General features: G+C 41.5%; 1 protein-coding gene and 1 non-coding gene across 6 annotated transcripts; both read right to left on the bottom strand.

Moving 5' to 3' along the window:
• Positions 1-17458: 17458 nt before the first annotated feature.
• On the bottom strand, positions 17459-119580 carry SIDT1 (SID1 transmembrane family member 1). 5 transcript variants are annotated; one of them, XM_068964080.1, is made up of 26 exons: positions 119371-119580; positions 87756-87877; positions 86634-86804; positions 78601-78646; positions 70864-70965; positions 70159-70242; positions 68210-68297; positions 66577-66648; positions 65918-66011; positions 53095-53138; positions 44699-44770; positions 43222-43367; positions 42350-42423; positions 41311-41377; positions 39547-39620; positions 37665-37788; positions 37353-37470; positions 33699-33835; positions 32975-33083; positions 29847-29861; positions 28693-28772; positions 25211-25257; positions 20387-20492; positions 20186-20296; positions 18876-18989; positions 17459-17521 (listed from the first exon to the last, which is right to left on the bottom strand). In XM_068964080.1, the coding sequence occupies exons 1-26, from the start codon at positions 119578-119580 to the stop codon at positions 17459-17461; spliced, it is 2490 nt and encodes an 829-aa protein (XP_068820181.1). The 5 variants fall into 5 exon arrangements, with proteins under 5 accessions (XP_068820181.1, XP_068820190.1, XP_068820172.1 ...); XM_068964089.1 differs by having other exon boundaries at positions 28693-28769; XM_068964071.1 differs by lacking the exon at positions 29847-29861 and having other exon boundaries at positions 28693-28769.
• Positions 54824-54933, bottom strand: LOC138093442 (U6 spliceosomal RNA). Its single transcript, XR_011146092.1, has one exon. It is a non-coding gene; the product is annotated as a U6 spliceosomal RNA (small nuclear RNA).
• Positions 119581-127102: the final 7522 nt, after the last annotated feature.

Here is a 127102-nt window from a genome sequence, read left to right as displayed (position 1 = left end):
TTTCCCAAGCAGACTTAACATTTTCAGGTTTGATTTATAATCTGACATTTCTAGATACTAATCAACTGGAAGTTGGGGGAAGTCATCTTGGCGTCATCGCCTAGATTTTAAATTTGATTGTTGACAATTGGTAAAATAGATAGTTGAGATAGTTGAGTTGCTCTCCAACAATACAGACATTTCGATAGAACACAGTGGCTCGTAACCAAATGCTGGCCAAGTGTATTCTGGAACAGTCTCCTACCCATGGCAGGTGTTGAATTAATGTAGAATGAATGTCCATGATTCAAGTCAAGCAGTTAGCAAATAGGTGAGTTATTGAATCAACCTTTATCCCCAAGGTTTGGTTTAGGTAGAACCTTCTTCCTTAATTATAACAATTCATAAATTATCTGAATTCCATGTCTTGTTTTCCAAATTAGGGAACCATCAGTTCAGTTCAGTTGCTCAGTCATGTCTGACTCTTTGTGACCCCATGAACCGCAGCACACCAGGCCTCCCTGGCCATCACCAACTCCCGGAGTTTACCCAAACTCATGTCCATTGAGTCAGTGATGCCATCCAACCATCTCATCTGTAGTCCCCTTCTCCTCCTGACCTCAATCTTTCCCAGCATCAGGGTCTTTTCAAATGAGTCAGCTCTTTGCATCAGGTGGCCAAAGTATTGGAGTTTCAGCTTCAACATCAGTCCTTCCAATGAACACTCAGGGCTGATTTATTTCAGGATGGACTGGTTGGATCTCCTTGCAGTCCAAGGGACTCTCAAGAGTCTTCTCCAACACCATAGTTCAAAAGCATCAATTCTTCAGCGCTCAGCTTTCTTTGTAGTCCAACTCTCACATCCATACATGACTACTGGAAAAACCATAACCTTGAGTAGATGGACCTTTGTTGACAAAGTAATGTCTCTGCTTTTTAGTATGCTATCTAGATGGGTCATAACTTTCCTTCCAAGAAGTAAGCATCTTTTAATTTCATGGCTGCCATCACCATCTCCAGTGATTTTATCCTTTAATGTGCCAAGGTCCTGTAAAGCAAAGGTCTTCCTTAAACAAGTAGCCTTAAAAGTGGAAAGCTAAACAGCAGAGTACATAGATATTTTCCATTTTGTCCTTGAGTTTTGCATCAGGCCATAAGGATGATAGCCAGTTGTATTGGGAGATTTTGCATGTGTTCAGTTAAGGATTGTTTCATTCATTGAGTTTTGTTGTAGAATTCTCTCTTTGTTCCAATTATTTTATCTTGAAATAGGTTCTTTGACATTTGTTTAATCATCAGGGACTGAGTGTGTTTGGAATCTACAGTTATTTGAGCCTTACTTTTCACATATTTCTGAAGAGTCTTAAGTTCTGTCAGTATTTTCACTTACAGTGAGAAGATGAATTTGTTCATTGCTTTTCCTGATGGTAGATGTGAAATGGTGCTTCAAAAAATTATCTTTATATAAGTTCACATGTGTGAGTGAGTGTGTACCTGGACATAGATTTTAACGTATAAACTAGCTCTTTCAAAATAGGCCTGCCATCTGAAAATAGGAAATTGGCACCTGAGACCTGCTGAAGAGTAGAACTTGATATAGAGTTTTTTTTTAAAGCCCCACTGAAGTTAATAATGAATTTTGAATTTTAAAGATATATTTCAAAATTCATGTATTGCATTTTGAAAACTTTATTAAAAGTTAAGAGAACAATTGATGTGTACTCATGTTTCAAGCCCATTGCTTCTTGTTATATTTTGCCAAAAATGGAATGGAGTGAGAGATATAAACTGTTCTGTCTGCTCTGTTAACAAAGTTAACCCACGGACCAGTGTTTTGGTTTTTTCTCATTAAAAAAAAAAAAGCCTCCTAAGGCTTGGTTGGAGAAAGAAATGGCAACCCACTCCAGTATTCTTGCCTGGGAAATCCCATGGACAGAGGCGCCTAGCAGGCTACAGTCCATGGGATCACAAAGAGTCAGACAGGCCTAAGCGACTGAACACACACAGAAGGCTTGGTTACAGCAGATAACTCTAGCAAATACCTCTACTATAGCAAAAGGGTCTCAGCAAAAGGGTCATGTGTGCCTCTTTAGCTGTTCTCACCAAACTCCCCTGCTGCTGGCAGAGGCAGTCTCCTCGGCGCAAAAAATATACTGAAAGAAAATGTCTCTATTTTCTTCCTTCAGAATGGTCATGGGGACAAATAGGAGAGCTTCATGAATAAGTTACTTAAGTAAACAGTTAAAACATTTAATTTAGAAAAATATGACATTTATAGCTTAACTGAGTTTTAAGCTTTAACATTCAAGTTTTTCCTTGTACTTGAAAGGTCTAATCTGCCAGTTTCAAGAATTGTTCTTCGAGTGTTCGGCTATTCATCCTCTCTCTTTCCTGCGTTCTTTCTCTTCCCCCTGCGTGCACGCACACACACACAGTGGCTGTTGAGTTCTGAAAAACTGGGGACTGTTAGGTAAAATCAGAACTAAGGTAACAGGCCAAGGAGAAGCTGAATTTGAACATTCAGTGGAAAGGCCTCAAGCCTGGTACTTGCAGATATTTCTCTGTTGTCTTGATTGTATTTTTCTGCTCAGCTCTCTTCAGAGATAATATTTACATTCCTCAGAACTTTCATTCCAAGCGTACAACACTGATTCCAAATGAGTCTCTACCCCTAAGAAAGGCTCGTTGACCATCTGAGGAAAGATGTGACCATCTGCAAATAATTTGGCCCCTGCTTCCATATAGCTCTAATTGTCTTACAGACATATGCATATGTATGTGTTTATATACAAACTCAATTCTGAAAATGTTCAGAGCACAGTAATCTTACTTGATTTATAAGCATGATTATATGAGATTTACCAGCAGTATTTAGTATTTGATAATTAGAGCTACATGATTTGGGCAAGGAAATTTATTATTTAATATATAGCAATCTCTGGATTTTTTTTGGCAAACAAATGGCAGAGCATAGTTTTGGTTATAGTAAATGTTATTCATGGCTTGCTAATATATGTCTACAGAATGTAAAGTCATTTCTGCAGATAAATTTGTAATTTCTAGAAATACACAAACATGTATGATGCATAAGTGAATCATTGATTAATTTCTCTCATAATGTTATTGATCACCTGGAATCAATTTCAGAAAGATGTTGATTCCTCTAAACATTTAACACAACAACTTCTGATAGGGTAAAAAATTTCATATTTCTTATCATGCAAAAATTTCTAATGTGTCAATCGTGGATAAAAGATGTCATTTCCTTTTTTGGTACATAAAAGTTGTTTGGGGATATTTTATACTATTCCAGGAAGTTTGTTTTTGTTTTTATGTTAAGACCTTTGGGTTGTTCCAGCAATGGTACCCTTTCTCTAAGTAGAGTGCGCGCATTCCAGAGTGATCATGCTTAATAAAATTTAATGTGTCAGAACTGTGGAAAGAGAAGAATAAGGAGGGAATCTTCTTTTTCAGTGATTTTTCAGTCACATTTCAGGGTGAACTGCAATGAGGATTGACTTTTTAAAATTAGCCTTCTTAATATACAAATTATTTAAATATTTTAAAGATAATTTATTTGCCCTGCTCTTGCCTTCTAACATTAGCCATTTCATGGAGAGGCTGATATTTACACTCCAAATAAGTGTGGAAATGCGTTTTAATGGGAGTGATGCTTTTAGAACTTGAGAGAAGGTTAGGACTCTTCTTAGCTGTGTCCTTCCTTTGATGCAGTGTACCTAGGCTCTTATTTTCTTCTGTCTGCTCCATGTCAAACAAGTGGCAGGGAGCCCACTCGTTTCTTAGCAGAATGGTTACTCCTCTGCCTTGAAACATTTATTGGGCCCAGCGTCATTGGATCAGTGCATAATAGTGACTCATACTCCCAAATCAATGATTCCCAAAGCCTTAGCTTTGGGAATCACTGTATTCTATTAAGGGGCAAAGAGAATTTCTCAAAACAAAAATAATTCAAGACTGATTGAAAATATTTTATGTGCCGTATAATTTTGTTCCTTGTTTTGGAGAGCTTGTTTTTTTCTCCCATGGAGGAGTAAAGAAAGGGCAAAGGTGGTACCAAAATCAGATGGCTTTGGGTTGATATCCTTAGGAACCTAGCAGTCATTGTTCTAATTCTGCTGTCTCCAAATCTGCCTTTGTTGATCACCTATGGCTGTGTACTTCCAGAGGGCAGTAATAGCAAGTGATGATTTTTGATACACTTATGCAAATTAAAGGCCAGAAATTAGTTTCTTCTCTGATAACTTTTTGGCTGAATGAAACCATTTCTCCTTCCCCTGTGAGTTCAATAGAAAAGGGTCCTTTATAACTTAATCATATTCTCCTTGTATTCTACACTTCTGTGTGAGCCTAAGAGTGTTTCTACTAGAGTCTGTGGGGGTCATCAAGTTCAGATTGAGGTGTTCTGGGAAGAAGTGTTGAGGACCTTCTTAGACACAGATCTTCTAGCTGTGCCCACATGCCTCTACCCGGAAACTGCACTTTACCTGCAACTGTGCCTCTGGTCCTAGGACCAGCCATTGGGATGTACCGCTCACCCACTCCTCTGTTTCGGCAAAGGACCAGCCTGGCACATGCTGTGTGATCAAACACCTAGATGACAAATACAGCTGACGTTTCTCACTGTTGCCTTACCATTCTCTGAGCCATCTTTAATGCTGATCTTATATAAAAAAAAATTTACTAGTTAGATGCAAGACTCCTTTTAAACTCAGAGCTTGTATGTGGTGGCCATTCAATATTCTTATTTCTAGATTTGCACAAACCTTGTCAACTGTAGTCTTTTTCTGGTGCACGCATGTGTTCAGATGCTTCATAAACATGAGCCTACCCAGGTTGAAAATATTGGGGATAATATTGAAAGTGGTGTTATTTTGGATGATTGCATAATCTGTCACTAGGGATTTCATGAGACATAGAAGATAAGTCTTCATTTGTAATCTGATATTTAAAAAAATGAATTCTTTTTTCTCCCCCCTCAGTTGTTATGGACAGGTATACACCATACTATGTCATAGGAACTTAAAGTTTACTCCATGTCAATCCCCTCTTCACTTTTCTAGATCTCTATTCCCCCACCCCCTAAGTCTTAAAACCGTTTTTTTATCTGTGAGGTCATTGAGGCACTGGACTTGACTATATCGGTAACTTTTAGGGGGAATTGAACTGTTGATCTTCCGAAAGAAAGGGACCAGACAGTGTTGCTTAAAATGCTGCAGTTGTGTTACTGTGAAGAAAAGATTTGCTTCCACTTTCAACAGGAGATATATATATATATACACACACACACACACACACACACATATATACACATATATATCCATTTCAGTAAAAGTGGGTGGAAAAATCTGAGAACATAGTTACCTTCACACATTATTTATAGATACACTGGGTGAGAAGCTTACTGTAGGGCAGTCACCAGAAAAAAACAACTGTAGTGCTTTCAGTATATGTAATATTTGTATCTATCCCCATGCCAGCAATGTCTGCTGTGCACTGTGTCCTTACTGTAAATCACCTGGTTTATAATTCTAATGGGAACTAATTTGTTTTGTAATGAATTCAGAGCAGATATGTATAATATGGCCAGGATTGTCCTACAGTTGTAAATAAGAATAGGTCCTGTTTATTTTGACATCTTTTTACAAATGCATTGTATTAGGGTGTGAATATTCTGAACCATGCTCTTGTTTAAAGTTTTGAAATTTTTATTGGTAAATGTAACATTTTAATGGTTGTAATAATTATTTGTATAGATATGAATATAGTATTTTATTTAAGAAAATAAACTTTGCATTTTTGCATTGTGAATTCTGTCTTTTCTGATCATTGCATGTACCGCTTCAAACCTGGTATTAAAATGATTTGTCTTGCATGCTGAAGTTTTGTATTCGAGTAATCTTGAAATTTTTCCAAAATTTCCGAAAATGATATCATGGCACATTGCCCATGAGGATTGTATTTCTGATCAAAGAATCAACCTCAAATCATAATTATGATCAGTGCTCTTCTTTTGCAGTAAACTGTATACCTCTATACTTATTGTGAAAAGTAGGATTAGAATTTCAGGTCTGGAGAGAACTGAGAGATGATTCAATTTAAATTCTCCTCGTATATTTATAGTGTCGGAAACAAGCACAAAATCACTTTGGGACAAGAATTAGGCCTTTCATTACAACTACCCACATCAACTTGTCACATCTCACAAGCATGAAGTTTGAGGGGAAAAAACAGATCACTGAGGAACTTGCACAGTATAAAACTATTTACAGTTTAAATGCCTATAAATCAAACAATTTGTTCTTCGGGGATAGCCTACAGATGTGGTAAAAATTATAAATACAAGAAATGATAACCCTGAAGTTCAGGGTGATGAATCTTTCCTAGGAAAGGGGAGAGGGGGAAAGTACTGAGAGTGGTACTTGTAAAGCACTGGTCGGGTTTATTGGATTGGAGAGCAGATACCCAGGTGTTCATCTCACACCTGACATGTTTGTCTTAGGAGTGAATAAAACATAGCCTAATACTAAAACAGGTAAAATAAGGACCTTAGCGCACACTTATTCCCTCATGTCCTCCGGAAAACTCTTGCTCACAGTTTCCCTGGTCAAGGTTTTTGCGAGTTCAGGTTAAAGCTCAGTATTCTGACTATTGAGGGTTTAGCATTCTTTCTGCTGTTGCCCACTGGCACTCATTTCAGGTTATAGATGAGTCACACATTTTGATTATACAGGTAGCCCTAATAAGGCATAAAGTGTATACAGCCCATAATAGTGCGACCACTAGGCATAAATTCAATCTCCCTAAAATGAATGTGCAGATTATAATAGCTATATACCATAACATTTTGTTAGCTTTCCGATCTAGTTCGATGTTTGGAGGAAGATTAGTGACTTAAATTTCTTTAAAAGCTATCTAGGGGATTTTCACTTTTAGGTAAAATTTAATAGCAAGTGGCAGGTTCACAATCCCACTGCACCAACTAGAACAAAGAGATAAATTAGACAAATTATTTTTAAATGTATTTTTTATTGAAATCCAGTTGAATGACAATGTTGTGTTAATTACTGCCATGCATCAAAGAGACTCAGTTATATTGTGTGTGTGTGTATGTGTATATATGTATATATGTGTGTTTATACATTCTTTTCCATATTTTTTCCATTATGGTTTATTACAGGATATTGAATATACAATAGGACATTGTGGTTAGAAAAATTATGTTTTAAAAGATACTAAAACCCATCGATAAAGAGGACAAAATTCCTTTGACTAGATACATAGATCTGAACAAAACTCCAGAGAGAAAAAAAAGTCCTCCCTACTGTGAGATGAGATCTCCAGCCTCTTTTTTCTCCTGGGGACATTGGATGAGTATGGGTTGAAAAGGTAGTGTGAAAGTTCCCACAGTTTTATGAACCTTAGGAGACAAATTCCTGCTTAATGAAGCCGTCTCACCATCTAGATGCTGAAAACCAGAAGAGAACTATATCTCACTGCATCTAACTACAGCTGCATCTGAGCTCTCACTCAGCTCAACTCTAACAGAAGAAAACTGTGATTCCTTTCTAGTGAAAAATAACTTCAATCTCTGCAGTTCATTTATGTACAATATGCAGGAAATATATACAGTGTCCAATACAAAAAATGTGACCAATAAGCAGAAGAAAAAGCAGATGCATGACAGAGAAAATCAGAAAACCCAAAAGCTGATTTTTGGAAAAGATTAAAAAGCAAACAGAGCTCCTAGAAAGACTGATCGGGAGAAAAAAAAAGAAAATATAAATTACCAATAAAATGAATGGAAAAGGGGACTTCACAAAAGAGCATACAAAAATTAAAATCATAAAACATTATTTACAACTTTATGACAACATTACTGGCATCTTAGATGAAATGGACACAATTCTTGAAAAATACAATTTACCAAAATGAATGCAAGAAGAAAACAGAAAATTTTTAACACCTATACCCATTAGCCAAATTAAATCTGTAAGTAAAAAACCTTCCTACCATATATAATTCCCATTTCTATGAAATGTCCAGAATAGGCAAATCTGAAGAAACAGAAAGTGGCTTTGTGGTTGCCCAAGGTTGGGGAGTTTGGGAGAAAATGGGACGTGACTGCTAATGTCCATGCGGTTTTGTTGGGGGTGATGAAAATGTTCTAAAATTTTGGTGATGATTGCCCAGCTCTATGAATGCACTAAAAGCTGTTGAATCATACACTTTAAATGGGGGAATTCAATGATGTGTGAATTACATCTTGACAGCTGTTTTGTTTTTTTGTTAAGGTATTCCCACAAAAAAAACCTCAAGCCCACCAGATTTTAGTGGGAAATTTCTCTAAATATTAAAGGAAGAATTAACATCAATCTACCCAAATTCATGAGAAAGAGAGATTCTTTCCAAACCTCTTTTAGGAAGTTAACATAACCAAATTGATACCAAGTCTGTCATAACATTATAATAAAATTATAGCTCAATATCCCTAATAAACATAGGTGTAAAAATTCTAAACAAAATGTCAAATTGAATCTACTGATATAAGAAAAGAATAGCGCATCATGACCAAATGAGGTTTATTTTTCAGGAGTGCAAAGTTGTTTGAACATTTTAAAGTCAATTTATACAGTTTGTTGTATTACTAGGATAAAAGAGATAAAATATGATAATTCAAACAGCTGATAAAATTCAGCATCCATTTATGTTGGTCAATCTCAACATCTGCTTTGACCTTTACTTTTTCCTGTGAGAAATTAAGGAGATAGGAAATGGCAACCCACTCCAGTGTTCTTGCCTGGAGAACCCCAGGGACGATGGAGCCTGGTGGGCTGCCGTCTATGCGGTCGCACAGAGTTGGACACGACTGAAGCGACTTACCAACAGCAGCAGCAGCTAATTTCCTGCCTGCATAAGTTCAGAAGTCAGGTAGGTTGGTTACCTAATATAAATGTGCCACTTTATTTTTCAAGTAACCACATAAGCTACAGATTTGGGGGTGACACAAAAATCCAGTTTTTAACTAAGTGTGTGCTGTGTAGGTCCGGTCTGGGTGGTGTTTTCTTACATTGCTTGATCACAGGTTTGGAAAGAGACTGAAGCCTAATAGTAGTGGTGGAGAACTTACTGCTTCAGGGAACTTTCCTTCTGGGAACTCATTATTCAGTTTGGTTAAACCCCATTAAAAAAGTGCTGCTGACTGGCAAATGTGCAAATTCACATTATTATGTTTTGAAAGCCCAAGAGATAGCATATAGTATGGGAGAAGAAAATTGGTTCATATGTCAGTGTTTCAAACCAAATCATATTGCTTTTTGGATTTTTTGGGGGGGGGGGTTTGGTCTTACTCCTGGACAAATTTAGAAACCTTTGTCCCTATTATCATTGTACCCCTAATTGAAGAATTATGATTTCCCAGTTCAATGCAGTCTAATTCCACTGCTTTACTGTGGTGAAATGACACCATTCCCATCGTTAAAAAGCCACAAAATTAAAAGATGCTTGCTTCTTAGGAGAAAACCTATGACAAACCTAGACGACATATTAAAAAGCAGAGAGATCACTCTGCTGACAAAGGTCCATATGGTTTTTCCAGTAGTCATGTACAAAGTTGAGAGTTGGACCATAAAGAAGGCTGAATGCCGAGGAATTGATGCTTCCAAACAATGGTGCTAGAGAAGCCTCTTGAAAGTCCCTTGGACAGCAAGGAGATCAAACCAGTCAATCCTAAAGGAAATCAACCCTGAATGTTCATTGAAAAGACTGATGCTAAAGCTGAAACTGAAGCTCCAATATTTTGGCCACCTGATGTGAAAAGCCGACTCACTGGAAAAGACCCTGATGCTGGGAAAGATTGAAGGCAGGAGGAGAAGGGGATGACAGAGGATGAGATGGTTGGCTTTGCTGACTCAATGGACGTGAGTTTGAGCAAATTCCGGGAGATGGTGAAGGACAGGGAACCTTGGCATGCTGCAGTTCATGGGGTCACAAAGAGTCGGACATGACCGACCAACTGAACACCACCACCGCTCCCAGTCGCCAGGAGCAAAGACAGTTCAGCAGTCTTTGTTGACGGCAGTCATAGATTCTGCCTGGTCTACTGGACCAGCATAGATCAGTTTCAGAGGCAACTTTGAAAGACTTTTTGACTCTTGACAGTATTTAGAGTTATTGAATGTTTTAGGAAGTTAAAAAGACCACTGTATTCTTGTGATTTCCCTTCACTCTTCATTTTGTTTCTGAACCAACAGGCTCCCAATAGAGACCTGACAGCTTAGGCTACGTATATTTTAATTTAAAATGAAAATCTTTGGGTCTTTAGGGTTTTGCCAAATGTAGTCAGTGAATGTATAAGAAGGGCTTTGGTTCTTAACTGTACAAGCTTAGCAACTGAAGCAAGAGTCCAGTTTAGGGAGCCCACATGATTCAAAGCCGTAGTTTTATTTTCGTTGGCCTTCCTAAAGCACAACGCGTTCAATGTCACTCAGGTTTATATAACAAACATCTAAATTTTGGAAAAACTTTCTCTTTTTGTTAATATGTTCAGGGGTTATACAATTCCAGGCTGTGTTTTGCATATACAGACACAAATAAAAGCTACAATTTATCTTGCCTGTCTCTGTTCTTGTTACATAAACCACTTATTTCGATATTTCAGTTTTCTCCATCTGGGAAATGGGGATAACAGTAATAACGCAAACTTCAAGGGGTTAGTGGTGGTAAGTATTTCAGGATCAGTGTATAGACTGTATATAAACCCTTGGCACAATGCCAATGACACGTTTGCTGTTTTAATAATCAGTTCTGCCAACGTTAATCTTGTAGAGGTTGGAGATGAAAATTGAGGGCAATAGTTTCCAATAGCAAGATCCCACTGAAAGGGCAAACCTCAGACCTCAGTCCCATGCTTGTCCTCCAGCAGGGAGGGCTTTTTGCAGTTCCTAAGAATTAGGGAGATGGAACTGTTTTTGTTTCCTCAAGGATGAATTAAAATGATCGCCACCTCAATCATCTCTCTTTTTATGTCTCTGTCCTCTGCTGGGATTAAAACTGTGACTTCTGTTTTTCTTATGGAAAACTGAGGTTGTTGGTTCAAGGTATTTGTCTTATTTTTCTGATTTCTCCCCTTTCACTGGAGAGGACTCACTTTTCTCTTCCTCTGGGTATGACAGGCAGGTTGTGAGAGCCCAGCAGTGTAACCTTCCTGTGAGTCCAAAGTGACATTTTCAAGTACTGCCCCGCTCGGCAGCCTCAGCTCAGAGGAGCCTAAGGGTCTCTTTCATTTTGCTTTCAGTCTTCCCGAAAACAAAACCAAACTCATAACTGGACCACATCAAAAGTGTGTCCATCCTCCTTTGGCTCAGCCCTCTTCTCTGACCATCTTTACAGAGTTCTCACTAAAACAACATTCCGTAGGCTCTTCCCATCGTGTGTGCCACCAACACCACTGCCCGGTGCTTCTCCGGAAGGTAAATGACTTTCTTTCCCTTCTAATTTACTCTTAAACTTTTGTTACTCAAAGAATCAGCTGTCTTCCCCTCTGTGTCCCAATCAAGACTCAATTTACCCTTTTGTTTAATGCCAGTTTCTTAGGGATGGGTCAGGCTGAAATCTCATTGGTCCCTTCCCTTTTAAGCTTCCCAGAAAACACTTCGGCTTGAACCAGACCTTTGGTCGAATCTCAAGTTGGTCTCTCAGGTTTACGTTTGCTTATTCTTGCCTCATCTCAGCTTTTCCTTCTCCTTAATTCTCATGCACCTAGTTATAGCATTGTTCTAGCACTCGAAAGTCAATTTGAAATTCTGACATAGTTGACACAATATTAGCAATAAGCTAATGTCTTCAAAGTTGTACGTTCCTGGGAACTATTTGTAGCACCTTCTCTCTGACACTGAGCAGAGTGCCTCCAATTATTCTATTTCTCTGCTTGATCGTCTGGTAGAATTGGCAGCCATGGTGGCGAGAACCTACACCTCCCTGCAGAGGTCCTCCTGGAAACCTATCAGATATTTTCTTCTAGGAATTTGGTTTTGAGAGCTGTATCAGTAGTTTAGGGGCTACACGTCTGGGCATAAATATTGCTGATAAATATTTGGACTCTCTTTGGGTCTGCATTAGGCCATTCTCTTCTTGGAGCTCTTTGCCTGCTTATAATGAACAAACTATTTGTTTCTCCTCTTTTGGAGCGTAGACCCATGATGGAAGAGACTGTGTTTAGTTCATTGCTGTGCTTGGTTCCTCCCGGTGCTTGGCCCAGATATTTCTTGATTGACTTTTCACTGAAGCAGTGTTTCTGATTCTATATAAGTGAACAGAGAGGTGGTGAGAAGAAGATAAAGGGGAAATGGATGCCCTAAAAAGCAAGTGACTTGACAAGGTATCCCACACTGAGAGAGAAACAGGGTGAACCTCAGGCCTGAACTTGTTCTGTTCCTTGAAGAGGCCTGCCTAGATCCAGGTACTGAACTTTGTGAAAGGCCCAGATAAGCAACACAATAAAAATCATGAAACACAAATCAACTTTTTTTTTTTTTTCTGTGGTGGCAACATTAGAAGCACCCTAACAGGGAGGGCTTTTGAGTTAATTTGGATAATCTTCTCTTTAAAGCATTTAAAAGCTCTAATTCACAAAGAATGTAAAGAGTCAGGGGAAATTAGGGGCCCAGGAACCAGCCACAATGGGATTGTATGTTCTGACTTGAAAATATTGCAGTGTTTAAATTTCTTGTCTTCTGAGTCATAACTATAATGCCGGGATAAGAAATGGGACACCCAGACATTAGCATAGCTGTAATGTGATATGACTTCAAAGCTATTATATGGTGGTTAGCTATTTTTCATCTCCAGTGAAACGGATAAGCCTTAGATGACAGGGACTTCAAGGCAACGAAAAAGAGGTAGGAGTTAAAATTCTTAGTTCAGGGGAAATCATGAAAGCTTCTAATCTACAGATATTTAGAAAGAGGGAAGGGTCTCCTTATACCGCCTTTTAGAAACTAGTTGGCAAAGGCTGATCCACCACCCTAACCAAGCTTATTTGAATTCATTTGTTAAAGCCTTAGATTTAGCAGGTGATTAACCTTATTGATGATGGCGCCTTAATATGGAGGAGACATTTGAACTTAGCCACACAAATATATCTTGTTCCCACTGAAACTGTTGGTAATTAGTCAAATCCATTTCCCCTGCATTCCCTAATCAAGGTTGTTCTAAGACTCCCACGTGCTCCAAGCTGCATGTGGCCCAGACAATAAGTAACCTGTTTGCCTGAGATGTTTTCCAGGAACCTGGAGTCAGTGGCATCTAGCTCAGCTGAACTGGCTGAAACTAGGTGGGACCCCTGACTAGGGGTCCAACTGGGCATGCGCCCTTTGGAATGTGCAGCGGCCTGTAGCCTAGTCACGCCTGCAGGAAAGATGTCGACACAGGTTTCCCCCATCACCTATTCCCGCCTCGCCACGCTCCCTGCGCCCCAGCCCAGCGTGCATCGGGCTTCTTTATCCCTCATCCGAGATACACCCCGCCCCGTGCCTTAGCGGAGGAGGGTCTGAGGTTAGTTCTGCCGTCTACTTGCAGGGCTGCCATGTGGATAAACCCTGTCTTTGCTGCGAGCCTCAGCGTCTCGGCGTTTTGGTTGCTGTACGTCAGGTAAAATGGACTTGGTTCCGCAACACCACCAAAGAGCATTAAAAGCAAAGCCAAAAAAAAAAAAAGCTGGACAAAATTATGCTAAACGAGGGCTTTACTTTACTTCGGGCAGATGCCTGTTCTAACTTTACTCGTAATGATCTTCGTTAGTTTCACCAGGAGACGCTCCCAGGCCTCCTCTGGGACCAGTTTCGTCACCTGCAGGCTGAACATCCCGGCTTTCTCTACAGATAAGGGTGGGGAGGGTCAGGGGAAACGTTTGCATAGGGCATCCCCTGAACCGTGGGAGCAGTAACTGCTGGGGAGAGGAGAAAGTCTAGGTTTTCTCTGAGATTCCCAGGGCAGAGCTGGCAGTATTGAGGTGTGACTTTGTGCACAGCCAGACTTTCCACTTGGCTGTAGCTTTGGTAGCGATTTTTCATCTGTGTTGCAGTCTTAAGGGCTGGAGACAGTGAAATGCAGCTTTAAAAGGAGAAGGAGGGGAGGGAGATATTTGTTAACTCTAGACAGTTCCTCCGGAGGTGGAGAGGCCTCCCAGCCCCTTCAGGGAGTCCTGGGACAGAGGACGATAATAGCACAGCTGGTTTCAATGAAGGGCCCGCATGGGTGAGAGATGCCATCCAAGTACGGGAACCTGCCACCCTGCAGGATTCAAGAGGTGCAGGTGAGGATCTTCTCTTTGCAGGCACTGCTCCTCCTGCTCAGCTCCATGGAGTGTCAGGTAGACGTGGCAGGTGAAGACCAGAGAGTTCCAGTACTTTGCACAAGGTCACACAGCAAGCAGGTGAACATATCTGGACTAAAGTCTGACTCAAGAATTTTTCCGAGACCCAACAGGTCCTTCTATGAAGAATGTTTATCTTTGTTTTCCCCCTTTCCCCAAGTTTTTAGACAGTCTCCTAGGAGGAGAAACCTTTGGGTATTACTGTTCCCCTGACACATACATTTGTGACCCCACAGATCATTCTGGGGGCTGCCTGGAGCCACAGAAGAAGCAGCTGCCACTGTCATTGCCCTGGGTGCTGACTCCATCTCAGCCATGGAAAGTCCCTTCCCCAGATAGACTCTGGTTTTCCACTGGCTACTCCTGCTGCTAAAATAAAACCAGGCTGATCCCTCTACCACCCAGTGCTAACAGCTGGGGCTGCCTGCAGCCTTCGTCAGAGGTGTGAAGAGCCCATTTCTTATGTGCCGTTTTGCTCCTCTGGCTGCCACGTCTCTGCCCTCCAAGTGAACTGCTCTCGTTACCCTGTGCCTCTGCCAAGATCCTCCTCACAGGCTGGCTGTCTCCCGTTACCCTCCTGTTGAACTCAGAGTTGCCTTCCCCTCAAGTAAAGAGAGAAGTCCATGAGCACAGAATTTGCACACGCCTGTACTAAGCGTGGACGCAGGACAACTATGAATAACTGGCCACCCCCTCCACCCTGAGTTCCTATCAACCCAACAGACACAGTCAAATACCTTTCTTGTATCTTCCTACCACTGCACAAATCAGCACAATAGAAAGAGCTAACAACAAATACATTTAGAATTGATATTTATAGGAGCAGGCTTGGTCTGGGTTTTCAGTCCTGCTGCAGAGAACAAAACTGAACCACAGTATGTGAGTTTATAGCACTCGGCAGACACTGTCAAAAAACAATACTGAAGAATACAGCAGCATAATCCATCCATTTCTACAGGGCCCCCCTCTCCATTTCCATGGACATATTTCCCAGACACGCTACCGAACAGGTTAAGTGTCCTCCAGTTTATTCACTTCAGGCCACAGGGGTACTTGAACAAACTTTGTTGTTCACATCCTGCCCCCACCTTTTTTGGATACAAAATCCTTTAGTGCATTAAAAATAAAAGAACTAGGTCAACTCAGCAAAGTTAAACAGGTTTGACATTTGTTTTAGATGTTAGATTGATAGAACCATTTACTAGGTGGCCTTCATATGGCCTATGTGTTGAGTTCAGTCGCTCAGTCGTGTCCAACTCTTTGCAACCCCATGGACTACAGCATGTCAGGTTCCTTTGTGCATGGGATTTTCCAGGCAAGAAAACTGGAATGGGTGTCCATGCCCTCCTCTAAGGGATCTTCCAGACCCAGGGATCGACCCCATGTCTCTTACGTCTCCTGCTTTGGCAGGTGCTTCTTTACCACTAGCGCCACCTGGGAAGCCGCATGTGGCCTATGGAAGCCAACAATTTTTAAGAAATAAAGAATAACAGAAGACCAATTACAAATTTGGGAGCATTTTAGAAAAAACGGTCACAATGCTTCACTGAAAGCATCTCTGTTCTTAAAATTAGGGAAAGTTTGCTATTTAAACTTCAAAAATGTGTTTTGAACATTATTTTAGAGAAATATATTTTTAAAAGGGTGGCTGATCCATTTCTCTAATGAAAGATCAGGAAAGCAGAGGTGAGAAAGTAACTTCGATTTCACAGGCAGACATACCTTTGAACATGTGTTTGCATGTACAAGTTATGATAGCATCTAGCCCAGGTAACGGGAGTTTGGTCAAAATGGGACTTTCTAGGGGCAGAGCAGCCACCAGCGTGAGAGCGAGGGTGGGGACTGCTGAGCTTTTCAACACTGTCCTGGGGAGAGAATGTGAATCCAAGAGACAACCCCAAGCTGGCTGAGCTCTCTGCAACTGGAGAGGAGGAGGGAGATGTGCTCACCCTGAGGCTGGCCTCCAGAGAACCTCGGGGGGGGGGGGGGGAGTCTGGAGCCCTCATCTGCATGCAGCCGCAGGGGAAGGCCATGGTTGGTGGCACAGCAGCCTGAGAGCTGTGACCCTGAGGAGGACACTTATGTCTTCCCCGAGGGTGACGTGGGCACGGGATGGAGCTATTTGGACTGGAGGTACTTTTGCCTTTGCTAAATCTGTTCCAGCAGCCCAAGTCTTTCGTGCGAGGCCCGTTGGCCTGATGCTGATGTCACCAGTCTCCTGGTGCTGTCGGGCATTCCTCTTGTTCCTCCTGATGGTGGAAGAAGTTCCCATTTCCCCTTCCACCTTGGAGCTGATCTGTGGAGAAACAGGGCCTTCCCAAGAAGGTAGAGCCTGAGTCATGGGGTCAACACACAACGGTGGGATGAAAACTCGGGGAACAGGGAAGCACCCACGCCTTGGTCCCAGAGACAGTTACCTGCCAAGGGTGTGTGACAACCTGGAGTCTTCCTAATGCTTCCAGGAGGAACCTGAGGGAAGTGCACAGCATCCCTGCAGTGGAGGTGACCAGCTGGTGCTGCGGAACATCTATCCCAGTCGGGCAGGGCCTTGGAGCCACCCCTCTACCAGACTTCAGGGAATCACATCATCCCAGGACCTTGGAGAAGGAGGCTGTTGTCTGGGGATATCTAGAGCAGCGGATGTTACAGAGGTGCACAGCCTGGAGTTTCTGGGCAGGAAATCTGGGCTGCTGGCCTCTCTGGGCAGGGAGGCAGGTGGAGGGCAGAGTGTGGCATGGTTCTGCCATGGCTGGCGAGTCTCAGGTGAGGGTAGCAGGAGTCCCAAGGTGGTTGACTTTGATGCAGCTTGCCCACGTCCAGTTCAGAGTTGCAACAAAAGGGGATGGTGGGTGTTTCTGACTCTGGAGGGCTCATCTCTGTCCACAGCTGCAGCTTCTCTTCTGCCTCCCTTTCTTGCAGGTTTGGGTCCCCCTTAGCTCCTCTCCTCCCTGTGGGAATGTGTACAGAGCTCACCCGTCAGTGGGCGAGTGCATTTGGCAGTGGTGACTTTGCTTCAGTCCCTGTATTTTTCATGAAACAGCACCAAGATCAGTGGCTCGCTCTCCCCAGCTCTCCATGCTGGAAGGCTTAGAAGACAGGAATCTGGTCTCTCCGAACCAAATCCAGGTCATCATCTAGGGTTAACAAAACCTGAAACAAGACGGGCAGAAAAATGAGAGGAATGCACAGTTGTGGTAAGTCCCTGTTTTCTAAGACTCACAAGTGTACCTAATTGTTTTCATGTCTTCTGCAGCGCTCTGCTCTTAATAGACACTTGTAATTCCGCAATGCATTTGTTCAAGTATCAGGGGTCTACTAAATGCTATTCTAGATGCTAGGGATACAGCTTAGGATAAAAGAGAGACAAAAGTCTACCCTGATGGAGCTTACGTTTGAGAGAGGACTTCAGACATGAAGCAAATGCATGAACAGAGGCTGCTATGTTAGATAGCAGTATGTACTAAGGATAAAAATTAAACTGTGGAGGGAATATAGGGAGTATGGGATGGGATGAGGTAAAAAAAATTTGGGGGGGTGGCTGGGGACATCATTACCACTTAGAGGGGAATGTTTGAATGGGGACCTAAAGGGAATAAAACTTTGTTGCAATAGAGTATTGCTGTAAGAATTGTTCCCCCACTCTCCATTTATAGTTCCCTCCACCATCACTCTCTCCGGGATGTAGAGGGAACTCTTAGCTCTACTTGTATTATCTCTGTCTCCCCAGAGAATGTGACGATCAAAGAGAGCCTTAAGGAAGAATGTTTTTGCAGACTGGTTAAACTTCCCAAACTGGCCACTAAGAGGCGGCCCCGCGCCACTCTTGAGGTTCCTTGGCTGAGACTAAAGTAAAGGGTCAGAGTGAACCCAGGAGGCCCCTATTACTTGTTAAAAGAACTTGTGTGCAGGCACCATATACGTTTATTTTGGAAAAGTCAAAATTAAGATGGAAGTATGCTGGGAGTTGTCATCCCGGGTTGTTATAATATGCACAGCTTCAGGGAAGGTGTGTGGGCAAAAAACGAAGGGACTGCAGATTTGAAAGAGACTGGTTAGAAAGGCAGCAAGAGGTCTGGCTGCTAGCCTGAGCCACTCCAGGAACTTGTAAAGTGTTTGTATGAAGGTATGTAGTGAGACTGGAGGAGAGGGAGGAATGTGGTATGAAACATGAAGGAATAACCAACCTAGTGTGGCTGAGATGGTAGCAAGTGCCACCGAAAGCGCTTCCTGGGGGAGCTGGGCACGTGAGTTCTAATCATCAGTGCAGTCCAAGCATTGTGCAACTAAAGGAAAACTATTTTATCACTGGGTCTTAAAGTTTTGAAGAGTAAAAGAACAAAATGAAGATTTAACTAGAGGACACAATGTTTAAAAAAAAAGATAATCTGTACATTGAATCATAATGAAGACTTGGAAATTAAAAATAGGAGGATGTAAGTCAGGGGGGGAGAGAAAAAAAAGAATGCAAGATGTAAAGAGAGAAGCAAAGTTTTTATAAACTCACCAAGAATGAGAAAAACAGGGCAGTAGCGGAGAGGAAGTGCCAGACGTCATGGTCGTCAAAGAAATCCAGCAGGATGCACTCTCGGTTCTTCTCCCGGGACTCGGCTGGCGTTCCCTGGGAGGAGGTGAGGCAGGATGTAGCGGAGCAGTCCCACAGTTCAACTCCTCGGAGCATCCAGAAACCTACAGTCGCTACTAGATGCCTGGGTCACTACATTATTATTAGCTTCCAAGAAAACATGTCCACACAAAAAATGTGTCCACAGATGTTCACGGCAGCAGCGTCCATAAAAGCCACAAAGTGGAAACCGCCCAAATGTGCACCCACTGAACATCTGCTAAAATGAGGCATGTGCATACAATGGAATGAGAAGTGAAAGTGCTAGTCACTCCGGTGTCTGACTATTTGTGACCCCATGGACTATAGCTGACCAGGCTCCTCTGTCCCTGGAATTCTCCAAGCAAGAATACTGGAGTGGGTAGCCATTCCCTTCTCCAGGGGATTTTCTCGACCCAGAGACTGAACCCTGGTCTCCTACATGGCAGGCAGAATCTTTACTGTCTGAGCCATTATTCAGCAATAAAAACACATGATGTACTGATACTGACATAATGTGATCTGTACAAGGGTGGGCCTAGGGAACGTTACACAGAGAAGGCAGACTCAGACTGCATATGATTCCATTTATGTGAAATGTCCAGGACAGGTAGATCTATCGAGACAAAAGATGAGCGGTTGCCTCAGGCTAAGGGGTTAGGGAGACATGGGGATGGATGTAGGATGTAGGATTTTTCCTGGGGTGATAAAAATGTTCTGACATTGATTGCGGTGGTTATGGTGATGGGGAGCTTAGACTTCCTCCCTGTTCTATGCTTCACATACATCACCAGTTTCCTAGGCCTCAGCTTTCCTATCTGTGAAATGGATTTATATACACCTGTACCTGGGTAACTGTTTATGGATGATGACTATGATAAGGTGGTGATGATACACTGATCAAGCTTTCTGTACATATTAAGCATCCATTGGGAACAGGATCGCAATGATAATACAACACGCAGTGAAGATCACATTGGCAGTGGGGATAGGGCTTCGTGTTTAAGAAGTGCCACCCCGATAATGATGACATGGCATTTATTGAGCATTTATGTCTGGATATTTATATAAAACCAACCCCTTTTAAAAAAGCTTTCGCATTAGAGAATATAAAACAGATAAACAGCAATAAGCCTGTGAAGAGGGAGGTAGGAAGGTCAGAAAAGCAAGATGGAGAGAGCACATTGTCCAGGAGACAAACACTGTTCTCTTACCTCCCAGCTGCTGAGATTCTGGAAGAAAAAATACAGGGCGGCAGCCCACACCACAGCGGTGGCGACAATGCAGAAAAACGGGATCAGGAGGATCTTCTCGGAGCTGCGAAGCTGTGGGTGAGAAGCACATGCCGCCAGGCTGCGTGCATCCCCCGGTCACCTGAGGAGGACCCGCGGCGCCCAGCCAGCAGCCACCCTTACCTTCATGATGATGTAAAAGGCCAGGTAGAGCAGCAGGTTGCAGATGAAGATGCCCAGCATGTAGGAAGCGAAGTCCCTGGGTCGGTAGATGAGTCCAAAGAGGGCGCTGAGCACACAGAGGAGTTGTTGTGTAGCCAGGAAGCTGGATTTTGGGTATTACCCACCCTTCCAACCCCCACCCCCATTTCTGGTGGGAGGGGAATTAAAAAATCTTTTAACTTTCAATTTATTAAATCCCTTTCAGAACATTCATTTTAATGATTATAAAGTTCCTATCCGTGGATGTACCTAAACAGTACTCTCTGGTTGAAATGAGTTTTCTCTTTGTCCTTCAGTTGTTCACTATTTTAAAAAACTGCAACCATGAATACCTTTAGACATATCCTGCTTTTTTCTTTTTGCATTTAAGATGATTAGATTACTAGACATAGAATTGCCTCAATAATTGGTTTGACACATATTACCAATTTTTATCTAGCTGTCTAAATACTGAAGTTTATTTGGTTGGGGTTTGACCTTAATTTTGTTCCAAATTTCTGCTTGGTTGTAACAGGAATCTTTATTATGTGGGGCTTCCCTGGTAGCTCAGATGGTAAAGAATGCCTGCAATGCAGGAGATAACAGAAATATTTATTACATAGCTCTTTCTTATCTTGTGACTTTGAAAGCTTGTTTTTAATACAGACATACTGCACAGGTATGATATAGTTGGATTTCTGGCCTCTTCATTGTGATTCACTATAATTTTGAATCAGTGCTCACCATGTTATTATTGTTTTATAGATTATCTAACATAGGTTGTCAGATGTAGTTTAGTCGCCAAGGTGTGTCCGACCCTTGTGACCCCATGGACTATAGCCGGCCAGGCTCCTCTGTTCATGGGATTTTCCAGGCAAGAATGTTGGAGTAGGTTGCCATTTCCTTCTCCAGGGGAATCTTCCTGACCCAGGGATCGAACCAGGGTCTCCTGTACTGCAGGCAGATTCTTTACCAACTGAGCTACCAGGGAATTCCCAACATAGGTTAGGCTAGCTTAACTATCCAATATGGTAACCACATGTAGCTATTTAAATAATTTAAAGTGAATTTTCTCAGTCAGACTCCATTTCAAGTGCTCAATAACCACAAGTGGCTAATAAACATTTAAGCTTTATTCCAGAAAGTTCTGTTGGATAGTGCTAGGCTGTCACTATACACCTCTGTGCTTTCTTTCTTGCTTCTGTTAATCCTTTGCAGACACCTTTGAAAATTTTGTCTAGGTAAATAAATTTCAAAAAAAACCCTATTAACTTAGTTCCAGTTTCTGATTCTAAATTTGTACATTACTTTGAGAACTGATATCTTTACAATAGTTAATCTTCTCACCCAGGGCATGCTATCTTTCTTCATTTAGCTAAGTTTTTGTCTGTATCTCCTAATGAGGTAGTTAAATGTTTTGCAGAAAGATCCTACATATCTCTCAAAGTTTATTCCTAAGTATTTAAAGTGTAAAGCTGTTATTAACCGCCTTTGTTCATTTTTTAAAGTATATATTTCATAAGTATAGTTGATTTACAATGTTGTGCTAACTTCTGCTGCACAGCCAAGTGCCTCGGGTATACACTGACTGCATTATATACACGGATTGCATTGGATGCATCCATGCTGCTGCAGATGGCGTTATTTCATTTTTTAATGGAGGAGGAGTATTCCATTGTAAGTATGTACCACATCGTCTTTATCCATTTCTCTGCCAATGAACATTTAGATTGTTTCTATGTCTTGGCTATTGTGAGTAGTGCTTCTATGACTGTATAGGTGCCCCTTTCTTTTTGAATTAAAGTTTTCTCCAGATATATGCCCAGGAGTGGGATTACTGGATCATATGGTAATTCTATTTTCAGTGGAACCTCCATACTGTTTTCCAGAGTGGCTGCACCAGCTTACATTCCCACCAACAGTGTAGGAAGGTTCCCTTTTCTCATTACCCTCTTTAGCATTTGCTGTTTATAGACTTTTTAATGATGGTCATTCTGACCAGTGTGAGGTGGTACCTCACTGTAGTTTGATTTGCATTTCTCTAACAATTACTGAGGTGGAGCATCTTTTCATGTGTCTACTGGCCATCAGTATGTCTTCTTTGGAGAAAACTCTATTTAGGTCTTCTGCCCATTTTTTGATTTTTTTTTTAATTGAGTTGTATAAGCTGGTTGAATATTTTGGAAATTAAACCCTTGTTGGTCGCACTGTTTGCAAATATTTTCTCCCATTCCATTGGTTGTTTTGTTATGGTTTCCTTTGCTGTGCAAAATCTTGTAAGTCTGATTAGGCCCCATTTGTTTGTCTTTATTTTCATGTCTATTGCCTTGGGAGACTGACCTAAGAAACCATTGGTATGATTTATCTCAGAATGTTTTGCCTATAATCTCTTCTAAGAGTTTTATCAAGTCATATGTTGTGTTTAACTCTTTAATCTATTTCAAGTTTATTTTTTTGTATGGTGTAAGGGTATGTTCTAACTTGACTGATTTATAGGTGGCTGTCCAGTTTTCCAAACACCACTTACTGAAGAGACTTTTTCCCATTGTATATTCTTGCCTCATTTGCGGAAGATTAGCTGCCTATAGATATGTGAGTTTACTTCTCGGCTGTCTCTTCTGTTCCATTGATTTCTATGTCTGTTTTTGTACCAATATCATGCTGTTTTAATTGCTGTAGTTTTGTCGTATTGTCTAAAGTCTTGAAGGGTTATCCCTCTTACTTTCTTCTTTCTCCTCAGAATCATTCTGGCAATTCTGGGTCTTTATGGTTCCATTTAATTTGAGGATTGTTTGTTCTAGTTCTGTGAAAAGTATCTTGGTAACTTGAAAGAGATTACATTAAATCTGTAGCTTGCCTTCGGTAGTATGACCACTTTAACAACATAAATTCTCCCAATCCAACAGCATGGGATAGCTTTCCATTGATTGTTTTAAAAAAATATATATCTTTTAAACTCACTCCTAAATAAATATATAAAATATTTAGGAATAAGCCTGACAAAGGAGGTAAAACATTTATATGCTAAGAACTATAAAATGTAATAAAGGAAATTAAAGATGATTCAAAGAAATGGTTTTGTTCAATTTTTATTTCAACTGACTTTGTCTTATATAATATAGGAAATTTCCTCTTCTCACAATTTGAAATCTTCAGTGTACTCTAAAGTCTTGTATACTTTTCACACAGATTCATCAGTTGTTAGCATTTTGCCACATTTGTTTGATTTTCCCACTCTGTCTCTCCATATGTATACATACATCTCTCTCTATATGAATATACATACACACCACTGTTGCTCTTCAAGGACTATATGAGACTGACTCAAGGTTATGTTCAGCCATTCCCTGACTTCTGTAATATCCATGGGAGACTCAGGATGGAGAGCCTTAGTGGGGAGGTGCCGCCCCCTACTGGGCAGTCACGGTACTAGTGTGTCCTTGTGCCTCGTTTCCCCCCACCCCGCAGGCGTTGGTGTCCCACAGAGCTCCTGCTAAGAAGAGAAAGGCCATACACCTTGTCTTGTGAGCAGACGTGGTTTGATTTTAGTTCTACAAGAGGCAGGGACAGGCTAGGTGATTCTGACCCTGTGGACATTGTCATCGGTTTTTCATTATTGTATCTCCTACCAGCACCCTCCACCCTGTCTTACAAAATCACCAGGACTGTAGGGTCTTCACTAAAAGGGTGGCCAAGCGAACATCACAGGTGATCACGGCCAAGAATCACCCATCTTGACGTGTCCCTCAGTGAGGCACAGTCCTTCACAGGTATGGACCTTCCCCAAGGTAACCCCTGGGGCAGCAGCATTGTGGGAAGTTTATTTTGGATGCCCATGGCCCCTAAATAAGATTCAAATTCTCATGACTTGATTCTGGTTTTCCTGGGATCCTTGATTCTGGTTTTCACATTTTTAAAAATAAGCTGCAAACACTAGATACATAAAATATAGCTAGCGTAAACGTGCTTTTGCTGCACTGTTCTACTTTGAGGTAGGTCACTTGAGGAAACAAAGGGGCTTCCCAGGTGACTCTAGTGGTAAAGAACCTGCCTGGTAAAGACGTGAGAGACACGGGTTTGATCCCTAGGTTGGGAAGATCCCCTGGAGCAGGGCATGGCAGCCCACTACAGTATTCTTGCCTGGAGAATCCCATGAACAGAGGAGCCTGGCGGGCTACAGTCCATAGGGTTGCAAAGAGTTTGACGTGGGTGAAACAACAGCATGCACACAGGAGGAAACGAAGCCGAGGTAATAATGAAGGAAAAGAAAAGGAAGAAGAATGATACATGCAGAGCAGGAAGACTGAGACCTGGAGGGAAAGAAAGAAACAGGAAAGAGACTTACACACACACACACACACACCACCCCACTCCCCCTAGTAAGAGATGCCTACTGGGTAGCATTATGGAAAGCTCTGAAAAAAGAGTTTTAAATGGTTGCATTTTTGACTGCTGGCATAGTTAATCTCTCTCTTTATAAATATATGTGTATGTATATATATGCATATATAGCTAATCTAATTTATCCACATAAATATAGCAAATTTGACGTTTGTCTTGTTGAACAAATGAGTTCCAGGCATCAACGTGTGGGACTCATTGCTTTAAGGTAGGCCACTGCTAGAACACAACTGCATTTTTTTTGCAGGACGACAAATAGCTTTCTTTTGAGTCTCCAGAACAAGCACAGTCTCACACTCTTCTTAATTTCAGATTTCTTTGTAAAAATGACGGCCAAGGAAAGCTAAGCCACAGTGTTACAGAGAAATTAGTAAAGAGAAAGACATGTTTCCTAAGACTACTTACAAGGACCAGTTAACCAGGTTCCCCACGATGAGTAATACCATCCTGTCCTGGAAAGGAGGAAAGAAAACAGTGAATGAAAGACTGAGTGCACTACTTCTTACCATACGGGAAGCATCAATTATGAGAAAACTGCGTCAGCAAAAACAGTTTTTCCATCGATATAGGAGAGCTGTGCCTATGAATGAACACTAATCCTCTGAAGGACTAAATGGCAAAGCCTCCGACTTCAAGCAGACAAGACCTCCTCCCTGTAAAAGAAGGCCTGGTAAGGAAAGCAGAAGTCTTGCTGTTTCCTTCCTGTTTTTAAGGGAGCTGGGCACCTGGGATTCTTTCCCTGGGTTGTGCTGACTGGTGGGACCTAAGGCAGCTCTTGAGACACAACTGGAATTTGTTTCACTACTCTGGCTCCAAGGAGGTCCCGCAGCTCCCCGGCTCCTGGTGTCTGGACACACGATTTGAACACGTTATTGACTGGAGACGTATCAATATGTTTTAGAGAGTGATACAATTGGCATCACTGTGAGAAGCTGTTAGCACCTAAAATTGACCAAGAGCTCATAATATAATTCACGATTGTCATTGTCATTCACATTTTGCTCCGTTTGGTTTTTGTTCCAATCTTGTGTATATTATTCTCTCATAGCCCAGTTGGTAAAGAATCTGCCTGCAATGCAGGAGACCCCAGTTCGATTCCTGGGTTGGGAAGATCCGCTGGAGAAGGGATAGACTATCCACTCCAGTATTCTTGGGCTTCCCAAGAAGAACCTGCCAGCTATGCGGGAGACCTGGGTTTGATCCCTGGTTGGGAAGATTCCCTGGAGAAGAGAAAGCCTACCCACTCTAGTATTCTGGCCTGGAGAATTCCATGGACTTTATAGTCCATGGGGTTGCAAAGGGTCGGACATGACTGAGCGACTTTCACTTCACTGTGTATATTATAAACTCAAGTGTTTTACTATAAATTTTTAAAAATGACGTATCATGAACTTCTGAGTGAAGAATTTTTTGGTGAATTTTATGCAAATACTTTCTCTGATTGTCTGAGCAACATATATACTAGTGTCTGAGAAGAACATAGTTCTTCAGAATATGGATCCAGATGATGTGATTATTAGACCAACAAAAAGACAAAAAACTTAGGAATTGATTCTGATACAGAAAGTGACAATGAAATTCATGGTGCTAGAGAGGACTTCACAGGTGTGTCATGTGTAACTATTGCATGTAATGACCTGCATAGTGCTGGTGAAATAACAGAATCTGGGGCTGGCCAAAATAAAAGTTGCCAGCCACAGGCATTAGTTTCTGCAAAAATCCCCTGGTCAAAGATTAAACTTATTGGTAGGGGAGAAAATAGAGAGGTAAGGTTCATCTCAAAGGATAATTACTCTAACATATTATTCATAATCTGCTTGTAACACTTCTGGGTGCTATCTAATTATACTTTAGTTTGCATGGCCACTCATCTGTTTCAAAGTAGTGATTCTGTTTGTGGGCAATCTATTAAATTTTCTTAAATAAAATCTATTTAATTTTAATAAAATTAACTTTTATTTAAAATTTTTTAATAAAAATCTTCAGTAAAATCTATTAATATTACATAAATCTATTAAAAGAAATATCTTCCTTTTTAAAAAATTAATTCACCTACTAGAAAGACCAAAATCCAAAACACTAACACCAATTGCTGGCAAGGATATGGAGCAATAGGTATTCTCATTCATGGCTGATGGGAATGCAAAATGGTCCAATCATTTCGGAAGACAGTTTCCTAGAAAACTAAACATACTTTTACCATATGACCCAGCAATTGTGCTCCTTGGTATTTGCCTAAAGAAGCTGAAAACATGCCTATACAAAAACCTGACCACAAAATTTTATAGCACATTTTTCATTTTTTCATAACAGCCCAAACTTGGAAGCAACCAAAATGTCTTTCAATAGGTGAATGGATAAATAAACTATGGTACATCCAGAAAATGGAATATTAGCACTAAAAAGAAATGAGCCATCAAGCCATGAAAAGACATGCAGGAAACATAAGTGTATACTGTTAAGCGAAAGAGGCCACTCTGAAAAGACTACATGCTGTATTACTTCAGTCATTTGACATCCTGGAAAAGATAAGACCAAAGAGACAATAAGAAGATCAGTAGTTGGTGGGGTTGGGGAGGGAGGGGGTGGGAAGAATAGGTGGGGCACAGAGGCTTTTTAGGGCAGGGAACTACTTTGTTTGATACTGTAATGATGAATATATGTCACTACAAACTCATCAAAAAACCCATCGCATGTGCACCACCAGGAGTGAACTGTAATGTAAACTCCAGACTTTGAGTGACTATGATGTGTTAACAGGTTCATCAACTGTAACAAACTCGCCCCTCTGGTAGGGATGTTGATATGGGGGAAGTTGTGCCTGTGTGGAGGACGGAGTTGTGCCTCCGTATTTTCTTCTCAATTTTTCCCTGAACTTAAAACCTTTTAAAATACTCTAAAAATAGTCTATTTTTAAAAATACAGCATTAATATAAAAACAAAAGCACTAATTTCCCCATAAGGTTCACATCTGAGGCTTGTCTCCCATAATACTTTCACAGGTCCTAATGGGATTTTACATTCTCTCCTGAGTAAAACCCTCCAGCCTCAATTTCCTCAATTGTTAGTGCCTATAGCTCCTGCCCAGGCTCTACAGGGTTAAAGACATTCGCATTTATATATTCTTTATATAAAAATCCTTCTGATTATAAACTATCAGCAGGAATTCAGTGAACGCCTATGTGCCAGGCCCAAAGGGGATCACTGGTTCTGACCACAGGCCTGGGTAAAGGCTGGGGCAGTGGATCAGAGGAAGGATGAAAGTTCTCTGGGGTCCCTGGCCAGCGAGCCAAGGCAGCTGAGACCAGCACCCTGATCCCTCTGCTCACTGTAGAAACATGTAATGTATTGAAAATTATAAGGCAGAATATTTAACAGTGTATTTTTACCAAGAGCTATAAATTTGATGAAAGCATTCCTACTCACTGTCAGAATCAAACAATACACAAAAAGCAAACAAATGAAAACTCTAGAAAGTATAAGTTCTTGATGAAAGTGGTTGGAATGACGATATGACCCAGTTGGCTTGGGACCATCCAGGTGTCATCGTTAATACTGCCTTCTATTCACAAATGAAATAATCATACCTCTTTGGATGATGCTGTTATAGGGACACTCTGTCTTGACCCTCCCTCCCTAGCAATCATCACTGTTTGACAGTTTTATATATTTTTCTTTATATATTAGCAATTTGTATGTAAAAAGGGCACCATTCCATCTTGTCTTTTAAGAGTGAGAAGAAAAGGAAGCAAGATGCCTCTTCCCTCACTAATTGGACCTCAGCCACCCTAGGCCATCTGGCCCCCTTGGTCTGGGGAGCCTTGAGTGACTGCCCCGCTGCCCTGTTGTCTGGGAGAGGGCCAAGGGACCCAAGGACATGCACGTACCATATACAGAGGCCGGCTGCGCTGCTGGATGCAGTCGGTGTAGAACACCACAGCGGCCCGCCGGAACATTTTCCAATCTGCTGGCGACACAATCGCATGGTGAGAAGGCTTAGTCACTGACAATGCAGAACCCTCCACTGTGGCCCGAGCTTTTGTGGCCAGGATGAAGATGTCCTCACCTCATAAAAGCCATGCTTTGCACCTAATAGGTCAGTGATAAATACTTGCTTTAAAAAATACACCTCCCCCCTCCACCACGGCCACCAGGGATTTCATGGCAGGTGGGCCTTATCCGCGTGACATCCCACAGAAAGGCAAGCAAGATGGACACGGGACGAGTACGCACAGGTCACTCGGGCAGCTGGCCAACCCACCTACGATCTCCTGCAGCTAAGTGTCCCTCTCTTGATGGCTTACTTTGGTGCTGTTTTCTTTACAGCAGAGATGTGATGGGGCCGCTCAAAAGTCACCTCAAAACATCTGCTCTCTCTAGACCATGGGAAATCGTAGCTTGTAAAAATTCAAATTTGTATTTCTCAGTGTGGTTCAGTCAGTAAAAATTAAACCAGGGGATACTAGGGACTATTGAGCATGTCCAGAAAGCCTGAATGTGGATTGAAACAATAGTCAAAGGAACATAAATGGGAGAGAGAGAGGCGGGAGCTTTTTTTTTTAATGCAATCCTTCAAAAGGATGGTATGAAACACAGTGAGTGTGCATGTCATAACTGTTATATAAACAGGACCAGACCCCTAGGTGGGGCTGTCCTGTGAGCCAACCACATGTAGCTGTCACAGGCAAGGCTGGAGTCTGCCTGAAGTGAACATTTCAGTGAGGGTGGACCCCAGGTGTATTGTGACTGCTGCCACTCTTCAAGGCCAACCCTGGGTTCAGCTGAAGCAGCTGGACTAGATACAGTCCGGGGGCATGGGGGGCGTGATGGGGCCTTAGAGGGATGTGCACACACTAGCCCAGAGGAGGTGGGCTGGTTGGGGTGCATACCTGTCTCTGAGTCTCTCTCTGCACCCCCTTCCCACCAAATCCTGCCCAATCTGGAAGGCGTGTTCAGAAAGCAGACTTGGCAGGTCAGCCAGGCAGGGTGTTTTGTTAAGAAAACAAGCTAGAAAACCCCGGGAAGGACAGCTGAACATTACCTGTGTCAGACACATCTGAATCAGTGGGAAGCAGAGAAATGAGAAAAACAAAAAACGATTTGTAAGAAGGAAGCCAAACAGGAAAACTACTGATTGTTTTATTTTCCTCTAGAAATGGATGACTTTAATTTTGTTTTCTGATTATAAAAGAAATGTTTTCTCATAAAGAACACAGACTGCTTCTGCCTGCCTCACATGTTCAGAGCATGAGTCAGACTTTTCTCTCTCTGTGTCCTTTTGTGCACCCCTTGCAGCTTATAACCCTTCCTCTCTCTGTGGTCCTTTTGGGGAGGCAAGGGACACAATAGTGATTTGGGCAAGTAGCTCTGTCGTTTTCTGTCTGGGTTTCCCTGGTGGCTCAGATAGTAAAGAATCTGCCTGCACACCCGGTTTTGATCCCTGGGTCAATAAGATCTCTGGGAGAAAGGAATGGCAATCCACTCCTGTATTCTTGCCTGGGAAATCTAATGGACAGCGGAGCCTGGTGGGCTATAGTCCATGGGGTTGCAAAAAGTTGGACATGACTGAGTGACTAACACTATGCAATGGTCTGCCTCCTTGCTGCCACTGTTCCTGTGTCCACATTTATTTTCAGGTGAGGCTGGAGGGCCACAGGGAAAGGAGTCTGTGATTTGAGAAAGCAAAGGCAGTTGTCTGACCACTCTCCACTAACCCAACTTCCTGCCTCTGGACTAAATGTAGATGCCGTAGCGAACTTTCCTTTTGACTCTGGTAAATCTGTAACCACTTGGGGAAGACTCCCTAGGTACAGGAATTTAAAATCTTCAGATAAGCTATGTGAAGACTATCCTCCCTTTGCTTCTCCAGACCCACCTGCCATGTCTCTGTCCCTACCATGCCTGGGGAGGCTGACTATAGGGACCATGCAGTGGGTCCCCTTAATTCTGTTGGGTTTGGACAGAGAGAAGCCCCAGCAGGAGACTGCAGGGACAGAGAAAGGACAGTCAGCTCAGAGTACTACCTGTCTGGTGCCTGCGCTGTGAGGCTGCCTGCCAACCAAAGGACATGGATCCTTTCCTGCTGACTTGCTCTCCATGATGCCCTTCTTCCACATCTTGGTAACCACTTCCTCCGTGTCTTTTTGGGCTTGTGGATAGTAAGCTTCTCTGCTCCTAACCCCAGGTTACTTTCATTCTTCTCTACCCCAGTCCTATCCTATGGAGAGTCCCTTTGTGAATAAATCATTTGTCTTTGGGAATGGCATCTTTTTCCTGTTGGGACCCTGACAAACTATTTCATGGTTATAATAGACTACATTAAATTCCTCTTTTTTAAAAAGGTATGGGGCAAAGGTGATACAAATATATTAAAAGCCCCTCTATCTATTAATGGTCATGACCATTACATGGATCTATATTCAGTTTTATTTTTCTGACTTGGAAAACCCAGGAAAATAGTGCTTAAATTATTTTCCTTTTGAGAGTTTAGTTTGTACAGTTTCATTCACTTCTGAGTATGGAGGATGGGACATGAACAGAGAGCTGTACCAGATGTCCTACACAACTAGCTCATGACGCTTCCACTGGAGGAGCTGGAGGTACCCTGGCCATGTTAACACCAAGCGTTAATCTACTGGCCATGCCAAAAGGGAAAATTAAATTGCTAAAATGAGAGATTGTTTTATTTTGTTGTCTAGTCTTAAAGCTGGGCTTCTCTGGTGGCTCAGATGGTAAAGAATTCTTTACCCAGATGGTAAAGAATCTGCCTGCAATGTGGGAGACTGGGTTCGATCCCTGGGTTGGGAAGATCCCCTGGAGGAGGGCATGGCAATTCACTCCAGTATTCTTGCCTGGAGAATCCCCATGGACAGAGAAGCCTGGCAGGCTACAGTCCATGGGGTCAGACATGACTGAGCGACTAAGTACACAACACAGTTTTAAAGCCAATTGTTACATAGAATTGCTCTTAGATCTGGGCAACAGGGGTGCCATATTTGAAAGGCCCTCATTCCTCAGTGAGTGAGGAGTCTGCAGAGCAAGGGGACTGCTCCTCCCAGGCCACATTCTGAATTCCTGGACCCAAGAATTCTAATGGCCTTGAGTTTGCTCTCAGAACCTGCATAAACTTTTCCCCTGGTTTATTTTCCTGAGGGCAGTATGCACTTCTAGAGGCAAGGAATGGCCAATTGGATGTTGGACAAGTGTGTCCATATGCCTACCTGTGAGACCCCTTAGGATGCAGGACAGAGCCAGCAGTGGGAAGAAGAGGGGCAGGGGCTGGAGACCAGCTCTCCTGTACAGCTGTGTTCTGTTCTGTATTCTAGGGTATTCTCCCATGCACCTGAGAATTTTAAATTTGAGCTTGTACCTTTTAGGTTGTAATAAAGGTGTATTTATCAGTTGTTGGTCTGCTTTCTTTCTTCCCCGTAACAACAGTGTTTTTAGTTTTATTTATAACATAAACATTTTCATATGTATGGTGTATAGGCTTTTATTTACGATCTTGCCTTGGCTCTGAAAATATTAGGGATGAGCCTCTGTGTTTATATATGTTAGTTTTTTACTTGCCAGACTTTAAAATGATGGGTGAAGTTTAGATGATCTAATATGACTTGCTTCCAAAATGGAATGTATGCAGAAGCTGATTTCCACAGGACACTAGGCATTCTAACATGATCCATTCACAATGTCAGAGAACATTAGGCAGGTATCCTGCCTCTGAGATTGGCAAGTTGGTCTCTGAAAGTTCCAGTCCCAGAATTTGAAAAGAATATAAAAATTCTTGATAGCCACTTAACATGGTTAGAGAAATATTCTTTTTAAATACTACAGACTGAGAAATACTCTTTTCGGTGGAATTAGCAGTGTGACGATCATATTGTTCTGCAAACGCACTTTCAAAGCCTGGTGAATTGTAAAGCTTTTGAGGCTTGGAGTTCGAAGGATTCTGCAGCTCTGAGCTAGCTTAGTTTCTCAGCTGAAAACAAAACTAGTGATAATAAGTTGCTGAAATTTTGTATAGGAGAGGAAGCTCTTAGAGAAAATATACGCAATTCAGAGCACGTGTTCATGGTGACCAGTAACACTCCCATTTAGGATAAGCAGGACAATTTTTTCTTGGGGGGTGCATTAAATGGCATGTGTAGTATAGGGGAACCGGTGACTCACCTATCTTGAAACGACCCATGTAGTAGATCTGGGTGCTGAGGGCCAGAGACGCCAGAATATGGATTGCAGAGAAGATGAGCCAGAACCACATGCCATTTTTCCCGAACACCTAGAAGTAAAGATGGAAGTTACCATCATCCATTTTCCCCCCCAAAGAACTCGTTAAAGTTGTTCCGTCTCTTGTGCATGCATACGTTGCCAAAAACCGAGCTGTGTGTATATTTTGGATTTCCCTGTCCTCTGAGCTCTCGGGGATCTTACCACAGTCAGAGAAGGAGAAAGAATGGCTACCTGGCCACATGAAAAAGAAAGAAATGGAAAAGGGCAGCAGTGGGTTAGGCAGCAGTTGAACAGGCAGTCAGTTGGAGGCTGATGCTTTCCAAATAATGGAAGACAACTGACACTTGTCCACACATGTTTGAGAAGTGGCTTCTGTTCTTTCAGGTCAGTCTCTGTCCCATTAGGGCCTATGTGGGTCTATTCCAGTTTTACCTGAGTCTGGTCCCAGCTCTATAGTACCACTGTCCAGGGTCAGTTATACAGGGATCTGTCACATTATCAAAAATTCTAGCTAAATAACTAAAATGCTGTGAATGGGCCAATGATGAGAGTGTGTCATGGGCCAAGGATTATGGTTAATTAAACCTGTACACTTGAGGTCCAAAAAAATAAAAAACAATAAAAAGCCTCCCAAGAGGGCTGCTGGCCAAGGGGAGGGACACACCACTCCGAGGACGGTGAGTGTGATGACCAGGGCAAAGGAGGCGTAGGCGGCGTAGGCGCTGGCGTTGATGTCCGGGTGGCGGGTCTGGTAGAGCTTCAGCATGCAGAGGCCGGCGATCATGTACATGAAGGAGGTGTCTGCGGAGGAGCCGAGACAGTCAGGATCCAGGAGGCGGCAGACCGATCTTTAGAGAACCCTGCCCTCCCGGCCTTGGAGTATTTGCTGCCCTCAGCCCGTGTGCTGACCTCCAGTGAGCTAGCCTCCCCAGACACATTCGAGGCAAACCCTACACACTCCACTTCTCACCTCCTCCAAGAGCGGGGCTCCTAGCTCACAGAAGAAAAGTATCAGATGATATGATGAATAACTGACTCGCAGCGATAAATGCGTATAAACGCCCCTGTCCAACAGTAAAAGAACCCTAACGGTGACAGGATAGTGTGACAATAAAGAGAGTCCTAGTTGGAGGCAGGAGGTCCTTCTCAGCGTCCTGAAACATGACCACGCTGATTACTGCTCATGTACACAGCTTTCTAGCCTAGGGACAGGAGACACCTAGAAACTACACATGGCTTAGCTGTATGAGGGTTGTGGTGGTTTAGTTGCTAAGTCACATCCAGCTTTTTTGTGACCCCATAGACTGTAGCCTACCAAGCTCCTCTGTCTATGGATTTCCCAGGCAAGAATATTGGAGTGGGTTGCCATTTCCTTCTCCAGGGGATCTTCCCCACCCAGGGATCAAACCCATGTCTCCTGCATTGCAGGCGGATTCTTTACCATCTGAGCCACCAGGGAAGTTCCAGGAGGGTTAGGGGGCTGCAAATTAAAATAACAATGTAATGTCCCATGCTACTAAAAAATGTGGCAAACTGTAAACATCTAACAATAACACAAATTAGTGATATGGGGGAAGTGGGAACTCTCACTCAGCTAGTGGGAGTGCAAACTAATACTCTGAGGAGAAACTTGGTGCTTTTTCTGGTAAAATGGAAGATGCATAAAGCAGATGATCCCCAAATTCTAATTCTAGGTGTTCCAGGGAACCTTTCTCACATGTTCACAAAGACACATATATGAAGATATTCATTGCAAAATTGTTTGTACCAGACCTGCCTCTTGAGAAATCTGTGTGCAGGTCAGGAAGCAACAGTTAGAACTGGACATGGAACAACAGACTGGTTCAAATAGGAAAAGGAGTACATCAAAGCTGTATATTGTCACCCTGCTTATTTAACTTCTATGCAGAGTACATCATGAGAAACGCTGGGCTGGATGAAGCACAAGCTGGAATCAAGATTGCCAGGAGAAGTGTCAATAACCTCAGATATGCAGATGACACCCCCCTTATGGCAGAAACTGAAGAACTAAAGAGCCTCTTGATGAAAGTGAAAGAGGAGAGTGAAAAAGTTGGCTTAAAACTCAATATTCAGAAAATAAAGATCATGGCATCTGGTCCCATCACCTCATGGCAAATAAATGGAGAAACAGTGGAAACAGTGGCTGACTTTATTTTCTTGGGCTCCAAAATCACTGCAGATGGTGATTGCAGCCATGAAATTAAAAGACGCTTGCTCCTTGGAAGAAAAGTTATGACCAACCTAGACAGCATATTAAAAAGCAGAGACATTATTACTTTGTCAACAAAGGTCCGTCTAGTCAAGGCTATGGTTTTTCCAGTAGTCATGTATGGATGTGAGAGTTGGACTATAAAGAAGGCTGAGCAACAAAGAATTGATGCTCTTGAACTGCGGTGTTGGAGAAGACTTGAGAATCTCTTGAACTGCAAGGAGATCTAACCAGTCCACACTAAAGGAAATCAATCCTCAGTGTTCATTGGAAGGACTGATGTTGAAGCTGAAACTCCAGTACTTTGGTCACCTGATGCGAAGAGCTGACTCATTTGAAAAGACCCTGATGCTGGGAAAGATTGAAGGCGAGAGGAGAAGGGGATGACACAAGATAAGATGGTTGGATGGCATAACCGACTCAATGGGCGTGAGTTTGAGTAAACTCCAGGTGTTGGTAATGGACAGAGAGGCGTGGCGTGCTGCATTCCATGGGATCCCAAAGAGTGAGACACAACTGAGTGACTGAACTGAACTGAGGTGAACTGAGCAAAATATTGGCAACCTTGAAGTGCCATTCAACAGAGAAATTGATAAATGTATTATATTTTTACTACATAGTGACAATCTTCAAGAATGAATGAACTGAATATCCTCGATTCATTACCGATAAATCTTGAAAACGAATGAAAAAAGGATGTAGAACACAGTGTGATAAATTAGTATTAATTTGTTATTCAAATTAAAATGAAAAACTATTCAAATGAAGAAAAATTATAAAAACAAACTAGAAGGATAATATAAAATTGATCATAGTTGTTGCTTCTGAGGAAGGAGAGACTAGACAAATTTGGAAAGCAGTTCAAAACAGGACCTCAACTTTACACAATGTTGTATTTCTTTAACAAAGTAGATTAAAGCAAATATTTTAAAGTGTTGGCATTTGTTCCTTCTGAGTGGTGAATGGTATTGTTCTCTATAGATTTCCTCTATTAAAAATGTCTTCTAATTTTAAAAGTTAAAATATGACAGAATTTCTGTGGTGTTAAGAGCTGGAGGCTAGAGGACAAACACCAAATGACTGTTTTCAAAATTCACATCCTCAAGTGTAGAGAACATTGTTAATTGCCTTCTTCCAGCATCAGCTATTCCTGCTCCATCCTAATAGCATGAAGATGCCAACTCAAATATCTCAGCTCCGTTTCTGTTCAGAAATGCATACCTCACAGCCGGTTTGCTTAGAGAAGCTCACAGCAGTTACAGGGAAGCAGTTACAGGTTACAGGGAAGCAGTTACAGGTTACAGGGAAGCGTCTCCCTTGTCTGAAGCTAACTAGCCCTCCTTTGGCGCGGTGATTGGTGTAGCAACCCTGGCCCAAACTAACCCACACACAGAGAAAGAATCTGAAGTGGACTCAGGGCTGTGTGAGCTATTGAGGAGTGAGGGGCTGTCATCTGGGGAGTCTGGGGAAAAGAACTTTCCTCGATTTCAAATGATGGCTCCTGGAAGCCAGCTTGCTGCCTCCTCCAGACATCATGGTATGGAGACAGGAAGCAAAGACCCAATGTAGCTATTTTTGCCACCAGGAGGAAACACAGCCAGAGAAGGCTAACATGCAGTCTGGGTGCAGCCAAGGCGGGTGGTCACAGAGGAGAGGAGCCAGGACCACCGCTGGACTTGCGCTGATAAATATACTTGTTATTTAATCTGATTTGAATTGGATTTTTTCATTACTTTCAACCCAAAGCAGGCAAACTGCTAAGTTCAGCCAAGCTACACTGAGGGAGATTTCTAGATGCCTTGTTGGTAGATCTGCCTGCCCTGCTGCCCGACGCCTGCCCCACTGGCTACCTGCAGACCTAGCCATGAGGTTTATAGTGTTCAGCGCTTTCTAGTCGATAAAATGTGGTCAGGGAGGAAAAAATGATACAACATGGGAAAATCATGCCCTGTGGCGAGGTACCCTCTGATCACTTCAGCACCCGTAAATGTCATTTAATTCTTGCAAGCGCGACTTTGGCATTTTTGAGAGTCCCAGGATAAGACTCCTGTACCTCAGATCTGTGTAGCTGATGTAAATTGTGATTACCGAACTGGAAGTTGGAGTAATTGGGGCAGACGTGGTAACAAGCACTGAGCACCCCTTCCATCATCAGTGCAACGCCCATGGCATAGAAGAGACCGAAGTGTTTGGGAATCCCGTATTCCTGGAAAAGCAGGAAGCGTGGTCAGTGGGAAGATCATTAGTGACTGTGCTGCAGAACCCGGCACCCACGCTCTGGCCCCGCGTGGCCCCTTACACGTGATCCATCATCACACCCGACGTCCCTCCCACTTGCAGCTCCTGTTTGGAGCCTAACCCTTCCTAGCTCCCACCTCCCTCCACCTGCGCTCTACTCACCGTGGCAAAGATGTCCTTGGCTTCCAGAGCTCTTCGATGGAGAATGTCCCGGTGCAAGACTATCAGCAGGAAGAGGCAGCCCAGGAGCACGTGGCCCAGGTTACTGAGAATGTTGTTGAAGGCACTAAGGACAGAGAGACAGTGAGGGAGTCAAGGCGTCTGAGAGCTTCAGAGACTGAACGAAGGCATGGAGGCGCGAGGGAACTCAGCACTGTTTTCCACCAATAACCTTTCCATGAGACTTCAGGACTGAAAATCATCAGAGAGCATCTCTGTCCTACCTCCGTGTTAGGATGCTTTGCTTAGCCTGTGATAATGTGTCCATTTCCTCCCAGGGATGCCTGTTCAGCCTCCCTAACACCCACTGATCCTCTCCTGTCCCGGTGGCACTGGCAGGGAATGAATCCTAGGCAAGAGAGCTATTCTGCAGATGGGCAGCTGGGTCATTCAGCTAGCTGCGAGAGTGAATTCAAATACCTGGACCCATGTTATATGTCCATATTCAGCTGTGTAACTGCAAATTTCAGGATAAGTGTCAACTGGTCACAGCAGATTTCTTTCAGAAAACTGAGACTAGTTCATTCTGGATGAAGAAGCCAGGCTCCCAACTGCCAGGAAAATCCCTCTTTCCACTTCACCATGTTCTGGAGGATGGAGCACAGCCTTAGGGGCAGCAGGCCCAGCTATGAGGCCCAAATCACTCACAGGTGAGGGAGCTTGTGCGAGTCCTTGCCTTTCTAACTAAGCCTTAATATCTTTATCTAAGTGAAGTGAAGTGAAAGTGAAGGTGAAGTCGCTCAGTCGTGTCCGACTCTTAGCGACCCCATGCACTGCAGCCTACCATGCTCCTCCATCCATGGGATTTTCCAGGCAAGAGTACTGGAGTGGGGTGCCACTGCCTTCTCATATATATATATATATACACACATACATACACACATACATAAACACATTATGTATATGCAAATATAAATATATGTATATTTATATATATAAATTCAACTCAAATTCTCAATATATAATGATATATATATGTGTGTGTGTGTATATATAATTTTATTTTTCACATTTTATTGGCCATGCCACATGTGGGATCTTAGTTTATCTGAAAATGGGGGTAATGAGACTTCTCTGGTGATTCAGTGGTTAAGGTTCTGCACTGCCAATGCAGAGGGCATGGGTTTGATCCTGGCCAGGGAACTAAGATCCCAATGCTGTGCAGTGCAGCCAAGAAAATAATTTTTAAAAATGATAATAATAATTAAAAATAATCTCCTTAAAAAGAGCAATAAAACTAAATAAAAAACAGTGGTAATAATCATCATATCTATCTCATGAGGTTCTTTAGTGGATTGAATGTATTTGCAGCTCATGCCCATAGACAAGGGTCATCACAGCTAGGGACTTGATATTTTCAAACACATCCCACCTTCTCCTTAGCAGGTTATTCTTAGAGCTGTTTCCTGAGCTCCTCCCTCCCCCCACCCCATACAGGAGTGGGAGAGGAATACCTAGTCTCAAATCCTTGATTTCATTCCTGTTTACCCTTGATTAGGGTTTCCCTGGCGGCTCAGATGGTAACAAATCTGCCTGCAGTGCAGAAGACCCAGGTTCAATCCTGGGGGGAAGAACCCCTGGATAAAAAAATGGCAAGCCCACTCTAGTATTCTTGCCTGGGAAATGCCACAGACAGAGGAGCCTGGCGGGCTATAGTCCATAGGGTCCCAAAGAGTCAGACACGACTAAGCGACTACACTTACTTTTTGATTGAGGTAGTTTCCCACAATTGTTTCTAGTATTTTTTTAAAATACACATTCCACACCACATTACACAAAAAGGCATCTCTCCTTGCCTCATGGGCAACCAGAGGACTGGGCTTACCTCAAGACACCCAAGGGGTGAGCACAGAGGAAGTTGTAGTAGCAGATATCCTGGTTGCCAGTGACGTTGACAACCTGTAAAAGCAAAAGCGAGAAGAGGAGACGCTGTTTGCCTCCATCCCCTGAGCCTGAAATCACAGAAAGCAGACGACAGTGCTCACAGTGATCAACTGTCAGAGATTTACAGTGTAACCAATGCTCCTTCTCAGCAGGGGATGAGTCGTTATCTCCAGCCTCTACACAGTACAGACACATTTCATTTAAATGCTACCATCTTGCTTTGAACTGAAATATTCTGTGCCCCTCATTAGGTGGCAAGGCAGAATTCAACTGAAAACGTTTCCTTTGTTTCATTGTAAAAGGTCTCTGAAAGGATGCTAACATTGGGGCCTGCCTATCAGGACTGTCACAGCACATCCTATTTTCTCGATGAATCCTGGAAGGGTAAAGAACTGTCCCATCCTTTGTACTGAATTGATAACCATAGGGCGGGTGGACATGAGGAGATATGTGGTCAGTTTTCCATATTTATCACTATCATTAAGAACCTTTCTAGACCACAGCACAGCTGTATCTTCCGACAGAGCCCCAAAGTATTCAGAGAATATTTAGAGTATAAATCATGGTGCTCAAACCTTATAAAGTCCTTGTCCTCATCACATATTAAGTATAGAGTTGGTGAAATGTTATTAAACTGTTGACTCTCTAATGTGGGTGTATATTGGAATCACAAGGAGTTTCATCAATATTGATGCCTGATTCCACTCTGATCTAACTGCTGGGGGGTACAGCTTGGACATTGTTATTTTTTAAAATCTCACAGATGATTTGAACACACAACAAAGTTTGAGAGCCATTGTATTAGAAACACCTTTAGCCTGGTGCTATTCTAAATGGGCTTTTTCATGAATAATAGATCCTAGACAAGATCACTTATGTGACCTGGACCCTAGGATTCTACAAACATGCAGTGGGGATTCTCAAGCTGTTTTAATTATTGTTTTGTGTTTTTTTAAATTCTGATTGCCTTTACAAAATCTATTTATTTATTTTTCATTGCAAAGGATCTTTGTTGCTACATGTGGGCTTTCTCTAGTTGCAGCTAGTGGGGGCTACTCTCTATTTGTGGTGTGGGCTGCTCATTGTTGTGGCTTCCCTTGTGGAGCATGGGCTTTAGAGCACAGGCTCAGAGACTGTGGCACACAGGCTTAGTTATTCTGTGGCATGTGGGATCTTACCAGACCAGGGATCAAACTCGTGTCCCCTGCATTGGCAGGTGGATTCCTATCCACTAGGAAAGTCCTTTGTTTGTTTATTATTTATTTTATATTTCCTTTTCTTTTAATATTTTATTAGTGAAGCTGTTCTTACTTTTACAAAAAATATTTACCCTCAATGATGGGACACCGGCTAAATTAGACATCAGGTTTGTTTGTTTTGGTCTGGAACTTTACCCATCATCCCACGATGATCAAAAGTTCAGACTGGTTAAACAATAGACACAGCTGATAGACACCAAGACTAAATGAATGCAAGGTAATAATTTCAGATTGGTAGACAAAGTAATACAAGAGGTCTGTGATAAAACACTGGGGAACTAGATTTAAAGCTCAGTCAAAGACGACCCAATGGGGAAATCCTGTGGGAATCCGATTGAGAAATTAATTCTTGGACAGAGCTCTTTATACCTTTCTCTGTAAATTACAGCAAAGGTCTTTCTCTGCTGTGTGAAAGCTGGGATCTTGGGGTTTGAGGCTGCACTTACTGTTTGGTAGGTGATAACCAGCTGGATCACAGGCAGTGCATAAAACACAGCAATGGTAATGATGTTCCTATGCAGACAAAAGGAACCGCAAATGGTTATTTCCAAATTAACAATGGAATTTTTGCTCTTTTATTTTCTTTAGGTATCTTTCCACCCCATAACTGCCTGCTTAACTCACAAAAGTGATTAGAAACTGACTACATGGTTCCTGTTTCTCCAAACTTCCTTTCATACAATCATTTGCATAACAGTGTAAATAATACTTCTGGTTTAATGAAATTATCGATAAAGGCCTATCTCTTTAGGATATCATTAGATTAAAAATGATCAGAGAGTAGGTAATGGGTGATGGATCACATGAAGGGGATGTGGCTCTCTTAGCTACCTCTTAGTTCCAAAACACTGGTCCCACTATGCTGTGGAGTTCCACGTGACCCCCACTGGCTGGCTCTTGTTTCCCTCTAGCATCCGTGTCCACGTGAAAGGTCATCCTTCCAGAGAAAAGAATGAGAGGAGCTGCCACAGCTGTCTGTCAGGGTTTCTGAGGGAAAAGAGGGGACCCGGCCAGGCACCTCAGACTTTCTGCCTGGAAGGAGGCTGGCTGCCTCTGTGTGGTGCATTTATCATTGGCTGATGGTATCATCTTCCCTCAGGGTGATTTCTAGCTATCCTAAGGTGCTCTAGGCATCTCATCCCAGAAATCACTGGCTCTCCCAAGGGTAAGTCCTGGTGAGAGAAGAGGGAATGGTCCCAGTTTAACATGCCTCCTGGAAGATGGTTTTGGTATCTTCCTGGAAGAGGTTTAGTGTCTCCCTAAAAACACGGGATTCCACTATTGTTCTTATGTATACTTTGTGTTTATTTCATTTAGGACTGGTTGCCTTTGATTGTGTTTTGTTTGTTTGTGTGTGTGTCTCCTTAAACACTGAAACCTGTGATTTGGTTCACTTATATGAATCACATAAGTTCACTGTGGCTTTTACAAAGAAAATTTTAATTTTACTAAAGAGAGCCATAGTCCTTCTTGTCATCTACTCACCAGAAATAAATCTTATACTTTTTGCTGACAATTCTTCGGTCCTTCCTGGACAGATCTGACAGGTAAAGGAACATCTGGGATGCCAAGTAAAAAGAGAATGCAAAACTGTACTTGGATTTCTTGCATAAAATACAAAGAAGAGCTTTACACATTTCAGTCTAATCCCTCATTAGGGATTAAAATTATTAAACAAGACTTTTCTCGTAATTTTGCTTTTCCTAGGATGCTTTTAAAAATCCTAGTATTTCCCTTGGCTTTAGGGAAACTGGCTGATGTGAGAAACCCATTGGGAATTTTGAATGCTTCTTAAATCTCAAGAATTGGTTTCCCAGTTTTCAGAGATGCCCACTGTGTGATTCTTGAATTACAGAGTTGAAACCATGCCATTCACTTTCATGTCGCTTACTGGGTACAACATAGTCTGATACATATGAATCAGAAAGAAGTGAGCTTTTACTCCTGAAGCATTTTATGTCTGGAACCAGGGAGTTTTGCCAAGTACACCCTTCAGTGGAATCTTTTCTTCCACCTGGTTGGAACCCTTCCTCATCTTTGTCCATAATCAGCCACTTCAGACCCATGAGCATTTTAGTGGGTCTGACGTTAAATGCCACGAGCATTATGGCATTATGTGCTCTGTTCTCTTTACTGTTGTCACTTTCTCTCTCCAGAAAGGAGTGTTAATTAACTGAGTATTGCTTTTAGTAGGTAGTTAAACTTTATCTAAAAAGCCCCCTGAGAACTTTGACTTCCCCTGAAGAAAGAAAGAAAAAAAAAATATATATATAAAGGCAATTGAGGCATTGCTGAAGTTGTATTTGACCCCTTAACTTTCTGTCCTCCGGAGGGTATGGCCAGGCAGAGAGAGGTACCTTGGTGCGGATGATGTTCTTATCGCTCTCAATGTCTGGCATGGTGTCAAAGTCACTTTCCTCCACGGAGCTGTCAGTGTCTGACTGGCACGGCTGTCTACCATCAGAGGAGGACATTTGCCTGCCAGGACTGGAGCTTGACTCATCTGAAACAGAGGAGACCCTTCTGCCTTCCCAAGCTGAGAAGAACCCATGGAACCCATCTCTCTTTCTCTCTGCAAAACACAGTGCTGACTCATTCTTGGACACGTTGTGTTGGTAAAAACCAACTCCTCACCCACAACACATGTTCTCTCAATTCTTCCTCAATGGACTTCTGATTTTCCTTGTCTCCTATTTTTATGTTTAAATCACCTATTTCTAGGGCTGAATACAAAATATAAAGGCATCTGCTCTGTTAACTCTTTGGATGCAAAGATAACGTGCTTATATTTCATGTTTCATACTTTGAAATATGAACATAAATATATAAACATACACATGCATGTACTTATATATAGCATCTACCACATGTATATGTAAGCACCCACATATCCAGCAGCTATACATTTCTCATGGATAAGGTATTTGTACACTGAAATCCCCCACATGCTGTATCTGTGATTATATAATGGAAACCACATTCTCAGGAAGAATCCTTGTGTTCCTGTGAATGTTTCCGAGAGCAGATGGGAATTTGTGCAGCTTAATGAGCACATGAGCCAAGCCTACCTTCCACTTTTATTTCTTCTGTTCAGATGGTTAAAGAAAAAAAACACAACGAAACCCTGTTCTCGCAGAGCCATAAATAAGTCTCCAGCACTGAGCCCACATGCTTCTCAAAGTTACAGAATAACAGGGCAGGAATACAGGATTCCCAGCCCCTCTATACTGACAGCTTAAAGCACACCATTCATAGACCTGTAAGCATCATGGAAGTGTGTGGAAGCATCAATGCCCTCCAACGCTAACAGGACAGGGATCAGAATTCTGTCCCCTTCAGGCCACTTAACCAGCCTGGGGGTTGCCATGTGAGTGACTGGGTGGCAGTGAGCAGGTTCAGTTATGAAGTTAGCCCAAATGGAGGATTGCTAGGCTTCGGTCATGTTCACCTGCTGCACAGCCTCATCTTCTGAGCGCCCTTACTCCACTGAAACCTGAGAATGAAACAATGGGTCAATCGATGTTGGGCTCCCTGACATCAGACTCTTGACGCATTTTCCACACCCTCCACTCAGTCTGGGTAGGAAAAAAAACCCACAGGAGTTGACAGCAATGGTCACAGAAAATTCTGCTTGAATGTGGCTAGCAGACTCAAGAAACATCAATAGAACCAGAAAAAAAGCTGGAAGGAAACTTCCAGATCACCCAGTCAATTAATCTTATATGATGACCGCCTTGCCCACTTTCACAGTTATTAGTGGCTGGAGGGCCACTTGTATCCTATTCTTGGGAGAATCAGGAGACACTTCCATGAATGGACTCATTGTAAAAATACCTATTGCCCCGTAATTGCTCCCTTCAGGGGTACTGGCAGCAATGGGATTTGACACCGACATATTTCCAGAGCCTGTTAAAAAGAAAAACAAAGAGGTAAACACTTTGTGTCTAGTTGCTAGAATGAAAGGACACAACTCTAAATAGTTTGATTTTCTTTTCACTCTAATATAAGGAGTCTGCAGGTCAATTTTATGGTCTGCAGGCCAAATCTAGCTCACCACCCATTCCTGCATGACCTTTAAACTAGAAATGATTTTAAATTTTTTAAATGGTTGGAGGAAAATCAGAAGAGCAATACTATTTTATGACAGGTGAAATTTTAGATTTTAAGTGTATATAAAGCTCTACCAGAACACAACCACTCATTTGAGTCTGGCTATGGCTACTTTTGGCCACCAAGGCAAAGAGAAGCAGTTGTGACAGAGACTCCAAGGCCTGCAGAGCCTGAAATATTTACTATTTAGCACTTTCCAGAAAAAAAAATAATGTTGCTGATTCCTGCTTAACAGTACTGCAGAATCACAAGGAGTGTGGGTCCTGGAATCACTGTGAGAAAGGTCACCCCTGAACATAAACACCAGAAATAAACTGCTGTGATTAAGGCACTGTAATTCATAGGTTTATTTGTCACAGCCATTAGCCATTAGCAGTACCCTAACTGTCCGTCTAGTCAAGGCTATGGTTTTTCCTGTGGTCATGTATGGATGTGAGAGTTGAACTGTGAAGAAGGCTGAGCGCTGAAAAATTGATGCTTTTGAACTGTGGAGTTGGAGAAGACTCTTGAGAGTCCCTTGGACTTGCAAGGAGATCCAACCAGTCCATTCTGAAGGAGATCAGCCCTGGGATGTCTTTGGAAGGAATGATGCTAAAGCTGAAACTCCAGTACTTTGGCCACCTCGTGCGAAGAGTTGACTCATTGGAAAAGACTCTGATGCTGGGAGGGATTGGGGGCAGGAGGAGAAGGGGACGACAGAGGATGAGATGGCTGGATGGCATCATTGACTCGATGGACGTGAGTCTGAGTGAACTCCGGGAGTTGGTGATGGACAGGGAGACCTGGCGTGCTGCGATTCATGGGGTCACAAAAAGTCGGACACGACTGAGCGACTGAACTGAACTGAACTGTAGACAAGGTTAGCCCTGACAGGAAAGAAATTACTGCACTCCTTGGAACAAACAGTAGTGACCACAGGAGCTATGTACAGGAATACGGGTTATTTGGGACATAACACGGAGATGGAATGGGCTTTCCTGATGGCTCAGACAGTAAAGGATCTGCCCGCAATGCAGGAGACTGGGTTCGATCCCTGGGTCAGGAAAAGTCCCCTGGAGAAGGGAATGGCAACCCACTCCAGTATGCTTGCCTGGGAAATCCCATGGACAGAGGGCCCTGGCAGGCTGCAGTCCATGGGATCACAAAGAGCTGGACACGACTGAGCGATGAACACTTTCACTTTTTTTCAGAGATATAATAGGCGTGTCTGTTGCCGAATGGCTGTTGGCAGTTAGAGAAAAATATTTCCAAGATGGTGCTCCTCAAACTATTCCAGTGAGGTTTGGAAAGCCCCAGAGAAAACTGCCTCCTAAGCTTCTCACTGCTTATTTGAAAAGATGCTCTCCCATTGAGTTTGTCCACTTCTGAGAATTAGGAGGAGCTGAACAAAGAGAACACAAAAAGGACACAGGCATCTAGGCAGTTTCTCTGACTCTGACTTGGTGCCGCAATATTTCCGGAAAGCCACAATCATTTGTGAAGACACCTGAGAACATTTCTCTGCTGCCTCCTAAGCTTTGTCAGGATCTGGGATATTGTCAGGCTGGTGGGAATTTCCATCATGTGTCTTCTTCCTGAGAGGTGAGATTGCTTGTATCACACTACAGGTGAAGAAGTCTGTGAGTTAACTAGTCAGTGTCTTGTACTCTTGCAGAGAAATCTATTTCCAGTGAAGACATGTAAGACAGTGTATATTCTCATTGCAAATATATTTCCATTTCTTCTTTGAAAATATCATCTGTTATTCTTTACATTAATGCTACAGTATGCAACACACGGAAAAGAACCAAAAGCCTCAGACAATTCATTTATTTGTCACAATCAGCTCTTTTCATCCAGCTTTCAAACTTCATTCCCACTGGTGGACAGTAAAAACATTCACACTTTGGGGAGCCAATCTGTAGGCTTCATCATGTTTTTACTCTTTGTGGGTCTATTCCTTTCCTCCATGGAGAAACATAATTAAATCTTAAGTTCAAAACATTTAGCCAGTGATGAGGAACAAAGCAATAGCCTTGGAGACTCAATTTCCTCCCTCCTTTTGGTAGCCTAGCCAAGAGCCAGCTCAGTTGGACAGCAAGGCCTCTGGCTAATGCAACATTCCTGGCAGGCAAGGCTATTCCCAGGGCTCTCACAATGGACCTTGGCATTGTTCCTAGGCTTGGAGACTCCTTGATATAGTTCTTACTATTTAGAGAGAGTAGATGTTCCTTGGCTTTTCTTGGGCTTACCCATAAATATGTAACATGGTATCAACACCATCTGTGCTTTTCATCCAACTTCAAGGCAAAGAAACAGGTTACTTTCAGACTCTTAAGAGTGAGAGATTAAATCTTTTGAGCACAGTAAGAGTATTATGGGAAGATGCCGTGTACAGTTTGACCGACTGTCCTTGGCCAAGGGCAGATTTGGCTGTCGTTTGGGCAGAGCACTTTGCTGCCGCCACTACTGAGGGTAACAAGTACTATTGCCACTATTACCACCACCGCTAGTACTGTGCCTAAGGCTTCCATACTATTGCTGTGCTCGCTGCTGCTATGACTGCTGTCACTACTGCTGCCTAACATAGTGTCTGACACACAGTAAGTTTCTGATAAACGTTAGGCAGCAGTAGTGACAGTAGTGTGTGTCAGACCCTCTTTTAAGTTCTTTCCAAGAATTCATTCATTTTTCAATAACCTTGTGACATGGGTACTATCACTATCACCATTTTATTTATTTATTTTTTTGCTTGTCTTTTTTTTAAAAATTTTTATTTTTACTTTATTTTACTTTACAATACTGTATTGGTTTTGCCATACATTGACATGAATCCACCACGGGTGTACATGCGTTCCCAAACATGAAAGATGACAAAAAGGAGGCACAGAAAGATCAAGTCATTTGACCGGAATCACTCAGATAGTGGATAGATAATGGTTCATTGCACTGATCTCGGTTAAAATTTATCTTCTTAATTGAAAAAAAAAGGAAGGGATTTTCCTTTAATGTGTGAATAACTGGCAGCGAGTGTGTTGCTTTTATAGTGCTCATTTTTCAAAAGAGACAAGGAGTTGAGGCATATTTGCATTTCCACTCATATATTCAAAAAAGGTACCTAAGCACAATATTTGTTTTTTAGTTGGGCTGCTGCTGCTTGCCTATAATTTCTTATAGTGTCTTCTTTCTATCAAGGTAATTGTGTGTGTGTGTGTCGGGGGAGGGCAGGCAACTCTCACAGAAACCACCATTCTGGTCTCTTCCTTAGGTGATGTAACTTTCACATTTCCCTTAGTATCTTTCACATTTTTCCTCTTTTCAAGCCTAAATTACCTTCTTTTAATCATTAACTTAGGTCCTTGTTTACAGTGTAATTTAAAAAAAAATTACATGTGCAAATAGTGAAAATGATACTAAAAGCATAAACCGCAGAATTTCAGATCTTTTCTGTTCCTAGGAAGCCCTCTGGTATGGGAAATAGATGCATGCGTAGGATAATGCTTGAGTTCCACCGTGGTGGGGGCTTGAAGTGGTCTGTGGGAGGCAAAGTGTTTCTGTGTGCGTGATCAAAAGAGGCAAAAAAAATGCGAAAACTAAAATCAAAGCAAGAGTGCAAACAAAATCACTGTTTTGTTAGGCAACAACTTCACTAAAAAGAAAAAGCCAGCTGTGTAGGTTTGTTCAGACTTGCATGATTTCCGCACTCTACTCTGGCTCACAGTTGAACAGGACCTGGTTTCAGTATAGTCCCCAGTCCCTTGCACTCCAAAGCAATCACAACATCAACAATTCTGTGATGGACAAGAGCATCAGAATTTTCATTTGCAGTACAATTGTTTCAAATCTGTGCGCTTTTATATGCACAATTAAATAGGAGATTGGCCAACACGGGATAACAATATTCTGTTAACTTTTCTAATGTCTAGAAAGGCAAGAACCAAAGTACTTTCTCCCAAACTTCAAATGTGATTGATGCTCCCAGAAGGCAAGCCATATTTCTGTTTAACTGTATGGTATATAGAAAGCAGAATTAAACATAATATACCAGTTTATAGGACAGACTGAGATGTTCTGGCTGGGAATAAGCAAACATATAAAGTTGTGAATGAGCTCATCTTAAAGAGGAAACTTGTTCTGGTATGTTTTTCTTTACACGTGAGCCCTTTGCCATCTGTCTGCTTTGCTAACTTAGAATAGGATATGCTTGCCTGCCTGCCTTTTATATTAATTGCTCCATGTGAGGAGAAAAACTTCATTTCATTTTGAGCAGGCTTGACTCCTTCAGGGACTTCACATTTATAACTGTCCTGCCCCCTTCTGTCTCTCGCCTTAGAAGGTTGGAAGCTAAGAAGGAGTCAGAAATGATGTGAATGAGCTGCTGTGAGGTTTCATTTTTAAGCCAGTTGACTACCTATTCCAGCTGGTGTCATGTATTAACATGTCAAAACTTAAGGAGAAAATAAGGAAGGCCACCCATCTTTTCAAGCATGTAAAAGTAAAATTCCTCTAGAAGAAACAAACAGGCAAGCAAAATCAAGGAAATTTGGAAAAATCAATCAGAGAGTCAATACTAGAGCCGAGACCCGTTACTACAGATTCTGAGGACGGCCTGTGCGCGCTCCCCCCCCCCCGCCGCCCCGACTCCTCTGCACTCAGCACACTGCTTGTCTTCTCCCTGCCAGGCCCTGCTCTCTGCTGGGAGGCTGATTCAGTAATAGCTCCGTCCAGGGAAGGATCTGATTGGTCATTTGGTTCCTCAGTCTACAGACTTGTCAGGTTTGTCCAGCTCCCCTTCTTGAGAAAGTACCCTCCTCTTAGGCTGCACGCAGCATCATGGTGACAGCTCACGTGTCCCAGAGGCCTGCGAGTGACGCTTCATCTGTCTCTCTTTCAAGGTGGTAACTGACTCTTTAACAGTGATGCAAAGTGTAGGGTTTCTCCACTGACAGAGTCCCTGAGTGAGAGAATGGTAGTTGCTCAGACATGTCTGACTCTCTGTGACCCATGCATTGCAGCCTGCCAGGCTCCTGTGTCCCTGAAGGAAATGTTTCTAGAACACGGAGGCTTGCCTGGTGCCCCTCAGATCAACAGAGAGGCCCCTGTCTTAAGTGGCAATGGAGAATACAGGGTCCATCCAGTCACACCACAGTGATCACACCCCTTCTCGCCCGAAGCTTCTCTTTACAAACACTATTTCCACTTCATCTGGGCTCCAGGGTCTTATCTCCTTCTTCCCATGAAGTATGAAAGAAATTCTTTTGCTTTTTTAGTTCAGTTGGAGCCAGTGTCAACAATTTTCAAATAAGACTTACAAACTGCAGGATAAATCAATGAAAAACAAATGCAGGGGAGCAAACAGATTTTCCAGACGCAGCTGTCCTATTGTTACTACTGTAATTAAGAGATGCCAACCATTCCGCGAATTGTAGGGACCTGGCTCCATTTCCTCCACCTCAGGCACACCTAAGGTGAAAGCATCAGGCCCAGTTCCTCCGATGTCTAGCTCCACCTTGATTGAGGCAGCCAACAGGCCAAGTCTAGTGGGATCCCCTCTTTCAGACTCTGCTCCTAGCATTTTTTTCTAGGCTCTAGCCCCCAGGGCACTTCCTGTATCTCTGAGCTCAGTTAAACTTCCTGTAACCCCTGTGGGCACCCTGATCCTGGTCCTTCTGTGTCCTTGCTCTTCTCCAGAATTTCCTCCCCTGAATCTCTCACATTAGACTACAGGTAAAATCCCTCACTTGCTTCTGTCTCTTGCTCCAGACTGGTTTCTCAGTGATCTGCTTCCTATGATCAAGAGTCACTAACTGGTTCTTTCCTAGGATGGAGATTGTCTTCTCTGCTCTTTTTTGGAGCACTTGAATCTTGTCTCACCAGTGGTCATGCGCCGTCTTTCCCCATAGCCTCTCTGCATGACAAAGGTTCCTTTCGTGCATCCGTGCTCAATCACTTCAGTTGTGTCTGACTCTTTGTGACCCTATGAACTGTAGCCCACCAGACTCCACTGTCCGTGGGATTCTCCAGACAAAAATACTGGAGTGGATTGCCATGCCTCCTCCAGGGGATCTTCCTGATCCAGGGATGGAACCCACGTCTCTTGCATCAGCAAGCAGGTTCTTCACCTCTAGTGCCACCTGGGAAGCCCACAAAGGTTCCTTGCTGCTGCTGCTGCTGCTAAGTCGCTTCAGTCATGTCCGACTCTGTGCGACCCCATAGATGGCAGCCCACCAGGCTCCCCCATCCCTGGGATTCTCCAGGCAAGAACACTGGAGTGGGTTGCCATTTCCTTCTCCAATGCATGAAAGTGAAAAGTGAAGTCGCTCAGTCGTGTCTGACTCTTAGTGACCCCATGAACTGCAGCCTACCAGGCTCCTCCGCCCATGGGATTTTCCAGGCAAGAGTACTGGCGTGGGGTGACATTGTCTTCTCCCAAAGTTTCCTTAGTAAGTAAGTAAAGTCGCTCAGTCGTGTCTGACTCTTTGCGACCTCGTGGACTGTAGCCTACCAGGCTCCTCTGTCCATGGGATTTTCAAGGCAATAGTACTGGAGTGGATTGCCATTTCCTTCTCCAGGGGATCTTCCCGACCCAGGGATTGAACCCGGGTCTCCCATATTGTAAACAGATGCTTAACCGTCTACTTCCTCCTAATTTCAAAGCTCTTTGGCATGAACATTTCTATTTTCTAACTAAGCTAGGATTTTGTTCCTGTATTCTCACCTGTGCCTGGCAACCCACATTTTTAAGTCAGTGATTCTCAGTTGGGGGTAGGAGTAGGGGGAACATTTTGCTCCCAAGAGGACATTTGACAATGTCTGGGGATATTTTCTGTTGTCAAAAGGAGGGAGTGTATTACTGAATTCTAATAGATGGAGGTGAAGAATGTGGTTAAACATCCTACGGTGTATAGGGCAGCTCCCAATGACAAAGAATCATCTGACTGTAGTGTTGATTTTGAGAAACCCTGATCCTAGAGAAGGACAACCTAACCCTAATTCTATAAGCAGGCTTGACTGATCTTAGGTAAATAGATTCCTTTGCAGTGACTGGTTTAAAAATAAGTGTATGATCCACTCTAGGCCAATGAAACATGAAAGAAGCTTTTAGGTGCTTCTGAAAAAGTCCTTCCCTCTGGATATTGTCAGTGAGGACCCACCTCACCACCAGCCCTGGGGGAAAAGCAGAACCAGGGGAACGGCAGGCAAAAGGACCTGAGCCACTGGATTCAGTGAATCCTGAAGCCCACCCTTTTTGCTCAACTTTCAGGGAGAGGAAACACTCTTTCTTGTTTAAGTATGTTTGAGATAAACTTTGTTGTTACCTGCAGCCACATGAATCCAACTGATGCATCTTTATTTATTTATTTTTTGGATCACTCATTCATTTCTGCTTGCCATCTGAAGGGTACCTCTAGCTCTGAGCTAATTTTCAGAGCCTTCTTGATCTTGTCAACACTAAGTAACTCATGCTGATTTAGGCTTTTTAGAAATAGGACACATAAAAGGTACCAACTTCCAGTTATAAAATATAAGTCCTGGGGATGTACTGTAAACATGGTGACTAGAGTTAATAATAATGTATTGCATATTTAAAAGTTGCTAAAAGAATTGATCTTAAAAATTCTCACCACAAGAAAAAATTATGTGTGGTGATGGATCATCTTGGGCTTCCGTGGTAGCTCAGACGGTAAAGCATCTGCCTGCAATGCAGGAGACCTGGGTTCGATCCCTGGGTTGGGAAGATCTCCGGGAGAAGGAAATGGCAACCCATTCCAGTACTCTTGCCTGGAAAATTCCATGGATGGAGGAGCCTGGTAGGCTACAGTCCATAGGATCGCAAAGGGTAGGACACGACTGAGGAACTTCACTCGTGGTGATGGATGTTAATTAGATTTCTAGTGGTGATCATTTTGCAATCTATACAAGTATAGAATCATGTTGTACACCCAAAACTTATACAGTGTTATATGATTGGTTCTTACTAACTCTGCTTTCTGTAGAAAGACTATAGATTAGACCACTCTGGGGGGATGGGAATCAACAGAGGATTTGGAAAGCACAGAAGTCAGAGAGACAGAAGTACCAGATGGGATATTATCTTTTACTTGACATCAGTTTGAATTGAAACCAGGGGTTTCTCTTACCATCATTGGAACCAAAGCTTCCATCGGTGGATTTTCTCCAAAACCTGCAGACGAGACATACACATGTTCCTAAGACAGCAAAAACCTCAGCATTTTACGTTTGTTCCCATAGACTTTGTTGCAGATTTCTCTGCTGGGATCTCAAATGGGCCTTTGGATGTACAGACACTGGAACTCTAACACACTGCTGGTAGAACTGTAAAATGGAGCAGCCACTTTGAAAACCCATTTGGCAGTTCCTCAAAAAAGTAATCCTACAGATGCAATGTGACCCAGCAATTCCACATGTAGGCACAGACATGCCATTTGTTTCCACATTCATTTATTTTCCGATCATTCACATGCCATAAAATTCATCCCTTAATGTGCAGAATTCAACCAATTTCAGTATGTTTGCAAAGTTGGGCAACCATCACTATTCTCTACGTCCAGAACATTTTCATCATCATCCAAAGAAATCTCAAACAATAGCAGTCACTCCCCATTCTCTATTCCCCCCTACCCCGGGGAACCACTAATGTACTTTCTGCTGCTATAAAATTGCCTATTCTGGATATTTCATGTATAAATGGAATTATATTGTATGTGGTCTCTCTGGCTTCTCTCACTTAGCATAATGCTGTGTGGTAGCATGAATGAATACCTAAGTCTTTTTTAAATGTTTAATTTTACTGGAGTATAGTTGATTCGTAATGCTGTACTAGTTCCAGGTGTACAGTGAAGTGATTCAGTTGTACATACACACACATCATTCTCTTTTAGGCTCTTTCCCATATAGATTGTCACAGAACATTGAGTAGAGCTTCCTGTGTTATACAGCAGGTCCTTGTGGATCATCTACCTTATGTATGTATGTGTGTGTCCAACCCAAGCTCCTGATTTATCCCGCCACCCCATCTTTCCCCTTTTGTAACCAGAAATTTCTTTTTGATATCTGTAAGTCTGTTTCTGTTTTGTAAATGAGTTTCATTTATATCTTTTTTAAAAATGAGATTCCACATAAGAGTGATATCATATTTTTCTTTCTCTGTCTGACTTAGTGTGATAAAGTCTAGGTCCCTCCATGTTACTGCAAATGGCATTATTTTGTTCATTTTCGTGGCTGAGTAATATTCCATTATGTGTGTGTGTATGTGTTTGTGTCCATATACACACACATACACACACACACACACACACACACACACACATATACCATATCTTCTTTTTCCATCCCTCTGTTGATGGACACTTAGGTTCCTTCCATGTCTTGGCTATTGTAAACAGTGCTACAGTGAACATCAGGGTGCATATATCCTTTCAGATTATGATTTTCTCTGGATATATGCTGAGGAGTGAGATTGCTGGACCATACGGTAATTCTATTTTTTCTTCTTAATTTTTTTAACTATGAAAGTATGATAACACATTTATAAGAGACTCCCACTCCAAAATACAAAACAAAGTTACATATAGTTCCACTATATATTACAATTATTTCTTAAAGTAGGTAAATTAAGATTTTTAGTTGGAGTTTCAACATCAAACTCTCAAAAATTAATAGAATGTATAGACAGAAATGTAAAAGGAAAAATCCCAGAGGGATGGTATGGGGAGGTGGGAGGGGGGTTCAGGATGGGGAACGCATGTACACCCGTGGCGGATTCATGTCAATGTATGGCAAAACCAATACAATATTGTAAAGTAATTAGCCTCCAATTAAAATAAATAAATTTATACTAAAAAAAAGAAAAATATGGAAGACTTCACGAATTTGCCTGTCATCCTTGTGCAGGGGCCATGCTAATCTCTATCTCTGTATCGTTCCAATTTTAGTATATGTGTTGCCCAAGTGAGCACTGGTAGTTCTATTTTTAGCTTTTTAAGGAACTTGAATACTGTTCTCCATGATGACTGTATCAATTTACACTCCCACCAACAGTGTAGGAGGGTTCCCCTTTCTCCAAACTGTCTTCAGCATTTATTGTTTGTAAACTTAAAAAAAATGCTCATTTGGTTGCTTGCAGCCTTAGTTGCAGCACTCGGGGTCTTCTGCTGCAGTGCACAGACTCTAGCTGTGGTGAATGGGCTCAGTAATTGTGACAGGGGGGCATAGTTGCTCTTCAGCCCAATCAGGGATCAAACACACATCCAAGGTGTTTGATACATGTTTGATCCCTAGTTGCACTGTAGGGTGGATTCTTAACCACTGAACCAGCAGGGAAGTCTCTATTGTTTGTAAACTTTGATGATGACCATTCTGATTGGTGTGTGTTGATATCTGTATGTAATTTTGATTTGCATTTCTCTGATAGTGACGTTGAGCATCTTTTCATGTGCTTTCTGGCCATCTCCATGCCTTCTTTGGAGAAATGTCTATTTAGATCTCCTGCCCATTTTTTTGATTGGGTTTTTTTCTTTTTTTTTTTTTTAGACATAGAGCTGCATGAGCTGTTTGTAAATTTTGGGGATTAATCCCTTTTTGGTCACTTCATTTACAAATACTTTCTCCCATTCTTTGGGCTGTCTTTTTGTCTTGTTTAGGATTTCCTTTGCTGTGCAGAAGCTTTTAATTAGGCCCTGTTTGTTTATTTTTGTTTTTATTTTTATTACTCTAAGAGGTGGATCAAAAATAGATTGCTACAATTTACGTTAAAGGATGTTCTGCCTATGTTTTTCCTCTGAGTTTTATAGTGTCCAGCTTTACATTTAGGTGTTTGATCCGTTGTAGTTTTTGTTTGTGTGTATATGTGTGTGTGTGTGTATGTGTGTGTGTGTGTGTGTGTGTGTGTGTACAGTGTTGGAGAATGTTTTAATTTTATTCTTTTACATGTAGCTGTCCAGTTTTCCCAGCACCACTCATTGAAAATACTTAAATCTTTTTATGGCTGGATAATCATAGCTATTGTATGGATATACCAAGTGTATTTGTTTATACTTGATGTACACTTTGACTGTTTCCACATTTTAGCTATCATGAATAGCACTGCTATGAATATTTGTGTGCAATTTTTTTTTGTGGATATGTGTGTTAAATTCTCTTGGGTATATACCTAGGAATGGAAGTGCTTGGTATGAGGTAACTCATTAACTTTTTAAAGCTGTTTTCCACTGCAGCTTGATAGCAAGAACTATTTTATATTCCTACTAGCAATGTAGAAGTTTCTAATTTCTCTGACATCATTATTAACTCTTGTTATTTTTCTAGTAAAATTTTTTTATTGTAGCCATCCTAGTGGCTATAATGTGATATCTCATTGTAGTCTGACTTGCATTTCCCTGATGGCTAATGATGTTAAACATCTTTTCATATGCTTATTGGCCATTTATATATTTTCTTTGGAGAAACATCAATTTAATTTAAAAAGGCCCTTTTAAAATTAGGATATTTTTATTTTTATCATTGGGTTGGAAGGATTCTTAATATAGTTGTGGATACTAGACTATTATGGATATATGATGTACAGACTTTTTCCCATTTTTTTGTGTTGTACTTTCACTTTCTTGATAATGTCCTTTAAAAATACAAAAGTTTTAATTTTGATGAAGTCCAACTTACCTATTTTTTCTTTTGTTACTTGTGCTTTGGGTATCATATCTAAGAAACTATTACCTAATCCAAGGTCACAGAGATTTACTCCTGTATTTTCTTCTAAGAATTTTATAAATTTGACTCTTTTATTTAGATTTTTGTTCTATTTAGAGTTTACTTTTTTGTATGTTCTGAGGTAGTGCTGAAGCTGAAACTCCAATACTTTGGCCACCTGATGTGAAGAACTGACTCATTTGAAAAGACTCTGATGCTGGGTAAGATTGAAGGCAGGAGGAGAAGGGGACGACAGAGGATGAGATGGTTGGATGGCATCACTGACTCGATGGATATAAGTTTAAGTAAGCTCTGGGAGTTGGCGGTAGACAGGGAAGCCTGGTGTGCTGTAGTCCAAGGGGTCGTAAACTGAGTGACTGAACTGAACTGAACTGAGGTAGGGGTACAAGTTCATTCTTTTTCATGTGGACGCCTAAGTGTCTCAGTAGTATTTGTTGAAAAGAATATTCTTGTTTCACTGGATTGTCTTGGTATATCCTTGTCAAAAATCAATTGACCATAAGTGTAAGGGTTTATTTCTGAACTTTCAATTTAGTTTCATTGATCTATATGTCTTATGTCAGTGCCAGAAGGGTTTCTTTTTAATATTTATTTGACTGCACTGGTTCTTAGTTACGACACCTGGGATGTTTTAGTTGTGGCATGCGAACTCTTAGTTGAGGCATGTGGGATCTAGTTCCCTGACAAGGAATCAAACCCAAGCCCCCTGCACTGGGAGTTCAGAGTCTTTGTTCTTTTTGCCATGATTATTTTTCCTATTTGGGATCCCTTGCATTTCTATATGAATTTTAGGATCAGTTTATCAATTTTTGGAAGAAAGTCAGCTGAAACTTTCATAGGAATTGTGTTGAATTTGTAGATCAGTTAGAGGAATATTGCCACATCTTTCAGTTTATATCGCTGCTATAATAAATTATCACAATATTATGGTTTACAACAACACACATTTATTATTTTCAGTTCTGGATGTCAATTCTAAAATGAGTCTTATGTGGCTAACATTAAGATATCAGCAGGGCTGCATTCCTTCTGAAAACTCCAAGGAAGAATCCATTTCTTTGCCTTTTCCAACGTCTAGAGGTAGCCTGCATTCCTTGAGGCATGGCTCCTTCCCCATCTTCATATATGTTACTCTAACCTCACCCTTCCTCATCATACCTTCTCCTAGTTTGACTCTCTTGCCTTTCTCTTATAAGGACCCTTGTGATTACATTAGAATGTATAATTACATTATACACTACACAGATAATCTAGGATAATCGCCATAATTTTATCACATCTGTTAAATCTCTTTTGACATGTAAAGAACATGGTCACAGGTTCTAAGTATTAGAACATGGACATCTTATGGGGGCCCTATTCTGTCTACTATACCATTTTAACAATATTATGTCTTCTAATTCATGAATACAGGATGTCTTTTCATATATTTAGATTTTCTTTAATTTCTTTCAAGGACATTTGTAGGTTTCAATGTACAAGTCTTATATTTAATTTGTTAAATTCTTAAGGTTTTTTTTTTGATGCTATTGTAAATAGATCATTTTCCTGATTTTATGTTTGAATTGTATATTTGCTAGTGTATAGAAATACAATTGATTTCTGTATATTGATCTTGTATCCTACAATTTTGGTAAACTCAGTGTTCTTTTTAGAGATAATGAAAGTTAGATAGTGGTGATGGTTGTGTAACTATGAATATACTAAAACCATTGAATTTTTAAAAGGAGCAGATTTTATGGTTTATGAATTATATCTTAATAAAGTCACTAATGTGTTTGTTCTCTAGTTGAAGTTTTTTTGTGTGTGTTATTAATTGCTTGCCTCCTTATCTGTCTTCCGTTTGTACAATGTAAGTTCTATTAGAGCAGGGATCTAGACTGTCTTATTCATCACTGAATCCCTAAACTTTGGGACAGGGCCTGGCACCCAGGAAAGTATAAGTAAACATTTGTTGAGTCATATTGTTAAGGAGAGCAGTTACAATTGGGTCTGATGGGTCTAGCTGGCAAATGAGGCTCTAGTGAAGTCCCTCTAAAAAAAAGCAAGTTTAGTGATATTAACTAGCAAGCAATTATACAAACTGATAAAAGATGATTGGGTTTGTATTAATTGGCTTTACCCACATTTGCCCTAGGTTTTGGAGCTGATAAAATTCTTTATTAGAGAAGTTCAGTGATTTACAAAGCTAATGTGAGGCAGGCAGTATATAATGAATAAAAGAAAAAAGAGTAAATGAGAACTATTCTAGACTGGTTGAAAAATGGCTACACTTCTTCTTGTATTCAGCCCATTCAATCAAAAATGGAGTCTGTATCTTCACCTCTTGCATCTGGACTGGGCTCATCACTTGATTTGACCAAGGACACCAAGGGGGAAGTGATATTGTGCCCCTTTAAAGCCTATACTTTAAGGAAGCCCTGCATTTTTGTGCAATTTCTCTTGGAGATACAATAAACCAGGGCTCGAATGCTGGAGGATGAAGGGCAAAGTACAGCTGAGGCCAGTCTGGAAGAGCCAGTGCTTCTCTAACCTGCCCAGTAATTTCACATTATGACCACCCCAGCTGAGACCTCTGAAACCTAGTGCATGCGTGCATGCTAAGTCACTCAGTCATGTATCCGACTCTGTTCAAGCCTATTACGGACTGTAGACTGCCAGGCTTCCCTGTCCATGGGATTCTCCAGGCAAGAATACTGGAGTCGGTTGCCACGCCCTCCTCCAGGGGATCTTTCCAACCCGGGGATCGAATCCACATCTCTTGTTTCTCCTGCACTGCAGGCAGGTTCTTTACCACTAGTGCCACCTGGGAAGCCCCAGAGCCTAGTCCAGAGTCCAAATTAGCAGAATCATCCAGCTGACCCATAGATTTATGAGCAAATATAAATATGTATTGCTGTATGCCATTGAGTTTTTATGGTTGATTTTTATGCAGTGTTATTGTGGTAACAAATAATTAATACAGGAATCAACAGGACAAGTAATCAGTATTATGCACTTTGAATTCAATGTCTGGCAGGGTGACTGAGAGGATGGAATGAGAGACATGGATGCATTCAGTGCTTGACTCAGAGTATCATTGCAGGGGCTCCATAAATACTTGTTAAATGAACTGTAGCTTGGAGGTGGGAGGGGAATGGAGTTGAGCCAAAAAAAAAACATTAAAAAAGAAAAAGAAACACCAGAAAAAAATCATAAAACCACTTTGGATTCTGAGCTCCCTGAGGACAGGAGCCATGTCTCTAATCAATGTTTTTACCCTCATCTCATAGCATGTGCTGCAAACACTACAGGTATTCGTAATAAGGAACAGGAAGCTCAACAAGCAAATGGTATTCTGCTCCAGGACTGGCTTCACTTACTTTTGTAGAAAACTTTGTGATTTCTGCTCAGTTCAACGAAGGAAGAGTTCTGTTAGCATTTTCTCTCATTCTGTTTCCCTAGTTAGATGCCAAGAGTTCTCATGTCTCCAGATCTCTATTTTCAGTTTGCCTGTATTTGGAAAAGATTCTATGTTTGTGCAGCTGACTGTAGCACAGTAATCTGGAGTGGCCAAAGATTTCAATAGAGCCTTAGGCCACAACTTTTAAAAATTGTGTTCACTTCAGCAGGCTGCATAACAGCTTTAGAGAGATTGATATCCAGTTATTAACTTAATTTTTCTGTCTGTCGCATTGTTGATTATGTCTGCTAGGTAACTAAAGAGATAAAATCCTATTTTCTAAAATCTAAAACATCAGTGGTAGAGACAGTTTTCCTAAGAGAGGCAGAAAAGATGAACTTCTTTTTCCATGACACTAGAACTCATCTCAATCAAAGTTGGCAGATTTTTGGACCCTTTTTAAATGGAATCCATGCTGGGGTGCCAGGCTTTGGATCTAGTCTCCTTAATTAGGACTGCTCTTCCTCACATGCCCTGCCTACTCCGGTCCCTTCTTGACCTGCTTGCTTTAGGAGCTAAGACTCTGGAGCCAGACTCAGCTCATTTAAGTTCAGTTTCTCAGTCGTGTCCGACTCTTTGTAACCCCATGAACCCCAGCTCACCAGGCCTCCCTGTCTATCACCAGCTCCTGGAGTCTATCCAAACCCAGGTCCATTGAGTCAGTGATGCCGTCCAACCATCTCATCCTCTGTCGTCCCCTTCTCCTCCTGACTTCAATCTTTCCCAGCATCAGGGTCTTTTCAAATGAGTCAGCTCTTCGCATCAGGTGGCCAAAGTATTGGAGTTTCAGCTTCAACATCAGTCCTTCCAATGAACACCCAGGACTGATCTCCTTTAGGATGGACTGGTTGGATCTCCTTGCGGTCCAAGGGACTCTCAAGAGTCTTCTCCAACACCACAGTTCAAAAGCATCAATTCTTCGGCGTTCAACTCCCTTCACAGTCCAACTCTCACATCCATACATGACTACTGGAAAAACCATAGCCTTGACTAGACGGACTTTAGTCGGCAAAGTAACGTCTCTGTGTTCGAATATGCTGTCTAGGTTGGTCATAACTTTTCTTCCAAGGAGCAAGTGTCTTTTAATTTCATGGCTGCAGTCACCATCTGCAGTGATTTTGGAGCCCAGAAAAATAAAGTCTGACACTGTTTCCATTGTTTCCCCATCTATTTGCCATGAAGTAATGGACTGGAGGCCATGATCTTGGTTTTCTGAATGTTGAGATTTAAGCCAACTTTTTCGCTCTCCTCTTTCGCTTTCATCAAGAGGCTCTTTAGTTCTTCTTCACTTTCTGCCATAAGGGTGGTATCATCTGCGTATCTGAGGTTATTGATATTTCTCCCAGCAATCTTGATTCCAGCTTGTGCTTCATCCAGCCCAGCATTTCTCATGATGTACTTTGCATATAAGTTAAATAAGCAGGGTGACAATATACAGCCTTGACATACTCCTTTTCCTATTTGCAACCAGTCTGTTGTACCACGTCCAGTTCTAACTGTTGCTTCCTGACCTGCATACAGGTTTTTCAAGAGGCAGGTCAGGTGGTCTGGTATTCCAATCTCTTTCAGGATTTTCCACACAGTCCACACAGATCACAGTTGTGATCCATACAGTCAAAGGCTTTGGCATAGTCAGTAAAGCAGAAATAGATGTTTTTCTGGAATTCTCTTGCTTTTTTGATGATCCAGCCAGACTGCCTGGGTTCAAATCCCATCTCCTTCATTTAGTGGCTGTGAATTCTTGGTCAAATTACTTAACCTCTTAATACCTCAGTTTTCTTAACTGTCAAATCATAATAATAATACTAGTACTTACTGTTGTCGAGATTTAGATGAAATAATCTACTTAGAAGGTCTAGTGCAGTGCTTGGCATAGAGCAAGTATTTGTTCTGTGTTAGTTGTTATAATCTAATCAATTAATTGAGCTGATAACCAGTTAGTGTATATATACTTTCCGGGTATATTTGCCTGTAGACTGGTGTTTTTCTTTTTAACATTTTTTATTTGAAAATAATTTCAAATTTTTGGAGAAGCAACGTATTGTTACCTAGATTCACTTATTGTCAGCATATTACCCCCTTTGCTATACCATTCTTTGTCTTTGAGTGCATGTGTGTGTTTTCATATATGTGTGTTAGTTGCTCAGTCATGTCCAACTCTTTGCGACCCAATGGACTGTAGCCCACCAGGCTCCTCTGTCCATGGGATTTTCCAGGCCAAAATACTGGATGGGTTGCCATTTCCTTCTCCAGTTTTCACATATAGGTATATATAAATTTGGGGTGAACTATTTGAAAGTAAATTGCATATGTCATTAATTTTTATGCCTAAATACTTCCAAGAATACACGGAAGAACTGTACAAAAAAGATCTTCGTGACCAAGATAATCATGATGATGTGATCACTAATCTAGAGCCAGACATCTTGGAAAGTAAAGTCAAGTGGGCCTTAGAAAGCATCACTATGAACAAAGCTAATGGAGGTGATGGAATTCCAGTTGAGCTGTTTCAAATCCTGAAAGATGATGCTGTGAAAGAGCTGCACTCAATATGCCAGCAAATTTGGAAAACTCAGCAGTGGCCACAGGACTGGAAAAGGTCAGTTTTCATTCCAATTCCAAAGAAAGGAAATGCAAAAGAATGCTCAAACTACCACACAATTGCACTCATCTCACATGCTAGTAAAGTAATGCTCAAAATTATCCAAGCCAGGCTTCAGCAATACGTGAACTGTGAACTCCCTGATGTTCAAGCTGGTTTTAGAAAAGGCAGAGGAACCAGAGATCAAATTGCCAACATCCGCTGGATCATGGAAAAAGCAAGAGAGTTCCAGAAAAACATCTATTTCTGCTTTATTGACTATGTCAAAGCCTTTGACTCTGTGGATCACAATAAACTGTGGAAAATTCTGAAAGAGATGGGAATACTAGACCACCTAACCTGCCTCTTGAGAAATCTGTATGCAGGTCAGGAAGCAACAGTTAGAACTGGACATGGAACAACAGACTGGTTCCAGATAGGAAAAGGAGTACATCAAGGATGTATATTGTCACCCTGCTTATTTAACTTATATGCAGAGTACATCATGAGAAACGCTGGACTGGAAAAAACACAAGCTGGAATGAAGATTGCCGGAAGAAATATCAATAACCTCAGATATGCAGATAACACCACCCTTATGGGAGAAAGTGAAGAGGAGCTAAAAAGCCTCTTGATGAAAGTGAAAGAGGAGAGCGAAAAAGTTGGCTTAAAGCTCAACATTCAGAAAACGAAGATCATGGCATCTGGCCCCATGACTTCATGGGAAATAGATGGGGAAACAGTGAAAACAGTGTCAGACTTTATTTTTCTGGGCTCCAAAATCACAGCAGATGGTGACTGCAGCCGTGAAATTAAAAGACGCTTACTCCTTGGAAGAAAAGTTAGGACCAACCTAGATAGTATATTCAAATGCAGAGACATTACTTTGCCGACTAAGGTCTGTCTAGTCAAGGCTATGGCTTTTCCAGTAGTCATGTATGGATGTGAGAGTTGGACTGTGAAGAAGGCTGAGGTCCGAAGAATTGATGCTTTTGAGCTGTGGTGTTGGAGAAGACTCTTAAGAGTCCCTTGGACTGCAAGGAGATCCAACCAGTCCATTCTGAAGGAGATCAGCCCTGGGATGTCTTTGGAAGGAATGATGCTAAAGCTGAAGCTCCAGTACTTTGGCCACCTCATGCGAAGAGTTGACTCATTGGAAAAGACTCTGATGCTGGGAGGGATTGGGGGCAGGAGGAGAAGGGGATGACCGAGGATGAGATGGCTGGATGGCATCACAGACTTGATGGACGTGAGTCTGAGTGAACTCCGGGAGATGGTGATGAACACAGAGGCCTGCCGTGCTGGGATTCATGGGGTCGCAAACAGTTAGACACAACTGATCGACTGAACTGAACTGAACTGAAATACTTTCAAAGAATAAAATAGTCTCTTATATAATCACAGTGTAGTTGTCAAATTCAATACACTTAACATTGATATGATATTCTTATCTTGCCTGTATTACAGTTGTGCCAATTGATCCAATAATGTCCTTTACAGCATATTTTTCTTCTATAAAAGATCCAGTCTGAGATCAGATATTGTGTTTAGTCATCATGTGTCTTCAGTCTCAGTCAATCTGGAACATTTCCGTAGCTAATTTTTGTCTTTTGTGACACGTTTTAATACAATGTTCAACATTTTGAGTTGGTCTAGTTTTTCCCTCATGATTATAGTAAAAATGGGCTTTTCTGGCTGGAATACTACACAAGTGAAGCTGTGTCCTTTTCAGAGTATCACACCTGGAAGTGTCCATCTTCCTTTGGTCATATTAATATTCATCACCCTGTCAATCATCCAATTTCTCCTCTGTATAGTTAGTATTTTTCCCTTATAACTTCCAAGCTTTTTGTGGGGAATCACTTTGAGGCCATGCAGATATCCTGATCCTCATCAGATTTTCCTCCTAGCTTTAGTATTCATTGATGATTCTTAACCTGATCTATGCAAAATACTGATTTTCCAATTCTGGGACTCTCTCCTTATTTACCAGTCAGTGTTTGGTGTTCTGCTGTAGGCAAGGGTCCTCCCTCCTATGTCAATATTTGCTAATGGCTCCTTTCCCTAATGTAGAAATGTTTTAGTAATTTTGTTGAATTCATTGAATGTATATATGCAAGTATTTAGGTCTTTCCTTTCCTCCTACCTTCCTCCTTCCCTCCCTCCTCCCCTCTCTCCCTTTTTTTCCTTCCTCTCTCCCTTATTGTAAGGATTCATGAATTTCTTGTTTTCTCAGTGGGTTATAATTCACTATTCTCCTTAATTATTTTGGTGCTCAAATTGTCCCAGATATGGTCAATGGTTTTTGAAGTCAGTTTCTCAGTTGCAAAGCTTCATAAAGGTCAAAGAGGGATTCATTTCAGAGGTGGGCCTGTATCACTGAGAAGTTGTATTGCTGTGGTAGCTGTGAGGTTTTTCTACAGATGAGGCTAATCTTTGCCAATAATCTGAGAACTCTACATTGGCTTTGTTTACTTTAGATGCTCAAGAGGAGAGAGAACATTTGTTTATTGTACCTCCTGCCATTCCTTTGTAGTTATTTCACAGAGACCAGGACAAACTATGGAATTCTCAAGTTCAGGCATGTTCAGAGATACAAGGAAAGACTGCAACTCTTTTTCACTGGGGGCTCCACTCTTGGGAAGGGAAATTTCCTTGGTCATGATTATCTCCTTTTCTCCTCTCAGGGAATATTTTGACTGTAAAATTGATGCTGTAACAGTTAAAAAGCACCTAGAATATATTGTCACAGCATATTTATTACTCCTGGCACTTATTATACCACAGGATTTATTTTAGGCATTAATTCTACTTTTTGATGGAATGTTCAAAGCTGTTTCTAAATCTCCATGTTAGGTAAAACTGATTTCCTATATTCCATAAGATCTACACTGAGCATTTTCTGTTCTAAAAAATACCCAAGCTGCCTTTCTGTTGAAGTTTCACTAACTATGAAAATAGGTGTCACTACCAACACTTACTCTGTGTAGGACATTGATATAAACACTGCACTTATACTGATCTGTGAGGGAAATTATTATCTCATTTTACAGATGAGGAAAGTGAAGTACAGAAAGATTAAGTAACTTGCCCAAGATCACACAGTGGCTAAGGTAGAACTGAATCCAGTCAGTATGACTCTGAAGTCTAATGTGCTAACTGCTAAGCAGAGACAGGTGAAGGGGGTTGACATTTCTTGAAGCTCTTGACATACCTGATATAATGGATGAATGCAACAAACAGGCATCCCAAGTAGAAGGAGAAGAAGATGACAAGACTGAGAAGAATAGATTTCACATAAACGGATCCTGAGGGAAGAGAAATAGCTCTGGTCAGGATGTCCTCAGGAGAAAAGAGAACCGTGTTTGGGACAGGACAGCTTAACAGGCCCATCTGCATCATACCCATTCTTAAATCCTAAGATAATCCCATTCAAAGCAGGGAAGCTATTGGAGGTCACCTCGTCATTGTCCATAAATGTCTGCCTTTCACAGTGATGACTTCCTCAGGGAAGCTGGGAGGGACTTCCTATACACGAAATCATAACTGACTTCCCTTTCTTTCTGTAAGGAATTTAACAAAATGCTTTGATTCTCTCTTCTATCTCTAAGGTAAATGTTAGTTTTCTTGTGATGTTTCTCTGGAAGGATGACATTAGCACTGAATGACATGATCTCCTTCCTGACAGGAATCTCTCCACTAAATGCTGGTACAAGGAGAAGAGGGCAGCAGAGCATGGTGGTTAGAATGGACATGAATCCAAGCAAACTCTAGGAGATGGTGAAGGACAGGGAAGCCTGGTGTGCTTCTGTCCATGGGGTCGCAAAGAGTTGGACACAACTTAGTGACTCAACAATAACAACCAAAACTGACCTTTAATGGAAGGAACAATGGTCACTTGAAGATTCTTTGCACGTTGTAGATTCCAAGTCTGGTTTTCCTTTTCTGGTAAAAAAAGAACAAAGCACAATGGGTCAGATACTATGTTCCTGGCCTCTCATCTGAACAGTTGTTTAAAAACTATCCAGGATGAATTCTGGTTGCTAAATTTTCTTTTAGCAAGAGCTATATGAAAACCAAACCACCAAACCTTCAAACCATCTAATACTCTTTGGTTAAAACTTTCCATTTGACCTTAGTTTGGGTGCATTTTGGTAGCACTAAGTGACTTAATTTAGAATGTAGCATTTCTTAAATGAAGAAGCCTTGACCTTTCTGCTCATATCACATATAACTCAATATACCACGGAAATCTGAAGAAAACAGCTGCAAAAATAGAGAGCTCCTTCATCTTTTGGTTTGCATTTTTCTAGCCAGTGAGAATTTGTTTTTCTTATATAGCCATTAAAGGATTTGTAGTTTACAAAAACATTGGATGTTGGCAAAACTCTAGAGCTATGTAACTAAGATATTAAAAAATATATGAGGAGGCACAACCGGGAGCGGATGTATGTATACATTCAGCTGATTCACATTGTTGTTCAGCAGAAACTAACCCACAACATTGTAAAGCAAATATATTCCAATAAAAATTAAAACAGGGCTTAAAAAAAAGAATACATGAGAAGAAGATTCACCTGAATACCAAGAGAAGAGTGTTACACTCACCAGTAAACACTCTCCACATTGGTCACATATGGCCCATCAGCTGTTGAGGGGTCCATGTTTTCAATCAACAGCCTTTTCCATTGCCATGGTAATTAGTGGGTAGTTGCCCACAGCCACTGTATTGTGCCTAAGAGCTTACACATTGGGTAGGTTGTCAGTTGGGATAAGTTGCCCTACTTTGCTTACTTACTATCTTGAAAGGTACAATTTTGGCAGTGGGGATTGAGAATTCTGACTTTTCCTGGGGAAATGATGACTACTGATAAATATAGGTAGCTCCATTACTGCTAGCTACCAAAATGATCTTAGAAAATGGACCTCGATTTGCTGTATTAAAGTCATTGTTTCATGTGTGTGTGTGCACACGTGTGTGTGTTAGTCACTCAGTCATGTCTGACTCTCTGCAACCCCATGGGGTATAGCCCACTAAGCTCCTCTATCTGTGGAATTCTCCAGACAAGAATATTGGAGTGGGTAGTCATTCCCTTCTCCAGGGAATCTTCCTGACTCAGGGACTGAACCTGGGTCTCCTGCATTGCGGGGGAATTCTTTACCATCTGAGCCACAAGGAAGCCCCATTACTTCATAGTAGTAAATATTTGTTGAGTAAAGAGCCAACTTACCTCATATAGTCTGAGGAAGTACAAGACTTTGAAAAGATTCAAGGTGGTAAATGGTATTTTGAAGTATCAATAATGTCTTGAGATCTATTATTTTCTTCCCTTTATTTTTTTCTCAAGTACATCTCAGACTGCCTTATCAAGCCATTGCTGATAACCCTGACTTACTAGAGATGGTTGAAAGGGATCAGAAGGGGCCAAAATGAACTTTTTGGTTCGTTTCCATTCCATTCCATTATGTTTTTCTACATAGCCAAATATTCCTCACTGTTGCTTACCCTGGATGAAGAAAGATCCTCCACAGGCATAATCTTCAGGCTTTATCACAAACACCACAAAGAACTGCTCACCTGGAAAATCCTTCTTCTGCGTAAGACATAAAGATAGAAGAAGGGAGAAAATTCATAGTGGTGGGGGCAAAAAGAAGGAAAGAGAAAAAAAGTAAAGTTCACCCCTCTCCCTAACTCCTTAGGAAGGATTCACACATTCCCATGATCTACTCCAGGTTATCCATAATAAAATAATTGTTATATCCAAGAAATTATGTAGATACAATATTCTGATTTCAGTCTGTCTTGTGCCCACTTGAGTGCTTAGAATTGTATAAAATATATGTCAACAGCCTATGTTTAATAACTAATACTTATATATTAAATTCTTTAATAAACTTTATTTTTAGAGCTGTTTTAGCTTTTTATAGTGTTATAGCTTTTTATAGTGTTTTTATCTTAAAATTCAATGATAAATGACTTTCTGAAAAGTCATTCAGTCAGCAGACAAATAAATAATTTAGGTCAGGGAAGCAAATACTCAAGTTAGGAGACTTGAGTTATAGTCCTGACTTTGACTTTCTCTGAGTGAGCTTCTCTGTGTTCCAGTTTGTTATCCATGAATGAAGCATGGTTGACAAGATAATCTTTAAGATCTAGTATATTTATACAATCTTGACTTTATATTATCCCAAATTTCTGATGTTTAACCTATCCAGAAACTGGCCCAAGACTGAATCAGGAGTCCAGAGAGACGTACTAATTTGTTGCCAAATACATTCAGAGTGAGAAAGTACTGATACACTTTGTTCTTCATTAATTTACTGTCCAGATGGTGTAAAAATCTGAGTTTCCTATTATGCTTATTTTTTGTCCTTTTAAATTTGAGACTATATAATGCTGAGGTGCTAAGGGAAAAAATACTAAAACAAGAGCAGATATTTGAGGTATCAAATATGAGACATTAAAAATTAAAGCCTGACTAATAGAAGGTTTTAGTTCTGATACTTAAATTATAATTAACCCCTCCTCACTCATGACCTGCTATTCAATAAACAGTATCTCCTTACCTAGAGAACATATCAAATTGCAGGTACCTCAAGTAAATACCACTCTAAAGGCAGGAACCGAATCTCTTTGAAAATATGCTGACATGATGTGTATATATTTTTGCTATAAAATTATCACTGAAACAAAAATTTAATTATAATACCAAAAGGGCAAACTTCTACACAAATGTGGTTCATATTCCTTTGAACTTACCCATTCTGTCCAGAGTTGAAGTCCTCTTTTGGTTACTGTCACTAGTACAAATTATCAAGATATGTGTCTTTTAAATTGAAATCTTACTATTTTCAGGTGTCTCAGTGGTAAAGAATCTGCCTGCCAATGCAGGAGATGCAGGAGATTCAGATTTGATCCCTGGATTGGAAAGATCCCCTGGAGGAGGATATGGCAACCCACTCTAGTATTCTTGCCTGGACAATTCCATGGACAGAGGAGCCTGGTGGGCTGCAGTCCATAGGGTCGCAAAGAGTAAGCAACTGAGCATGCATGCAAACATAGCTGATTTACAATAATGTTTTAGTAGAATATATTTAGTTGTTTTAAATTGATCAGATAAACTTTATGCTAAATTGGCACCCCCTTCATTAAGTAGACTGGAATCTTTCACCCTTATCTCTGTAAGCAATCTGTCAGACACCTCTCCTGCTGCATCACAGGTTCCCAAGATTCCCCAAGGGGAACAGGGCACCTGGTAGAGTAGCATTATCCACCAGGTATAGCAATCTTTGTTTTGAAATCAATCAGAAAGGAAAGAGATTCAGTGTACACAGTGAGCGGTAGTCCTTTAGGTTTCTCTAAATTCAGTGGGTGACCAAACTGGTTCAGTAGGTAACCTGATTATAAACTGTGCATTGTCATTGATGATGATGCCCACAGAAGTGATGTCTCACCTGTAGTGTGATGGCAGCTTTCTTAGTCATGGACTGGTAGACACCATTAAATTCCACATTGTGGTCAAGATCGTATACTGGGCACTGTCATGTGCATGGGGGATAAAAAGGAAAATATCACTATTATCATATATACATACCACATATACCACCTGGATCACAGAGGAGGGGGTCCTTACTGAGCCAGAAACCATGAAGAGTTTCCTCCCAGAACAGTCATGAAATAGTTTTCCTAAAATTTGGTGCCTTGTCCTCTGAAGTCAAGGTCACTTAATATTAATATTAAAGAGAACATAAAAGATCTGTCTTAAAGTATATCACACCTTTCCCATATTTTATTAATACTTTATGAGACAGAAAGGGCCTAATGACACAACAAAAAATTCAAAGCTTAGAACAAGCAGTAGGTTTCTGTTTTCCTTGTGCAGTTCACAACTTGGTCTTCCTTATTCTCTGTCACGATCCTCCTTCCCTCCCTTCCTTCCTTTGTTTATCTTGGTGAAGAGTCAACTTCTCTCTATCTCCCCAGATCAATGTCTATAAACACATACTGTGCACTTGCGTGCACAAGATACAGCTTTTACTATTTAGCAGTCTTGTCAGCAGGACAAAGTAAAAGGATGAAATGGTGCTCATGCTCTCTCTCATTTATCCTAAGACAATATAAAACTCCATATTGGAAGGTTGACAAGTTATGAAACTCACCATGATATTTTGGACTGAGACAACAGAACATGGATAAGCCAATGTAGACACAACTTTAATGATAACTGAGTCTACGTCTTCAGGAAATTTGTATAGGAAATACTAAAAATAAAAAAAAAAAGGATTTGTTAATGCTAAGAAATGTTTACAGTCGTAAACTATTTTCTCATGAATAAGGTGGTTTCCTCTAATATGAGGCACAAAGTTCAGATGTAAATCTCAGGAAGCCTCCAGTAATTCAGCTAGCCATTCATCTCTTGCATATTGAGCAGATGCTCTGTGCAGGGCTCAGATACTAGGAATACAGCCATGAGCAAGACAAAGGAGCCATTTCATACAACATTGCTGTATCATTTTTTATGATATTTATTTCTCAACTAAACTTTGCTACACTTCATTCCAATTGCAACTTAAGAAGATACCCCCACCCTTTGAATCAGAGATATGTGAAATGTAACAGGAAACAAAGTTTACTTCTGTGTGGTCATTTTGAAATATGAAGCTCTTCCTTGAAAGGCAGACAAGCTTGTTCTTCAAGAATCTTAACCACCTTCCCATAGGCAAGAATTAGCACTACACCCACCTTTCCCTAGACTTTTTGTGTGTGTGTTTTTTTTTTTTTTGCCAAAGAATCTATTTCTTGGCTGGAACTCAGTGAGATGACATTTAGATTCAAAGACCAAGCCCTACATTTAGGTTCCTGAAATATGTTCACAATTTTGGGCAGGCTAAGATATCTTTAAAAGTATTTCTCAAACATCAGAATAAGGAAGCATTTATAATAGAGGTTATACTATTTACCTACTTAGATTATCAATTCACCAGAAAAATTTATTAACTCTAAGTTTTAAACACGTTGCTAATAACGAAGAAAGGGGACTTCTTCCCAGTAATTTTAAATATAGTAACTGGTTGAGAAGCTTGACATGAAATACATGAGTAAGACTTTGAGGAAAACCAGACAAAGATGCCACAAAAAAAAGAAAACTACAGGCCAATATCACTGATTAAAATAGATGCAAAAATCCTTAACAAAATTCTAGCAAACAGAATCCAATAACATATTAAAAAGATCATTACCAAGTGGGCTTTATCCCAGGGATGCAAGGTCTCTTCAATATCTGCAAATCAATCAATGTAACACACCACAGTAACAAATTGAAAGATAAAAGACATATGATTATCTCAATAGATGCAGAGAAAGCCTTTGACAAAATTCAACATCCATTTATGATAGAAACCCTCCAGAAAGCGGGAATAGAAGGAACATACCTCAATATAATAAAAGCTATATATGACAAACCCACAGCAAACATTATCCACAATGGTGAAAAACTGAAAGCATTTCCCCTAAAGTCAGGAACAAGACAAGGGTGCCCACTCTCACCACTACTGGAAGTTTTGGCCACAGCAATCAGAGCAGAAAAAGAAAGGAATCCAGATTGGAAAAGAAGAAGTAAAACTCTCACTGTTTGCAGATGACATGATCCTCTACATAGAAAACCTTAAAGACTCCACCAGAAAATTACTAGAGCTAATCAATGAATATAGCAAAGTTGCAGGATATAAAATTAACATACAGAAATCCCTTGCATTCCTATACACTAACAATGAGGAAACAGAAAGAGAAATTAAGGAAACAACAATTCCATTACCATTGCAACGTAAAGAATAAGATACTTAGGAATATATCTACCTAAAGAAACAAAAGACCTATATATAGAAAACTATAAAACACTGATGAAAGAAATCAGAGGACACAAATAGATGGAGGAATATACCATGTTCATGGATCAGAAGAATCAATATAGGGAAAATGAGTATACTACCCAAAGCAATCTATAGATTCAATGCAATCCCTATCAAGCTACCAACGGTATTTTTCACAGAACTAGAAAAAATAATTTCACAAAGTGTATGGAAATACAAAAAACCTCGAATAACCAACACATCTTGAGAAAGAAGAATGGAACTGGAGGAATCACCCTGCCTGACTTCAGGCTCTACTACAAAGCCACAGTCAAGACAGTATGGTACTGGCACAAAGACAGAAATATAGATCAATGGAACAAAATAGAAAGCTCAGAGATAAATCCACACACCTATGGACACCTTATCTTTGACAAAGGAGGCAAGAATATACAATGGAGAAAAGACAATCTTTTTAACAAGTGGTGCTGGGGAAACTGGTCAACCATTTGTAAAAGAATGAAACTAGAACACCATACACAAAAATAAACTCAAAATGGATTAAAGATCTATATGTAAGACCAGAAATTATAAAACTCCTAGAGGAAAACATAGGCAAAACACTCTCTGATATAAATCACAGCAGGATCCTCTATGACCCACCTCCCAGAATATTGGAAATAAAAGCAAAAATAAACAAATGGGACCTAATTAAACTTAAAAGCTTTTGCACAACGAAGGAAACTATAAGCAAGGTGAAAAGACAGCCTTCAGAATGGGAGAAAATAATAGCAAACGAAGCAACTGACAAAGAATTAATCTCAAAAATATACAAGCAACTCCTGCAGCTCAATTCCAGAAAAATAAACGACCCAATCAAAAAATGGGCCAAAGAACTAAACAGACATTTCTCCAAAGAAGACATACAGATGGCTAACAAACACATGAAAAGATGCTCAACATAACTCATTATCAGAAATGCAAATCAAAACCACAATGAGGTACCATCTCACACCGGTCAGAATGACTGCTATCCAAAAGTCTACAAGCAAGAAATGCTGGAGAGGATGTGGAGAAAAGGGAACCCTCTTACACTGTTGGTGGGAATGCAAACTAGTACAGCCACTATGGAGAACAGTGTGGAGATTCCTTAAAAAACTGGAAATAGAACTGCCATATGACTCAGCAATCCCACTGCTGGGCATACACACGAAGGAAACCAGAATTAAAAGAGACACATGTACCCCAATGTTCATCGCAGCACTGTTTATAATAGCCAGGACATGGAAGCAACCTAGATGTACATCAGCAGACGGATGGATAAGAAAGCTCTGGTACATATACACAATGGAATATTACTCAGCCATTAAAAATAATACATCTGAATCAATTCTAATGAGGTGGATGAAACTGGAGCCTATTATACAGGGTGAAGTAAGTTAGAAAGAAAAACACCAGTACAGTATACTAACTCATATATATGGAATTTAGAAAGATGATAACGATAACCCTATATGCGAGACAGCAAAAGAGACACAGATGTATAGAACAGACTTTTGGACTCTGTAGGAGAAGGTGAGGGTGGGATGATTTGAGAGAATAGCATTGAAACATGTATATTATCGTATGTGAAATAGATCCCCAGTCCAGGTTCGATGCATGAGACAGGGTGCTCAGGGCTGGTGAACTGGGATGACCCAGAGGGATGGGATGGGGCGGGAGGTGGGAGGGGAGTTCAGTATGGGGAACACGCATACACCCATGGCAGATTCATGTTGATGTATGGCAAAAACCACTACAATATTGTAAAGTCAGTAGCTTCCAATTAAAATAAATAAATTTAAAAAAAAAAGACTTTGAGGAAAACAAACAAAAAAGCCCCCATCTCCAGGCATTAGTAAATCTATCACTTTGAAGGAGTGGTATACCCATTAAAACTTCATTTTGCATTCCATCATCCTCTTAACTAATCTTATCCTGAGAACCAGAGCAATGAAAATAGAACTTTTCAACAATCCAAAACCTTCCAAGTAGGGAAAAATTATCTTAAGATTAAAGAGTATCAATCATTAATGCTACTGTTTGGAAGTCTGTTCATGCCTTGTAACAGATGGCAATGCTCTCAAGAACCCACTTCATTTTGCGGTTTTATTTTGGAGCTTGATTCAAATACATAGAATACAGGGCTCTTCCAAAGGTGAATACTCTGGAATTCCAAACATGTGTTCTTAGGGAATACATGTTCTTAGGGAAACCATACTTTGTTATCTCAAAGGCATTATTATGGCTAGTATCACCAAGATAATCACGATGGTGTGATGACTCACCTAGAGCCAGACATCCTGGAATGTGAAGTCAAGTGGGCCTTAGAAAGCATCACTACGAACAAAGCTAGTAGAGGTGATGGAATTCCAGTTGAGCTATTTCAAATCCTGAAAGATGATGCTGTGAAAGTGCTGTACTCAATATGCCAGCAAATTTGGAAAACTCAGCAGTGGCCACAGGACTTGAAAAGGTCAGTTTTCATTCCAGTCCTAAAGAAAGGCAATGCCAAAGACTGCTCAAACTACCGCACAATTGCACTCATCTCACACACTAGTAATGTTCAAAATTCTCCAAGCCAGGCTTCAGCAATAAATGAACCGTGAACTTCTTGATGTTCAGGCTGGTTTTAGAAAAGGCAGAGGAACCAGAGATCAAATTGCCAACATCTGCTGGATCATCGAAAAAGTAAAAGAGTTCCAGAAAAACATCTATTTCTGCTTTATTGACTATGCCAAAGCCTTTGACTGTGTAGATCACAGTAAACTCTGGAAAATTCTGAAAGAGATGGGAATACCAGACCACCTTACCTGCCTCTTGAGAAATCTGTATTCAGATCAGGAAGCAACAGTCAGAACCGGACATGGAACAACAGACCGGTTCCAAACAGGAAAAGGAGTACGTCAAGGCTGTATATTGTTACCCTGCTTATTTAACTTATATGCAGAGTACCTCATGAGAAGCGCTGGGCTGGAGGAAGCACAAGCTGGAATCAAGATTTCTGGGAGAAATATCAATCACCTCAGATATGCAGATGACACCACCCTTATGGCACAAAGTGAAGAGGAGGTAAAAAGCCTCTTGATGAAAGTGAAAGAGGAGAGTGAAAAAGTTGGCTTAAAGCTCAACATTCAGAAAACGAAGATCATGGCATCTGGTCCCATCGCTTCATGGGAAATAGATGGAGAATCAGTGGAAACAGTGCCAGACTTTATTTTTGTTGGGGGGGGGGGGAAGGCTCCAAAATCACTGCAGGTGGTGATTGCAGCCATGAAATTAAAAGACACTTACTCCTTGGAAGGAAAGCTATGACCAACCTAGATAGCATATTCAGAAGTAGAGACATTACTTTGCCAACAAAGGTCTGTCTAGTCAAGGCTATGGTTTTTCCAGTGGTCATGTATGGATGTGAGAGTTGGACTGTGAAGAAAGCTGAGTGCTGAAGAATTGATGCTTTTGAACTGTGGTGTTGGAGAAGACTTGAGAGTCCCCTGGACTGCAAGGAGATCCAACCAGTCCATTCTAAAGGAGATCAGCCCTGGGATTTCTTTGGAAGGAATGATGCTAAAGCTGAAACTCCAGTACTTTGGCCACCTCATGCGAAGAGTTGACTCACTGGCAAAGACTCTGATGCTGGGAGGGATTGGGGGCAGGAGGAGAAGGGGATGACAGACGATGAGATGGCTGGATGGCATCACTGACTCGATGGATGTGAGTCTGAGTGAACGCCGGGAGTTGGTGATGGACAGGGAGGCCTGGCGTGCTGCAATTCATGGGGTCGCAGAGAGTCGGACACGACTGAGCGACTGAACTGAACTGAACTATTAGCAGTAATGAAAATGAATGCCATATATATTCCTACATATTCTAGGAGTTAGTTTTGTGCAAGTTGTAGACCTCTACTGAAGTCTTATCTATAAGCCAAAGCATTACCAATCTTCTGCTTTTGTAAATTGCCTTAAATTTTATTAATTTAATTACTTGGCTGAGCTGGGCCTTTGTTGCTACATGCGGGCCTTCTCTAGTTGTGGCGAGTGGAGGCTACTCTCTAGGTGCAGTGTGTGGGCTTCTCATTGTGGTGACTTCTCTTGTTGTGGAGCAGGGGCTCTAGGGCATGAGGGCTTCAGTAGTTATGGCGCAGGAGGTGAGTTGCCCTGAGGCATGTGGAATCTTCCCTGACCAGGGATCAAACCCGTGTCCCCTCACTGGCAGGCAGATTCTTAACCACTGGAAGAATCACCAGTGAAGTCCCACCAGTTTTCTTTACCTCTAAATTACCATAAATCCCAAGTAAATAAACCCGTTGTCTTGATATTGTACTTGTACCAGAAAGCAGCAAATGAGAAGGATCTAAAGCAATGCCTGGAATTGAGGCTAAAAATCACCTTCTTACATCCTGATTACCTAACCAGTTTCTATAACCTGCTTCTATCTATAGGAACAGAGGTAGGCAGTGATGATGCAGGTTGTCTGAGTCTGTACAATAGTTTGGATGAATTTAAAGGTACAGAAATTCTTTCCTACAGTTGAAGAAGATAAAAAACATAGGCCAAAATGGGAACAGTTATGAGTAAAATAAGACCTTACAGGTGTCAAAGAATTTGTTTTGTTTCATGAGTTTTTCTAGGTATATTTTACTCTAGTTTCTAATTTATATACAAATTGTTTGGACTTTAGTGTTTAATAATTTTTTTTTTTAATGGAAAGAAGCTGCAATATATAATCACCACTGGTTTTCAGTCTACAAAGTCCATCACGACATTCAGGACTCTGGACTGGACTATTAGACTGTACTCTTTCTGCAGTTGGGGTGCAAGTTTTTCCCTTCCTATCTAGATACCTCCCATTGCGCCTCTCACTTGGTGCTTTCAAACATTTCATGAATTACGTGACCAATACTTTGAGGTCAGTGGACTGTGGTTCTGTAGCTCTCCTGTCACTGGGTGGCAGCATACATGCACTGTGGAGACTTACTGATGGGACCTGTGACTCTTAAAGGTGTGTGGGTGTTGGCTTTGGCAGCTTTGGGGAGCTGACTGTGCACATGGATTTCCAACTCTGTGTTCTGTGATGTCATGATGGCAGTCTGAAATCGGCTGGGGTGGAGGTATTTACACTGCAGAAATGGGCAAACTCTACAAAACAGGGCTTTGCTCTGAGAACTGGTTCACTAGCTCACGAGTGATTGTAATAGATTTACAACAGCATCCATACAATATGTTAATCCCAGTTCTAGTATATCCAAGGCCACTTTTGACCAAAGTTGTATTGCAGCCTACTGAAAATTTACAAGAAATACCAGGACATTAAATAAATCTGCTTTAAACTTGGTTGTTGCATGAACCTTACTCTTTTAGAATCTATGAAAGGAAAAAGGAAAGTAGCTAGCAGTATCACTAGAAAAGCAGCCTGAATCAAAGTTTTAATCAGTTTATTTGGTTTACAATTATGGCCTAGTGAAGAGCATAACCCAAGTATCTAAATCTTCTGATAATTTTTGTCAGCATACCTGCTCTTTCTTAATGATGGGAAAAATGAATTTTATCCATAACACTGTAGATATTAAAATCTGTCTCATTTTTGTTATATTTTCCAGATCAGTTGTTTACTTTTGTATCTGTTTAGTGGTGGCCTTCCACTCTCTGTCTCCCCATCCTAATTATAAGGTCCGTGCAGGCAGAAGTTGCACTTCTCTTCTTCTTCATCCTTCTATCCCTGGCACCTAATACAGCTTAACACTGTACCTGGTGTGCATAGTTGGCCCACAATCTGATGAATGAAGGTTAAGACAAGGAATATCTGTAAACATGTCACGCCTCCCGTTTCACACCAGTTCAAGTGATAAGGTTAATGATGTGACTAAAATCTCAGTTATAAGAACCACATTCCAAAAATACAAATATAGCTCAAGTTGTAAAAGATTAAGGGCAACACCACATGCTAACTCAACCTGTTACCATGATTTCTTTGGGTGAGAATCATGATAACTTTGAAGCCTTCACTTACCTGAGGTTGAGAGGGGCTGGCAGTGAAGTGAAAGGCAACATTTGTCCTGAGAAATACAAGGGAAAGGGGGAAAAGTGAAAGAAAACATAAGTTAGCAAGCAAAAGTTATTTCTTAAAAAAATCTCAAACTAGATACAAGAAATGCCCTACCCTTTGAGAAAGGTGTTCTGTTTGGGCCCATAAAAGTGACAAAGTACACTGCATGGGAACTTGGTGGTTTCAGCTGTCAAGAATGATCAAGTTGGGGAAGGGATCAATTTTATGTCTTTTATGTCTTTAAATAAACCCATAAAGTTATACCTATACAAGTAAGTACTTTGACTTTTATAGACACATTTGTCTTCAGATTCTCTTCAGATTTTATACTCAACTATAAGTTTTAGGTGTCAGAAGTGGGCTGAAAGAGAGAGGAAAAGAAGGCTTGGGGTTCTTTTGCATAATTCAGATAGAACTTAAAAATAATTTTGATGTATCCATGGCAAAAATATCACTTTTTAAAAACAATGAATAGACAATCACCATGGGAGGGTCTCTAGGGATAGGAGCATGCTCTTCCTGCCCCAAGCACGCCACAGTTGACTACATTTCCCTCCAAGATTGGGTCTTCTTTGGGTTAGGCATTGCCTTCTAAGACCCTTCTTAAAATACACATACCACCAAAAGCGTATAATGAAGCTATTTTCTTTTCAATTATCAATTGTCTAGAAATTATTTTATTAGATATTTGCATCTTCTGTGAAAGACAGCAGTGATCCAGCACTGAGGAGGATGAGGAGGATATGGGAAACATACATTGGTAGCATAGAGTACTGGAAAATGCAAAAACAGATCAGGTCTTCTCTGTAGTCATGCAAGGGCTTTTGTTCTTTCTGGTTCTTGGCTCATCTTTAATTGTGAGGATCACTCACACATACTCACTGTACTCTCCATGCCTGCATCAGGAGAATGGCATGAGATTTTTTCACACAACCCTTCAAGTGTGACCTGCACTTCTGGAAACCTGAATTTCTGGGGCCCCTCCACAGCTTCATCCCCTGATGCTCTCTAAAGAGTCTTGTTTTATCCACTCCTAATTTTTCCTTTTATAAAAATTAAACCATTTAACATTTTTACTAAAGATTCCTTTAGAAAGGGCATGTCAGGACATTTGACGCATGAAGTGTGTAATTGGAGGTGTTGTTTAGAAGTCACAGATTTCGAGCATTGTTTCTAAAGTTAATGACAAACAATTTAGGCCATTAGCAGACTAGACTTAGAATTTAGCAGTAGATATAATTTATATATATATATCCACTCTCAATAGCAATCATCATTAGAGTCAAGGGTTGGTTCTGCTAAAGCATGGTTAATAACACATGAACTTATCTCACATAAAGAAGCTAAAGTTGGTGTCAAGTCCAGCTCTGTGTGTGCTCTGAGACTCCTCAGCCAGAGTCAGGCTCTCTGCAGCATGGGGAATGCCATCTGCAGTTACCAGGGCAACACGGGCCCTCAGTTCTGTCTGTTGCCAGGTCAGGGGAACGAAAAGGACAGTGGTTTTCTTGGCTGGCAACAGACAGGTTAAGATTTCCAGAAGCAAAGAGTTTTCTTTGGCCAGAAATTTGTTTTTAAATTCTCCCCTGTCATTTGTATTCCAGTTAAGACATTGAATGTGTGGACATGGATAGGAATTTTCTATTTTTTTTCCCCTTGTTCTTTCTGTTGTCTTTACTAGTACAACACATACAAACTTCAAAAACATATTATTTTCCTTAAGACTATCCCATGTACTCTCCTCTTTCTCCTGGAGTCAACAGTGTGTGCAAAATAAACATGGTGTCTGTTGCAGATGAAAGGTTCTGCTTCCTTCCCCATAGGCCTCCAGCAGAGGTGGAGAAGGTTTATTTTATCAGGAGTCATTAAACAACAGAATAAGTCTAACTGAGACACATGTACACCTTCAGTTTTAGAGAAGGAAGTGTATAATTTTTGACTTACTTGTTTGAAAAAATTAAACACAAGGAACAAAAGTTTACCTAATAAATAAGAAAACCTAAAAACTAACTTTGTTTCCTCACTGTGGCTAGCTTGAGGAAAAGTGAAAGAGAAAAAGAACAGAGGAGTCGAGAGATGGGAGAAGAGGGGAGAGGGGTCCATGGGGAAGGGATAGAGAGACAGAGTGCAGGAGGTAATGAAACAGAACAAGGAAAGGGAGATGGGAAGAAAGGCTCAGTGGAAAGACAAAGTCAAAAGCTAAGTCATTTTTTGAGGTGAGTACAGAGAAGACTCTGAGATTCATATTGATCTTATTATATGACAGCAAGCCCCTAGCACAGAGCAGAGTGGGGATTCAAAACCCTCCCTTTGTTTGTCGAAGGAAATTACACTGGTTATTCACCTGGACTATGGACTGCAGAGTATCGTTTCCCGTTATCTCCTTCCTGCCATCTGTCATGCACTGACTTTGTTTACCACAAATCTCCCCCCAGCCCTCCACCATCTGTAGCCCTCCACCTCATGGCTCTGGTCAGAGGATAAACTCTCCATGCATGTGCTAAATTCTGTCCTTTCTTCTCTTCTCTGGGACTTTGCTTCTACAAAAATCGAACTGTCCTATAAACTTTATTTGCCTTGCTTCTCCTTGGTTTATAAACATACTCTAGTCTCAACCATTTTCAAAATAAATAACAAACAAATGCCCCCAACAAAGTTGTGCTGTTTCCCCTGGATTTCCCCCCTTCGATGTCATTCTGTATCCTCTCTCTCTTTCACAGACCAGCCTCTTCACAGGGCACTGTGCTCCCATCCCTCATTCACCCTTTCCCTTCCCCACTGCCGTCAGGGTTCTTTCCCTACCATCTCGCTGAGGTTGCCAGTCACCTCCTCTTGGCTAAATCCAGTGACTTAATCCCTAACGCTCCTTCCCTCTTTGTGACATTTGACACTGACTACCACACCTTCTGCCTTAGAATTTTCCCTCTCATGGGCTCTGTGACATCTGCTTTCCTGGGTTTTCTCTCATGCATCTGCCCATGCCGACTCAGCTTCTTCTGAGAGTTCCTGTGTCTCAGACCATCCCTTACATGAGAATCTGACCCACAGTCCTGTTTTTGATCTGCTCATTTTCCTTAATCATGTATATCTTCATTCATATATGTATAACCATATGTTATAATTGCCATAAAAATCTCATATATATGTATGTATGTATGTATGTGTCTGCACACACACACACACACACAGAGTTGCTGCCACAATGCCAGAGAATCACAAGTTTCCATATTCAGCCCAGGGCTACATCCAGAGCTCCACTCACTGAAGAGTGCTTCTCTGCTGGGCTTCTGCACTTCACTCTCCCTCAAGGCATCTCAAACTCCATATATGATCAAAATGGAATGTACTCCCCTTTCCTTGACCCTTATCTGCCACATCTGTCCATAAGCCTCGCCTGAATCCTGATATCATTGTTGGAGTCATCTTGGATTCCCCTCCACAACTACTCCTCACTCTGTCTTACTGATTCTATATAATTGTAACTCGTGAAGCACTGTCTTTGCTCAAGTGACATTCAATAAGAAAACAAACAAACAAACATGAAAAGCAATGTAAATCATTATGTAGTCTACCCCAAATATCAAAGGGCAATTACATAGGATGACACATAGCAAAATGGTCTAAAAGCCTCTTCACTCATCCATTTCCTCAAAAATCTATTGCTATTTACGGCACAGTAGCTGCGCTAGCACACTGAAAACTCCCTCTCAAAACAGACTCAAGATCCCACTTAGAAGGCTACAGGAGGGTTGAAGGATTCAAGTACTGTGTTTTTTAATGACTGTCTTTTTAAAATTTAAATTTGATTTATTTTTTAATTGAAGGATAATTGCTTTGCAGAGTTTTGTTGTTTCTCGTCAAACATCAACATGAATCAGTTGTAGGTATACATATGTCCCCTCCTTGTTTGATCATGCCACATGTATTTTTTGGATTTGTAAATTTTCCCCATGTGTGTTATTTGACTCTTTTTCTACATTATAACTTTGTTGCTGCCATAATATATTCAGGTTCTGATAATTTTTTTTATTCTTCTCTATTCAAATAAGTTCTCATTTGCCTATTTGTCTCTACCCCTGCCTCTCCAATTCATCTTCCACATGGTTACTAAAATCATCTCAAAGATCAGATTTATTAGTGGCTTCCATAACATGCAAGGTGAAGTCTAAACTCCCTGGTACAGCATAAAGGTCTCAAAGAGCAAGGATCGGGTACTGCCTGCTTCTCCCTTTGTCTCCTGTAATTCTGCCTTGGGCACCACATGGCCCAGCCTTCCACGTGAAGCTTCTCTTTGGTGGGCGCTGTGTCGCTCAGCCCTCTCTCCTGAGCATTGCGCTGGTGTACATTCGACACTCTGCTGGGTACCTGCACTTCAAGTTCAGCATGAACTTATCATCTCTTCCTTCCCTCCTCAAAATTCTCATTTTCTCTTAGAGGCACCGCCATCTACAAGTTATATGGTCATCCCCGACTCTCCCATTTCCCTCACCCCAAATATTCAATCAAGCTTTGTCAACTTCACCTCCAAATTCTTCCATTCATCTCCTTATTATTTATCTTGATCACAGCATCAGTCCTTTTAATTTCTCTGTCTCCAATCTTGCCCCCTTCAAATCCATTCTCCACACACCTATGACAATTTAGACAACTGTCCAAATTTCTTAATGGCCCTTCCAAGCTCCTCCCACCCCAGGGTCAGGTGTCTGCCTGTTCCTACAGCCTTCTGCTCGTCCCTGTCTGCAGCATCACACTCTGGCACACTGAACACCAGAGCAATGGTGTCTGGGAAAAGGAGTGAGGGGAAAACTGGGGTGTGTGTGTGTGTATGTGTGTGTGTGTAGGCAGGTGCAGGAGAGTTAAGACCGTGAGGAGTAATGTTTTAAAGCATAATTTTATTTTTTAAGCTGGATTTAAATAAATGCTTCTTGGAATTGAGAAATATTTTTAGGTCAACAAAAATTCAGAAGGCAGTTTTAAAACAGAAAGTAGAAATAGCATGTTATAGTGGGAAGAACTCAGACCTGCAAGTCAGAGTCAAATCTAGTCTTGATTTTGCCCTTTTCCCGGCTGTGTGAGTGTGTACAAATCACTTAACCTCTCTGGGCATCAGTTTGCTCATCTGTAAAAATGAAATGAGTGAGTTCAATCCCCAAATGGCCTTCTATTCTTAAAATTTATAATTCGAGAAAAAAAAAATCCCTGGATATGTTTCATGTACCTTCTAGTCTGACACAGAAAAACATACAAGAGAAACTTCAATGTTAGGAAAGTTGAGTTAATTCTTCAGTGTTTCTCTCAATACCTAGAGTCCAGATGTCCCCAGACCTCAGCTCTTGCCTGATCCATCATTCTCTGGATTTCTGGGTTTCCAGCAATGCAGGATGGCTGGTTCTATCCCTGGGTCGGGAAGATCCCTTAGAGAAGGAAATGGCTAACCACTCCTGTATTCTTGCCTGGAGAATTCCATAGGCAGAGGAGCCTGGCAGGCTACCATCCATGGGGTTGCAAAGAGTTAGACACAACTGAATGACTAACACACAGCAAGGCTGGTGTGGGACAATCCAGGGCCAGGAAGGAAGGGACACATAAAGTTCCATCTCTTCTCTGGCTTATTTTAGTCTCAGAAAAGCACTTGTAACTATGTGCATTTTGAAACAGTCTTGAACGTCTGGTTGCTGAAGTCAAGTCACATTGTGAGAGGCAGAAACAAAAAACAATGTGAGAATAGATTTGCAGTTTCACTACAGGAGAATCATGCATTAACACTCGCAGACTTGTGACCTTATGACTTCAGTTTCACAGAATTCAGTTCTCCAAAGCGTCTAATTAGCCTTAGAGATACTAGCCCTAGGATTCAGGTACACTTCTACCAAGTGACAGTGACAGGGTAGACACACAGAGGCCAATTAGTAGATGCAGGCTTCTCTGAAGCTCAAAATGCCCTCTGTTCAAGTAATATGTGCCACGTCCTTCAGGTTATGAGCATGCATTCCCATACATTTAATATCACAAATAAATTTAAATATTAAAACAAACACAAGAACCACATTTAGAAATTGCTTAAAGGTAGTTGTTCTCAACTCTAGCTGCATGTTAGAATCACATGGAGATTCTATTAAAAATATATATATTATAATGATCAAACCTCCCTCCTAGAGACTGATATAATTGATCTTTTTCTGCTTTTTGTGGGGTAGGTAGGTGGTTCTTTGCTCTTGAAATCATCACATCACTTTTTTTACTCCGTAGTTAATGGAGGGACTTGTAAAATGCTCTAACTACTTCTCCATCCTTCTGAACATTCATTAATCCATCTGTCCATCTATATCCAGGTATATATACACTGTCACAGGGTACAGAGAAGACCAAGATAAATATCTGATTGCTATTAGCAACTCCACTGGCCACAGACTCCAGAATAAACTGCCTGAGAAAATTTAAGGAGAGTTTTATAATAGAGCAGAACATTCTGATCAGAAAAATAAGCTGCAAAAATACATTTCTCTATAACTAATAATGCGTTTTGCATTAAGGAATATCTCATATCATATGATATACTATATCAACTTTCTTTTATTTAGTATCAGCATGATATTTCTTTTATTATCTTTTATTTACATTCATACATTCTTTTTAAAAGATTGTACTCTTGTAAGCAACATATAAATGGACTCAAATATGCCAAGTAAGACTAGTGGGATTTAGAAAACCCGTCACATATGTATATTGTTCATTTACATTGGGTAAATATAAACATTAATTCTCCTCCTGAGATTCTTCTGACTCTGTCCCAAAGTTCTAGTGAGAGGTCAGAGTTGGGATTGTTTTCTCAAGTAGTTTCTGGCCCTGAGAGCTCCTCATTTTTGCCTCAGAAAACCTATTCACTCCACTGAAATGGAGTCTGAACCTGAGCAGTGCTCAGACTTGTAGGCTCTAAGATCCTCAACCAGAAGAAGCCAGAGCCACTGAAGGGTGGGTGATACTGGAGATGGCAACCAAAATCTTGCCAGTGTTTTCTTATTGATTTGCAGAGGTTCTTTATGTATTCTGTATATGAGTCCTTTCTTATGTGTGTCAGAAACATGTGCTCCAGTCTATGGCTTGTCTTTCTGTTCTCTTAATGATACCTTTTGATGAGTACAAGTGAAAATTTTAATATAACCAATTTGATGATATATTTTAAGACGTTTCCTTAGGACACTGAAAAGGGAGGAAATGGTTTGAACCCTTGAGAACCCTTGAGCTTAGAGTAAGATGGGACAGGAAACTCCCTGAAGTTTTTGACCTTATTAAGGAATAACCTTAGCCTTTCTGTTTACCTTTTCACACAGATTTATGCAATATTTTACATGAGTAACCTCTGAGAGGGAACAGAACCTTAGGAGACAATGCCCTCCACTGAATTTGTTATACTCCATGTCTAAGGTAAACAACTTTAGATGATGTATCCTGACTGATTTCGTTTCAAAAGACAGTAGTGCAAGGAGAAGGAGGAAGCAATCATTATGTTTTCTACACAAAGGACAAAGCCACGTAAAATATTATTTTCAGTCTGTATACATTCCTAATCAGAAAGAGAAAACTGTAATAGTAATAAGGACGAGAAAAACAGCTTAAGATCTTCCTTAAAACAAACCAAGACTGCCTTCAGGAAAGTGGCACTGGAGAGGAACACAGAAGTCCCCATCACTAGTGCTTGGACATCACTCTAGCTTGGATGACAGACAGGAGGGGGTCCTCACAGACCCCCAGGAACAGATACGCCTGTTGGGTCCACCTCTCTCCCCTCTGCTCCAGTCCCCTTCTGCCTCCCTGTTGCACAGATTAAGGCCCTGCTGCCCAGCTGTGAGCAGGGGAGTTCTGAAGGTGCACAGACAGTATGCCAAGTGGCTGACTTCCTTCGTGAGTGCTGATCTGGGAGGGAGGAGGCAGGACAAGCACGCACAGCACCGCAAGAGCAGACAGATGAACGGAGAAGGGCCACAAGGAGTCCTGCTTACTGCAGCTGGAAGTGCTTGAGCTTGGTAACCAGCAGCTTGTACTGGGCACCCAGGGGCGCCATGGATGCGACGTCTACAAATATCAGTTGCTCCAGAGGTCCTGTTTCATTGGTTGCTTCAGAGGGGCAAAGGGTACGGCTCACTTCCTGGTAGTTGTAGCTCCTCTGGTATCTGCAGCAGCCAGGGGAGGGAAAACCAGCGAGAAGGAAAAGGACACTCAGTGAACAAGCAGGGAAAGAAACATTTCCTTTCAGTTCTCTCTGAATTTCTTTCCAGGTCCTTATATTTAAAACTTCATACTGGACCTACCGACAGTGATTTTTACAGCTAAAGTACTTGGCACAGAATTGTGTGACATTATAACACAGATAAGGGGACTGCTGAGGGCCCAGTTCACTTAGGCTGTGTCTGCCTCACCATATCACCCTCCTAATTCAATCAGAAAATTAATCAGATTTTGGAAGGGAAATTGTTCTGATAAAACAACCTGATTCCATTTTGCCACTCTTTAAGCCTTTGCTAAACGAATATAAAGAAAGCCCCAGAGTCCGAGTCAAGGCATCAGAGTGAGTATTTCAGTCCTCACGTTCTTAGCCTCTGAAATGATCTCACACTGTGCTCCGTGCCCATGTCGGCATGCTTTCTGGTTTGCTCTTGCTAGTGCTCTAATGCCCTATAGTGTCCCCTGCGAAAATAGAAACTCCATGAGGAAGAGACTTCATTGTTGTTTTCCACCATTGTATCCCCAGCATCTATCATTTAGTAATGCTCAATAAATATTATGGGATAAAGAAAGCACACTCGGTGAACATTGTGAAGAATGGGAGGTGTTACTCAAGGTGACTGCAAGGCCTAGCCCTGTCCTCCATGGATGACCCACTAACCAACCAAGACATTCTTCAGGTGCTACAATTCTAGGTTCTTATCAGAGATTATCAAAGAGGAGAGAAGCTGGACAGAGTTGAACCAGTCAGAGCATGTAGCATGTCAACTGTTTGCACTCAGCATGCATACTATGTCAACGAGTTGAACATCTGATTTTTCTAGGGAAAAGAGCAGTTGAAGTCTAGGATGTTGAAGGAAAACAAATGTAATGAAGCTGTCAGGGCAAGATCCACTTACAGTCCTTGGAAGAGCAGAGGAACCTGCCAGGACAGCACCTCTTTCTGCTGGCGAACCACAACCAGGACCGGGTAGTCAAGGTTTTCGGAGGAGCTGTTCACGTACACCCGCACGGCAGTCACCTACGAGCAGGGCAGAGACACAGCAAACACAGATCACACGCGCACAGACATGTACATCACAGCTGCCACCAGAAGCTCTGAAAAACCATTTCTTATATTTGCTGCTGACAATAACCCACTCCAGTATTCTTGCCTGGAGAGTCCCATGGACAGAGGGGTCTGGCGGGCTACAGTCCATGGGGTCACAAAGAGTTGAACATGACTGAGCGACTAACCGTTTCACTTTTCACTTTCATAGATACTCCAAATATCCCAGCTGTCTTCTCCTCATTCATATTGTAACCACAGTCAGTTTCAACACTGCTGCACAATCCCCAGGGGAGATCAGAAAACAAACTGATGCCTGGGCCCAACCCTCAAAATTCTGATTTAAGTCATTTTGGGTGAAGCCAAATTATGGAGGTGTTGAACGGCAAGCTGAGGAGTTTGAATTGGGCAGTCAACACAAGATTAGGAGAATAAGCCCAGAACAGAAAAAGAAAGATGTCAGTGTGCTTCTCTTCTTATCTGAATATAAATGGTAAATGTACAAATACCTTTAAAAAGAAAAAAAGACCTACAAGTGCCTCAACTGCTTACAAACTTTAATTTTGGCTTGTAAAATCATTCTGTGCTTTCAACCAAAATGTTATTGCCATGTTTTGTTAAAGCCTAGCAGATGGCCTGATGTTCCCCTAGCCACAGATATGATAGGGGCTGAAGAGTCTTCTCTTTCCCCTTATCCAAGGTGTAATCAATCCCTAAATACTTTTTTAAACCAATCTAGTATTCTTGCCTGGGAAATCCCATGGACAGAGGACCCTGGAGGGCTATAGTCCATGGGACCGCAAAGAATCAGACACGACCGAGAGACTAACACAAACAGAAGGATAGTTTTAAACAACTATCATGGTTGTTTAAAAGACAGGAAATTGAATGATGCCTGTGGATCTAGATGGTTCTAACGTTTTCACTTTTTATAATATTTATACTATAGACAATAGAAAAAAGGCAAAGTAAGAAAAAGTTGATCTTCCATATGAGATGTTTTCTCCCTAATGTATTTAAGCCCTGAAAGTGAAAGTGAATTCTCTTAGTCGTGTCCGGACTCTTTGCTACCCCATGGACTGTAGCCTACAGTCAGGCTCCTCCGTCTATGGAATTCTCCAGGCAAGAGTAGTGAAGTGGGTTGCCATTTCTTTCTCCAGGGGATCTTCCCGACCCAGGGATTGAACCCAGGTCTCCCACATTGCAGGCAGATGCTTTACCATCTGAGCCACCAGTGAAGCCCATTTAAGCCTTAGTGTTCTCTTGAAAAGTAGGGGAAAGAAATGAAACAAGAAAGCCTTGCAGTGAAACTCTGAAGATCTACGACCTGTTCATAATGGAAATTGAGAGACAACAGGGTATCATGGGTATCATAGATTATTACTATTCGGGTCTCATATATCATCCTTGATGAAGCCAGTTTTGCTTTTTAATGTTAACAATAGTCCAAGATTAATTTATTAATTAGATAAGAAAGCTTGCTCACAAAGGAAGTGTTTTCTTGTGCCCACATGCTACATGTTTCCATGGAAATTATGCTGCAGCTGATCACGGCCAACACCATGTCTCTAATGCAGACTTCTTTCCTAAGCTCTGGATGTTCCACAGGCACAAAGACAAACTGAAGTGGAACCTGTCACTTCCTTGACCCCTAACTTTAATATCTTCTGAATTTCTTTGCTTTTTTTTTTTTTTTTTGTGGAACTTCCCTGACCAGAAATCAAACTCATACCCCCTGCAGTGGATGTGCTGAGTCTTAACCACTGGACCATCAGGGAAATTCTGAATTTCCTTGGTTGTTAAATGAACCACACAGCCAATATGAGCCTAAGTCATCCCTGATTCCTACTTCTGTAGCATTCTCCATCAGTAGGTCATCAAGTTCTACCACTTCTACCAACTTCATATAGTGTCCATACCCAGATCCTCCCCTCCCCCATCCATGACACCCTCCTGGTCCAGTCCTTGACCCTCATTGATGGTGCCTTATCTAGCCTTCTTATCCCCAGGGCTATACCCCCTCAGAGGCCAATTTCAGCTTGGCATTATCCTTGCTTACCAGGCCTTTAGTGGATCTGAGAATTTTCAGATTTACTTCCAAAGGAATGAGAATAGTATTTTTATGAAAAGATAGAACAGAATGATGAACACTCATATACTTATCACCCAGCTTTTGTTGTTCCTGTTCAGTCACTCAGTTGTGTCTGACTTATCCAGCTTTAATAATTATTTTTAAAAGCGTACCATTTTATTTCATTTACATATTTTCATTCCAATCCCAAAGAAAGGCAATGCCAAAGAATGTTCAAACTACCCCACAATTGCACTCATCTTACATGATAGCAAAGTAATGCTCAAAATTCTCCAAGTCAGGCTTCAGCAGTACCTGAACTGTGAACTTTCAGGAGTATGTACAAGGCCGTACACTGTCACCCTGCTTATTTAACTTATATGCAGAGTACATCATAAGAAACGCTGGGCTGGATGAAGCACAAGCTGGAATCAAGATTGCTGGGAGAAATATCAATAACCTCAGATATGTAGATGACACCACCCTTATGGCATAAAATGAAGAAGAACTAAAGAGCCTTTTGATGCAAGCGAAAGAGGAGAGTGAAAAAGTTGGCTTAAAACTCAATATTCAGAAAACTAAGATCATGGCATCCGGTCCCATCACTTCATAGCAAATAGATGGGGAAACAGTGGAAACAATGAAATTTTATTTTGGGGAGCTCCAAAATCACTGCAGATGGTGACTGCAGTCATGAAATTAAAAGACACTTGCTCCTTGGAAGAAAAGTTATGACCAATCTAGACAGCATATTAAAAATCAGAGACATTACTTTGGCAACAAGGGTGTGTCTGGTCAAAGCTATGGTTTTCCCAGTAGTCATGTATGGATGTCAGAGTTGGACTATAAAGAAAGCGGAGTGCCAAAGAACTGATGCTTTTGAACCATGGTGTTGGAGAAGACTCTTGAGAGTCCCTTGGACTGCAAGGAGATCCAACCAGTCCATCCCAAAGGAAATCTGTCCTGAATATTCATTGGAAGGATTGATGCTGAAGCTGAAACTCCAATACTCTGGCCACCTGATGCAAAGAATTGACTCACTTGAAAAGACCCTGATGCTGGGAAAGATTGAAGGCGGGAGGAGAAGGGGATGACAGAGGATGAGATGGTTGGATGGCATCACTCGAAGGACATGAGTTTGAGTAAGCTCCAGGAGTCAGTAATGGACAGAGAAGCTTGGTGTGCTGCAGTCCATGGGGTCACAAAGAGTCAGACACAACTGAATGACTGAACTGAACTTCATTTCCCACACACATCTTTTTTTGAATACCAAAGATGATACCATTTCATCTGTAAATATTTCAATTCATATCTCTAAAAGATAAGGCCTTCTCTTTTTAATATAACATATTACCATTATCATACTTAATACAATTAATGATAATTTTAAAAGTTATCCAATACCAACACAGGGATTCCCTAATAGCTCAGTTGGTAAAGAATCTGCCTGCAAAGCAGGAGACCCCAGTTCAATTCCTGGGTCTCGAAGATCTGCTGGAGAAGGGATAGGGTACCCACTCAAGTATTCTTGGGTTTTCCTTGTGGCTCAGCTGGTAAAGAATCCACCTGCAATGCAGGAGACCTGGGTTCAATACCTGGGTTGGGAAAATCCCCTGGAGAAGGGAAAGGCTACCTACTCCAGTATTCTGGCCTGGAGAATTTCATGGACTGTAAAGTCCATGGGGTCACAAACAGTTGGACACGATTGAGCAACTTCAGAAGAACACAGTGTTTGAATTTCTTCATTTATTTAAAAATTGTGTTTTTCAGTATTAAAAAAATTTTGAGTACAAACAAGATCCATATATTTCATTTGGTTGATAAGTATTTTGAATCTCTTTTAATCTAAAGGCAACACTCCCCACTGCAACACTCTTTTGGCATTTATTTGTTGAAGAAAGCTGCTCACAAAGCAGTAAAAACCTGATACACTCATATTCTGGATTTTGTTGGTTGCACCTTTTGGTTCCTTTATCCCTTGTATTTTTTATAGACTGGCAGTTAGAGCTAGAGGCTTGATTAGATTCATGTAACTTCATCTCTCAGTCTTTTCCTTGGATTTTGAATTAGAGTCCAGAAAGTTTTCACCACTCCAGATTGCTGAAGCCAGTGTTTTCTTCTAGTACTTTATGATATCATATTATTAATACTTAAATATCTATCCCTTTGTGATTAACACTAGTATATGGTATAAGGAATGATTTTGTCTTTTTTTTTTTTCAATATGGCTCTCCTGTTGTCCCAGCACCACCTATTAACAAGTTTATCTTTTCTCCACTGGTTTGAATCACTCAGGACTTTTCTTAATCACTGTCTTGTTCTCTAGTTTATTTGCCTGGTAGTCCCTCACATGCCTAATTCCTTGCTGTTTCTCAAAAGGGCTATGTCTCTGATATCTGCCCTTTTAATTTCTTTTTTTAAAAATTTAGTTATTTTACTTGGAGGCTAATTACTTTACAATGGCCTTTTAATTTCATTCTCATCCCTAATGTCCTTTTTGGGCAAGTCTTCCTTGATATTTCTCTATCCCATCCAATAAACGGATGTCCCTCTCTTGGAGGGGGCTGTGTGCCCTCTGATTACCTCAGTACAGCATGTTAATACCACAGTAAAATAATAGGAAAAAAATGTGGCCTTTGCCCCCAATTCCTGAAACAGAGTTCCTAAAACCCTTGTAATTTCCTAAGTGATAAAGTCCTGGGTGTTCCTTGGCAGGACTGATGCTAAAGCTGAAACTCCAATACTTTGGCCACCTCATGAGAAGAGTTGATTCATTGGAAAAGACCCTGATGCTGGGAGGGATTGGGGGCAGGAGGAGAAGGGGACGACCGAGGATGAGATGGCTGGATGGCATCACCGACTCGATGGACCTGAGTCTGAGTGAACTCCGGGAGTTGGTGATGGACAGGGAGGCCTGGCGTGCTGCAATTCATGGGGTCGCAGAGAGTCGGACACGACTGAGTGACTGAACTGAACTGAACTGAGCTGAAGAGCACTAGTAGCATCTTTTGTTCTACTATTTGGTCCTATTTCTGGCTCCTGACAGAGCTCCTAAATCCCTTGGAATTTCCTGGGTGATAAGAGTTTCTTTTGTTCTAATGAAGATTCTAGGTGGCCTTCTGGATAACTTCAGAATGGGAGCTGGTTACCCAAAAAACCTAGCCATGATTAGAAGCTCAGAACTTTCGGCTCTGCCTCCATCATCCAGGAAGTGGAGGGGGCTGGAGATTGAGTTAATAATTGGTCATCCCTATGGATGAAGCCTCCATAAAAATTCCTATGATACAGGTGTGGAGAATTTCCAGGTTGGTGAATGCATCCAATACCAGGAAGGTGGAGAACCCCAACTCCATGGGAACAGAAGCTTCTCTGCTCAGGACACTTCTGGACTTTACCCTATGCACCTCTTCCATATTGCTCATCTTGAGTTAAAGTGAAAGTGTTAATTGCTCAGTCATGTCTGACTCTTTGTGACCCTATGGACTGTAGCCTGCCAGGCTCCTCTGCCCTTGGGATTCTCCAGGCAAGAATTCTTGAGTGGGTTGCCATTTCCTACTCCAGGGGATCCTGTTTATAATAAACAAGTAATCTAGTAAATAAATTGTATTTCTTCTGTGAGTTGCTTAGCAAATTAATCAAACCTTATGGGGGAGGGTTGTCACAGCAACCTCTGGTTAACAGCTGGTTGGTCAGCGCACGGGTAACAATCTAGACTTGTGATCGGCATCTGAAGTGGGAGGTGGGTGGTCGCTTGGGACTGAGCCCCTAACCTATGGGATCTGATGCAGACACTAAGTAGATCCTGTCGGCATTGAACTGAATCATAGGACACACAGCTGGTGTCACCAAATTGCTTGATGTGTGTAAGATCCACACATCTGATGTTGGAAGTATTGGGTGAGGAGAAGAAAACAGAAGTTAGCTTTTCCTATAGACAACCTCAAACCTCTTTTTTTTCATGTAGTCAAAGTGACTCCTTTCTTGGCCATTTCTCCCATCACTTTTTAAAACTGAGACATAGATAACACCACACAAATCACTCTTAAAAGTATAGAATTCAGTAGTTTTAGTGTATTCACAGAGCGATGCAACTATCACCACTACCTAACTCCAGAATACTTTATTGCCCCGCTAAAGAAGCCCTGTACCCATTAGCAGTCACTCCTCATTCCCTCCTTCCCACAATGCCTGGTAGCCAATAATTTAATTTCTGTCTCTGGGGATTTGCCTATTTCACGTAGGTGATTTCCTATTCCATATATTATGAAATAATATATATGCTTTCTTGTGTGTGGCTCATTTCAGTTAGCATGTTTTCAAGGTTCTTCCATGTTGCAGTATGTGTCAATACTTCATTTTTGTTTATTGCTCAGTAATATTCCAATGGCATGAATAAAGCACATTTGTTTATTCTTCAGTTGATGGAAATTTTGATTGTTTCTACTTTGGGGCTATGAACATTTGTAAAGAAGTTCTTGTGTAAACAAGTGTTCTTAGTTCTTTTGAATGCTTCCCTAGGAGTATAATTTCTGGGTGACATGGTAACTCGAAACACTTTACTTTTTTGTGTGTTTAATTTTTGACTGTACTGGGTCTTCCCTGCTGCACATGGGCTTTCTCTAGTTGCAGCGAGCCAGGGGTACTCTCTGGCTGTGGTGCGTGGGCTTCTCCCTGCAATGGCTTCTCTTGTTGTGGATCACTGGCTCTAGGGCAGGCAGGTCTCAGTAGCTGTGGCACTCAGGCTTAGCTGGCCCACAGCATACAGGATCCTCCATGACTAGGAATCGAACCCATGGCCCCTGCATTGGCAAGAGGATTCTCAACCACGGGACCATCATGGAAGTCCTCCTATGTTTAACTTTTTGAGGAACTGCCAAAATGTTTTCCAAAGAGGTGCATCATTATACATTCTAGCAATTTACATAATCAGCCATGTAAAACTTTCTAACTTCTCCACACCGTTGTCCACACTAACTACCGTCTGTTTTCTGCTGCTGCTGGCTGCTGCTAAGTCGCTTCAGTCATGTCCGACTCTGTGCGACCATCTGTCTTCTAGATAATACTTAATCTTAATGGGTATGAAGTGGTATCTCACTGTGGATGTAGACCTCCCAATATTCTAACAGTTAATTTAGCTTGCCTGCCTGACTCTTCTGGGAAGCTGAAAACATCATCATTGGCATCTCTGGTGCTAGCACAATGAGTTAGCTTAGAAGCAGGCTCATTTTTCAGGTTCAAAAACCAACACCAGCATTACCCACAGCACATATGTTTAGAGCACACTTTCGTCTGGCTTAAATCTATAGTAGTCAGAACCAAGGTAAAAGCCTAAGGAAAGCTGTGAACAAGCCAGCTTTAACTTTAGCTTGTCTGCTTCCCTTCTCATTACCTACGCTGAAGACTCCTCCTCCCTTCTTATGTACTTAATGCCAGAGGGATTTCCCTCCTTTTTTTTTTCCAAACGTCACTCTAAGGCAGTAGTTCCCAAATTGTAGCGTGCTTTTCAGCATTCAAATCTCTCAAACCCAACCCCCAACATTTCTGATTCAGCAGATCAGGAATAGAACTTTAAAATAATGTGTTCTTAACAGAATGCGGGGAGATTCTGATCACATAAATTGCACCCACACTTTGGGAAGTACTGTTCCAAAGGAACCATATAGTGGATGGCCCCACTTGTCAACACCTTGCCAGTTGCTCTTGTGGGATTCCCTGATGGCTCAGTTGGTAAAGCATCTGCCCGCAATGAGGGAGACCTAGGTTTAATCCTTGGGTTGGGAAGATCCGCTGGAGAAGGGAAAAGCTACCCATTCCAGTATTCTGGCCTGGAGAATTCCATGTACTGTATAGTCCATGGGGTTGCAAAAAGTCGGACACAACTGAGTGGCTTTCACTATCACACTTCCACAGGGTGCACAATCATGAGATCACCAATGTCACCAGCATGTCTGGAAGCTAGTGTGTCTGGTGAGGCCAGCTGGAAGGAGGTCTGCTTGAAGAGGAGCAGAGCAGATGTATTACTGCCATGGTTACGCTAACCCACTCTTTATCTCCACACTCTTTTATTCCTAGTCTGGCTCTCATAATCCACTTACCTTTTTATTTTTGAATAATGATCTTACTAATTACAATTTAAAAAACCTCAGAAGAGACACAGATATAAAGAGCAGACTTTTGGACTCTGTGGGAGAAGGCAAGGGTGGGACAATCTGAGAGAATAGCACTGAAACCTGTATATTACCATATGTGAAATAGATGACCAGCCCAAGTTGGATGCATGAAACAGGGACTCAAAGTCAGTACACTGGGACAACCCAGAGGGATGGGATGGGGAGGGAGGTGGGAGGGGGGTTTGGGATGGGGGACACATGTACACCTGTGGCTGATTCATGTCAATGTATGGCAAGAACCATCACAATATTGTAAAGTAATTAGCTTTCAATTAAAGTAAATAAATTAATTTTTAAAAAAAGCCACTGTGTTGGCTTCCCCAATAGCTCAGTTGGTAAAGAATCTGCCTGCAATGCAGGAGACCCTGGTTCAATCCCTAGGTTGGGAAGATCCCCTGGAGAAGGGATAGACTACCCACTCCAGTACTCTGGAGTACTCTAGAGAATTCCCTGGACTGTGTAGTCCACGGGGTTGCAAAGAGTCAGACATGACTGAATGGCTTTCCCTTTCACCTGTTTAGGCTTCCCTGGTGGCTCAGACGGTAAAGCGTCTGCCTGCAATGCGGGAGACCTGGGTTTGATCCCTGGGTTGGGAAGATACCTGGAGAAGAAAATGGCAACCCATTCCAGTATTCTTGCCTGGAAAATTCCATGGACAGAGGAGCCTGGTAGGCTACAGTCCATGGGGTTGCAAAGAGTCAGACACGACTGAACCACTTTGCTTATATTCAATAGACACATAACACTGTAATTATCATTCAATTAAAAATTAAAAACAAAAAACCAAACCTCAGAGATACTGGCATAATAAACTGCAAAAAATATATTAAGAGTAAGAGATAGAAAACACTGGGCAGTTTTTCAAGATGAGCAGATAGTGCACCCCTCCCCCAGGAAAGGATAAAAAGTCCTGTTCAGATGTTGCTTTGCTTTTCCAGAGGCTAATATTCAACTGAGAAAGTTAGATTACCTTTGCAGCAATGAAGCAAGCCATGTAAACGCAAAACTAAATGAAGGTATTGAATTCATAACGGACTCTGATACCTTATAAAAGACCACTCTTAAGAGCCAAGATTTCCCCTTCTGTTGCTGCTTCCTGTTGTCATGACAACAAAAGCACTTTTATATATATAACTTGTTAACTATGTTTGCTACAAGTAGGGAATTGCATTATAATTATGAGGGAAGAAGTACTGAAGTATTCCCATCTCTGATATATAGATCACAATTATGAAAGGTCTTAAAGCTTAGAGAGTCTCTTTTTAATCCTTTAGAACATGTCAGTAGGGAAAAGTTCAAAATTGCAAATAATGCAGCTCTGTTGCAGAAAGAGGGTAAAAGTGAGTTTAATTCAAGATCTAGTTTGGTTTTGGTCTCTAAAATAATGAGACTTTCCTAGAACATGAGATTAAAAATCAGAAATTCAGTTCAGTTCAGTTCAGTTGCTCAGTCATGTCTGACTCTTTGCAACCCCAAGAAATGCAGCATGCCAGGCCTCCCTGTCCATCACCAACTTCCGGAGTCCACCCAAACCCATGTCCATTGAGTCTGTGATGCCATCCAACTATCTCATCCTCTGTCGTCCCCTTCTCCTTATGCCCTCAATCTTTTCCAGCATCAAAGTCTTTTCAAATGAGTTAGCTCTTCGCATCAGGTGTCCAAAGTATTGGAGTTTCAGCTTCAACATCAGTCCTTCCAATGAACACCCAGGATTGCTCTCCTTTAGGATGGACTGGTTGGATCTCCTTGCAGTCCACATGAGATTAAAAATCAGAAATTGCTGGTTTCCATTATTAGGGCTTCCCAGGTGGCACAGTGGTAAAGAATCCGCCTGCCAATGCAGCAGATGCAGGTTCGATCCCTGGGCTGGGAAGATCCCCAGGAGGAGGAAATGGCAATACGCTCCAGTATTCTTGCCTGGGAAATCCCATGGATAGAGGAACCTGGTGGACGACAGTTCATGGGGTTGCAAAGAATCGGACACTACCGAGCACACACACAGTTATTAGGCATACCATTGTTTTATGATGTGATCTCAAAAAGCTGATTCTCCATGTAAAATGGCTACAGTAATATTCATTAATGGTTCCTCTTCTTCATGTCACAAACATCACAGAACAAATTTTTTATAAACAAATACAAATTATTTGGTAACTGTTTTAATAACATGTTCATTGGGTGTATATTGTCCTTCTGTCCCTCCTTCATCCCTTCCTCCCTCTCTCTCCATCTTCTCTGTTTCCATCCTTTCTTCCTACCTGCCCATGCTCCCTCCATCATTCATCAGACATTCACTAAATCAGGAGCTATAGGAGGTACTAAGGATATGCTAGAGGCAACCCTGTCCTTGTGTAGCTCATTATCTAGTCACAGAGACAGATGGTGTTATAGTAGCAACATGAGCAGTGCTGTGAGCACCCAGAGGACAAAGTGGCTACCCATGCGGAGGAGTTAGAGTGAAAAACACAGAAGCTAGTCAGTCACTTACCAAGTTATAGTGAAGTGGAGACTGTTCGCATAGGTCCTGCTGTTGCCTGGCTGGTGCACATAACCTGGACTGATAGTGTTAGAGAAACTTACATCTGGGAAGGTACTCAAGGTGATCATCTAGTCCAAAGGTTCCATTTACAGAGAGGAGCCAGAGACTTTATTTTTTGGGGCTCCAAAATCACTGCAGATGGTGATTGCAGCCATGAAATTAAAAGACGCTCCTTGGAAGAAAAGTTATGACCAACCTAGACAGCATATTAAAAAGCAGAGACATTACTTTGCCAACAAAGGTCTGTCTAGTCAGAGCTATGATTTTTCCAGTAGTCATGTATGGATGTGAGAGTTGGACTGTAAAGAAAGCTGAGCACTGAAGAATTGATGCTTTTGAACTGTGGTGTTGGAGAAGATTCTTGAGAGTCCCTTGGACTGCAAGGAGATCCAACCAGTCCATCCTAAAGGAAATCAGTCCTGAATATTCATTGGAAGGACTGATGCTGAAGCTGACACTCTAATACTTTGTGAATAACTGACTCATTTGAAAAGACCCTGATGCTGGGAAAGATTGAAGGCAGGAGGAGAAGGGGACAACAGAGGTTGGATGGCATCACCGACTCAATGGACATGGGTTTGGGTGGACTCTGGGAGATGGTGATGGACAGGGAGGCCTGGTGTGCTGTGTTTCCTGGGGTTGCAAAGAGTCGGACATGACTGAGGGACTGAACTCAACAGACAAAGCATCAGTATCTTGAATATATAAAGAATCCTAAAAACTCATAGAAAATCACAGTAACCCAATGGGAAAAAATGGGTAAAGAATATAAAATCAACTGAAGAGAAGAATGACCAAAGATCATGTGAAAAGATGGGAATACTGTATACTCATCAGATAGGTAAAGACAAAAGTATGACAATACCACATTTCCAAGAATGGAGAAAAATAGGAACTCTTGTATATTGCTTATGAAAATGTTTGGTACAACCATATCAGAGAGCAAATTGGCAATATGTACTAAAGCTGAAGATGGTTTCACGTTACATTCCAGCATTTCCATTCCTAAATTTGTACACAAGGAAAACTCTTACATACGCACAAGGAGTCATCAAAAAGAATGAAATGAATGAACTAGAATATGGATGAGTATGAAAAACTAAAGGAGATAAATTAAGAGAAAGTTGCTGAAGGATACATACTGCATGATCCTATTTATAAAAACTTTGTAAATAAGCAAAACAGTATCTATCTACTTGTCTGTCTATATTTCTGTCTTTAATAAAATATATATATACATGGAAATAATAAACACCAAATTTAAGACCATTGTTTTAAAAAACTTGAAAAAATCTGAGACTTTACCCCATTTGCCACAGCTTCATCAGTACTGATAGAAGACCCAGACTCCTGGGTTAGAGGCAAGGACTTTATTAGTCTGGTCACAACATGGGCAGAAAGCCTGCCTGACCTTTGCCCCAGAGGGGGACACCATCTCTGTCTTCTGAGGTGTTCACTATATAAATGTCCTTGAAAAAATGGTATAGAAAACTTTCAGTCCTTGCTTTCTTGTAAGATGTGCATAAATCAAGAGACCTATGAAAAATTACATCCCTATAATGGTTACTTTTGGGGATGAAGGAAGAGGACGGGCAGGGGTAAGTAGGGAATTCTGATAATCTTTTTGCTTCCTAACGTTGTGGGTACATAAGTGTTTGTTATATTATTTTCCATTCTTGTTTATTGTATGAAATATTTCAACACTATCATCATCATCCAGAAGCCCTGGTGCACTAGCATTTTGTGTTTGCCCACTTCTGAGCAACGACTGTCACTCTTACATTTTATACAGGTTCTTTGTTTTTGCTTTGGCTACACAACTTGCGGAATCTTAGTTCCTCAACCAGGGATTGAACCCCAGCCCTGACAGTGAAAGTGCTAGGTCCTAACCACTGGACCACCAGTATTCTCTGTATACCAAATTCTGTATACAGGTTCTTTGTTATTCAGGGATGTGGCAAACAGTCTCCAAAACTTACCCTCATTGCTCTCCTGACTCATTTTGCTATAGTCTGATCTTACTAGTGATTGACCTGCTTATATTAACTTCACTGATTACAGCCTCCCTCTCCCTCTCTCTCTCTCTCTCTTTCTCCCTCTTGACTGGCTGGAGAACCTTACATTATCTTTGGTCTGATGAACATGGCTCATTTCTGCATTGCTCTTCCCTGGAAAAGGAAAATGAAGATGAAGCCAGTACTGCACTGGACAGTAATGTGCCAGCCTAGAATTCTGTGTTATTAGGTGCATGAATTTTCTAGGGTTGCCATAAGAAAGTATCACAAACTGGTTCTTAAAACAACAAAAATGTATTCTCTCACAGTTCCAGAGAGTAGATCTGAAATCAAGATGTCGGCCAGACCATGCTCCCTCTGAGACTCTGGTGGCGTCCTTTGCTTTCTTGCCTCTTGCTCATCCTGGTGGTGATGGTGGATCCTTGAGGTTCCTTGGCTAGCAGCTGCATCAGTGCAGTCCCTGTCTCTGTCATCATGGCGTTCAGTCGGTGTGTGTGTTTCACACTCTGTTCTCCTCTCTGTGCACGTCTGGGTCCAAAATCTCTTTTTATAAAGATTTCAGCCACATTGAATTAGGGCCCATCTTAATGACCTCATCTTAATCTAACTACATCTGCAAAGACCCTTCTTCCCAATAAGATTACATTCACAGGTCCTGGGGGTTAGCAGTTCAACATTACTTGGGGAGGAGGGCATAAGTCAGTCTGTAACATTAGATTTGTAGACTTTTCAGGTGGTGAAATCTCCAGGACTCCGCACCTTTTCCTGACCAGCAGCTGATCTCCAACCTGTATCCCCTTGCCAAGAGCCTTCATGCTGAATGAAGGGCGCCGCTGACAGAGTCCATTATGTGACTACTGAGTGAAAAGAGCTGCCCTGGAGCAAAGTGACCTTGCAGTTCTGAATCCTTTTCTTACTCGAAGCTAGAAAATCCTAGTAAATGAAGCATTTCATCCATGGGTTTCAGAACTACTGCAGGGAACTGAGTTGCTTTAATCATACTTTCTTTTTTTTTTTTTAAGATAAGCATTAAAGTGATTCCTGTAGTTATTGATGTGATTGTTTAAAATTCACTTTGGCTGATGCAGCCTTAGAAAACCATCTTCTGTAAACCTCTGCTATAATGCAGAAAGACATTAGACCTGGATTTTATTTCTGGTATGACATCTACTATCTGGGTGACTTTGGAAAAATCACTTGAATTCTCAGTTTCCTCAACTGTAGAATGGGAACAGTCACACCCAAACTATCCATCTCCCTAGACTATTGGTGACCATGTTCTGTGACCTGCCGAGTATCAGGCAGAGGAGAAGGCAGAGCTGCCCTACCTGGCTCTGGGTTGGGACGGTAGTTTCCCACTCTTGCACGTTCACCAGTTAATCAGCTGTTGACTGACAGTTTTCCATGTGTGGAGACACACAGGCCCAACTACCCCGGAAGAGGAGAAGGCTGTGTAGTCCATCTCACGTAGGATATTAATTTCCTTTCACAGTCTGGCTTCCAGCTTTCCTGGAGGAGCTCGTTCATCCCATCGAAAAGAGCAGTTTGCCCCTTGGAAGCTATTTATTCCCTATTTTAGATTCTCAGCATTTTGTATTCAGAGCACTTTCCTAAGAATCATGCTTTACAGACCTTGTCTCACCCATGTCATTATGCCAGCAATAATCTGGACAGAAATACATTTATATACTCTTTCCTTATTTGGCTTATGACTTAAATTTTATTTTAAACATTTAAATTCCAGTAAAAACATGAGAAAACAATGACGATAGGTATAATAATTGGCAGGCTAGGAATATAGAACAATACACAGCCTAGATTGTAGCTCCTTTAGGATGGACTTTGTTCATTCAGTAAATATTTGACTCCCCACCCTGTGCCAGGCATTGTCCCAGGCACGAAGATACCTTACTAAGCAGTGTGGACATAGCCTTTGCCCTCACTGAGATCACATGTTTGCACACGGAATGCCAATTCAACAAGCAAGTGTATTAACATTCAAGTCGCTGTGGAAGTGCATGGCACAGACTTTCTGGGAAATACCTTCCTAAAGGATGAATAGAAATTAACCAGAAAAATGCAGACAAAGCAAGAGAAATGTCTAAACAAAGGGAACAATACTGCAGACATAAGGAAGAAAAGAGAAGAAAAAGGGAAAGAGAAAGAGAGAGAGAGAAGGCAAGATGCAAGTCTGAAGGATTAAGGGAAAATCGGGTTTGCTGAAGTATGAGGTCCTGAAAGGCCATGATGGTCCTGAGGAGTCTTAAAGTCACAATAGGGAAGTTGGAGCTTTACTCTAAGGACAATAGAAAGCCTTTGGGAGGTTTTAAGTTCTACCACCCCTTTGCCACGACCATCCCCAGATGCCCAGTGCTGCCTCTGTTGCTGCTGAACAGCTGCCTCCCTGGATCACTGGCTCCATATCAAAGTCTGGGGAAAGCAGGTCTGATAAGCACACTGAGGCCACACGCCCAGGTCTGAGCTTGGTGGGTGTATGAAAGGTGTGTTTGAGAAAGCAGATGCCTGCTGTTCTGCTTCCCTAGTGGAAAGAGCTCTATCTCCAGCAAGGACGCATGAAATGAGGACTTTCCCCCAAATATACAGGAATGGGGTTCAGATATTGGGCGGTCAAAACATGGCCAAATTTCACTACGCTTGGAATCCCTTTTACATGCAGCACTGAGACTATTCCACATAACAATGTTCCATAGAACACATTTTGGGAAATTCTGTGATTTTTTTTTTTTCCCCACAAGAACTGGTGTCAAGTCTGGTATGTCTTGAAGACTCTTAATTCACCTTAATCTTGTCATTTAATATCATAAAACTGATGAACTGTATGAACGGCACTACCCAATTTAGCACTCAATTACATCATATTTTCATGTTTCACATTTGCTTATTGTTCCATGTATTTGTTTTGTCTCTCTTTGAGGACTTTATCTGTGACATATTTGGAATCAAGCATGTATTTGACACTTAGTTCCATGGTGGCTCAGGTGGTAAAGAATCTGCCTGCAATGCAAGAGATCTAGGTTCAGTCCCTGGGTCAGGAAGATCCCTGAGAAGGGAATGGCAACCCACTCCAGTATTCTTGCCTGGAGAATCACATGGACAGAGGAGCCTGGCAGGCTACAGTCCATGGTGTCTTAAAGAATCAGACACAACTGAGCGACTAACAACGCTAATACATACACCACAGTTATTGTTTTCATATGACTGGAGGTAGTCCAGCTAAGGTTGTAGCCTTTCACAAATCTTAAAAACACCTCAGGATGTCAGGGAAATGGCTGTTATTGATTCTTCAGCATTATTTCTACAGATATTCCTTTCTCTCCACTTGTTTTCTTCCTGTGAGACCCCTACTATTTGATGTCATACTTGGGTCTGCCCTCCCAATTTCTGAATTTTTCTCTTTATTTTTTCTTTTTAATTTCTACATCTCTTTAGGTAGATCCTCAGCTTTATTCTCCAGTTCTCTAATCCATCATTCACTCTAATGTTCAGCCCATTGCTGAGGTCTTTGTGTAAACAACATTATTTTTTAAACCTGGGATGTCCAGTTGGTTCATCATTATAACTGTAACCTGTTTCATCTGAACAGTGCCCTCCTATTCATATCTCTTCCAGGATATTCACTTTGCTTATGATGATGCCTTACTCCTCATGTTCATTAATTCTGCTACATCTGATAAAGGTTGATGTTTCTCATGTTAGTTCCCTCGGCAAATCTGTTGTTATTCTCTCCCATAAGCTCTGATTCTCTGAGGCATCATCCAGCTAAGGCAGCAGTGAGAACCTCAGAAGAGAGACGCTAAATGCAGAGGGAGTGCAGTGTGGCAGGGACACTGGAAGGGTAGCGAGCCTAAGCTGCCCACACCCGTCATCACTCCTCTAGCTTCTTTGTCTCCCACCAATTTTACTTCTCCCCTTCTCCCCCACCGCTTCCCCACGATTCCTGCTCCCATCCTGACCTGCTGGCCTCTACCCGGAGAATGCGGCAGTGGGGAAGCAGGGGCTGCTCAGAGTCAGCAGGTCAGTAGGCATGGTGGTTACCCTGCTCCCCTCCAGCCTCCACAGACATCATCCCACAAGCCAGCATCCCCAGGTGGGTGCTGCTTGCTTCCTCCTTCCTGATGATGACAAGGCCGGGCAGGTGGCAGTCCACTGGGGCCAAACCAAGGGAGGCAAGAAAGCTCTCCCCCATCCTGTTCCCTACCCATGGCCTCATAAACTGTGGGCAGCCATTTGCCTCTCAAAACAAGGGCTGGCCACCTTCTCTCCAGGGCCTCTCACAGCCTTTGCGTTAGCTCCTCCATCCAACTTCCCTCCCTCAGGTTGAGGCATCTCCAGCCTGGGCTCCTGGGACAGAACCAGGGGTTTCTGCTGATTCACCAACCTCTCAGGCATCTGAGTGTGCTCATCTCTGTGTGTGATTTCTCTTTCCTCTTTATCTTTCCTTTGTCTCTCTATTCCCTCCTTCTATTCCTTCTCCCATGAGGGGGTTAAAGAGGGAAAAATGATTATTTTTCCGATTTGAGGCAGAACATAAGAAGCTACCCCCTGGCTTTTATTTATGTGCTGAATGATTGCACTGCAGGCATGCTTCTTCTAGAGCTGTTCTGGGGCCTACTTAATTAATGCTCTATAGATGGAAAAGCACTATGAAACTGCGATAATTGTTTGAGAGTTATGATCTGACACTTAGCAGCTGTTTATTTCTGTAGTGGTATTCATTGCCAGACCGGTGCCATTTATAATTTTAAATACGTATCGTCAGGACATAAGTGTAACCTAAAGTAAACTGCTTCCTAAACAAGACAAAGCTAATCATCTGCAAACATCTTCCTCTTCAAAATCTTCAGAGAAAATTTCCCGAGACAAGCAGAAGACATCTCAGGGAGGACCATATTTAAGAGACAAAACTGTTTCTAATTGTGGAGTAAACACTGTGGCAGAGATGATATATATATGACTTGGGTTCTACTCTGATGCTCAGATGAAATACTTCTCATTAAATGGGCAAAGACAGAAGCCCTTGCTAGCCTAGATCTCCTCCCTTCAGTCCCTGATCACTTATGTCTGGGTCCATGTAGCTGTCTTCCAACAAACATCCTCCCTAGAGACACCCCATGAAAACTTTAGTGGGGTTGATAGTGGCACTACTGATAAAGAACCCACCTGCCAATGCAGAGAGAAAAGAGATGTGGGTTCAGTCCCTGGGTCAGGAAGATCCTCTGGAGGAGAGCATGGCAATGCATTCCAGTATTCTTGCCTGGAGAATCCCATGGACAGAGGAGCCTGGTGGGCTACAATCCACAGGATTGCAAAGAGGTGGACACGACTGAGAGACTTAGCACACACAGGGACAGAGGAGCCTGGCAGACTACAGTCCATGTGGTCACAAAAGAATCGGAAATGACTTGGCAATTAAACAACAGCAACCAAATGCCTTGCTTGTTTTAGAGGAACTTCCTCCCCTCTATCGCACTTGTGCGTTTGGTGGGAGGAAAGACTCCCTGTAGACGCCACAGAGGCCAGATACAGGACCCACGCTCAGACGGTTGGATGCTCTCACCTGGTACTTTCAATGGTGATTAAATGATACAAGATGAAGGGAGAGTTTAGCATTCACTGTCAGTAGGACCATCAGTAGGGACCGTGACAGCAGGGCCGAGGGGTGACCATGTCTAATGGCTGAGAAGGTGGTGGTGCCTAGGTGAGCATCTTGGCCACAACATTCCTGCTTCACGACTGTTGTTATTTCTACAGTGTATTCTCTCTTGGTCACTCTAGTGGGAGCTTGGGAACTCAGGCTGGGTGCTACCCAACATCCGTCTGGTAAATTCTTTTTCTGCTTATGTTAGTTAGTTGATTTCTGTTGATGTAGCCAAAAGCCTTGCCTGACCCCACACCCTCTTTCCTTCTCTGTCTGCTTTACTCATACCCTGCAGCTAACTTGAACTTTACTATCCACGGATCACCCTAAACCACCTCTGCACACCCAGACTTCCCTCTGTTTGCCTCTCTCATTATGCCCCCACGTTTGTCCCTTTAATACCCAGATAAACACAGTCCTCCTAGAAATCTTCAATTTCTTCACTCTGGTGAAGTCAATATGGGGAGAGTTTGGGGACAAATACAAGATTCCTTTTTTGTAAGTATTTGAGAGGATCAAATAAAATGGTGAACATTTACATGCTAATTTGGGAGGGAGCATAATATATACCACTGGTTAGGTAAATTAAAATAGTTGTGAGTCACTTCATCCACAAAAGGTCAGTTAGATCTAAAGGGACAGAGTAGTCAGTTATTCCTGTTTGCTATAGTTTATCTTCATAGCTTATTTCCGGACTCAGTGGGGATCTGGAAATACCAGTTCTCAGGATTAATACTTAATGTCTTAGGGTAACAGGTTAACTGCTTGGGTCTCCAAGCTGCACTCTCTCTGTGCAAAGGAGGAACCCAGCATCAATGATGATAAAGCACTAAAGAGATGAAGATTGGTCTGCAGGGTCAGGGTAGGCTCACGGTTGGTGGGCGGATGTGGCTCCGTGAAACACTGAAGGAAGTCTGTCAGATTCACAGCTGTACTTATTGTCAACTCTGCTTGTCTGACTTACATAGGCAAAGAGATGTTTAGACAATCCTTAGAAGAAAAACAGAAATAAAAATCCTGTTTCAATTTTCAGTAATTGTAAGGGAGTCAGACATAAATCTCTTAAATTGTATGCTCAAACGACCTGACTGTGGAAGTATGACTATAGTTCCTAAAAACTGTCTTTATTGTTGTTGATAATCGTAAAAGATGTGCTTTTGTGGGAGGCTTTAATAGAAATATCCCAAGGAAATGTCCTTAGGAACCCAAGTTATCTTGCTGCCTTTGCTTCAAACTAGTTACGTAATTTGGACAAGTAATTTATTTTACCAGCTCAGTTTTCTCTCCTGTTAAGAGGAAGAGATTGGGTAATTTATAAGGTCCTTTCAGTTTTTAAGTTTAAATTACAATTTTCTCTTTCTTATGGTTTTGGGGGATATTTTATATTTCTTTTTGGAAAGGATAGAAAAAAGTCTCAAATGCAATCCCAATGATGCATTTCTGCAGCTAAGCAAACTTGACAAAGAAAATCTTGTTAGCATGAATAAAGGCAAAAACAGCACATGAAGCCAAGACAAATATACACTGAATCCCCAAATAATATATGTTCTTCATCCTCCACCACTGGTATTAATAAAATTCTATAGTAAAACCTTAAAAATTGAGAGACCAGCTCTCCAGTGAATGAGAGGACCCATCATGACTCTGAATCAGGAAAGAAGCAACAAGCGTATCTTCTGAAATGAAGGAGAAAGAATATTTTGCCAGTAGCAAAGCTTCAAAAAGCCAGAGAAGAGCAAGAACCTTGGACTGGAAAGACAAAAGGGATGGAAAAAAGCAGAGAGGCATAAGATACATAAAGCAAAGGAGCAACAAGAGACTGGAGGTGGTGGTAACAGGGAGGAAGGTTGGGAACAATAGTGAGGACAATGAATCCCAAAAAACGAACTGCTTTAAGCTCTTTGGTCCAAGATAGGCCATAAATATACATGTAAGACTGAAATCCTAGGGCAGTCTTTTCAACAATGGTGCTAGAACAATTGGGTATCATATGCAAAACAAAAACCAAACAAAAATTCTAGACAGAGACCTTACACCTTTCACCAACACGTACCTCAGATGAATCACAAACCTAAATGTGAAATTCCCAACTATAAAATTTCCAGAAGATAACACAGGAGGAAATCTAGGTGATCTTAGATTTTATGACAACTTTTTAGATACAACACCAAAGGCATGATCCATGGGGAAAAATACTGACAAATGGTAATTCATTAAAGAATGACTGCTCTGTAAAAAATTCTATTAAGAGAATAAGAAGATAAGCTCACAGACGAGTGGAAGATATTTACAATCACTGCTATCCAGAATCTACAAAGAACACTAAAAATTCAACAATAAGGAAACAAACAACCCAGTTTAAAAGTGAACAAAAGATCTGAGAAGATGCCTCACCAAAGAATATATGCAGATGGAAAATAAACATATGAAAAGATACTCAACTGCACATGCCATTCGGAAGTTGCAAGTTAAAACAATAAGATATTACCCTACACCTATCAATCAGAATGGCTGAAATCCAAAGCACTGACAACACAAGATGCAGATAAAGATGCGGAACATGAACTCTCATTCCTTCCTGGTGGGAGTGCAAAGTGGTTCAGCCACTTGGGAAGACAAGTTTGAGAGGTTTCTTTATAAAACTAAACATACTCTTACCATATGATCTAGAAATTAAGCTCTTGGGGAGTTACTCAAATGAGTTGAAAACTTGTGTCCATACAAAATCTGCACCTGAATGTTTACAGCAGCTTAATTCATAATTGCCAAAAATTGGAAGCAACCATGATGTCTTTAACAAGTGAATGGATAAACAAACGATGGTACACCCAAACAATAGAATATTTAGTACTAAAAAGAAATAAGCTATCAAGTCTTGAAAAGACATGCAGGATCCTTGAAAGCTAAGTGAAAGAGGCAAGTCTGAAAAGGCTACATGCTGTATGATGTTAATTATGTGATGTTCTGGAAAAAGTGAAACTAAAAAGAGAGTAAAGAAAATCAGTGATTGCTGGGGTCTGAGAGAAAGGAAGAAAGGAAGAGTAGGTAGAATACACAGGATTTTTGTGGGAGTGAAATTATTCTGTATAATCTACTGTAATGATGGATATGACATGATGCATTTCTCAGCACCCACAGAACTGTACAACACCAAAAGTAAACCTAATGTAAACTATGGACTTTAATAAATAATTAAGGTCAATATGATAGCAATATTACATTAATATCAGCTCACCATTAGTGTGCCATGCTAATGTAAGATATTAATAATAAGGGAAACTGTGTGGGAGGAGAGAGAATATATGGGAACTCTGGGCATTTTCTGCTTAATTTTTCTATAAACTTAAAACTGCTTTGAAAAAATAAAGTTTAGTTAAAAATATATACATATAGGAAAACAGTGAGGAAGCTAACAAAGTTGGAAATCTTTTGCATCCCAGATTAGGCAGAAAGAGAGGTTAATTTTTATCTACACTCTTCACAGTATCAAGTGTAAGTTCCCAGGAGGCCAAAGGATGTTTTTATTCAGGACAACATGTTACTTGATGATGTTAGATAAACTTTAATTTTGTCACCATTTTTGGAAAATAAGTATTTTATTCAAATACTTTAAAGTTTAACCAAAAAAAGGTGATCTTAACTTTTAAATAGGCAACATTTCCATAGTTATATACTGACACCCCAACCATCCTTGGGATCAACTGTAGAAAGCTGGGTCCAAAATAAAGTTCCTTCAAAGTATGGGTTGACAGCTAGCCCCTCAAGAGCTTTTCAGTGGTTCATGCATGCAAAGTAGCTTCAGTCGTGTCTGACTCTTGGTGATTCTAGGCTCCTCTGTCCATGGGATTCTCCAGGAAAGAATACTGGAGTGGGTTGCCATGCCCTTCTCCAGAGAATCTTCCCAACCCAGGGACTGAACCCACGTCTCTTGTGGCTCCTGCATCATAGGCAGATTCTTTACCACTGAGCCACCAGGGATAGAGAGAAAATGTCCCAGGTCTTGGGAACTGTGACAGGAAAGTGGATTTCTACCAGTTTCTTATCAGGAAAGAAAACTTATATGCAGCTTTTTTTGCACACATTTTCTCAATATGACACTTTCAAGCCAGCCTCACTCTTCTTGTTCAACCAACTGAAAATTCCCTGTCAAATCTTGTAACAAAATTAACATCTGCACATAACTTCTTGCCAGTAGTAAAATCAATTTCTTTGGCTGTTACTGTCACTTCAAATAAACTGAGGGGGTAAGGGGAATAAAAATTTGAAGTAATTACTTAGTACAGCAAATTAATTTTAATTAAGGCTATTATTAATAAAATTTACTATATAAGTTAAATTTGCTACACAAGACTCAGCTTTGCTTTTTAGGAATGAAGTACTATCTTGTAACATGTAAATCAACTGCTTCTCCTATACAATTTTTACACACATTCTTAGAAACATTATATATAAAAGCCAAAGGATCTTAGGCTGAGGACTTAATGGAATATGAAGCTCTTATTGCTGATCTTAGGTTTTGAGCAAAATACAAGTCCTTCAGTTTTCTTTCGGTTTGTATTACCAACTATATACCAGAAAACCTCAAAGTTTCCATTTTCAAAATATTCAAGAGAAGAAAATCAACGTTTATAAATTTATTTTTATTTTAAGCAAAATAGAAAGGACTGTGAATGTATTATCTGGTAGCCCATGGTATATTTGATATTTTTCTTACCAAATAAACAGAAAGGGTGGTGAGGTCCAATTCTAATAGCTCATTAGATGCGCCTTTAAATCATTAACGCACCATCTTGATGTGTTGAGATGGAACTTTAGTCAGCTTCAGTGTTACACAGTGCAGGAGGAGCTGGCTAACATTCTGGGTTGCTGCATGGCAACGAGCAATAGTATCAACAAGGTGTGATTACTTCTATTTGAAATGAAGAAAGAAATGCTAGCACTTCTAGCAACAAGGAGGTTTCATGGTATCTTCAGGTCAAGCTGACAGGAATGACCTAGGGGATATATCAGGTAACACATGGAAACCAAGTTCCAGGCAGTGAGGAGCCCTATGGGAAACCCCTCAAAGCATACAAAAGAGAGTAGTTTTTTGGAAACAGTAATTTAAAGTTTCCATTTACTTGCTTTTATATGACAAAGAGAAATAATCTTTTTGGCAAGAAATTTCTAGTCTATAGTTAAAAAAATCAACAATCTCATACACGGTAAAAAAAAAAAAAAGTCAGAACACAGAACCTTAGTTCTTGAATAAGGATCAGAACTGCAATCTTCTCCTCTTATCAGTGGGAAAAATAAAGTTCAGGGAGGTAAGAGAATTTGCTGAAGGATCACATGTAGTAAAAGAGATAGAAACACATAAGGGTAGAACACACAAGGATAAAACACTGCCCCAGTCAGGGCTTCCCTTGCCTTGAGTAAAAGTAAAACGTTATTTTCTTACTTTTATTATGAAATATTTATTGTATTTATTGTGAAATGTTTGGAAAGTACAGAGAAGAACATTAAAATTCTCTGTAATCTCACCACCCAGAGATAGTAGATAAACAAGGGCCTGCTACATAGTACAGGGTACTACACTCAATATTTCATAATAATCTATGCTGGAAAAGAATCTGAAAAAGAATATACATATTTATGTAAAACTGAATCACTTTGCTGTATACTTGAAACTAATACAATGTTGTAAATTAACCATTCTTCAATTTAAAAAATTCAGAGAGACAGACAAAACTATTCTGGCTCAGAAATGAAAAAATAAATGACATAACTCAATATTATCTTACTGTTCCTAATGAATTAATGAAATTAGACAATCGTGATCAATACATTATGTGTTGTTATGCCCAAGTCTCGAAATCTCCCAATGACCACCAGGGAGCTGGTATCCGATGGGAAAGCAAGAGAGTTTTTATTACCAAGCTCGAGCTGGGGCTCCCACTGTTACGGATGCAGCGGCTAAGGAGAAGAGCCCCAAACTCTGGGTTATATTGCTTATACAGGGTATTCTCGCGCGAAAAATTCAAAACACGGGAGTTTCCGGGTTGGGAGACGTCTAATTGGTTACCTTCTGTGGAAGGGGTTAGGTGTTGGGTTCTGATTGATTCCCATTTCCCGGGCTTAATTCGAATTTCCCGGGCAGGTCATAAGTCCTGAAGGTAAAGTCAGGAGATCCTGATCTGGGATCTGATTGGCTCGCAGGTGGTGGGGTGAGGTCAGGGGATTTCCAAAGACTCTTTCCTCAGAACTCTAAAATGGAGTCTTTTTTAACGCAGTGGGGTGGCTTAGGCTCTTCAGTGTCGCCTGGTAGGAATACATGCTACTACTGCCTCTGATGGCAGTCTTGCCAAAGAAGAAATAGGGCATATTCTTCTGTATCTGAGCAGTCCTTCCCCTTTCTTTGTTCGTATCCAAGTTCTACTTATCTATTTTGACCTTTTCAAGCCTCATTTCCTCTGACAAAATTATCTGTAGGGTGTATGACTTCTCTAAGGTCTTGTGGTCCTGGGACCAGTGCTGTCCAATAAAAATATGAGTCACATTTTGCTTTCAAATTTTCTAGAAGCTACAGTAAGAACACAGAAAGAGGTGAACTTAATTTTACTGATGTATTTAACTGAATATATACAAATATTTGATCAATAAAATGTTAATGACACATTTTATGTTGTTTATTTCACATTGTCTTCAAAATCTGGTGTGTGTTCTACATAGCACATCTCATTTTGTGACTAGTCACATTTCAAATGCTTGATAGTCACGTGTGGATAGTGGCTAAAATATTGGACAGCACACACAGAATCCATTATACAGTTTAGCATACGACTATCAGGTCAAGGCAGGCAGAACATGGGTCCTCCATAAAATCAGACTCCTAACTGGAGTAATGTCAGCCTCTTAAACACCCTTGCTGCTGCTGCTGCTGCTGCTGCTAAGTCGCTTTAGTTGTGTCCGACGGCAGCCCACCAGGCTCCCCCATCCCTGGGACTCTCCAGACAAGAACACTGGAGTGGGTTGCCATTTCCTTCTCCAATGCATGAAAGTGAAAACTGAAAGTGAAGTCACTCAGTCGTGTCCGACTCTTAGCGACCCCATGGACTGCGGCCCACCAGGCTCCTCCACCCATGGGATTTTCCAGGCAAGAGTGCTGGAGTGGGGTGCCACTGCTGTCTCCCTTAAACACCCTTATGACATGTCAATACTTTTTTTTTTTCCAGAGCCACACAGGAAAAAAGTGAGAGGTGACGCTATGGACTGAATGTTTGTGTACCCTCTCTCCTCAAATTCATCAGCTGAAGCCTAATCCCCATGGTGAGAGAATTTGAAGTCAGGGCCTTTGGAATGTAATTAGATCATGAGGTTAGAGTCCTTATGATGGGATTAGTGCCCTTATAAGAAAAGACAGGAGAGGGACTTTCCTGCTGGTCCAGTGACTAAGACTCTATGCTCCCAAGGCATGGGGCCTGGGTTCGATCCCTGGTCAGGGAAGTAGATCCTCCATACCGCACCTAGAGATCCTGAGTGCTACATCTAAAACCCAGCAGAGCCAAATAAATAAATATTTTGTTAAATTTTAAAAAAAGGGAGAGAAGAGACAGGAGAAAGCTTGTTCCTCTCTCTGCTGTCTGGGCTACGTGAGGACACATCTGTAAGTGCTGTTTACAAGCCCGGAAGCCAGCCACATGCAAGTCTGCCAACACTTTGATCTTGGACTTCCCAGCCTTCAGAACTGTGAGAAATCAGTGTTGTTTTTTTTTTTTCTAAGGCACCGTGTGTGGTACTCTAAGAGTCCGTGCTGACTGAGACAGTAACCAGCCACTCCAATACTGTGCTAACGAGATGAATCTCTCTTCACACACAAGCACAGTCCAGTTCAGCAAGGAGGTGGGGGAGGGCAGCAGAGCGGCTTCTCTGTTGCAGGATACATAGAACACAGGGGAGACAGACAAGATGGGGAGAGCTGAGGCATCAAGATTTTAAAGGCGTCTTTGTAAGCAGTAATATACATGGCTAGAAGTTAGTCCTGCGATGTCCTGATAGGTATTTCATCGTTCATGGGAACTGGATAGGCTTTTTGAATCAGGATCTGAAAAGCTGCTATAACTGGTTCTAGATACTGCTAGATATTAATAAAGCCAAGCTTTGTTCCTTAGGCATAGAAACATTTATGTCATTAAAAAATAAATGCCTCAGTTTAATAAACAAAATATGTCCAGAGAAACATTCCAAATTCAAAAATCTATAGCATGCGATGAATTCTGTTATTGAAACAGAAGACCTCTTGTTGGGTGATGTTCAGACTTTTATTTAAGGGCTTCTTATCACCATCTGGCTCAAACAGAAATGTCTGATTGTTGTCACCACCTGTCTCTACAAGAGATTCTCATGTCCTAATAAACCTTTTAAGCTCTGTGTCGTAGTCAAACATATCCCTGGCAACTTTCTCAACAAGGTGATTTCCTCCTGGTTTGACCCCATCCAGCCTCGTAACGGTTATAGAACACCCTGACTGACACAATGAAATCCTCGCCCCTTAAAGGGAGTCTCCAGACACTGCCCCTCCAGGGAACTGAAATGAACCATGATCTTGCCTAATCTGTACCTTAAATAGTTATTTTCATTATTCATTTTTTAAACCAGTCACTCCATTTTTCCAGTGGTTTTTCTTTTAATGACAACTGAATATTTACATTACTTTGCCTGGAAGGCATGTAGGACTTTTCCTGGTGCTTGCTTAGCTGATTAGCATGACACACTTGGCTGAATAGTTCTGGGAGACAGAGTTTGGTATGGGAGATGCAGTGGCTGACAGGAAAGATTAGCAACAAAGTCTCCCATGGCAGTTTCCTCTCTCCACCAAAGTCTAAACTTAGAAAAGCCTTTCTCTTCCGAGATAAAGGAAAAGTAATGACAAACCTATCAATGGCTTGAGGAGATAAAGATAAAATGAAATAAAAAATAGCCTTTTAATTTCTAAATCAAATTCTTTTTTTTTTCTTTTAGATGGCACTTATCCATACTGCTTTAATTTCTTCTTCCTTTACTTACAGTGTTATAATCAGTATTTTCAGATATGTATTTATAGGAAATATCCAGGGTCTTTTCAAAGTAAAAATCTTCGTGTCCACCAGCACAAATATAAACACTGTTCTATGTATTTCTTTCAATATTTTTCATTTTTCCAATTAGAATATACCTATGTCTAAACCAAATTCTTAGTTGTGTTGAAGAGGAGTAGATGGGAAATGACCTGTGCAGGAGAGAGAGCCCTGACCAAACCTTTGCTTGGGCTAAAGGAAAAAGGTCATGGCCAAGCTTCTGTTCCTGGGTTCATAGATCTTTATTTAACAGAGTTCTTCAGTAAGTGTGGGGTTGGTGATGGAGGCAAAACTGCTTGATGTGAGACAGTAACAAAAATTTAGAGACTGAGAGGCCAGCATGTTGGGTGAGGGGTGGCCAAGAAAATGGTAACAAGCCAGGGCCTAGAAAATAGTGCTACTATCTTGACATTTCTTCTGGCGGGGGAATAGCTGGTAAATTGTTATGACAGCGTTGCTTAGATTTCAGATTTTTTTAAAGGGTATATTAAAAAATTTTTTTTAATTTAATTTTGACTGCACTAGGTCTTTGTTGCCGAGTGCAGGCTTTCCTAGTTGAGGTGAGCAGGGGTTTCTTACTGTGGTAGCTTCTCTTGCTGCAGAGAATGGGCTCCAGAGCTTGGTGTAGTGATTATGGCATATGGGCTTCGGTGCCCCTTGGCATGTGGAGTCTTCCCAGACCAGGGATCAACCCATGTCCCCTGCATTGGCAGTCGCATTCTTAACCACTGGACCACCAGGGAAGTCCTAGACTTAATCTATTACCTATTGATTCAATCTATCGCCTCAGTTCAGTTCAGTTGCTCAGTTGTGTCTGACTCTTTCTGACCCCGTGGACTGCAGCACACCAGGCCTCCCTGTCCATCACCAACTCCCGGAGTTTACTCAAACTCATGTCCATTGAGTCGGTGATGCCATCCAGTCATCCCCTTCTCCCATCTTTCCCAGCATCAGTCTTTTCCAATGAGTCAGTTCTTTACAGCCGGTGGCCAAAGTATTGGAGTTTCAGCTTCAGCATCATTCCTTCCAATGAATTTTCAGGCCTGATCTCCTTTAGGATGGACTGGTTGGATCTCCTTGCAGTCCAGGGGACTCTCAAGAGTCTTCTCTAGCACCACGGTTCAAAAGCATCAGTTCTTCGGCGTTCAGCTTTCCTTATAGTCCAACTCTCACATCCATACCTGACTACTGGACTAGCCTTGACTAGATGGATCTTTGTTGGCAAAGTAATGTCTCTGCTTTTTAATATGCTGTCTAGGTTGGTTGTAACTTTTCATCCAAGGAGCAAGCGTCTTTTATGGCTGCAGTCACCATCTGCAGTGATTTTGGAGCCCAAAAAATAGTCTGTCGCCTACTTTCTGATTTAATCTATCACCTACTCTGCTATTCAGTTCCCTCAGGCTATTCCAAACCTTCAGTAAAATTCTGCTATATCCAACTAGATTCTGTTCATGGTATTAGAAGGAGGGGGTGCTAGTTTTCAAAATAGGGCAAAAGGGACCAAAGAAGAGAGCAAGCTACCCAGAGAAACAGAATAATGGTTTGGATGGCTAGGTCAGAAAAATGCCATCTTTGGAGAAAGCATCTGGAGTACTGGACTAGAGAGAGAGAAGGGCAATTTTCTAAAGTAAGTGGATTGAGGGTTCCACTGTCTAATTTGCACATTAAAGAGAAGTTTCAGAAAGCTGTAAGATTTGAGGACATCTGGTTCATATTATTCCATATTGGCATTAAAATAATTAAAATACTTGAGTCCCATGGTTCCCCACTGTATTTCACAGACTAGTAAAATTTAGGGACTGTCAGTATTTTATTGCATCATGCAAAGATATTTTAAAAGCTAATTATCACCATTGTTTCACAAAATAAAGGGCATTTTAGCATACATAAAGGCAAAATAGGAAGAGCATAACCTCAGAACGATTTTTTTGAATTTTGTTTTTATCTGAAATGATCTCACAGTCAACCTACTAAAAAGCATATATTTTATTTAGTTGTAGCTTAAAGATTCCTTAAGGTTTTTTCCTATTTATTCATTTTCTCAAAAACATGAGTAAATTTATATGTGCCAAGCACTGTGCTAGGTACTAGGGTGGAGAGAATGTAGCAATACAGATATAAAAATGTATCAATATCTCATGGTTTTCTGGGAGAGTCAAGTAGGTGATCCTAACTGCAAACAGTGTGACTTGTGCTGTGGTAGGGGAACTCACTGAATACTACCGGCAAAAAGGTCCAAACAACAGCTTAAAAAAAAGAAGTCACTCTATCTCTAATCGGAAGTGTAAGAACTATTAAAGCCTGATGTTAGATCTTACTCTGCATCTGTCATTTGAGTTTCCTTACCAATGATTTAGAGGGAAACTGACAGTACACCCCAGAGATCATGGGGTTTTTCAGACTTTTATTTTTTCTGAGCCAGTAACAGGGCTGGGAACATGCTTCAGTGCAATGTCAGCTGATCCATACAGCACACCCAACCAGAAGAACTGGGTTAGGAAGAATGTAAGGAGTATTGGAGAAGGCAATGGCACCCCACTCCAGTACTCTTGCCTGGAAAATCCCATGGACGGAGGAGCCTGGTAGGCTGCAGTCCATGGGGTCACACAGAATCGGACACGACTGAAGCGACCTAGCAGCAGCAGCAGTAGCAGCAAGGAGTAAAAACTGACACCCTCCCCCTCTTGTCTACAGTGGAATGGCTCTGCACACAACCACTCTGCTTACTTTAGGATGTACAACCTGAAGGTCCGGGAGGGACAGGACAGGGTAAGAATATGGTGACATGGTCCATGGTGAAGACCAGGCTTAGGATCTGGTGCCAGACTGGAGATGGAGCACCTGCTCAGTACACGCACTGGGGAAATGTCTGGGAGTGGTGATAGGCAGAGTGGTCCCTCCGGCTCCATACTACTCCAAGCTACCAGGTTTCTGAGTTTCTATCCTAAGTGAGAGTTAGGAAGGCACATCTTGGTATCGTCTGGCTCTGAATTTCCCGAGGGAGTCGGGAATGCTGGCCCAACAAGGGATACAAACACATTCATACAAATGTATACATACATACACACAGACATTTATGTGAAGAAGAACCGGAGGCAGGTACACTGGGGAGTTTTTCCGTTGTGCCTCAAAGGGCCCTGTGTTAGAGGGGGTAAGCTAACTATGCATTTTCTCACATCGTACAACCAGAGTATATGTGCCGAAGGGAGAGATGCTGGAACGGTCTTTTCCTTTCCTCGTCTCACCTCAGCTTTGGTCAGAAATAGGTCTAGAGCTTGCACTCAGTTATCCATCCTTATATAAACTCAAAACCTCCATAGATCGGCTCAGGGCTTCAGCTCTGCTATCTCTGGCCGGGTCTTCTGGCTTCCCTGAAGCACATGCGTGTGACGACGATACAGAAACGCAGGCAGTGGCTCTTGCACACACACAGAGGTTCTGCAGCTCTCGTCCATCCTCACACATTCCCATTTTAGATTCTGAGCAGCTCTCCCTCCCCAGGCGCTATGGAATAGAAGGGTCTGACAGAATCAACCAAAAGAGATGAGGTTCCTTCCCCACGGGGGCTTGGGAACAGAGGTGTGGTCATTTTCCTTCTCCGCTTTAAAAATTGTGACCTCCCTAGAGAAGGGCCGGTCAGGGGACCGGGACCCACAGACGGTGCGGGGAACCGGCGACCCTGCAAAGCACAGTAATGCCCGCGACCAGGCCGGGGAGGCGGGAGGGGAGGCGGAGTTGTCCCCGAGGCCGGTGGCGAGGATGCGGCAGCTCGGGCAGTGACTGCTTTGAAGGGGAAAGGGAACGAGGGTTCCATGGTCCCCGAGGTCTCCCGAGGTCGACTCCCCGGAGATCCAGAGCAGCAGCGGGGCTCTGAGGTCGGGCAAGTTCCTGGGAGCGCGGGGGAGCGAGTGTCTTACCTGGCCGGGCTGGCTGGTGTAGTTGAAGGAGTAGATGTTCTCGGTGGGGAGGCTCACCACCCCGCTGTAGATGCGATCGAACTCTGCGCCCCTGGCGGGGTTGCGGGGGTCGCGGCGCAGCGCTGCGGGTGGCGCGGGGCGCCCGGGTGCCACCAACGGCATAAGCCAGGGCAGCGCGCAGAGCAGCGCCAGCCGCGTGCAGCCGCGCATGGTGGGCGCCGCGGCCCGGCCGCTCCCAAGCCCAGCGGCCCGGGGGGAGGGGGCGAGCGCAGAGCCGGTCCTCCCCAAGCCCCCGGCGGCCGCGCGCTGTTTTCAGCGCCGCGCTGGCGATGCCTGGCAAGCCCCGCCGACGAGTGCTGGCAACGCGCTGGCGAAAGGCTGATCAAATATTGATGCAGCCTCCTGGGGTCTCCACGGAAGGTCACCAGGCGGAGGTAGTGGGTGCGCAGCAAAGGGGGGCGACCGGGGGCTCCTGCCGCCTTCTAAGTCTGTTTCCTCCCCTCTTTCTCATTTCTGAGAATCTCTCACTTAGCCAACCAGAATTTCAACCGATCTCTTCCCCCTCAACCTCAAAAAGAAATAAACAGCATTGGAGACATTAAAAGGAAATACCCACTAGTCTTGAAGAATCAAGACCAGCCATTGAGCAGGAAATTCAGTCCGTTTTAAATAAATATGCACCTTCCTGCAAGTGAAGGAACAGAAAGCAACAGAGCCTGTCCCCAAAGAGTTCGCATTTGCAGTCTGCTACCTGCAGAGAACTCCTGCTCGTCTGAGAGATGGTTATTAACTCTCAAGTGTCCCTTCTCGAACAGAATTCTCACTTCTCCCTTTCCAGTCACCTGCTTTATTTCCTTATCACCTCCTAATCTCAAGGAGCCTCACGTCATCACTTTTCCTCTCCCTCGCCATATGTAAACATATGTAAATAGGTACAGTCATATAAAAATAAATATGGTAAAGAAAACAGTCTTAACACTGCCTTGAGTCGAGTCCTGGAAGTTGTCAAGAAGACCCAGAGCACCTGGATTTGTGCAGAGGACACATTCTGCTCCAACTTCGGGTCTACTTTGCCTCTGTAGTGACTCTTAGATCGGCAGAATCCCCAGGATTCTGTATTGTTTTTCAAGAGAGAAACCACAACCCAAATCAAAAGCAAATACCCTTCAGGCAAAAGTTAGGAGATTCAATTTAAAACAATTGAAGAGGCAGGTCAAGAGTGGGTTGAAACCACCAGGATATTGTAAAGTAATTACCCTCCAATTAAAAATAAAGTAAATTTTTTTTAAAAAGAGAGTGGAATGAGGAGAGGATCTCTGGCAAATCCTTTTCGAGCACTAGATAATCCCAGATCAGGAGGACTCTGTTTCATTTCAGCTTCAAGTTATTTGTAAACTGGAAGAGAATATAATTGAGATCAACCTGAGGGAACATTAAAAAAAGAAGCCACAAAGAAGAAAAAAGTTCATGTTCAAAGAGTTAAGATTGCAGATTAAAATCCCAGCATTTACCATTCAATGGATAGGGTTTCTCTCTCTTTTTTAAACTTAATTGAATTCCTACAATTTATTAAAACATCAAAAAATGAGTTTAATACACTTGATATACAGTTGGGTGATCAGAAAACAATGTAGATAGATTTAGATGACTTCCTATTAAGACTTTAAAAACATTTTTTACTTAAAAAATATTTTTGAAAATCTATGGGCATGAGGACAAAAGTGCTAATTCAAAGAAGAGTCTGGGGGGTAAAGTTTAAAATAGAACTGAGGTTCTTTTTTTTTTTTTTTTTGAGAAACATAATTTCAAGCAGAATTTGAGTGATGTGAAACTGCTGTATTTAAAATGTCTATGTCTCTTTTTATAACTTAAAAAAGTTTCATAAACTTGGCGTTTGTAATTCCCTTTGAGATTAACTGGCCTGGCCAGTTTGAGCACTTTCTAGAGGTGAAGGATCATGGATATTTCACCCTGCTTATTTACCTTATATGCAGAGTACATCATGAGAAACACTGGGCTGGGTGAAGCACAGGTTAGAATCAAGATTGCCAGGAAAAGTATCAATAACCTCAGATATGCAGATGACACCACCTTATGGCTGAAAGCAAAGAAGAACTAAAGAGCCTCTTGATGAAAGTAAAAGAGGACAGTGAAAAAGTTGGCTTAAAACTCAATATTCAGAAAACAAAGATCATGGCATCCGGCCTCATCACTTCATGGCAAATAGATGGGGAAACAGTGGAAACAGTGGCAGACTTTATTTCTTTGGGCTCCAAAGTCACTGCAGATGGTGACTGCAGTCATGAATTAAAAAACACTTGCTCCTTAGAAGGAAAGTTATGACCAACCTAGACAGCACATTAAAAAGCAGAGACATTATTTTGCCAACAAAAGTCCATCTAGTCAAAGCTATGGTTTTTCCAGTGGTCATGTATGGATGTGAGAGTTGGACTATAAAGAAACCTGAGCACTGAAGAATTGATGCTTTTGAACTGTGATGTTGGAGAAGACTCTTGAGAGTCCCTTGGACTGCAAGGAGATCCAACCAGTCAATCCTAAAGGAAATCAGACCTGAAAATTCATTGGAAGGACTGATGCTGAAGCTGAAACTCCAATACTTTGGCCACCTGATGTGAAGAGTTGACTCATTGGAAAAGACTGATGCTGGAAAAGATTTAAGATGGGAGAAGAAGGGGATGACAGAGGATGAGATGGCTGGATGGCATCACCAACTCAATGGACATGAGTTTGAGTGAACTCCGGGAGTTGGTGATGGACAGGGAGGCCTGGCATGCTGCAATCCATGGGGTCGCAAAGTGTGTTGGACACGATTGAGTGACTGAAATGAACTGAACTGAACTGAGGATCATGGAGTCTTACTCAAACACTAAGAAAGATGAGGAATTGGCCCGTTTACAAGGTGGCCCCTTCTTTAGAGGGCTGTGAGCTGTGCTTAGTTGCTCAGTCATGTCCAACTCTTTGTGACCCCATGGACAGTAACCTGCCAGGCTCCGCTGTCCATGGAATTCTCCAGGCAAAAATAGTGGAGTGGGTTGCCATTTCTTTCTCCAGGGGATTTTCCCAACTCAGGGATCAAACTCAGGTCTCTTGCATTGCAGGAGGATTCTTTACTGTCTGAGCCACCAGGGAAGCCCTCTTTAAAGGGCAAGTGTCTTATTACTAGAAAGATATTTCACATTTTAAATTGAAATGTGCTTCTCTTCACTGGTGTGAGGTCTGCTGTCTGGAGCCATAGGAGTAAACCTAATCCTTCTTCCACATGACAGCCTTGTAGGTATTTGAAGGGAGCTATGACTCTTTAAGGCTTTATCCTAATTTTAAGTAATGAATTTAGAAGCAATTTGAACAGACCGTTTATCATACAGAGCCCAAAAGATCTATTTTAAAGCCTTTATAGATGATATCTATACCAGACAACTTGAGTGTTATATTGCAAATAAGCCTATGCTATGACTGACTAATTCAAGCCCCAATCCAATGAATGACCTTAGGTAATTAACCTCCCCAGTTTCACAAGATTGCTGTAAGGATAAAAGGGAGAAAGAATATGTTTGAAATTATATTCAAAAATATAAAATGTTATACAACCAAATATTACTATATGACAGTTAAAGTTCAATAGCCAAACAATGAAACATGGTCTATCAGCCAGGTTTGAAAAATATCTACAATGCCGAGGTTTCACTGTGAGAGACTGAACATATAGACAATGGCCAGACCATATATGAAGAGACCCCTGACCCACAGCCTCTGCAGCAGCCAGTTCAGGAAACCAAACCACAAACTCTGTACCAAATGGCCCCAAACAGTCAGGACTTGGTCAGTGACTGCCAACTTCTCCAAATTTAGCCCTGCTTCCAACTCAGGATCAATCAGAGGAAGCCAAATATGTTCCACAAACCGTAAAACGCACCTGACCCTAGCTTCTCCGTGCCATCAAGATCCAATCAGAGCACTGCTGAAGATGTCCTTTTTTTCTGTATAAAGCTTTCCCACTTTCCTGTCTGTCTTTGAGTCTCCGCCAAACACAGGTGGTGGTTCACTATAGCAAGCTCTGAATAAATAACCTCGGTTTGATTTCTTTGCTGCTGCTGCTAAGTCACTTCAGTCATGTCCGACTCTGTGCGACCCCACAGACGGCGGCCCACCAGGCTCCCCTGTCCCTGGGATTCTCCAGGCAAGAACACTGGAGTGGGTTGTTTTCTTTGGGTGGTCTTTATTTCCACAGTTTTCCTGAAAGTTCCACAGGGATGTCTGCACTGCCTGTCACCACCAACTCCAGATTTCATGGAATGCTGCCCCTTGGGGCCAGTTGTATGTGTTGACCTGGTGATTCACACCGAGTCTGAACTCTACTGTTTGCTTTGAGTACTTTGGCTATTGAGTTTCAGTTTGATACCTCAGTTTTGTTATTGGTTTCCATTTGTTTGACATCTTTGGTGGATTCAGGCCATTCTTTTATTTTTTAATCCTTTTTTTTTAAGCTCTCTTTTCTACTTCTGTTTTGTGTTGTGATAACTAGAAGTGCTGTTTGTCATAGAAGAGAATACAAGCATAGACCTTTTAAGCTTTTGTTTAAGCTAGTCTTACAGACCAGTATGGTTCTCCCTGGACTGGCATTGGATTGGCATTCTTTTGGACTAAAGTTGCTTAGCCTAAATAAGACTATCCTCGTAGGGTTTTTATTGTTGCTTTCTTTTTCTTTTTTTAATTCTGAGAGTTTGACTTTGATCCATAGAGAGCTTTCTTTCTGACTCTGCACTGGCCTTGAGGTGTAGGTTGTTGGGTCTATATTTGGAAGCAGCTACCACCACACTGGGGCTCCCAGGTATCAATAGTGGTAAAGAACCTGCCTGCCAATGCAGGTAGACATAAGAGACACGTGTTTGATCCCTGGGTCGGGAAGATCCCCTGGAGGAGGGAAAGGCAAGCCACTCCACTATTCTTGTCTGGAGAATCCCGTGGACACAGGAGCCTGACAGGCTATAGTCCATGGGGTCACAAAGAGTCAGACACGACTAAGTGACTGAACACACACATGTACACCATCACACTAGGGGCTCAAAGTGCACCAGCATCACTTTCAACTGACTGTTGCTAGGTCTTATAGGGTCAGCTAAGTCTAATTCCTCTCTTTCTTCTAGAAAGACTCCTACTTTTTATATGTCATAAGTCTGCTCATTATAGTTCTAATTCTTTTTTTTAAAAATTACTCAATTAATTAAAAATTTTTCTGGACATGTGGCATGTGAGATCTTAGTTCCCCCACCAGGTTTCTAATCTGTGCCCTGTGCAGTGGAATGCAGAGTCTTACTTCCTGGACTTCCACAGAAGTCTTTACAGTTCTAATTCTTGCACCTGTGTTTCAAATGGCATAACTGCATCAAGGATGACCTGGGCCTTCAATGGCCACTGTGTGGAACACTGGGTTTACACAAAATCTTTCATTTGAGAGACACCTTAAAAAAGAAAATAAACTTCTCAGACTTAATGGAAAGCATTTTTTTTAAAACTGGTTTGCAGAAGACTTGAAATAAAACTGTTAAAAAATTGCTTCCCTAAAAGATTGTTTGGACAAAGCTAATAAACAAATTTGACAAACTTAACAATATAGACTCATTTCCATAGCAAGTCCTCCCCTTCCTTGTCTTCCAGTTGCCTTCCTATAGCTGGTTCCCCCATCTCCTCTTACCTTTCTGCTCTCTTCTCTTCTGCACATGTGGCATGTGAGATCTTAGCTCCCCATCTTGTCCAGACCACCTACCTTGTCTCAACAACTCTTCTAAAATCCTCAAATGCCAGTTACTTCTAAGAGCTCATCCTTCCCATAAGCTAGGTATACAGACAACAGTAAAATTTAACCTTGTACAGAGGGGGAATTAGTAACTATAGTGAAAAATTTCCCTGAACCTAAGCAATACCAGCAAATATTCATGGAAGAATTTGGAATTCTTTTGGTGCATATGACCCAGGGTTACCTGACCTATATCAACTTGTGCTCATGTTGATCAGAACCTTATGATGCTAAATTCTGGATTGCAAAACTGATTGGACTGATGTGGAGAGGGACCTACAGAATCCCTCTTTCCATGATAAACCTCAGGGTCAAAAGAAGGCCCATCAATTCAAGTCAAACTCTCCTAAAAGCCATGCCTCAAACATTTCCAATAAAGATTGATTGGACCATAGACTATAATTCAATCGTCAACAAACAAAAGGATGAAACTAGAAAATATCTTCTCACAACATTATCTTTCTCCATCAAGTCCTGCCATCTTTGTTCAGTCTCTTCTTTGGAGTAAGCATAGCACACAAGTGATAGGTATTTAAGATAACCCACAGGTTCTTCCTTAACTACAACCCTTGAGTCTTTGACTCAGAAACATTCCTTCCTGCTCTGTGATACCACCCCTACATATTTATTATGGAGAGATATAGTTTGCAAGTGGAAGGGTAATATTAAATGCCCACAAGAGGGACTATTTCTGGTTTCAGGGGGTTGGCCTATTCATAATTAAGTTGTGTCTGCTCTGTATGAACCTTCCCTTCTCCACTATATTTCATGTGTACTCCAGATGAAGATCTTGACACTACCGGACTCCCTATGGGCTAAATGTTCATGGGAATTGGCATAAGAAAAACAATTTGAATGAAATCTATTAAAGTCCAGATAAATCCTACCAAACTCTTTATCCAAACTTCCCCAAAAGAATCTGCCTACAATGCAGGAGACCCGGGTTCGATCCCTGGGTCAGGAAGATCCCCTGGAGAAGGAAATGGCAATCCACTCCTGTATTCTTGCCTGGAGAATCCCATGGACAGAGGAGCCTGGTGGGCTACAGTTCATGGGGTCACAAAGAGTCAGACACAACTAAGTGACTAACACACACACACAGAGCAAAGGAAAGCCTCAAATCTGTGGTTGAGGGCCTTATATCCAAAGGCCTTTCATAACCTGCACTAACCCTTGTAACATTTCTGTCCTGCCAGTAAAGAAACCAAATGGACAAAGATATTGATTTGTTCAAGATCTCAGGGATATCAATACAATTTTTATCCTTTCTTCCCCTTCCAGTTCGGTTCAGTTCAGTCACTCAGTCGTGTCCAACTCTTTGAGACCCCATGGACTACAGCACGACAGGCTTCCCTGTCCGTTACCAACTCCTGGAGCTTACTCAAACTCATGTCCAGCGAGTTGGTGATGCCATCCAACCATCTCATCCTCTGTCATCCCCTTCTCCTCCCACCTTCAATCTTTCCCAGCATCAGGGTCTTTTCAAATGAGTCAGTTCTTCGCATCAGGTAGCCAAAGTATTGGAGTTTCAGCTTCAACATCATTCCTTCAAGTGAATATTCAGGCCTGATTTCCTTTAGGATTGACTGGTTAGATCTCCTTGCGGTCCAAGGGACTTACCTAACTTAAATACCATGCTACCATCAGTTCTTCCCCACACGACCTGCTTCACTGCAGCAGACTATTGCTCTGTCTTTCTCAGTGTGCATTTTCTACACCAGGATAGTCAATTTCTTTTTGCCTTCAACTGACTGGACAAACTCAAATATGGGCAGCTAGGCTCCAGGGGTTCACTGATAACCCCTCTTTTTCTGTGTGGTTTGTAATCAGGAAGTAAAAGATTCAAATTGCCCTTGTGATTCAGTTCTGATAAGAATATGTAGATGATTTTCTATTTTGTTCAGAGAAGCCTGTAAA

The sequence above is a fragment of the Capricornis sumatraensis genome, chromosome 1 (genome assembly GCF_032405125.1).
Source record: "Capricornis sumatraensis isolate serow.1 chromosome 1, serow.2, whole genome shotgun sequence".
NCBI lineage: Eukaryota > Metazoa > Chordata > Mammalia > Artiodactyla > Bovidae > Capricornis > Capricornis sumatraensis.
Note: the sequence above shows the minus strand (reverse complement) of the source record. Positions and strands in the feature narration are given on the sequence as shown.

What these genes read in the sequence shown, in the direction of transcription:
- SIDT1 (XM_068964080.1), bottom strand. Translation starts at nt 119,580, where the DNA reads ATGCGCGGCTGCACGCGGCTGGCGCTGCTCTGCGCGCTGCCCTGGCTT. An exon ending in AGAACATCATCCGCACCAAG is followed by an intron (nt 42,424 to 43,221) that starts GTACCTCTCTCT and finishes TTGGCATCCCAG; the next exon opens with ATGTTCCTTTACCTGTCAGA. An exon ending in CCAAGGACATCTTTGCCACG is followed by an intron (nt 37,471 to 37,664) that starts GTGAGTAGAGCG and finishes CTGCTTTTCCAG; the next exon opens with GAATACGGGATTCCCAAACA.